Source organism: Alosa pseudoharengus, unplaced genomic scaffold (assembly GCF_046254945.1).
Source record: "Alosa pseudoharengus isolate Yale_2024_CS ecotype anadromous, Long Island Sound unplaced genomic scaffold, YU_APseudo_1.1 YU_APseudo_1.1_scf_2, whole genome shotgun sequence".
Taxonomy (NCBI): Eukaryota; Metazoa; Chordata; class Actinopteri; order Clupeiformes; family Clupeidae; genus Alosa; species Alosa pseudoharengus.
In genome coordinates, this window is record NW_027468663.1 from 5,953,860 (window position 1) to 6,098,038 (window position 144,179).

The window sequence follows — 144,179 nt, forward strand, 5'->3', positions numbered from 1 at the left end:
AGAAATAAGCTAATGATCATTTTTTCAACAAACACAATAATAGCCTACTGCATGGCTGAACGAGAGATAGCCAATGTCTTCTAAAGATCGAATCGTGCAAATTCAAAACTATGCAGTCTCGAAATCGCCAATATTATACCTAGGCTACTACATTGCCTATGTTTAATTAAATTAATTATAGCATAAGCGGGCACTGATGAAGTCTAGTGCAAGACAAATCACGTCTGCAAACTGCAGATATGTCATGCGTGATATGGGTTTGAACCCGGAGTGGTTTCTTTTCAATACACTTGTATCATGTTTATTTGAACTCTTCCTTCTAAAGCAGCCATTCAAAATAATAAGTAGGCTATCGGCCTACCGAAGAGAAGCTATCTCTCCACCCCAACATGAGCTGCTTAACAGGCTAGTCACTCTCCTAAGTTGCGTGGGAACTTGGATCTGCAGCACTTGGTCCCGTCTTCTATTAATCCTCGAAATATGGTTAGATTTTGTTATGGACACGTCGACACCATATTTTTGCACAGACCTATTTATTGAATCAGAGTCACATCTGCAGCAAATACGGTAAACTACCTGCTCGTGATAACGTGCTAGTTGTTTATCCCCAGTTAACATGCATCCCATTAAGATCCACGACACCGGATTGGTTTGTCCTCAATTTGTGGTGTTCCACCTCGTTGATAACAGCGGACATTGTGAATGTGTCCATCTGCATACTGAAGGCTTTTCTGACCTCTGTTTTTTGAATATATCAATATTACTTGACGCCCAGAAATCCAGCATACTGTTGCACTCGGCTAAATGGGGGTGCTGCGTCCCCATGTTGAACACGCGTTCTCGCACACTTTCCTGCAAACTTGTCCGACTTAGCAACAGTAACTATGGGACTGACAATGGGAGGAGGGGCTTGGGATCGGTCAATTGGGTCTCTCCCCGCAGTCCCTAGAGTTGGATGAGTGAGGCAAAGCGTTTTATAGCCGACCCAGCCATTGTCCTAATCTAGAAACGGCCCGTTTAGCTTTAGTTTAGCGTAGTCGCTGTAATCCGGCGCTGCCAGCTAGCATGGCGTTGCAAAAGTGAATCAAATAACTCAAGATTTTTTATAGTTATTTCTCGTAACCTGTACATTCACATCGAGTACAAATATCAATGCAAATTAACACGAAGGGATTTACTAGACCAATTTAGATTTGGAACTATTTTCGGGCATAGCACCGGCAAAGCACCGCTGCCAGGCGCAAAGACATCACGCAGCATCTGTAAACCCTCAACTTCCGGCAATACACCAGCGTGACTACCAAGTTCTCTGCTACTAGGCTGGCTGACACTGACAGGTGGGCTTTCTCTAAGAGTTCTAATGGCGATAAATATGGAAGATTACACGATAGACGTAGATGATGACTTAGACTACCAAGATCCAAGACCCTACCTTTTCGAACCTGAGTTCACTGAAGAGGAGTTGCGTGCTTTGGATCTGGGAAGAGAGGACGTTGCGACTGGTCAAGGCGAGTCGGATGAGCGAACGAGACCAAACACAAACTGGTGGTGTGAGTGTGGAGTGTGCCAACCCATGCCGACTGACAGGTAACGGTAAAAGGTAAAGTCGTCATATTGTCAATAGGGTGAAACGGCAGCCTAATGAAGTTATACAATAAAACTGGAAGCGACAATGTGAGTCGGACTAACGTTTCAGTTATAACGTTAGCAACGTATAACCTAAGGAAGGATAGAAATTATACTTACAGGCATGGATGATGAACACTGTTCTGCCTCTGTACTGAAAATGGATGGGACGGCCGTATCCTTCAGATGTAACAGCATTTTTCTCGTAGCATAGGCCTACTGCATTTTCTCTTCGTAGTCCTCCGGTTTGAAATGCTCCTCGCAAACACGATACTGATTGATTTTATCCACTGGAGTTGTTGCAGGAATGCCGAGGGCAGCAAGCCATAGATTTCTTCGTTCCACTGGGTTTGGAATTCTGTGAAACATTATGTTCGTGTATGTCCTCTGCTTGTTACCGCAGCCCTTCACACAGCAAGTAGCCATTTTTCCCCAGTTGATGTGAAACCAAAGTCCTTCGGTGAAACTAACTTCAAAATACTAACGCTGGTGTATTGCGTGAAGTTGAGGGTTTTCAGATGCTGCGTGATGTCTTTGCGCCTGGCAGCGGTGCTTTGCCGGTGCTATGCCCGAAAATAGTTCCAAATCTAAATTGGTCTAGTAAATCCCTTCATGTTAATTTGCATTGATATTTGTACTCGATGTGAATGTACAGGTTACGAGAAATAATTATAAAAAATCTTGAGTTATTTGATTCACTTTTGCAACGACATGCTAGCTGGCAGCGCCGGATTACAGCGACTACGCTAAGATAAAGCTAACCGGGCCGTTTCTAGATTAGGACAATGGCTGGGTCGGCTATAAAACGCTTTGGCTCACTCATCCAACTCTAGGGACTGCGGGAAAAGACCCAATTTCACCTAGGGGTGGCGTATTCCTTTAAGGATGGACCATTCTGATATTAAGTATCTTGATAACCAACTACACTATAGCTTACAGCTTGCTAGATCTGTCATCCACATTTTTTCTCCAGATTACGATGTAGGCCTACTGTAGGATGTAGCCTACTAAAACTGGGAAGCTTTAATTTATAGGCCAGAATAATGCAGAAATGAGTAGCCTAGGCCAAGTAAACATACTCTGTAGCTATGTTGACAGCACAAACATTATACCTCAACTTCTGTAGTGTGTTTTAACAATACTTTGGTCATATGGTCCGTTTCCAAACAGTAAGGTTTTCATCAGGTCCCTTTCCACAAGAGCCAGATAGTATCCGTACCATATGATAACAATGCTACTTAGCTAACTCAGCTAATGTTTGCTAGCAGTTATGCTAACAATGATAACTATGCTAACAATGTTAGCTATGCTAACCATATTACTTAACTAGGTTGCTAGGCTGTTGCTAGGGTACTTGAGATGGTTGCTAGGCAGTTTCTAGGGTATTTATGGTGATTGCTATGCTGTTGCTAGGGTACTTGAGGTGGTAGCTAGGCTGTTGCTAGGTTTGTTGTGGTGGTTGCTATGCTGGTTGCTAGGTTAAACTCATTGGTTGCTATATTGGTTGCTAGGTTGTTACTGTGGAAGAGGTTGCTAGGCTGTTGCTAGGGTATTTGCCATGGTTGTTAGGCTGTTTCTAGGGTACTTGAGGTGGTTGCTAGGCTGTTGCTAGGTTAGTTGTGGTGGTTGCTATGCTGGTTGCTAGGTTAAACTCATTGGTTGCTATGTTGGTTGCTAGGTTGTAACTGTGGAAGAGTTTGCTAGGCTGTTGCTAGGGTATTTGGCATGGTTACTAGGCTGTTTCTAGGGTACTTGAGGTGGTTGCTAGGCTGTTGCTAGGTTAGTTGTGATGGTTGCTATGCTGGTTGCTAGGTTAAACTCATTGGTTGCTATATTGGTTGCTAGGTTGTAACTGTGGAAGTGGTTGCTAGGCTGTTCCCAGGGTACTTGAGGTGGTTGCTAGGCTGTTGCTAGGGTAGTTATGGTGGTTGCTATGCTGTTTGCTAGGTTAATTTCATTGGTTGCTATATTGGTTGCTAGGTTGTGACATTGGAAGTGGTTACTAGGCTGTTGCTAGGGTAATTATGGTGGTTGCTATGCTGGTTGCTAGGTTAATCATGTCGGTTGCTATGTCGGTTGCTAGGTTTTAACTGTGAAAGTGGTTGCTAGGCTGTTCCTTGGTACTTGAGGTCGTTGCATGGTTGTTGCTAGGGTATCCATGGTGGCTACTATCAGAAATAAAGGAGCTACTATTGTTATTTGCTAGTATAATCATGTTGGTTGATATGGAAAGTGACATAGATGATTTATTTCAATGGTTGCTATGTTGGTTGCTAGGTAGGCCGTGGTTTAATATGTTTGACTGGAGGCAAAGTTGATGTCAAGTGACAGTTGGAATGGCTGAACAGTTAAAAAGTTGAGTAGTTTAAAGGGTTCAATCAAAGATTCTATAGTTAACTAAGATGAATCATAAGACCATTCACCAGTGGAACGAAATGGCACTAGTTCCGGACTCCTAAATAGGCGTGTCAAAACATAAACTTTTCTCTGAATAAGCAATAATAACATATAAATATAATTTTGTATACTATTTTACAGTCATTTCTTTGTGTGTGATGCCAATGAAACACTCTTTCGGACACGGAATGAATAATTTAATTTTGTCCCGTTAACCGAGCTAGCTAGTAAACGGAAAGTGAATGGGAATGTTCGCTAGCTAGCTAGCAGCTTAGGACTTTGGTTAAACTTGTATATTGTTGCAAACAAACCTGAAATAACATACATTCAGCAACGTTGTGGTAGTCTACTAGTTCTAGCAAAAAATATTTTTCCGTTGTAGTCTACTAGATCTAGCAAAAAATAGATTTCCTGCATTAAGTAACTATAAATGATATGCTGTATTCTTTCAGAGAAAAAGGAGAATTTATTCCTTCTTTGGTGCCCACTCTCTATTGTAATATCTTCCACCTTAAATGGTATGGAAAAGTCCCAGTACAATTCCACAACAACAAGCAAATAAGTGGTTTGCTGTCCAAACGATATCCAACCAGTACAGTCAATCTGATAAGCCCCTTTCAAAATCCTTCCTCTTGTTACTTTCCTCAAGAAGGTTATGTTTTCAGGTCTATTGTTTTATAAGCAGGATTGCACAAAACAACTTTTTTTTAAGACCATTTAATTTATCTCCTAAACAGGTTAATGTCTATGTTGCTTGAAATGTAATCTGGAAAGCTGTTAAACTAAAATAACATGGAGGAGATTGATGTACAAATATGTTTTAATGATAAGGTTGCTGTAAATTCCACAAACATTAGTTGTTGTGTTTAATCATTGACTGTGGCATCATTTATCACGTCACTGATCTGTGTCTGTAACATCACAACCTTTATCCTTGCGTGAGTGAGAAGGCCTAACTTACAATGATAAACAAACTCCTCTTAGGCAATCCTGTCCTTTGCCAAAAGGGGAGGAATAAAAGCTGTGATATTTGAGAGAACTTTCACTGATAATTCATTATAATTCAGAAGGAATTGGAGAAGGTGGACAAGAGAACAGCCATGGGCTTGATTCTGCCAGTTTTGCTTGCTCTGCTACTCTCTGTTCTAGGTGGATTATAACTCCTGGGAGCTTTCCGTCGACATCGTCCCGGTGAGCCTCCCCTCGATAAAGGCCCTCTGCCATGGCTGGGACATGTTCTTGAATTCAGAAGAGATACCGCAAAGTTTTTAGAGCGCATGAAAGGAAAACATGGAGATATCTTTACAGTGCTGCTCGGTGGCTTATATTTCACATTCATCATGGACCCTTTGTCATTTGGATCAGTGGTGAAGGAGGCCAGAGCCAAACTGGATTTCAATGAGTTTGCTAAAAAACTGGTTAAAAAAGTCTTTGGATATCACCCCATGGAGAATGACCACAAGTTCCTTCAAATGTACAGCAACAAGCATCTTATGGGGGACGGGCTAGTTGTGATGACCCAGGCCATGATGAGCAACCTTCAGAATCTCATGCTGCACAGTGTTGGTTCAGGAGATGATCAAAATGGCTGGCAGGAAGATGGGCTGTTCAAATACAGCTACAACATTGTTTTTCGAGCCGGATATCTGCCATTGTTTGGTAATAAGACACCCACACAGCCAGAGTGCCTAGAGAAAGCAAAGGAGGCAGATCGCCTAGAGTCAGATGAACTGTTTCATGAGTTGACCAGTATGACCAGCTGTTCCCTAATCTGGCATATGGCGTCCTTGGCCCCGGTGAGAAGATGGAGGCAGAGCGTTTGAAGAGACTATTCTGGAATATACTGTCAGTACAGAAAGTGAGTACCAGAGACAATATCAGTGGTTGGGTCCTGGACCAGCAGCAAGTAAGAGCTGAACGTGGAATGGAAGAAAGCATGCAAGACCGATTTATGTTCCTGCTCCTTTGGGCGTCACAGGGAAACACTGGCCCCTCTGCCTTCTGGCTGCTCCTCTTTCTCATGAAGCATCCTGAAGCCATGAAGGCGGTGCGAGCTGAGGTGGAGCAGGTACTGCGGGAGACAGGACAGGAAGTGAAGCGTGGAGGACCCCTCATTGACCTGACCAGGGACATGCTCCTGAAGACGCCGGTCCTAGACAGCACTGTGGAGGAGACCTTGCGTTTAACAGCTGCACCTGTCCTCACCCGCGCTATACTGCAAGACATGGCCTTGAAGATGGCTGATGGTCGTGAGTATAGCGTCCGGGAGGGAGACAGAGTGGCTCTTTTCCCCTATACTGCTGTGCATATGGATCCAGAGGTTCACCCTGATCCAGCTACTTTCAAATATGACCGTTTCCTGACTTCAGATGGTGTGAGAAAGACAGACTTCTACAAAAATGGCAGAAAGGTGAAATACTACACCATGCCCTGGGGAGCTGGTGTCACCATGTGTCCAGGGCGCTTTTTTGCCACCAATGAGCTGAAGCAGTTTATCTTCCTCATGCTCTCATATTTTGACTTTGAGCTGAAAGACCCTGATGAGAAGATGCCTGATATTGATGTAAGGCGCTGGGGCTTTGGATCAATGCAGCCCACCCGAGACATTCCCTTCAGATACAGGCTGAAATTCTGAGTTGTGCTTCTTATAATCATTTGTTGTCAGAAACCTTGTAACACAATAATATTAATTTTGTCTCTTAAGATCTGAATCCAACAAATTGTATATTATATATCTTTGTCTGAATGACATTCCCCAAACATTCCCTTATGATACAGATACAGGCTGAAATTCTGACATCATGAAACTTGAACATGAAAACAATCTATGCAATTTCCAAGAACTAATCTACAGAAAATGTATATACTTTATTCATTGGGTTGAAGGCTCATAAAACCACAAGTATCAATGATACTGGTGGTTGTCATGCATTTGCCAATATCGTTATGAATCATCACCATTGGTTTGATTCAAAAAACAAAGCTAAATAAGTAAATACAATCTGCAATTATTTTTTTCTTGGAAATAAAAATAAATAATAAATGAAATTATATTTTTAAACCTTTACTGTTTCATTTGTAAAACATTTTTCTGGTTAAAGATAAGGGTGGCAAAGTTGGTAAATAAATACCTGCTATGATATGAAGAAGAAAATTATATTTCTAGATAGATAGATAGATACTTTATTGATCCCCAAGGGGAAAATCAAGGTCTCAGTAGTATAGAGACATCACACACACATTCACCAACAGCAGAAAAAAGTAATTAAAAGTATACAATGTAAAAAACACAACTAAGCAATAAGGACAGTAGAAGACAAAGAATATACTAAAATACAAATTATACTAAATAACACTTAATCTAAATCAATTCTAAAACAGTATCCACATAGTGGGTGATTAATCAAGAGGCGCTTGCAACGACTGAGGCATGGACTGAGCCTGTGATTCACTGTGCATAGTAAGGTAAGGTGCTCTGTGTCAGCAATGCAAGGGCCAAACAGAGGAGCAGAGGATAGTTGCTATGACAATTATGCCATTAAAATGTCATCATTTCAAGGTCCTTGACCTTGTCCTTGAATTAGTGTGTGTGTTAGTGTGTCCTTGAGTTAGTGTGTTCTGCTCTATTAATATCTGACTGCAGGTACGCAGGTAACTTCTATATTGCATATTTGCTAAGCATTTGTAATTGCCCCCAATTTCCCCACCCACATTTATTTATTTATTTACCGGTATATATAACATAACACAGAGAGCTTTTAGGTAACACATATTATGGGCAATTTCTAACACCCAAAAGGCTTGTATTGCAAAAACAAAAACATGGTTGGCACTGATAAAAGCTAACTAGCACCATGCTTTGAGGTAATTCTTTAAATGCTGCTTTTTCATTTTTCAGAGGTTTCATCCCAGATAACAAACCTACAATCCCATTAGTCCTTGAGCAAGGTGTACTACCCTAGAATGGAACTAATAGATATCACAATTTTACCACAGCTGAATATTCACATTCAGTCAATAATATTTTCTGTTTTCTGACATTTATACATGTGTAAATGAGCCATCATTACAGAAATATGCAATAATTTGCATACTTTTTTCAGTACAGAAACCGTAACACTCCATTAATCAAGATTGAAAATTCTGTGGTTTTTTTTATTTTAGTGACATTTAAATACTCAGTTCTAGTTTGTAATGAATTTTAGCCAAATCAAAATATTAATCTTCTCAACATCTGCATTTCCCTATAGTCTGACATTTCTACAGCATATTCCAGACATCCCCAGCACATTTGAAGATAAGATCAGATAAACTTTATTGTCCCAGGAGGGAAGTTAGTCTTGTCTGTAAAGTACATCATAGCTGCTTACAATACGACACAAACCAGTGCAACACAACATATAAAACAGATAAAATAGGTAGACAAGCAAGACATAGCAAGAAAACAAATACAGAATATACACAATTCTTTTTACAAAATCTGAGTAAAGACACGCTTAAACAGTTATATTTCACAGTCCCTCATACACAGAATAAATATTAATATTGTACATTTCCCTAGCACATCTAAAATTAGTAAAGGAAACTAGTTGTACCGCAAATCGGTACACATATAACTGCTGCTCAGTCCTGCAGATTCTCACTGCAAAAATAAATCACACTTGTCAATTTGTCTCCATCTCCTACTCCATCCCCTACTCTTGCATTTTTTGTGTATGTAAATGAGTGTGTGCATGTATTATGCGTTTGCTTTTGTGTATGTGTGCTTCTCTGTGTGTGTGTTCGCTTGTGAGTGTGTGTGGGGGGTAATGGTGTGTGTGTGCGTGTCTGCTTGCATGCATGTGTGTGTGTGTGTTTTATGTGTCTCTTTCTGTGTGTGTGTTAATTCGCTTGTGAGTGGGTGTGTGGAAGTAATGGGGTGTGTGTGTGTTTATGTGTGTGTGTCTGCATGCCTGCATTTGTGTGTTTTTATGTGTTTGTGCGTATTTGTGTGTGTGTGTGCGCGTGCATGTGTGGCATGCGTGCATGTACGTGTTTGTGTGTACTTTGAAACCTTTACTGTTTCATTTGTAAAACATTGTTTATGCTAAGGATAAGGGTAGCAAAGTTGGTAAATGCCTGCTATGACATGAAGAAGAAAAGTATATCTCTAATCAGCAATGCAAGGGCCAAACAGAGGAGCAGAGGATAGTTGCTATGACAATTAAATATATTTTGACATGAAAATTATTTCCAAATAAGAAGGATGCTGGGCGACTAGGCTGGTAAGGAAAGCTGGCTCTGTCGTGGGAGCCGAACTGGAGTGCATCACTTCAATATCAGACAAAAGGACCCTGAACAAACTGATCAACATCTTGGACAATGAATGTCATCCACTCCACAGCACTACAAAGCAGAAGAGCTTGATCAGCTGGAGACTTCGCTCACTGTCATGCACAACTGACAGACTGAGGAAGTCATTTTTCCCCAGGGCCATCTAACTGTTCAATGCTTCACTTAAGGGTAGAGGAGAGATAGACTTCTCTGCATAGTCTGTCTGCCTCTCGTCCTTCTCCATGTTTGAGTACGTACTGTCCACTAGCCTACTGTTTTACTGCTACACTGTTTACATCCCAGACAGCAAACGTACTACGAAACGCATCCGCCGGCTCGCGGATCCGATCAGACACCGCAGCGGTCCCATTGCGTATCCGTACATAAATGGATACATCCGCCCCAGTTTCGCTTTGGATCCGCGAATGAGCCACAGATCCGCTCCGGGTCCGTTTTGGACCCGGTCATATGAGAGGCATCCGCCGCGGAATCATTTCGGACCCGCTAATCATCCGTCCCGGATACGTTTAGGATCCGTTCATGAAGCAGTTCATCTGGCCCATATCCCTGGCATATTTCATGGCCAAAAGCTAGCTACTACTACAGAAATATATAGCTTAACCTATCTGGCCAACACCTAGACTGCACTACAAAAAATAGGTTTTAATGTAAAGTATTGTACCAACCAATATGACAAATATAATACAAATGACTTAATACATTCAGTTCAAGACAAGACAAGTCAAAATCTATCATGTGAAGCACGTTGTGATTTTACAGCCAAATGCCTTCATTGTGAAACTAGTCAGGGGTCCTATGTGGTTTCTGTGGGATTGAAATGGTAATTTTTGGAGAGTGGTTGGACTGTCTTTAGAGGTCATTGAACATGGAGAAAAATGATGTCTCTTTTTTTAACCTGTTTTAACCCTATTTTTGTGAAATTGTATATTTCACTATAATTAACACCATAAATATTGCCTAAATCACTGGCTATGTTGAATAAAGTTCACAAAACAGTTATTTTATTATTTTCAACAGTATGATTGTATGTCAGTATTATGATTGTATGTCAAACAATTATAGATAAGATCAATAACCAATCAGTTTCACCAAATACACATACTCCATTGCTGAAAGATAGCAAACTCACTGAATCACAGATGAGACCTCAAACAACATTTAATTCATTTACATATACACAACATATTAGATCTCACCTCCACAATGTCCTCATCAAAATCTACAACTAGTCTACTAAACCCTATTTGTACTCACCTTCTTAAGACTGGTCTCCCCTTCCTGGATAATGTTTTGCTCTAGATTATAAATAATTCTGTCAGGGCATGTGTGGGATAATTTTTACTTTTCTCATTGAATGTTCCAACTAGGATGGGGGGTTGTAAACATTTCACTGTGGGTAACCCTCAGGATGGGGGTTTGTAAACATTTCTTATCTCTGTTAAAATACCAGATGGCTAAGTGATTAATGGAGGGTGACAACTTGTGAGTTTCCATGGGTGTGGGGTAAGGTATAAGAATTGGCTTCACCCACAGATGTGTGGGCTTGTTACTTTGACATTTCATGTGTGTAACATGCTCCCGGCGTCGTGAATAAAGCTGCAGTCTCACACCAGTTGTCTTGGATTAATTTTGACCACACATGTACCACAGTCGTTTAAGACATCTGTTATTAAGCTCTCCCTCAAAAAACCTAGCCTTGTATCTATACTGGTCCTCCTGGACCTCAGCGCTGCCTTTGACAGCATAGACCATGACATACTACTTAGGCTTGAAAATTTGATAGGCATCAAAGACTCAGCACTCGCTTGGTTTAGATCATACCTTCCTAACCGTCAACAATTTGTACAGGTCCATAATAAACCATCTACCCAGATTATGGTAAAATATGGAGTGCCTCAAGGCTCAGTACTGGGGCCCCTGTTGTTTAGCAGATGATACATAACTATAACTCTCCATAAAACCTGATGAATTAACCCCGTTAGCCAAACTTGACACATGTATAAGAGCTATAAATACATGGATGACGAATAATTTCCTGCTTGTGAACTCAGATAAAACAGAAGTCATGGTTTTAGGTTCAAAAAGATGAGGGATATCCTATCCACATCACAGGCTACATATAGTGATCTTACACTGACCTCATCCACAAGTGTTAAAAACCTGGGAGTTATAATTGACCAGGACCTAGCACTAAGTAATCACATAAAACAGATCACCAAAACTTAATTTTACCATTTAAGGAACATTTCAAAGATAAGGAAGTCCTTCTCCTTACCAGATGCCAAGAAATTAATGTTTTGTCATCTCAAGGATAGACTATTGCAATGCTATTGCAATGCTATTATGCTGGTTGTAATAATACCTGTCTAAAGAGCTAACCGTTTATTCAAAATGCAGCTGCTCACACACACAAAAAATATGAACATATTTTCCCCATCCTAGCATCTTTACACTGGCTACCTGTTAAAAGTCATTGATTTCAAAATATTACTTATAGTTCTTGGTTGTTTGCCTGCATTGAAAGAGGACACCTCATGAAGAAGCTCTTTTATCTGCTTCTGACAGAAGAAGCACTTATCTATGCTGGCAGCAGCTGCTGCTGAACAAGTGTACAAAGTCCCTCTAGATGGACTTGATGCAGTTGCAGGTGTTGCTGCAGGTTCAGAAGATGGTCTACCACGTCTTTTTCTGAAGACACTGAGTCTTGCCTGCTTCACATGATTTCTAGTAGCGAATCTTAGCATGCTGCAGATGCTCACTGTTACAGGTGGATTTGTAGCAGTTCCTGTGCCAAACTGCTTTGTTCTCTTGTAAGATAACTGCACTGTAACAATGTAATCGTTGGCTGATCTGTGATCCCCATCTCTATACTCTCTCATGGACAAAAACAAGAAATTTGGCGTATGTCTCTAGTGATGGTTCATTCACCAGTACACACATATCTGCCACTGGATACATAGCCCAAAATCTGTTTCTTTTAGAATATGTGTGCCATCACCTGACTAACAGAAAGACACACCTCAGAATATAACCTAACTAGACTGTGCCACCATGGACTATGAAAATGTGCTTGCTCAAATGTAGAAGGATAGAAGGTCACTAATATCACCAACAATGAAGAACAGAGCACTATGTGCTTCAGGTTATTCTATATTCTAAATTCTATCACTGCCAGCTATCATCAGCCAACTGTCAATGGTAGTCAGGGATGGATTACTGCATGGGCCTACCGGGCCCAAGCCCAGGGGAGACAAGGAGTCAGGGGGCCCAAGCCATTGCATGGAATCATTGCCTCAATATGAACACATCATATCAACATATAGGCTATGAATCTGATTGAATTAAAGTATTGGCCATCCCCAAAATGCACCAGAATATAGGAAATCACATCAAATACATTTTTTAAAATGTCCCCCGCAACAATTAGTGGGTGGCCCTTAATACATCTGGGCCCAGGGGCCTGAAAGTTCATAATACATCCATGCTGGTAGTGTCTCACTTTCTCTTTCTCTCTCTTACACACACACACACACACACACACCTGTCTGTTTGTCTATCTGATCCTTTACCCTTTCTTTTCATCACACTTACATAAGCTACGGAAGGCCTTACAGACTTCAGCTGGTACTATGTAAAAGTCTATTAAGTCTATTAAACTTGATTTAACAGATATCTCTGCACTTTGTGCTCTGAATGGGTGTAGACAAGAACTGACAGAGCAGGCTAGGCCTACACTCAAGAACACTAAGAGGCATGAATTGATTGTATTGATATTGAATTATTATTTTTTTAGCGGACAATTTCGAGAATTTTAGGCACAATTTCTTGTTAAATAGATCATCAGCCTAAAAATGTTTTATAGTGTTGTATTGTTTATGTGGCCCACTTTTGCACACCTTGTAGGCACCAAACCCTATGCTATAATACCAGCAATGTGAGGTTTATGGACAAAACACCATATTTGACCTTTTCTGAATTTGACCTTTGATTTGGGTCCTTCAAAACCTTCAAAAAAAATGGAGACATGTTTTTTTTTACTCTTAAGAACACCTAGAACAAAGATATAATAGTCTCCAAAAATTAACATGCGAATCCCACAGGCCCCCAAATTAGACACATAGGCCCCCCTACTAAACAGCAAGTATGAAAATAGGGGTTTTGCAGTAGGCTACATCAATTCAGCTCTGCTACACTACAATAGCCTAAAAGTTATCCATCAGTTACAAACTGTAAATCCTTTATGCAATTGCTAACTGTCCAATTGTGGAAACTTGTCTCAATGCTCCTCACCGCACCTCAGTGCTCAATGAAAGAGGTCATCGTAGACACTAAATACATTGAACAGGTATTAGAGGTAAAATGAAATGCAACCATAGTCAAGTGTCAAAATGCAACCATAGTAAGTGTCAAACTTTTTTTTATTATTTAATGAATATTAAGAACATGTTCCAAAACACAGATAACCTTCATACCAGACCACTGTTTTTCTTAGTGGGAAATAACAGTAGCCTGATTTTTTTGGGTAGAGTTGCTGACAGTTAAGACTCCGCCTTGAGCTTTTCCTGTTTGTTGGCTGGTTGAACCACTGACTCTCTCACAGCATCTGTAATCATAGAAGCATAACAAAATGAGTTGTTATACATAACTACCTACTTTAAACGGAATGTCTGCTACATGAATATAAAGCTACCGCCGCCAGCAGGCTGCTATCGGCTCTGTCTAACTGTGACAAAATCTACCACCTGTAAGGCCTGGGCTACACCGAGTCCGCAAGTGAAGCACTCGGTTCGCAGAGCGTAAAAATAATTTTAGAAGACTAATCCAATGTTTTTAAACATACTGTACGCCATCACGTCTGGTGTAACCAGTTCCATTGACTACAGTGGAAGCCAATTGTTGCAACAGATGCTCTGCAAACTGAATGCTTCAGTTACGTGCGCAGTGTAGCCTTTCTGTAAGTGTGATGAGGAGTTATGGAATTGACCACATTTTGGCAAAGACCTGTTCCCTTAAAATACAAAAAAGGCATCAGAAAAGCAGTTCCCAGACACAACTACTTGTTAGTTACACAGTCCAGCATTTGGGGGTATTAGAAATGAGGTATTGATAAAAGCATTTTATATGTTGAGATTTACCTGCAATTCATCCTGAACCGGTATCAGCAGTTGCAGAGGTCTGTAGTTATTTCTCTTCTAAAATAAAAATATGTGCATTTCATTAGAAAGCTTTTGAAGTAGGTGGATTTTATTACAGAAGACAAGCATATTTTTGTATGTTGAGATTTACATTCAATTCATTCTGAACCAAGGCCGTAGCCATGATGTCAACATTGGGGGGGACCAAATCTGTGGTGCGGTGTGAATTTCAATAACAGAATTTCAATTCACATTTCCTGCCATGCAAAAATATTATTACAATCACAACCAAGTCATTAGTTAAGTCAGTCAATTAGGATATACCAAACTTTTGACGGACATAGGGACGGATGGATTATGAACCTCTGGGCAGATGCAAAAAAAACCCTCCCCTGTTAAGATAGGGGCGCCCGGGGGCATACTTCCCCGGAAGACTTAAAAAAAATGACCCTTTATATTATGACGACTTGTGAGTTTTGTGGAAATAGAAGAGAAGGGCAGAGAAGCAACTTCACACAGTCTTAGGCTTCAGGGCCCCCTGAGCTCTTGGCCCCAGTAGGTCCATTCAATATCATCCCTGGATATAGACCTGTGGTATGACTCCATTTGTCTCCAAAATGTATATTTTAAAAGAAAATACAAACTAGAGTATCTTTGATAACCTCTATATTACACTGAATGCTTACTCATAGGTTTGGACCTATAGCCCAATCATATTTTGTATTTTGATTGTATTATTCTGGCAGCTAATCACACAATTTTAAGGTAGTTTGAAAGGGATGGGATTCAAGATAGGCTAGCCTAAGTCAGGTCCCTCTTCTGTCTGACTCACCTCAAGTTACCCTGCATTATAGGCTGGTTTCTGAATTACGTTTTGTGTTAACAAAATGTAGAATCACAGCCTTTATTTGGTGAATGGAGGTGGAAATTCCTTTCTTTGGTTATTGTCCGCGATTCACATTAACTGTAGGCTATCACCGCTATTGTAAAAGTTTTTTCAACTTTTGTGCCGTCGCCACATTTGAGTGCTACGTTTTGCCTGCATGGATGTGCGATTGAGCGTGCATCTAAATGTAACATGCAAGATGCAACAACCATTTCTAAGAGGCTTATAAACCGGTTCATTTCTGACATTACTACTAGCATATGAATGCATTATTTATGTTGTAAGACAAGTGAAAGAAATGAATGACACAGGCACGCACAAATTCAAATAAAAGGACACTTTCGCTTTTTCACTTTCGCTATCATTGCGAGAAAATAGGCTACAATATGGAATTGCTTCAAAGTTCCCTTTGAGTCTGATCAGCTTCAAAAATGAATGGGGTTTCCTTAGACAGTGCTACACCTTTCCAACAAGTTTTGTGAGAATTATACCGGTATCTTTTGCGATATTGTTGACAGCCTGCACCGCAGCAGGGTGCAGGAAGCTTTTGATAGCGCACGCCTCAAACGATAAACGCAAAACCTCCAGGACAAACCACTCACAATGTAGGCTACTCTCTCTGAAACCATCAACAGGTCACTAATTTCTGCGTTATTTACGTTTGATTGCATTTCAGATGGCGGGACTTGTTGGTTTCCTGTAGCCTATAGCGTTTTTTTCCTTATTTATTTTTCTATGTCCGAATATTGGGTGGGACATTTTGGTCACGTCTGAATATTGGGGGGGACACGTCCCCCCCAAAGTCTATGGTGACTACGGCCCTGTTCTGAACTGATAAAGGCAGTTACAAAAGCATGTGGTTATTTTATTATTATTATTATTATTTTTTTTTTTTTAAGTGTGGACCAAAAGTCAAATGAATCAAATGTAAAACTGTATAGCTTACTTTACTTGGCTGGCAAGCCAGGATGAGAAAGGGTAGACCCCCAAACCAGACTGGAGCCACTGGTGAATGACCTGTAACACAGATGTAGAACATAAATATACATTACTTTTATCAGAACGAAACTGCCAAATATTTAACATTACCAATCTTACACTCCATTTAAAAATGAGCTTTATATTTCGGGATCCAGAAAGTGTGATGCTGATCATTTTAGCTCATAGTTCCGTTGAAAATCGTCTGGTCTGTGAGTGACAAGGCAATGATACTTGACCGGTAGAAAGACCTCCGCTCCATAATGAAGCATGTAAAGATGTGAAAAAGTAGTTATAAGGTATAAGTTATGAGGCAAAAGTCAAATACTGCCCCTTCTCATTAAATCTTACTCGAAGAAACATTCATCATCATCATCATCATTATCATTATCATCATCATCATAATCAGTGGCGTAACAAGCCAATGATGGGCCCAGGTGCGAGAGCGCTACGCGGGCCCCATTCCAACAAGCTTTGACCCAGGATGAATTAACTCTGATACATGCAATACACATTAAGGGTGACTTCAATTGTTTATGCAAAGGGCCTGAGGCACCGAAGTAGTTTAGTAGTAGTAACACACGACTACATAGTAGTAACACACGACTACATAGGATCCATTACATGTGAAAACATTAAAAATAATTTGATTAACGGCCTGCAGGCCAGGGTAATCTAATATTACTGCATTAACATCAACTCGCATGGAATTGTGGGAACACTCAATGCGCTCAATGCGCCTATTCAATCCTCTGCTGAAACTGCAAGCTTAGGTTGCTTGCTTATAAACTCACACTGAGCAGAAACAAAACTTAATGTAGCCTAACTTATTTAACCGCGCAGAAACCAAATAAAATCATTCATATGCATACAATCAGCTCAGCTGTTGCCACAGTCACAGCCGATGTCAGAAACAACATGAGAGCAGTACACACTTCCCCGAATGTGGATGTTACACTGTCATAATCTACCACCAGCATTTTGGCAAGTGGAAAAATAGATGACTTCTGTGAAATCTCTGCTTTAAAGCAAGACCTGAATGAGCGGAGTTGTGTTGGGAATGTCGGTGCAATGTCCCTGCTATAATGGTCTGACAAACGTCTTGCCTTTTCAAGCAGTTCATCATCACCTGCGAGTTGAAGGGTCATAGGACGTAAAGACTCCAACACATGACAAGTTTCCCGCATACTTGCAAATCTTTGGGAGAGCTGACTGATTGTGATGTCCAGAGTTAAATATATACCTGCACTTTGAAGTATCTCACTGCATCGGTTAAGCGCTCATCTTCCGATAGTTCGTCAAAGTGACGCTTCACTCTCCGTGCTCTAACATTTTCAAATGTACTCTGAACCCCCCATTTATTTGCGAGCGTCTGCGCTGTAGCCTTGGCCTGGTCAAAGGCACGCCGGTAGTCAGAAAGGACCTGTATAATTTTCCAGCAATTGCATTGCGGGGGTAGCGACGGGCCTCGGGAGGTCACGGGCCCTGGTGCGACTGCACTTGCTGCACCTACTATAGTTACGCCACTGACTCCACGTGGGTCTCGAACCACCACTAAATTTAACTGCTTGCGTGATAGCCTGACACCAACTTGCTTGCGCCACTAACCAGTTGACACTTTCCAGTGAAATTGGTGATATGTACTAGGCCTACAAGTAAATGAGGTCAACTAGTATGTTATTGTGTTTAGCAGGTTAACACAGCGGATTATGGTGACTGGCTACTGTGTTATCTTGCAATGTTGCCCAAAGTAGTCTATCGGTTCAGTTTACAAACGTTTCACTGATTGCTGCCAGGCTGTGGCTGCCTATAGGCCTACGTGAAGTGTCTTATTATGAATGCCAGCAAATAAATAAAAAAGATTCTAACTCGAATGACAAAACTAGAACTATAATCTGCATATTAACCTGATGCATATCACAACGAACGTGAAACACGCATTGAAACCTATGATTGAAACGCACAATGTGCAGGAGAAGTCTAATGTGTCTTCATTTTACACAAAATCTTACATATCACAAAAGAGATGTAGCCTAATATCAAATATCACAAGATACACGTAGGCCTAGGGTATTTACGTTCGTGTTTTGACATGTTAACATAGGTTTGAGGTGTAGGCTATTGGATTTATATATATAGGCTATATTTTAATAGTTTATTTCTCACCAAGTGATAAGATGTATGTGGCGCAACAGGTTGATGCGTTGATTAGGCTCTTTTTAGTCTAGCCTACGGGTTCAATCCTCGCCATTCACAGTTTTTTAAATTTATACATTTTTAGACAAGCAATGCTTCCTCAATTTAGGCTGAAGATAGACTAGGTGGCCGCGGGCAGCCTGACCAGCAGTCAGTGAAACGTAAAAACCATTAAGCCTAGGCTATACTTTGAAGGTCTAAATGGCTTGGGCAATGCAGCAAGATAACACAGTAGCCAGTTACCATGATCCACTGTGTTAACCTGCTACAAACACAATAACATACTAGGTGACCTCTTTTACTTGTAGGCCTAGTAAATAAGTATGGCCAATTTCGCTGGGAAGTGTCATCCTGGTTAGTGGCGCAAGCAGGTTAATATCAGGTTATCATGCAAGTAGTTTAATTTAGTAGTGGTTCGAGACCCACGTGGAGTTTATTTAGTTTTATTTATTTGGTGGCATATTCATGGTCCAGCGCATGTAGCCTATAGCCTACTACAGACAACCTGACACTTCCAACGCCAACACATCGTGTTGTAAAGCTTTATTAAACAACAAAGTGCAGCATCACAAACATGTCTATTTGAACTTCAGTTAAACAGACGAATCTGCGGCCAGGTATCGGAGGCTAAATCATCAGCTGAACACACCTGGGGCCTGTACTACGAAGGGAGCTTAACCTACCCAGATGTAACCCAGGGTTACTTTGTTAAACCGGGGTTGACAAAACCTGGTTATCTCCATGTTATCTTTAGTGGTGTTAATCGGTACTACGACGCTGATTATGAAGTTGATTTGTTGAGCCGGGGTTAACCTCATTGGAGTTTGTGCGCGTTCACATAAAAGGGGCGGGTTGCAGCGCAAATCACCACTTTCAGTGATGACGCGTTCACCTTATTTTACAGATGAGGAATGCACAATTATTATGACAAGTTATGAGGAATTAAAACCCACTCTACGACAAAAATCAAATACAGTGAACAAAGCAAGGCAAGGCTGTTGGCAACGTATTGCAGATCGGGTAGCCTAAATGCCTAAAAGTAAAGTTTTATGTCCACATGTTCTTCAAATACGGAGGATTAATAGCTTTCGGAATGTATTTAATGAGTTTAAATAATTAAATTGCTTATTTATTTTGAGTTCATAGAAATGCCAACAGATGCAACACAATTTAGAAGTGGGCATATAGATTACAGTAATAAGGATAATTGAATGTTAAAGTAGCCCCATTGACTGATTTAGTGTATGCCTAATCCTGTGAACATTTCAGATGCAACACCATTGCCAAATGCACATGGCAGCAGGTGAAAATGAAACACAAACAAACACATTATTCAGAATAGTGGTTTATATAGTCATAGCTTGCATTAATATTTCTTAATTATGAAAACATGTAGGCCTATGCTTATAGCCTTCACTTGGCCTCTGTTTTACAATTAACAAGAAAAAGGTGTCTTTGAACACTACTGTAAGGCACCAGAGTGTTTTACAGTAGCAGAGGAGTTGGCCATCGCAAATAATAGTGGAAGGCCGATTATGGAGGGGGTTGAGGGAGGCATTCGGTCGGATTCTGGTGCTGTGGAAATGTGTAGCCTTTATGTGCAGGGTACAGTAATATGACATTCAATTCAATACGTTTGTAAAAATGGTGATTTTAATTTATTAGGCCTACTATATGTCCGATTTATTCTTGCTCAGGTGTTCAGCATACTGTAGGCCTATGTCCGATTTTTTTTTGGACATACAGTAGGCTATTCTTGCTTAGATGTTCAGCATCACCAATGGAATACATGAATGTCCACGTACGGGCATTGCTATGAGACGTCTTCCTATATCATCTGACAAAGATAACGAATTCCCTCGGATGACAATCTATATCTTCATAGAGAATATCGTCCGGGTAGGCTTATATATATTTTCTGGCGGTCTCTAAAACCCCTCGCCCTGCGAAGAGAGTCCCTCACGATTTGCGCTCCAATGTCGTATGGATCATCCAGGTATATGCCGACATGTCTCGGGAGAAATTGTTAGTGGAGGGGTGGTACTTATAAAGGGTGTGGTTAACAGAAACCTCGGGTTAACCAAGAACATAACCTGGTCGGAGCAGGTTTGAGATGCAGCGTAAATTGCCATGGCAGCATACCTCGGTTAAAACCTATCCACCTTTCGTAGTACGGGTTAATCGGGAAGTTACGCCACACGTGATCAAGTTACTCTCGAAGTTACCCAGATAAACCAGAAACCCCGCTTCGTAGTACAGGCAAAGATTGTTAAGGCGGAGCAAGATACTTCGTCGTAGTTCATGTCTATGGGCGCGAAATGGGGATCGAATCCTGTCAGTAGGAGTTAAAATGACTTAACTCCCTCTCAATCCTGTCTGCATAAAGAGGCGTGTTGATGACGTATTGATGAGCGTACGTTGCAACCCGCCAACAGCAGCGGCATAAATAACCGGCGCACACCTGATATAAAGTCGATTTTCTCCAGACTGGAATGCTCAAAAATGCTAAAAATGTACCTGAAATGTTCACAAGGGTTTGAGGATCATGAAAACGTGCCCGAAATTCACATTCCTAACTCTATAGAACTAAGACCTTAGCATATGTGGTAAAATTCTGAGCTATGCCCATAGACTTCAATGGAGCAGTCGCTGCCTCTGCTCTGCATAAAGGGGTATTTTTGACCCCCCCTCGTGCGATCCGGGTTCCCGGAAGTGGCTCCTGATGAAGTATCTTGCTCCGCCTTAACAATCTTTGGTACAGGCCCCTGCAAGAGAAGGGGGCGGTTACGTTAACTCCAGAGGCAAAGTAAACAGTCAGCCAGTTAACATGAAAGCCAGTTACCGTATAACACCGGTCAAAGTTTTTTTTTTTTTTTTTTTTTTTTTTTTTTTTTTTTTATTAAACTTTAGACAAACAAACAAGGCACTGTATAACTTGACAGGACACAACACAACAAAAACAAAATAAAATTAAGACAAGGGGCTTAATTAACAACTAAATTGAAGACAGACAAAAGAGACACTAGGTGCAGGGCTTTTACATCCTTCACAAACATTAAAGATCTATACAAGGAGTTAAACTCATTCTTCCAATGGACTAAGCATGGGATAGTTTTAAAGAAACGACATTTATGGATAAAAAACTTTGTAACTAAAATCAAAACATTCAAAACAAAAGATACATTCCGCTCATCACATATACCAAATCGGATTACTTTCCAAGTTAATGGAGGGGTCTCAAACTTCGATTGAAGCCAGCACCACATATCTTTCCACAAAGTCTGCACAGGATTACATAGGAAAAACAGATGTTCCAAATTTTCTGTTTCTTTTTCACAAAAAGCACAACCGTTCACATCAAAGTTAAATTTTGATCTTAAAAATTCATTTGTTGGGTAGTACTCGTTTATCATTTTAAAGTGCACTTCTTTCATTTTAGGAGGGAGAGGAAATGCAATGTAATGTTTTCTAAACACCTTAACCTCCTCAACCTTTAAGTCTTTCATAATATACTGTCTTTTAACAACATTAGGGTAAAATTCTTTCAATAATATATTTCTTATAATTCTGTTTGTGCATGTACAATCGAATATATCTCTTTCTGCTATATGGAGTTGTCTCATCTCAGGTGATGTCTTAGAATAAAAGCGATCTTCTTTAATCAAAGATTTCAAAGAAACTGGTATAGCTCTAAGGATGTTATTGTACTTCTTTGCTGTACAGTTAATGCTAAATCTCATACAGAAATCTTTATGCTTTAAGACATTTCCACAATCATCCATGAAATGGACAACAGCCCATACCCCTTTTGCTCGCCATTCATCCATATACACAGATTTTTTACAGAGCCTGATATATCTATTATTCCATACCGGTGTGTTGTGTGGTGTAAAGTTATGCTTGTACATTAACTTCCAATAGAGAAGGACCTGCTGGTGGAAAGCAGAAAGTTTGACTGGTAAAGAGCTACATTCAAAATCGCAACGTAACAAAAAATCTATCCCCCCCATTTTCTCAAAGATCCCATTGGGAAGAATAAACCAAAAGGAATCTCTATTATTAACAAAGGATTTTAACCATTTCAGTTTCAAAACACCATTCATCACATCAAAATCAATCACATTGGCTCCCCCCTCTTCATAGGATTTAACCATATCACATTTTCTTATATAATGACACTTATTTCTCCATATAAACTTATAATTAATATTGTTAATAGCTTTGATCATTTTCTGTGAGATGGGTAAGGAAAATGCTGAATATATTAGTCTGGATAGACTGTCCATCTTTGTTAACAAAATTCTTCCAAAGATAGAGATATCCCTTTGGAGCCATCTATTTAGAATTGATTTACATTTATCAATGTTATCTCCTACATTCTTATTGTCAGATATTGTTCTATCTTTACAGATAACAATGCCTAAGTATTTCACTTCACTTTTGATCGCTATATTACATACTGACTGCAGGGGGCACCCATGTAGTGGCATTATTTCACATTTATTTAAGTTTAGCTTTAGGCCAGATGCTTTGGAAAATTGACTGATCATTTGTAAGGCTAACGGAAACTGACTTTCATTTTTCAAAAATAAAGTTGTGTCGTCCGCTAACTGACTTATTACTAACTGTTTACCCATTACCATTAATCCCTCAATATAGCTGTTCTTTATGTAAATAGCTAACAACTCTGCAACCATAATAAACAGCAATGGTGAGCAACTGCAACCCTGACGTATACCTCTGTTAACTTCAAATCTAGAACAAGTGCCCTGTCCTAAAGACACAGAGCTATTGATCTTGTTGTACAACATCTCCACAGTATTTATAAACTTTTCTCCAAACCCAAAGCATTTTAAAGTCTTCAGTATGAAATTATGCTCAACTGAATCAAACGCTTTATAAAAATCTAAAAATAAAATATACCCACTCTCTTGAAGCATGTCATTGTAGTCTAGGAGATCCAAAACTAGCCTAACATTATTATGAATTGATCTTCCCTTCAAAAAACCTGATTGAGTCTCACTAATTATATTAGACACGCCTTTCTTTAACCTCGCAGCAATAACCCCTGATAGAATCTTGTAATCTGTATTCAATAAAGTTATTGGTCTTAAATTATCTAAAATTCTTTTATCTTTGCCTGACTTTGGAATAAGTGTAATCAACCCTTGTTTCATGCTTGCCATCAGTTCTTTACTCTCTATACATTCTTTTAAAGCGTTAAACAGTAAACATCTTAGATCTTTCCAAAAGAACTTATAAAAATTAGCAGTGAGCCCATCCGTTCCTGGAGATTTATTTGCAGCCATCTTCATAATAACTGTATCCAATTCCTCAATTCTAACCTCTGCTTCACACAAATCTTTGAAGGAATCCTCAATACATGGGATATGATTCCGGATTTTATCTAAGAAATCATCAGCACCTTCTATTGAATACTCTGATGAGTATAACTTCGAATAAAATGTGAAAACTTCATTTTCTATCCTCTTTACATCTTTGCATTCAATCCCATTTAACATAAGACTTGTTATTGTATTCCTCTGTTGTCTACTTTTCTCCAAGTTACTAAAATATGAGGAATTCTTCTCTCCTGCCTCAATCCATTTGGCTCGTGACCTTATAAAAGCACCTTGGGCTCTCTCAAGATATAAATCATCTAATTTGGTTTGTAACTCCATCAGTTTGTTTTTCTCCTGGCTATTTAGCTCACTCTTGCTACAACACTGAGTAATCTCTTGAAGCAGCTTACATTCATATTCCCTCTTTTTTTTGTTTAAGTCCTTGGAAAAGTTTACCGTAAATTCTCTGATTTTAAATTTAGTAAATTCCCATCTGCATATATTACCTACAATATAATCATTATTTTCAGTTTCTCTTATTATTCCTCTTATCTTATCACAGTAATCTTCATTTTTTAACAAATGGGCATTAAACTTCCAATATCCTTTGTTTCTAAATTCCTTCCTTGTGGGTTCTAATATCAGATCTATAAAGCAATGATCGGTCAGGGGCGCTATGGAGATTTTAGATTGAGAAGTGCACTTCAGGATATTATCGCTCACCATCCAGTAATCTATTCTCGATTTGCATCCGCCATTAGGCTTAAACCATGAATAACTCTCAGCTCTGGGATTAAATACCCGCCAAGCATCCATTAAATTGTTATCTGTCACAAAGCTATTAACCATGTCATTACACTGTAACCTTCCTAAGCGAGGAGGCCACCTATCAACCCATTCATCTGGTGTCATATTCCAGTCACCTCCTACTAAAATATGATCAGTGGGATACAACATTTTCAGTTCTGCTATCACGTTAGTGATGTTCTGCAATAATCTTTTGTTCTGACCATCATTATTGTACCCATACACATTCGTGACAATAAGCAGCAAGCTTTCACTTTTCAACACCACTGTTAACCAGTGCCCCTCTACATCAGCTCTATGTGTTAAAATTTCCCCTGGACATCTGTTAAAGCATATAGCCACACCTCCAGAACGATTAGATCCGTGACTAAAAAGAATCTTATCACCCCATTGATTAGACCAAAAGGGTGCATCAGCAACGGAAGAATGAGTCTCTTGTAGAAACAAACAGTGAGATTTCTGCCCCTTACAGAATAGAAAAAGTGCCTTTCTCTTAACAATGTCTTTCAAACCCCTAACATTTAAAGAACCAAATGAAATTTTAACATTCACCATGAATAGTAACACTAACAGACAAACCAACAATTAGACAAAACTTGTCAATCAACCCACTCACTAGCTAAGTAGCCTAAACGGTAACTTTTCATAAGAGCTCCATCCCTTTAAAATGTCCACTGTTCAACATATTGTTGTTAAGCACATTAGCATTCACCTTTTGAGTTCATCCGACTTCCTCCAACCGCTTTCCATCAATATATCCATGGGGCCCTCGGAAGAAGGCTCGTTTACCCTCACGCCGAGCTTGTTCAATTCGGGGCCAAAGCCTTTCTCTCTCTTCCCAATCCTCTCGTGGAAGCACTTCAGCAAAACGAATGCCATATTCCTTGCAGACCGCCGCATCTTTGCTCAGACGCCAAATCTCTTCTTTCACTCGCCTTTGGGTAAATAGAACTATGACGTGCCTGTTCTTCTTTTCTATCCTTTGCCCCAGCCTGTGCACAACATCCACAGCATCCTCCAACTTAGCCTCCATACATGGGGCGATAGCGCCAAGGATTTGGATAATTTGAGCTCTGATATCTTCACCTGGCTGCTCTTTCAATCCCTTGATCCTTAAACACCATCTCATTCTGTATCGCTCCTGTTCTCTCACCCGCTCCCTGAGATCGCTGTTGTCTTTGCAAAGTTGTTCATTGCGTCTTTCCAGCTTCCTAACTTTCTCTTTGCATTCTTCCATCTCTTCTGCATTAAACTGTACAGCCTTAGCTAGGTTAGCAAGCGTAATGCTATTTTGCTTTGACTGCATAGTCAAATCAGCCAGCTGTTCATCTACTCTTTTTTCAAGTTTCAGTATCGCCTCCAGTATTGTGGTGTTAGATACCTCAGTGGTCTCACAATCATCTAAGGATTTGGATTTTTTCTCTGCAGGTTTCAAATTCTTACTTGGCGTTGAAGGTGTGGAGTCCTCTCCGCGCTCCCTCTTACTTTGCACAGTTACCTCCATGGCATAGCCATGCTCAAACACATGGCTACTATCTTTTCTTTCCCCATTCGACATAGATCCTAGTTTTTTGGGGTCAGTTTTTGGCTTGACGCTTTTGTTTAATTTTTGTGCAATCATTTTGACAATATTTAGTGGATTTTCACAGATAATAAACTAAATGGGATGATAGAGAAGAGCTCTGTAAAAAAGCAACTGCTCAGTCCGCCATCTTGCGCCACCTCAACACCGGTCAAAGTGACTGGCAGAGGTTTCGTTTTCCGGACATTTTGATGATATGCCGGTCAAATATCATATTATCGCTTCTTAATTAGTCAAGTTGAGGAAAACTGGAGACAAACAAACCGGTTCGCAAGCAGGTAAAAGTGTGGCCTGAGGGAGCCTCTGATGCTCTTCAAGACTGCTTTGACACAACAGACTGGGAAATGTTTAACCCATTTAGGCCGGGAAAGCATTGCCGCATTTCTACCATTAAAGCCGGGAGCGCTGTTGCACAATTCATTGAGGCCGGGAAAGCGTATACGTCAATTTCCGCGTGTAAGGTTTTTTTTGCACCAATTATCGGCCTCTGGGCCAATGAAATGCATCAGAATAGACACGAGGGAGTGTCATCATGTTCCTCGTGACATTGTTTTGAAATTTCTTCGAGCAAGCGTGGAGGACTTTGATAGCGAGGAGATTTCGGAAGGTATGATTTTGAGGAGATTCTCGGCTTCGATGACATTATTGCTGATGACTTTGAACGCGCCCTCCCCTCCCTAATGTTGCCTGCTTTTGACATAGCCCTGGTAGGCTACAAAACTTGTACCCTACTGATTCTGTTTGTCTAATTGATGGATTTAACCCCGATTCGGATTAGGCTACATCAGGAACATCACTGCAAAACGTGCGCTGTATTATGTAGCACTCTGCGTCTTTTTATGTGCACATTCACATTAAATCCATTTCACTAACGTTATCAAGAGAATACCGTAAAGTTTTATTTTGAGCACTTTCTAGGTCTCACTCATTGGATCAAAATAACAGAAATAGCAAACTCCAAGTTATGGTAGGGTAAGTTAAGATATAAGCACATAGCCCGTTAAACATGACCAAGGAAAAAGTCAATGGGACAACACACAATGCCACGGTAACCTACCTATGCTATGGAATTTTGTTCGTTTAGGCCTACTTTTGGGTTTAATGCCAATTCCGAAATAAGCTACAAAACCTATTGGCAAACTTTTACATCTTGAAAGAGTTCCTTCTAGGTAACTATTCTGTTAGTTTGCGCGTCATGTCTTATCATTAGTGCTCACCAAAATCATAGAAATTAACATTACAAGACACTTATCTCTTCTATGATCTCAAAAATATTTTCTTTGGCTTGTTAGTTTTTCGAACATTTATGTTATCTAATGACAGAGAAAATAATAATGAAAACATATCCTGGGACTGAGCGATTAAAGTTTATTTATAAACCTTGAGAATGAAAGCTAATTACTTTCACGTTTTTTCTTAAAGTGACAGGCACTCAGTTAGACCTACATATCACCACTGTAATGTCATTAAAGACAAGTGCAATAGTTTAAAAATCAATATGTATTCAAATTACTGAATATTTTTAGCTTTAAGTAATTATGCAGATCATAAAATATATAAAGTTTATGAATTCAAAATATGAAATAGAAACATGACAAGCCATAATTTTGTGTGTGTATGGAGGGTTGAGCAGAGACTAGGATCACCACTACTGTGAATAATCACACAGTATTCATTATTACTGATAAGTGTCAAGGTGGTGGTGGCCCCAATTTGCCTATGTTTTTGTAATATAATAAACACAGTTACACTTTTTGAAACTATTTCAGCTTGTGTAGGCCTATCAGTAATTTCTGAACATACCAATAATACATATAACCAGGCAGTAGATGTCAACCAGAATGACAAGCTGTGGAAAGTGCACTGGTTTCTGATAAAATAGTGCTGTTCCTGCACTGACACATTACATGTTTTATTTTTGTGAAGGTGTAACTAAATAAACCCAATTTCGTAGCAAAGCCACAGGTATAAGCTCTCAAATACTTTTTCAATTTTGTTCCTATCTGCTACAGAGGCTGAGAAATCAATCATTCAGTAGGCATTGACACAATTGCTGAATTTCCAGAAAAACTTCAGGTTTTAGGGGGGTTTTCTGAAATCACCCTTAGGTTTTACAGGCATTTTTTCCAGGCGTTTTAGGCCTAAATGGGTTAAGCAGGCAGCCAATTACAACAACCAGACAGACATAGAGGAGTATACAGACACTGTAACCTCTTACATCACCAAGTGCATTGATGATGTGACCCACACAAAAGACATCATCACTCGGGCTAACTGGAAGCCATGGCTGACAGGGGATGTCCTCAGGCTGCTGAGGGCCAGAGACAAAGCCTACAGAGCTGGGGATGAAGCTGGCATGAGAACAGCGAGAGCCAACCTGTCCGGTGGCATCAAGGAAGCAAAAAAGGAATACACTCACAAGATAAACACGCACTTCAAAGACAGCAGGAACGCACAAAGCCTATGGCAGGGCATTCAGGCCATCACGGACTACAAGCCTGCGCCACAGAGCTGTGAGAGCAACATCCCTCTGCTCAACAATCTGAACCGCTTCTTTGCTCGCTTTGAAGCACAAAACAGCACTTGCCCACAGAAGACCCCTCCCCCTCCACACGAGCAGCCCCTGTGCCTCTCTGCCGACAGCGTGAAGTGGACACTTGCTGCTATCAACACCCGCCCAGACAACATCCCAGGTCGTGCGCTGAAGGACTGCGCTGAGGAGCTTAAGGATGTCTTCACAGACATCTTTAACACTTACCTGAAGCAAGCCATCGTCCCATCATGTTTCAAAGCTGCCACCATCATACCTGTGCCGAAGAAAACTGCTCCATCCTGCTTCAATGACTACCGCCCCGTGGCACTGACACCCATCATCATGAAGTGCTTGGAGCGGCTTGTCATGTCACACATCAAATCCATTCTCCCCCCTACCCTGGACCCCTTCCAGTTTGCATACCGAGCCAAACGGTCCACAGAGGATGCAATCTGCTCTGCCCTCCACCCAGCCCTCACCCACCTGGAAAAAAGAGACTCATATGTGAGATTGCTGTTTATAGACTTCAGTTCTGCATTCAACACCATAATACCACAACAACTCATCTGCAAACTTGACAAACTGGGACTCAGTACCTACCTCTGCAACTGGCTACTGGACTTCCTCTGTCAGAGGCCTCAAGTAGTACGTGTTGGCAATAATATCTCAAGCAGCATCACACTGAGCACGGCGGCCCCTCAAGGCTGCGTGCTCAGTCCGCTGCTTTTCACCCTGCTGAAGCATGACGGCACTGCAACCTACAGCAACAACCACATAGTGAAATTTGCTGATGACACAACTCTGGTGGGTCTCATCACCAAGGGCGACGAGACTCAATACAGGTTGGAGGTCGACCTTCTGACCACGTGGTGCAGGGACAACAACCTCCTGCTGAACGTCAGCAAGACCAAGGAGATTGTTGTTGACTTCCGAGAGGTCACACCCAACACCTGCCACTGACCATCGACGGTGCTGTGGTGGAGAGAGTGAGCAGCACCAAATTCCTGGGGGTGCACATCAGTGAAGACCTCTCCTGGACCACCAACACTGCATCACTGGCGAAGAAAGCTCAGCGCCGCCTGTACTTTCTGCGGAAACTCAGGCGAGCAAGTGCTCCACCAGCCATCATGACCACATTCTACGAGGCACCATTGACAGCATCCTCTCCAGCTGTATCGCTGTGTGGGGCGGAAGCTGCACTGAACAGGAAAGCCCTGCAGCGCATAATGAACACAGCTGGAAGGATTATTGGTGCTTCACTCCCCTCCCTGAAGGACATTTACACATCCCACCTCACCCGCAAGGCAACCACAATTGTGAGTGATGCAAGTCACCCCGCTCACAATTTGTTTGATCAACTGCCCTCTGGGAAGAGGTACAGAAGCCTGCGCTCCCGCACCACCAGACTCACCAACAGCTTCATACACCAGGCTGTTAGGATGCTGAACTCTCTTCCCTCTCCCCCCCCCCTTCCACCCTCAGCTACATAACATCCTGGACTTTGGACCCACAATGGCTGCCTTGCACTACTCCACTTGCACTACTCCACTTGTACACTTGCACACTTTGCAACTTGTTGTTGTTGTCCTGTTGTCCTGAAAACACTTCTGAACACACTTCTGCTGCTCTTAAATAACTTGCACCACTATGCCACTTGCATACTTAGGTCAAACAGAACTACCTCAGCCATTTATTGGCCTGCCTTTTGCACTATTATATTGACTGTCTACTGTATGCACAATTGCACATTTTCAACTCAAATTTTGCTGCTCTTATTTTCTTCATTGTATGTGCCTTCTTATTTTTACTTTTTATATTGTTTACTTGAATGTTATGTTTGTCTGTGGACCTAATTGGTAAAATATGTCTTGTCTCCACCGTGGGATAGTGGGAAACGTAATTTCGATCTCTTTGTATGTCTTGACATGTGAAGAAATTGACAATAAAGCAGACTTTGACTTTGACTTTGAGACAGGTTATGTAGCTTAAAGAATGACTGTATAGAATACAAGGCTGAATAGAATGCAACATGTTCATTAGCCTAACTTATGTAAACATGCCTAACAAGATCTAGCCAGTAAGCTATCTATGTTTTCATTAACAGCAAGAGTCCGCTTCGTTCATTGTTTTAAAAAGGCTACAGTACGTTGTTTGTTGCTGCTACCCACGTTATCTCCAGTGGTTCCACTGTTTGGACTAGCTGCAGCATGTGAAGCAAATGAGGATGCTCTCTGAGGTCGATGTGAGCAATGCCTTTAGGAGGGTTAATTGTAGAAAAGCTACTGGACCGGATGGAATTTCTAACAGGGTTTTGAAATCCTGCGCTGCTCAGTTAGCTCCTGTGTTCACTTATATCTTTAACACATCATTGGCTCAAGAGACAGTTCCTACTTGCCTCAAGCAGTCTGTTATTGTTCCAGTACCGAAAAACAAAAGTCCATCATGTCTGAATGACTACCGCCCAGTAGCCCTGACGTCTACAGTGATGAAGTGCTTTGAGATGCTTGTGAAAAACATTATCTGCTCATCCCTCCCTGCCTCCTTCGACCCCCTCCAATTTGCTTACAGAGCCAACAGGTCTACAGAGGATGCCATCTCAAACCTCATGCACACCACCTTAACTCACCTGGAGGAGGGGAATGGGAATTATGTGAGGATGCTGTTCATTGACTTTAGTTCAGCATTCAACACGATAGTATCTCTCACCTTGGTCACAAAGATGAAGGCCTTAGGACTGAACACCACCCTGTGTCACTGGATATTTGACTTCCTCACCAACTGTTCACAAGTGGTTAGAGTGGGGGGTCTGACATCTGACTCATTAACCATCAGCACTGGTGCTCCCCAAGGCTGTGTTTTGAGTCCACTGCTGTACAACATCTACACACATGACTGCAAAGCCAACAGTAGTCATACCTCCATCATCAAGTTTGCAGATGACACAGTGGTCTTGGGCCTGATTAGTAACAGCAATGAACAGCTCTACTTGGATCAGGTTGATGAGGTGGCACAGTGGTGTCAATCTAACAGCTTGACACTGAATATCAATAAAACCAAGGAAATGGTAGTGGATTACAGAAGGCAGCAGCAGAACTACAGTTACACCCCACTAATGATCAGCGGGCAACCTGTAGAGAGAGTCACAAATTTTAAATACCTTGGTGTCCACATTACTGAAGACTTAACTTGGACTGTTAACACTCAATATGTTCTGAAGAAGTCCAGACAACGACTCTACTTCCTTCGTCAGCTAAGGAAATTCAAAGTTTCTACATCCATCATGAAGGCCTTCTACACTTCAGCGGTTGAGAGTGTTCTAACTGGTAGCATCATCACCTGGTATGGGAACTCCACAGTTAGAGATTGTAGTACTCTGCAGAGAGTAGTGCGCTCAGCTGAACGTACTATAAGAACTCAACTCCCTGCTCTACAGGATATCTATTCCAGAAGAGTACTCCTAAGAGCCCAAATGATTCTGAAGGACTCTTCTCATCCTTTGTTCCTCGTTGGTGGAACACACTGCCAGTTCCTACAAGGGCAGGGACATCCCTCTCCACTTTCAAAAAACTCCTGAAGACCCAGCTCTTTAGAGAACATCTCCTCTCATAGCAACACTTACAACAAGTCTTGCTGATCCTAGCACTCACCAGCCTTCTTAAACGGACACGTAACTGTTAACAACAGCACTCACTGATGCACTTATTCTTACTGTACTTATTCTTATGTTTTTTAAATTGTCCTAAAATTGTTGTGAATTGCTCTAAAACTTAAACTGTTTACCATGTTGTTAGTCGCTTTGGTTAAAAATGCGTCAGCCAAATGTAATGTAATGTAATGAAATCCTAACAATGGATTATTCCTACCGCTGAAATCAAGAAGACGCCTATGTAGTCACAAAGCCAGAACTGAGAGACTTAGGAGAAGTTTTTATCCCCAGGCCATCCGAACTCTGAACTCACACTATACTGACTTTGCACACATTCACTCCTCAGCACTCTCAAACATTTCCCAACTCTGAACTCACACTATACTGACTTTGCACTCATTCACTCCTCAGCACTCATGACCCCCCCCCCCCCCACACACACACACACACCTACAAGACTTTTAGCACTTTTACATCCCTCTCCCTATGCTACAGACCTTTTATTTATTTTCTTATTTCATCACACGTCAAAACACACAAACACACACACACACACACACACACACACACACACACACACACACACACACACACACACACACACACATATCTGACTTTCTCCAACTTTTGCACATCTCCATAGAACTTTTTATTTATCATTTTTGATTTCTCCTCCATCTACCCATGTCCTTGATTGCCTAGCCTTTCTGCCCCCCCCCACCCCACCCCCATCCCCAACACACACACTTACATCATCACTGTCATCACTTCACATACATACAGCACACTGCTTGCTACAGTAAGCCTCCTCTACATACTTGCTGCACACTGCCCCCCCCCCTACATACACAGCACATTGTCTTCAGGATCTTCTCCAACACACATCCTCTACATACTTACAGCACACTGCCCCCACCTACCCACACACACACTACACACACACACACACAGTCACTGCTCCACTCCCCTCCCGCCCACACACACATCTTCACTGTCATCACTCACATACATCATACATACAGTACTCTGCTTGCAATAGTAAGTCCCTGCCCCCCCCCCCCCCAATACACAGCACATTGTCTCATGAGGAAGCTTCTCCAACACACATATTGCACACTGCCCTCTCCCCACATACACAGCACACTATCCCATCTCCCCTGTCATCCCCCAAACACACACACCAAGACCCCTGGCAGTTGGGTTAGCCCCTTGAGCCGTGGATCTGCCCAAGGTTTCTTCCTTGGTAAGGGAGTTTTTCCTTGCCCCTGTTGCTCTTGGGTGCTCCTTGTTGGTGCCCCCCACCCAATCCCAATCCTCCCCCACCTTTTTTATGCAGCCCTTGCCACTTAATCTACTAAACCCCTCTTCTACTGCACTTTTTACCCCCCCCATTAATGCACAAATAGGCTGACACCAGACATAATTTCACTGCATTTCTTACTTCCAGTAACTATATGCATGTGACAATAAACTTCCTTGTATCCTTGTATCCTTGTATCCTTGTTTAACTTGCACAGATGCGCAAACACAAGAATGAGCGCTCACACCACTAAGGCTATAATTTATTTGATAACAATAAATTAAGAAATGTTTCCTATTCTGGGAAATGTTTAGTTTCTTTTTCTTTCGGTCCGCGGTTCAATGATACCGTTTAATTGTGCGCGGACCAGCAATCTCCTCGTCGAGGAGGCCCTAACCCTGCAGATCATAGACATAGAAAGCATAGGCCTACTGTATGCTTTGGGTACAGAACACATGTTGCATGTCCAGCGTACACGGAGAATGACAGTGTCTTGGAGAGGCCGCAACCCCGCAACTCCACTTCCAACGTCATGATTCCGACAGATACGCCCGACACTTCTGCTTTTTATCTGGTGGTGGTGGAGTTGACCGGACATCTGAGGCTTCAGGCGTTACCATTTTATCATCATCAATCGCGTCTGGCCTCACTCATTTGTTCGTTGTTTAACATGGACGTTTTAAGCGTGCGCTTCCTATTTAAAATGTTTATTTGAAATGCAGCATAGGCTATGCGTGTTGTTTAAAGCAACACCAAAGAGTTTTTTGTACCTTAAAATAATGTTTCCAAAATCGTTTCAGTGGTTCATCAACTTGTAACAGGGTGAATGGCACTTCTACATTCGCTTTGCGGCCCTCTATCGGCTATAACTGCACTAAGTTTGCAGATCGGGTAGCGGGTCTGTAGTTCGATGGAATGAGACATAAGAAACTACAAATTTGACTTGCATCTGATGTCGCAATACATCGTACTTCCATAAATCGTGCAACATATTCTACCTTGTCTGTGGACATCGTTATTTGCAAAGCCGGTGCTGGACAAACAAATAGCGTGCGTGCGACAGGGAAAGTTCTTTAGTGTTGCTTTAATAGCTTTCAAACGGTAGAGCCTGTACATTTAAAAACATAGCCAGAGGACAGATTGCTTAGGCTTACATTTTAAGGCTTATTCTCAAATTCAGATTGCGTTAGGGGGACGGGATTATTAGCCAATTTCAATCGGACAATTTGATCGGAGAGATTTGATTTTGTCGGACATTTCATTTTTTTTCCGGCCAATGTCCGGTAATTACCGGACAACGGAAACCCTGCTATCCAAAGTAAGGAGCATGTTTTGAAGTTAACTGATGGTCAAATCAACCAAAACGTGGATTTGTCATAGGCCTACATTTTCAAAACTTGGAAACTTGCACTTACTCAGAAATTGGTTGGACATAGCAACAGTTACTAAGTGGGGTGCCGGCGGGCCTACCATGACTGATAGTTCGAGGAGGATCTTTGCATCTTTGCAATAACTTTAGATCAGAATTCATTCTGAAAATATATTATAATATTTATATTTCAGAGAAAAATTAAACAAAATCACCTGATAATGAATGATGATGAAAATACATAACTAACCCAGAGAAACTAGCCTACATAGTCCAACGCAGGTCTGAAACCTGCAGGTATAGTGTGAACATGAAGAACACCGAGGCCCCATCAGAGCTGAAGTTCACCAGAAAGAGTTCTGAGTCTCACAATGTGAATACAAAATGAACTGAGTCCCTTTTGTTTTGGTCTCTCTCCTGGTCCCCTCCTCTTTCTGGTCCCCTTTTAGTGGACTGAGTTCGGTTCTTTTAAAAGGAACTGTGAAAAGGCCCTTGGTAGTTAGCTTCAATTAACACCCGGATCTCCTTATATGGGCAAAAATGGTTAGAAGAAAGTTAAAATCGAAAAAATAAACTATCATGAAAGATGATTACCACATTCATTTTAACTGGCCAATTTGCTAATAGGCTATGATATGAATAGGTCTATGCAAATCGTTCATTCAGTGATCAAATGTTGTTACAGTGCTGATATAGGGCATGATCCTCCAAGGTCCGCCAGTCACATTCTGTTATAGAACACAGCTGATCCCCGTTACATCAGAGCAGTCTGCAGGAGCTCTCCGGTTACAACTTTTTTGGAGCTTGTGCTAACGTGGAATTTTGGGAAATTGAGTTAGCTCAAAATAGTGGCATATCTTATTCACAGGGAAAAAACAGTTTAATAATTAAATTTATCTGAATGAATATTCTACATAATAAGAAAACAGGTCTATTGGAGTGATGTTATCTTCGAACTTTGTCATGACAGGACACAAAAGACTCTTCGGAAATGTATTCCCTACGTCAGTGCAACGTCATCAGTCACGAAGGACTTCCCCTCTTCTTTCGTAACTGTCCTGCTGATTCAGATGACTGCTGTTCTCGCACGTGAATCGAGTCACCTTTAATAGCTGGTGAGTATGGACCAGTATGGCTCGTTCTGTTCAAGTTTTTACTAGATTAAGCTTAGGTAGGCTACGGTTGAATGTTGTAGCCTAATACGCGTTTGATTTGGGTGACCGAAGGAGGCTATGTAGGGGAGAGATACCGGTAGCCGATCACGCACCCTAAAAATGAATGGTGTCTCTGTCACACTGAAAGTAGTTTCTGGACGTAAATAATATTAATCGGTTAAGTGTCGGTTCTAGCGCACTAAGACTAGCTAAAGGTTTTATGTATTAAGATTCCTCAAAGTATGGCTGAAGTTAGACTTTTCAGAGCCTTTTCAGAGCCATTTTGTGATGTCACATTTGTTTGACCTTAGGATAAATTGATGTCAGTGCAAGTGTTTTCGAAACAGATTGAAACAGCCTAAACTAGTTATGATCTATTGTCTACAGTTTTAACAAACCAAATGCGAATCTAGACTAGCGCATGGATGCTTTATTCACTAGCCCAAACACGGTTAGTGTAGTCACTAGTCATGTGAGGCCGCTTCATCGTTATGCAATTGAGGGACATGGCGTTACATAGTCTATGGGCAAGCGCTTCCTAAACTTTTTTTTCCCCCGCGGACCATCTAGGCCTACATCCTGCTCGGCTCGCGTAGGCTACTCCCACCATCCGACACATAAGGTGCATCCGAATAGTCAGTACATACTAACGTCGGTTAGAACGTACTACTCAACCGTCAATTTAGTACGTTATTTATGTATGCGAGCGAGTAGTAGGCATACAATTCGGACGTACTGGGCAGCCATTTTGCCTGTCCTTTGACCCCGGATGTTTACATGTGACGCCGACACACATGACGCACGCCGCGAAAAACTACAGTAACCTCGAAGAACTACAGAGCCCGGTCCTCCTTTCTTTAGTGTTGTAGCGATACTACGATTGAATGTAATTGGAGATATCCTGCGCATCGAGAATGGCACTCGACATTGCCGTCGTAGATCATCGCGAAAGCAGCTTTTTATGCATTTCTGTAGGAGCTGGGGAAGACATTTGTATGCCCCCGTTAAATTCTCCCCCACTGTTGAACTTGCTTAACGCTAGCTGACCGAACTAAAGATACAACAAAAACCACACGTTACTTGACAGAACAAAATCATCTGATAATCAAACGAGTTTGAAGAATAACGTAGAGCTTATCGTTTGCACAACAACTACACTATACAACTAGTTGAACAGCTTAGCCAGGGTTGCCAACTTTGGGTGTTTGGCTGGAGTGAGATTTTGTGAAGTCATAGTGCGTGTGCGTTACATTTTTCCCTAAACCTAATTTTAAAAATGTCTGTCCCCAGACTTTTTTGCTATGTACAGTATAATCCATGATTTAAGTTTCTTCAAAATGTACAATTATTGATTGCACTTGAAAACAAGACCAGTGTTTTAACCCTGTGGCATGGAAGGATTATGAGCCACTGGGCCCCTGGGCACAGACATGAAAAGGGCCCCCCTGCCCACCTGAAAAAGGTAGTAGCTTAGTAGAAAAAAAATGAAAAATAACCCCTTAAATGATGACTTCTGGCGAGTTTTGTGGAAAGAAATTGACAGATTGAGACTTATGAATGTGTGTATGAGTGTACATATGTATCAGGGATGCAAATAGCCTAAAATATTTTTTTCCACCTACCATTGTGGCTGGTGGATTCCAAAGTCTACCAGCCACTAGAGATATGAACATTTGATGAAAAATCATGACCAAAATGATCACGGTTATTGGTATTGCAATATGATTAAAATGTGGTGACTTTTCTTCTAAACCTACCATCAATGTTGGACAGAACTCATAATTGGCCTGCCCTTCATGCCCAGTAGCAAAAAATCTAAAGGTCAACAGAACAGCTATAGTGTCATAAAAGTCGTGTGGCTCCTTTAAGACCCAATCCACTGGTGTGAGTTCTGGAGCCATCCAACTTTATCTAACTCTATACTATCCTACATCATCTGATTTTAATATTATGTTTAGGCTACAGTATATTTAACATTTAACATTTATTTTCTATTTGGCCTGTTATGAAATTATGCATTGACCAATATAAGCACACTTTTTAAGACACTTAAATACATGCATGCTTAGCATTTTGTGAAAACAAATCATTATGGCTACATCCACAAACTCTTAGCCATGAGCTATATATCCTCTGATTTTAATATTTACACATATGTAGGTATTTAAGCACAGCTCAGTTTTAAGACGCTTAAAGCCCAAAATTGGAGACCATATAGAAATTTGCTACCATTTCAAAACCGGATTACTCTGGAACGGCTTATTGTACAGGGGATTGCATTACACCTTTGTGTTCGGTAAGGTCTGCTGTTTATGTTTACGGTTTGTCATGTGTGGAACGAAAAGTTTGTGAGATATTCCTCCTATAGGAATTGAAATGAGCGCAGAGCTATAGTAGCCTAATATGATTATTTCTTGAAAGTTAATTTATTTTTCTCGCGAACCGTTTATCGCAGCAAATAGCGGCTATAGCACCTTATAAAAGATGAGAAAAAGTTATTTCATGTGATGTCTGTGAGGCTACTTCGCGAGTAGTTCCTATAAGAATGGGCGGCCACAATTTATGTCGGTCTGCCTCATGTCTAAAGCAGCATGTTCCGTGAAGGTGCCGCGGACCGGATTAAAATAGCCTGGTCAGCGAATCAACAATCAGAGAAAACTGCGCTGAGAACGTTGTAGGCGGATATTAGACCTACCTGCTGTTGGTCTAGACATATCTATGCCTTAAACTCGTATCCTGTCATTTAGAAACAATGCTGTGGTCTAGTCTAGTCATCAACAAAAAATGAACGGATTGCAAAAAAAAATTATGGATTTGGCGTGACATTTCTTGAGCGTGCGTGAGAGCGTGAGATTGGTGCTGAAAGCGTGAGTGTCACGCCAGATGCGTGAGAGTTGGCAACCCTGGCTTAGCCTAGGCTACATAGGCTATCGTGAATCTCTTTGGACAAAAGCATCTGCCAAACAAACATCTCACCCCTTCGACTGAAAACTTTAGTTAAGGTGATACAGGTAGCTGCTTGATGTAATAGTTGACAGCTACAGTTTAAGAACAAGTTAACCAAGAACAGGATCAGCCCTAATCGAAAATCACATGTTATAGGACAATTATTTGTCTTGGCTTTAATCATATGAAGGCAGTTGGCTACTTTTCCCACAGCTCTCTCTCCTCAAACTCCCTGGACATTACTTTCAAACTGAGCTAGTTCAGACAAAGACCACTGGACTGCCTATGCTCATTTAAACAATTGAGCAAAACCTTCTTGCAGTCGTTTTTAAATAAATTTGAAACAGATTCAAAAACATCTTATTTAAAAAAAAAAAAGCATCACAGTAGAAAAGGAATAGTCACATTTATATATCAATGTTTATTATATAAACATAAAATGGGCACGCACAGTAGGGGTGTAAAGGTAAACCTATTCATACCTTACCATTTAGGTACAGGATGTTCAATACAGATGCAAATGCAGCCTTTAACAGTAATCAACAGTAGAATGTTATGCCATGAACATATAAGTGGTGACCATTATGTCAGTTTACTCAACTAACATCAAAAAAACAATTGACGCTTTTTAAAAATACTACTTCCATTGAGAACATATATTGTTAATGAACTTTAGGTTAGCAGTGGCAAAAATTAACCTAATGACAAAACTTCAAAACTGAGGTACAAGCCAGTTTTGTGTATCATTACACCCCTAGTACTCAGGCATTGGTGTGTGTGTGTGTGTGTTTATGTGTTATTGAGTGTCTCTTCTGGTCGTTTGGTTTCCTCTACACATGTTGGGGTGATGCAATCTGTAAAACAGAAATAAGAGAAGAACACAGTCAGAAAAATACTACAGAAACAAACTATTCTAAATACTTTGAATTGTCTGTTTATTAAATTAAGATAAACAGATCTGGAACTGTGGAGTGAAATATTCCTCAAAGATCAATATTTATAATGTTTCCTTCATAGATAAATGCAGTTTCCTACGAAGTTAGAGCAGACTAGCCTATTAATAACACTATTTATGATATTAATGCCAGAGACTTTCTAATGTGGAGACACAGCACTCAAAAAATACTCCATAGAAATGCATGGGGCTAGTTTGTCACGCCAATATGGCCGTTGTCTACACATATCCCACCCCTTCCTCGGCAAAACGTTGACGTGAATACATTGAGCCAATCATGTGGTGTGATGTGAATACATTGAGCCAATCTTATGGTGTGTTGTGAAGTCATCGTGCCAATCATGTGTTGTGATCTCGCCGCTGGAGCAAGATTGGTGTCGTGAAGCCTTGCGCACGCGCATTTCTGCCGAAATGGATGCCCAAAAAGCGTTGTGAAGCGTTGTGAAATGGCCGCCGAGTGGAGGGACTTGCCTAAAAGGACTTTGTTAATGCCCAACCATTGCTTCACATTTATTTTTTAGGCACTCCTATCCTTCAGTACTAGTACTGACAGATGCTGTCCTAGCTTCTCCTCTGCACTGTAGTTTTGCTGTAGCTCTGTAGCTACAATGTTAAAATGGTTAAATGTTAATAGATCAAATGTTATTCTACTGCTGTAAATCACTTTGGATTAGAGCCCGACCGATCTATCGGCGGGCCGATATTATCGGCCGATATTAGGCATTTTCCAAACTATCGGTATCGGCATTTATAATGGCCGATAAATGAATATTTTAAAAATAAAATAAAAACGGACGAAACACCCTTCAACCATGTCATGAGTGTTGGCGTTGTATAGTTTGTCCTCCAGAGGGCACGCTACACCGTCCCTGCTGGCCATAGACATATACACTAGATGTCGCCTTGACTACTGCTGTTCATTAGAACGAATGCGTCAATCGAGACGCCATCTTGCTTCAGTGATCCACTCCTCTATAATGCATTAGCGTCAATCTGGGCAAAGATCTAGCGAAAATAAAATCACCATAAATCGTCAAAATCTCAAGCAATTATCTAGTTTTTTGGGTTGTTCCAACTGACAGGCATGTATTTATGGTTGAGTCTAGAGAAAACTAAGCTTAAGACGATAATAAAGATACATTTTACCCGTGTGTGTTCATGGTGATTTGGTCACGAGACATACATTGCTTGAAATAACAATTAAAAGAACATCCCCATCAGTTCTCTTAACTCAAATAAGCATGACAAAGTTCGTGAAAACAATGTCCAGTTTTGCTGCTGTTAAATAAGCCGAGAGTGAAGCGGAATTAGCTAGTAATTACGTTACGTTGTTAAAGTGTAGTTGACTGTCTGTCTTTTTAACTTTTGACAATGTGACTGCGTGACAGTTATAGCAGTGAGACGTATCATCTCTCCCCGGCCTGTTTTTTTGAAAGCGTATGTTTTACAATTTGCAGTAAGACGTTATCCATTGCTAAATTAGGGCTCATCATAGACTAGCTAACCACAAAGCTAGCTAATGCTATGAATATCAGTGGAAGACCGCTAACGTTAACATTAATGAGCTTGGAAACCACAACGAACTTATTCTGCCTAAATAAAGTAATGATTTATTACTAGTATATCTGTAGTTGCTAGTTCAAACGTTTGCCAACATAATAAAAGCTTAACTCGTGTCACACTGTTCGCCAGCAGCAACATCCATCTTATTTGTTTTCAAGTAGCAGGGAATTCAAGCCAAACCGTTGCAACTCTGCCATCAATCATTATGTTAAGCCCACCTAACGACTCTATACACGATTTCAATGGCCTGATTAAGTTTCGATTTCTGGAGCTCACAAGCCAACGGAGAGTTGCTAGACTAGCCCTGGCAGCAAATTAATTTCTAGATTTCTAGGCTACCTTCCATCGCTTTAATTAGGCCTTTTGGACAGTGTCCCTGTTTTTAGCCAGTCTTCCATGTTTGCGTAGCCTTCTACATAACCTACACTTCCAAGAAACTAACGCGCCAGATATTCTGTGGCAGGAAATCATGTAGCCTACCTTATTTTCACGTTACCATATCATAACCCGATTCGAAATTATTTATAAATTAGCCTAATTAGATTATTAATGAATCCATCATTTTTAACACCTTTCCGACATTCCCTTTTTCATCTCGCATACCCCCTAGTGGCAGCTCATGTACTACTGGTGGTACACGTACCAGTTTGGGAATCCCTGGTCTAGGCTGTTATAGGCTGCAGTGTACTTGCATGGTAAAGCATTACAATGGGCTTAGGCTGACAATTGTCTCACCTTTTTATTTTATTGATTTCTGTGGTTATTTCTCTTTCAAGATCTAAATAGGCCCACTGAACTCACCCTTCAGTCAAGATGTCTGCAGTGGAGTATGATGAGTATGAGTCCAAGTTTATGCGTAAAGCAAAAGAAAATCCATTTGTTCCTGCAGGTAATTAATAAATATATAATTTTCTTATTTAATCTGTAGGCCTACTACTGTTATTAAACCAACACAGTTACTGCAGACTATGCCATAGATAGAGTCTAGTTCTCATAATTATAAAACTGTTCAAATAAATAAGCAACAATACTTATTTTTGACTTTCACAATAGGAATGGCTGGATTTGTCGCTATTGTGGGTTATGGACTCTTCCGACTGAAAAGCCGTGGCAACACCAAGATGTCAGTGCACCTTATTCATATGCGTGTAGCAGCCCAGGGCTTTGTTGTTGGAGCAATGACGATAGGTATGGCACAAACGTGCATATTTGTGAGTCTGTTTGCCTCTTCCCATTCAACTTATGCTGTAAAGTTTCTTTTTTTTTATATCTCTTTAGGTGTCATCTATTCAATGTACAGAGACTACGTGTTGAAGCCCATGGCAGAACAGAAAGCCCTGAACAGCAAATGAACTGTTATTTATTTTTATTAATTTCACCTCATAGGTGTGTTACTACTATAGGTGTGAAGTACTATAATTAAAGGACTCAAGTGATGGGAATCCTATCCCATTTTAAAAATCGCTGTGCCTCAGATTTCTGAGGTCACCTCTTTACCATCTGCACCTCTTTTATTTATATATATATATATATATATATATATATATATATATATATATATATATGCGCTCTGATGAGATAAAGGAAAAAGTGAAAAGTTTTGAACATACAGCACCTGGTATCGACATGGTATTTCTCTTCATTGGTTATGTATAGGAAAGGGAAGGGACACAAGCCAGGGATTTTACTCACCCCGAGAATTTACTACTTTACGCAAGACCAAATATTTTATTTCTAAGAGCCTTGTGGTATTTTCGTCCACAGTCTTATTTATTCTGTCAAGGTAATTACCGTATTGACTGCTAATATTTTAAACAGTTAGGAATAATGTGTCATAATTAAGTGATGTTTTATTTATCAAATTCTTTGCTGTGTTTTCTGATGGCCATCACTGAAATTGTTGCTCTGGGCAAACAATGTAGTCTGTTCCACTTCCTGCCTCTGAATTCATTAAAGCCCCCAAATGCAGTTTTGGCAATTTCTTCACTGTTTTCTCTCTTTTTGCTTGCAGATTTTCTCTCTTTTCTGCAGAGCTCCCCCTACAGCTTCAGAGTATATATTTTACGACTCCTCAATCAGTCAGTCTGCAGTTTCCTCTTTCCCTGTTCCTCCGACAATGGTTTACTCGCTTTCTGCTTCTTTTCCCCAGCTCTGTCATGACGAATGCCTGAGAAACTCCATCACTACCTTGTTTTAGCTGGTGCCTGGCATGTACTGAATGTGTGTAGTGCAGTAAAACAATTTGTTACACAATTTGTTATCGCAAGACTTTCTGTGTCTGAGGCCGGCAACTCCCCGGCCCAGTTGCAAGGCTGTTTTTTCAGCTTGCTTCCCCCTAGCGCCTGTGAGACGGCCACCATTTACCCTAGAAAAAGTCATATAACCATTCCAATGACTTTGAAACTGTTAAGTTAAGGTCAATTAAGCTAAAAAACCTGCATAGTCCCTTTAAGGCCCAGCAACTTCTAAAACAGAACTCATAAAAAAGCGTAGCTTTTCAGCTTTTGAAAATAAAAATACTCACAACCGAAGTAGCGCCTAAATTATGCATTCTACAGATAGAAAAGGTGTTGGGTTAAAGAAATCACCTTGCTGATTAAGCCCTGTTTTTGTATTGTTGTGGTCTAGCCTACCTCTGTTTTAACACTTTTTCTGAATCATGGACTTTTTAATGAAGCTTAGTCAAGGCTATGAACTTAATTCGGAGGATTGGTTAATGATTAGAGAATGAAATGGTAGGATTAGAGGCTTGGGTTAGAAGAACAAATATTAAAGAAAAACGCATGCAATTACATTAACACCGACATTGAAAGGTAAAGACAGTCTGTTTATTATTAAATAAGAGTATGAGGCTGCATTAATTACTCTGGTCTATTTGGTGGATTGGGAACATGATTGAAAATTGCAGGATGAGCGGAACATAAACCAAATAAAGTGTAGGACCTAATCACACCGCAAGTGAGGCGTGAACATCGCATGGCAGCTTTGTGGCGTTTATTATGTCTGCTTACCAGAAGCGTGTCTGATGCTATGCTGCAGTGGCCAATTAAAATGTCTCTGTCTCACATTTTTTTTCTTAAATTAAATTTCTTAAAAGTTTTGAATGGAAACACTTCCAATACGCTTGCCTGTGGCGTGAAAAATAGGCATGAGGCCTGTTTCACACCAGAGTGTGTCCCATGTTAACAGGTGAGTGGCTCCCATGTTAACAGGTTAGACCTTGCAGCTCGAGCCGTGCCGAAAACACGTGCATGCTAGGAATAGGACTCACGCCTATTTTTCACGCCACATAGCATTTCGATTCAAAACAGTGAGAAAAAGTGACATTTTAATTGCCAGAAAGGGCGCCGCAGCACCGCATCAGACACGCTTCTGGTAAGCAAAGACATAAAATAAAATAAAGACATAAACTCCACGCACCCGCCACGCAGACACACGGCGTTCCCGCCACGTTCCCGGTGTGAAACGGGCCTTAGGTAAGGAAAAGGATGTTTATTTTGGTTGATGCAGCAAGTGAAACATACTCTGGATTCAGTGGGGATGGTCTCAAATCTTAACCATACTGTTTCAAAGTACCTCCTACACTCTAATTTAATGAAATTAGATCACTAATGCAAACAGGCTGCAACGTTTGGTTCTAGGCCTACTGTATAATAATTATAAATATCCTTGCCTGGGATGATAGTGTATAAGTATACTCTTTTGATCCATTGAGGGAACTTTGGTCTCTGTATTTATCCATTTATCTGCATTAGTTCATGAAACACACACAGCACACAGTGAGGTGAAACACACTAACCTGGAGCAGCGAGCTGCCTGCTACAGTGGCGTTCAGGGAGCAGTGAGGTTAGGTGCCTTGCTCAAGTGCCATGGATGTGGGCATAGGAGAGCATTGCTCATCCACTTCCCCCGCTCACATTTTTCCTACTGGGTCGGGGATCGAACCGGCAACTCTTTCGTTACAAGCCCGAAGCCCTACACAGTAGGCCACGGCTGCCCCCATGGCCTACCCTATTTTATATTTGGTTAGTATTATAAGTATATACTCTTTTGATCCCGTGAGGGAAATTTGGTCTCTGCATTTATCCCAATTTGTGAATTAGTGAAACACACTCAGCACACAGTGAACACACAGTGAGGGGAAGCACACACTAATCCCGGAGCAGTGAGCTGCCTGCAACAACAGCAGCGCTCGGGGAACAGTGAGGGGTTAGGTGCCTTGCTCAAGGGCACTTCAGCCGTGCCTACTGGTCGGGGTTCGAACCGGGGCAACCCTCCGGTTAGCAAAGCGCTAACCAGTAGGCCACGGCTGCCCCCATGGCATCATTCACACCTCAGGGAGTGCTTGTCTATCAGGTAGGGTACTGATGTCATGTCATAAGTACATTTAAAAAAGTGATAGTTCTTGCAGGTGATTTCATTTCTGCATATAGGGAGAAGAGGAGAGCCAGGTGACAAGCAGCCCTGTGGGATCTCATCTCAGTTACTATAATGTTGGATTTAAAACATTACATTTTACTATGACATGCTGTGGTCTATCCTTTAAAAAATCCTTGTTAGATCCATACCATGTGTTCTGTTGACTGGAGCAGGTCCAATCTCTTGCTCACTTGCAAAATCATGGAGAAGTTATAGTTGCCTAGGAGTAACTCCTAGGCAACTATAACTTCTCCATGGTTTTGCAGAGGGTTGGGGTGAGTGCCACAGGCCTAGAGTTCACTTACAGTTTTATTTATCTATTAATTTATTCTAGTCGCCTTAAATGTCATTAAAACTCTCATAAAACATATAGCCTGATTAACGGACAAATGTGTTGGGCAGACTTTCAGATCAGTCCAACAGAGGTCTCCAGCCTGCCTGGCTTGCAAAGCTCCAGCAGGGGGACACTGTCAGTGAGAGTTTGCTGTCATGGATACGACGTCTCTTGGGGTGATAAGTCAAAAACAAAGCCAGCTGAAAGTGGTGTGTTGGTAATATCCTAATATAACTTTGCGAGCTGTTTGTTTTGGGATATTCTGTGGAAAGGTCAAAGCATTTTTGTATAGCGTGTACATGTCATGCTCGGTCTAGAACTAGCTATAAGCAATAACGTTAAAGTTAACGTTTATTGTTTTTGTATCTTCACTGTAGCTTGCCAGTTGCTAACCTAAGTTGTAACGTTATGCTAACGTTACACGTTGAAGGATATTTAACAACAGCAACTTTTATCGTCTGTCACTGGGATGTGTCACTTACCTGCTCAAAAATTCAATTCATTTTTTTAATCACATCATTGAGCTGGATCAGTAACGTTAACGGCCGATGGAGGGTGACCACGATGAAATTAAGGAGCACCTGAGGCTGCAGTTCCAAGCACTGCAGGACCAGCAAGAGAGACGACTCCAGCGAAGACTTGAGAGGAAGAGGAAGGATACGGACAGTATAACAGCAGAGACTTTGCAAATCCAGGAGGAACTAAGTCTGACAGGACTGGGCACGGATCAAAATAACGACGTTGACATAAGGTTGTTGAAATAGTACATTTAGAATTTTCGAACCTCTCCCGAAAGGCTTGGTTTTCTTGGTTAACTTGTTAGGCTTTCTTTAGCCCCGCATCTCAAAATTAAGAAGCTGACTTAGAATGTCCATGTCTGACTTGCTGTCCATGTCTAAATTTTAATTTAATATTTGTATAAATATAATCAGTTTAAACATATAGCCTAGGCCTACTAGAAGTTAAGGGTTAATACCTTAATGTAAATACTAGCCTAATTTCATTTTGGGAAACTCTCACAGACTACTGCAGAATGAAAATGAACTAATGCAGAACCAGCTGAGAGAGTTCAAAGACGAAAATGGAAGACTACACAAATTATTAAATGAAAAAGACTTTGAAATACAGCACCTAAGAAAAAAGAGGGAAGAAGAGAGGCTTGCACTGGCAGGTAGGATTGGCATGTTGCACTTTAGGTTACAATGTTTTCACAAACAGTGCCCTATTATAATTGATCACAGGTTTAGATTAGTGTTGCCAAATACCTCATGAAGTTGTGTGGTTTGTCTGTAATGTCCATCACCTGCAGGTACGTCTGGTTTGGCTGGTGATGCTGCGGCTACCAAGATTGTGGAGCTGTCAAAAAAAAACAGAGCACTTACAGTTGAAATTGAGCGAGAAAAAGCAAAGGCAAAGCAAATCAATAACCGAGTCAAGGAGCTGGAGAAGGAGGTGACTGTAGTTATCTTATCTTAAAGGAGAGTTCTGGCTTTTTTTTACATAGCCTACATCTCTGTTTCTCTAGGTCATCGAGTACTGTCGATACGAAATAAATGACATAAATAAATAAATTGGTGCTACCTAGTTCGAGTTGCTGCAGCCAACTGCCAGGGTGGCATGATTTTTGGCTGGCTGCAGCAACTCGAGCTAGCAGGTAGCACCGATTTTATTTCCTAATCCTCAGTACTCGTGACCTCGAGAAATGGAGATCTATGAGAAAAATCGAGAATATACTGCCATTTTATATATTCCATAATTTGTTATAAGGAATACCTAGTAAGAACTCAAGTCATTTACAGTACCATGATAACCCCCACCCCCATACAGTTGCAGGCTACAACTGTAAATGTACCTCAGATCAAGACAAATAAAAGTAATATGTCAAGAACTACAGAGGACGCCCAAGAGGTAATGCATTTGACACTAAATGATGCTGAATAAATGTGTAGCCTGAAAAACAAAAGTCTGAATAAATGTGTAGCCAGAATTTTATTCATATACTGTATACTTTTTATGTAAATTTCTGTCCAAATAGGCCAACCCAATAGTGAGGTCTTTACAAGACAAGCTGTCAGCTGCCCAGTTGAAAATGACTGAATATCGAAATCAGATCCAAGCTGCCAAACAAGATCTGAAAGTAGCCCAAAAGGTTTGTGTTTTTAATCTTTTGAAGTCACAACTTAAATTATATGTTAATTTGGAACACAATTGAGTTGTGCTATTGTACCAGACCACTCCATCCATTCACATTTTAGCCAAGTGGGTATTGGAGCCACTACTGTATACAGATGTGAATACTGTATTAATTTCAGTCTGTGTGGCAAGTTGCAGTCATCACATGTACTGTACAAGGTTGTATCAATACATAGACTTTCATTCATGAACATAATTCCTGGCCAGTAATGTGAAGTATGCTTTTCTACATTTTAATTATACTCACTACTAGTGGTAGTGACCACTAGTAGTGGTACCTGCATTAAAAAGGTATAAGTGTGTGCGATGCACTGTGCATCAAACTGTGAAGGTCGGCGTTTTCTGTCATTCTCTCCTGGAAGTACAGGTTTTAAGCAGTGAGGTGGGTGAAGATGTGAACATCCAGCAGTTGCTTAGCAGCCAAAGTAGCTGGAGAGGACGTGCTCAACAGATACTGGCCTTGCAAAACAAAGTAAGTCTGTGCTAGTCTGTACTTAACGGATTCAGTGTCAAATGTATATGTTTTTTCCAGTATTTTGTATCACTGACGCACAAGAAAGATCCATGGACTAGCAGGTTTCTTCTATTGCCACACTTTTATACACTTTTATACCCACCCCCCCCCCCCCCACACACACACACACACACTCACACACACTTACAATAAATGTGCATCACCACACTGGCGTACAAACCGCAGATGTGTGATTGGAGTAAATGAGATGTGTAACTCCTCTAATTGACCTGGTAGGTACGGGATCTGGAGCAGCAACTGGGCCTGAGGAAGCAGTTGGGCACCCTGACCCTGGAGGAGGAGATGTTGGGCCTCAGGGGCCACCAGGGGGTGCTAGAGAAAAACTTCAGCCACATCCGCTCCATGGAGAAAGAGAGAAAGGAAACGTTGGAGGTACAGCTGTGATTTGTGATTTGCTCTCTTGCAATATGTAAGAGAGCGGTAATTATAATGGAAGAGTGTAGGTTTGGACAGTGTTTAATGGTGAAGCATGAAGCCATACAAATTATTATCTCATGCTTGAAACAAAAAGAAAATATGTAAAAGAGTCAAGTTGAGGAGCAGCAATCCAGTGGTTGATCTATTTGTTGGCTTGGCTCAAAATAAATGTTTAAATAAGTACAAAAAATAGTTGTACCATCAAATGGGTCAATGTGTTTCAGCTGTTTGTTACATGTGGTCTTGGCAGCGAATCACTGAGGACTACGCAGTGCTTCTCCGAGACCAAGATGACGTGAAGAAGAAGCTGGAGGCCTCGAGAGCCAGAAACCGTGTACTCAGCGTGGAGGTGAAGACACTCAAAAACCAGATCTCCACCCTGGTGGAAAAAGGAAAACACGACGATGAACTAGTGGATGCATTATTGGTAAGAAACTATGGTGAGAATTGGTACGCCGTAGTGATTTTGTGGAATGTGTGCTGCCAGACGTCTGTGCTGTGTAGGTTTAGACAAGCAATGCTTTTGAAAGCCTATGGCTCTCAAAGTGTATATTTTCTCATTTTACCCATCAAAGACATTCATAGCACATTTTGCACGGTATGATCATGGACCATTTAAATGATTGCACTGTCCTGCAATCAAGGCAGATTTTTTGAGAGAGGAAGAAATCCACACTTTAAACACTTTAAATTAGACTCCGTGATTGAAGATATGTCTTGATTAAGATCCCCCTCCCTCTGTCTCTCTCTCTCTCTCTCTCTCTCTCTCTCCCTCTTTCCCTCTCTTTCTCTCTATCTCCCTATCTCCCCCCTGACAGAAGCAGCAGGCACATCTGCAAGCGGTGCTGGGCCGCCTGAGCCAGCAGGACGAGCAGCACGCGGAGGCCCAGCAGAGCCTGGGGAAGCAGCTGCACACTGAGGCCCAGAGACACGGCTCCCTGGTGCAGCAGCTGCAGCATATGGTCGCTGAGAGGGAGACCAAAGTCAAGGAGCTGGAGCAGGAGATCCGGAAACTGGCCCTAAAGGTGAGAGCATGTCATGTTCAGATCTTCCATACTCCCGGACCCCCCCACTCCAATACTAGCCATAAATAACCATCGCAATGTTTTTTCCTCCATACTGACCATACAATTGAGACAATATCATGTTCATGTCATCACAGATTTGTGATATTATTATTATTATCATTATTTATTTGTTTGGTGGGCATGAAACAGCAGATACTAGGGGTAGGAATCACAGTGTAATTTTGTCAATCTATACTGAAACACAAACAATAATGATATTATCAGCAATTTTACAAGGCATTCCAAAAGATTTATGATATATCACAATATCTGTGTAAATGAGGAAGAAGAGGGCAAAAGATGGAATGATGTATTCAAAAATTGACAGGGTAACTGTATAGAGGAGTATCCTCATTAATAACAAAGTGGCAGAATGAATGGTAAGTCAAAATGGTAGTAAAAAATATCTATATTTAGCGCCAATGTATCGCAGAAAGAAGTTATTCAATATATTGCAAAATCAATATTTTGTCCTACACCTAGCAGAGACAGTGACAACAGCTAAAAGCCTTTTTTCCTCATTGTGTAGCAGAAAGGAGACGTGAATTCAGAGCTAAAGGCTGCTGTTTCATCAAGAGGAGAGGGTGTTCACAGATCAACGTCAGCACGGTATGTGAGTGGATTCACTTGAGAAGTACAAGTTGTTGTTACACAGACCTTGACAGCAGGTTTGAAAGTGCTTCAAACTATCTTACCTCCTCAGTTGTCAAGAGTGTAAAAAGTGTGAGTTTATAGGTGTGATTGAGATAAGGTTGTTCAGTCTCTACGGCACTAACATCAGTAGTACAGATCAGCTGAAATTGTGTTTAAAAGCCTGGAAAATAGAGTTGCATCAATGACATGGTGTTTCAGATTCCGTGTTTAAAGTAGCCTTTTCCCCTAATGTTTGTACTTCTGCAGCTCTTTCTCCACACTTGGGCATAAACTGGTTGAATCTGCTGCTAGTCTACCAATAGGTGGCAGTGCTGACATGAGGTTAGTGACAATGTGCAGTTATTCCCTTCCACACTTTGTATGCCATGCAAGTGAAGTGTCACTCATCAAGCAAATGGTACAATGTTAATGGTAATAGTAAAAGCGTATGACAGGCTCTGTATTTTGTTCATTCACATTCATAGACACAGACAGTTTTCATATTAATCGACATTTCATTTCAATAATATCCATTGGCTCCACTATTACTCTAATCGTCCAGCAAGCACCATGTTTCAAATAAATGCTGTTCAGGGGCCTCAGGTCATACAAAAATGATGAAAAACCTTTTCTGACAGACTTTGATAACTCTTTATTTTTAATTTGCACTATTTTGCTCATTTTTAATTTCCCTGCAACAACAAAGAAGTTGATATGCCATGCTATTTTGAGAACTCTGAGAGCAGAACAAAGTTTCAGAACTGAAAGCAACTACTGCATCATCGACAATCTTCGAGAATGAATAGCCACATCATACAGTCCCTAAGGTTTCAAACGCAGAATCGTGTTTTGCAGTAGTGCTCTACAATACAAGTCTTGCTGTCAAATAAATCGCCAATGTCCAGTAAAGGACAGACTAAGATCAAGTCGAGACGACCATGACACTGAGCAGAGCTGACAGGAAGGAGACTTCAGTGTCCTGCAGGGCTTCTCTTTGGAGGAGTCAGTCACAGCAGTCACATAAGGCCAAGGAACAAAACTCAAGCAATTAAGCAGAAGCTCAGTCAGGATCAGTAGGTGACATTGGCATTGACATTGACTTGTGTTGGCTTTAAATGACTTTAGTTCCACACTCTAATGTCATTCTGCGTTCATTTGATTTTCTTTTTCCTAAGAGAATCACAAGCTCCCAACCACTGTCCTGACTGCTCTTCCAGGATCAGATCCTTACAGGCCCAGTGTACAGAATACAAGGCACTCAGCCAAGCGGCTGGTGTGGAAAGAGACAGGCTTTTGGAGCTCGCCAAGGTGCAGCAGAACAGGTAGGAACGCCGTGGGTGGCACATGAGGAGATAGTGAAACTGCATGGCAGCGATGTGTGGGCAGGGGCTCAGCTCTCTCTCTCTCTCTCTCTCTCTCTACGGTGCCAGAGAGGAGGAGGTGACGCAGAGGTGTGCGGAGGTGGAGCAGAAGCTCCGTGAGGAGCGCCGGCGGGCCGTGCTCCTGGAGCAGCAGCTGGAGAAGAGCCGGCTCCTTGATCTGGGGAGAAGCGCCGCCAGCCAGCACAAGACCCCCAGCAAGGGCCGCAACAGTGAGTGATGGCACTGGGACTGGAGGAGTTCTGTCAAGGCTGTGCTGCAGAATGTGTGTTTGTGTGTGTGTGTTTGTATGTAGATGTGTGTCTGTGTGTCTGGGTGGGTGGGTTCATTCGGCCTTGTTAGAGCTATACCATGGAATCCACCGTGATGTAATTTGCCTTTTATGTTCTTATGTCATAAATTGAGTTTCTGCTCTTTTGTAATGCCACTGATATCCTGTACACTCATCTCAAATAATAATTTGTATATCCTCCCTTTTATGTTGTCTCCCACATAGATGTGTATACCAGTTAATAAAGCTTGTATTACTATTCAATTACTTTATTTCAACTCATACAAGAGTTTTATAATGAAAATGTGTCTGATGTCCTTGTCTTGACCCAGGTCTTTCCTCAAGCAGTATAGGCCTACCAGACAGACAAGACAACCACTCCCCCAGAAGTGCTGCAAACTTCAGCCAGGAGGTCCAAGTCAATGAGCTAACCATACAGTACGTCACCCTAGCTGTCTTTAATTACACATGTCTGTTGGAACCGCAGGCTGAAAAAAACAATGACTGGATGTCAGCCTGGCTGAATGTTGGAAAGAAAGAAATACATTGAGTGCGTTTATGATTCACATGGAAGAATGAGCTTTTAATCCTGGTCAATTTAGTATCTCTGCTATGTTTTACATTTATTTGCAGATTTACAGACTTTAAGTGAACTGGAAGTGGAACTTTAAGTGAAGTGGGCTTTTTATCCATGCTTTTTAAAATTACTGTGAGAAGAGCTTGAGAAAGCTACTGTAACATTAGAAATTCTTCAGTAAGGGGTTCTTTAGTTTAGGGCAGTGGTTTTCAAAGTGGGGGCCGGGGCCCCCTGGGGGGCCGCGAGCGGGTGCCAGGGGGGCCTCAGCAAGTTGGAAGGAAAAATAAAAGAAACAAATAAATACATTTGAAAAATTTAAAATATACCTTTTACTATGAGGGTTGTTATACAATGCCATTAGAATAATTTGTCGCATATCTGAACATTATATTTTTCATGATAATGACTGGGAATAATAGTAAAGTGATAGCTCTCATATAGCAGAAAGCCCCAAATGCAATGTTTACACACTGTGTGCTCCATCGCGAAGTGCTTGTGGCTAAAATAATTATTAGGATTAGCTTAATGTATTTTTACATTTGCCGTAGTATTGTTGATGGGTTTAATAACACATCAAGGGGGTCCTTGGCCAGAACCTAGTGGTATTTGGGGGGCCTTGTCGTGGAAAAGTTTGGGAACCCCTAGTTTAGGGAAATGGAGTATGGAGATTGGAATATTTATGATTTTGTTTTGCCAGTAAATATGCATCTAAAATATGTATTTTCTGCACTGAGCATTTTGGAGCAGGATTAGTTGGTATCATGGGTAACTCCAATTGAATCTAGATTTCATTATAACCAGTGCTACTCACTCCTGGAAATGACCATGTTGTTTTGTAGCTGTTGCTGTCTGCAGGCTGTCACTTACTAGTTGGGATGGGATGTGGTTGATGTGGTTGCACCTTTGCCATGTAATTAACTGTTCTTTCAATTCTGGAATGGCATTCTGCTACTATTTGATTTACAGCTGGATAAATATATTACAAAAACTCTGGCTTAGGATGAAATAGCTCCTCTAAGTCTTTTAATTTGATTAGCACACATGAGTCTACAGATGTTCTTGTTAGATGTGGCTGTGGCGGGGAACGATTCTCCATTCCAGCATTAGACTTTGTGGACTTTCAAAATTTACATTTACATGTATTCATTTAGCAGACGCTTTTATCTAAAGCAGCTTACAACAGTGAGGAATAACTTTCAAGCTACATTGCAGAGGAGACCATAGTTATTAGGTAATAGTTAATACCACAACAACAATGTGTGAATGGTTTGACAGAGGGAGGTTACCCTCTAGATTACCCAGCACTAGTGTCCAAAGAGGGGAATGCTCCTGTTCTAAGCCCTAACCACCATGTCATAAACTAGATGTACCGCAGAGCGGTACAAAATATGACCGCCGCCCAGTCCAGCACATTTTTTCCACAAAAATAAATCATGCTGAAAGGCCTATATGATTCTAACTGTCTCACTAAATTGCATTATCCACACTCAATTCTCACTGGTATCTGCTAGACAACAAGTACCAAAACATGATTAGTGCATAGATTTCACATGTAAAATTCATTTTATACAACCCCACCTCCATCTTGCCTGTTCATAATTCTGAGAAATTCTTGAATTGTGTGCATGTGTGCATGTACATGTTTATGTTATGTGTGTGTGTATGTGTGTGTGTGTGTGTGTGTGTGTGCGTGCTTGTGTGTGTGCCTGCGTATGTGCCTGTGCATGCAAGCGTACATATGTCTACTGTGTGAGTATGTGTCATACGTATGATTACTGTGAATGTATGTGTGTGTGTGTGTATCTGCTTGTGCACATGTGTGCACATGAAATGGGTTAACATGACCCCTGGAGGCAAACATACGGAAAAAAATGGTCATCCTAGGCCCTACAGTTCTCAAGATATTCACAGAGAACTGTGTCTGCCCTACCCTCCTTTCGGGGGGTCCAGTCCAGCGGGGGGGCTACAGATCAAAACAAAAAACGACGGTTCCATGCTATCCATGTGGGGTTACATGCCCACCAAGTTTTGTGTACCCCGGTCTTTCAGTGTCCCGGGAATCCCTGTTGCTGTACGTCACTAAATGTACACATAAATTATTTTATTGTAAGGCCCCCCATGAACGAAAGTACACAAAACTTGGCATGCATTCGGAGGGTGTCATAATGATCCTACACTTTTATTTTCGTGCAGTTTTGACCTTGTCAGCCAGAGATATTGTGATGAAAACTCCTGATTTATTGCTTTTTCATTTTTAACTAGGTGGCGCTATACATGAAATAAGTGGTAATGGGATGGGTTGACATACTCCCTTAAGACCAACATACATAAAAAAGGTGGACCTCCTAGGCCCTACGGTTCTCGAGATATTCACGGATAACTGTCTCCGGCCACCTACAGGCCAGTTGGTGTATAGTAACATAAATGAATTTATTGTGTGGCCCCCCATGAACGGAATTCCACAAAACTTGGCGTGCATACAGAGGGTGTCATAATGATCCTACACTTCCAATTTCGTGCAGTTTTGACTATGTTAGCTCACAGATACCTGCGATTACAACACCTCATTTTTACTTTTTTGTGTTTAACTAGGTGGCGCTATACATGAAATGAGTGGTTATGTAATGGGTTGACATGGCCCCTTGAGATCAACATACAAAAAAAAAATGGTCCTCCTAAACCCTACGGTTCTCGAGATATTCACAGAAAACTGTGTCTGCCCTACCCTCCTTTCGGGGGGTCCAGTCCAGCGGGGGGGCTACAGATCAAAACGAAAAACGATCGTTCCATGCTATCCATGTGGGGTTACATGCCCACCAAGTTTCGTGTACCCCGGTCTTTCAGTGTCCCGGGAATCATTGACGGAAATTTGGGCATGAGAAAAAGAAAAAAAAAAATCTGACTAAACCTATATGACCGCCGCTTCGCTGCGCGGCGGTCATAATAAGTTGTAAACCCTGTGGATAACACCTAATTAAAGTGATTGCAGTGTAAGTACGCGGAAGATTACCAGAGCAACCAAATGATCGAAAGTGCCTTCTGAAGTCTGTGAAGCCTATACATCTGTTAGAACATACAGGTAGAACTGATATTCCAAAATACCCACGACAGAAAATATATATTTGAGATGCGCATTAACTGCCAAGAAAATCATAGACTCCAATAAGGCATTGCTGCAACCAAAATATAGTTAAGATGTAGATCTGGAGATCTTTCACTGGAGATCAATCAAGGAAGGGTTGGGGAAATCCAAAACCATTTTTCATTACACACACTCTTAAAACGAATGTGTTGGAAACAACACAAACTGTGTTGTCCTTTTCTGGGCATAGAGATGTGTTAAAAACAACGCAACATAAACAGCGAACACACATTTATTTAAAGATTGTAACTAATATTGGGTGTATTTATACGAGGCTTAACGTATTTGCACTCTGAGACCCTATATTCAATGCAAAATTGTTGGACAATGAATGCAAAATGAATACAATCTCATGTTGTGTCAATCACGTTTGCACACAGACTTTTATCAGTCGTAAAATTTTTCAGAAATGCTTGTGAAATTCCCTTTTTTTTATCATTATTACCAGTATTATTATTTTTATTATTTTTAGGGCAAAGTCCTTTGCAATAGGTACTTGAGAATCAGACCAGGTAAAACCATAGGTTAAAATGAAATGGTCAGATGAATCTGGTATATTCCAACATTTGAGTCCAGTTAGTTGTCCTCACCCAGACGGACATGTTTGAGCTGCGGCCATGCTGTGAGTGAGTTAGTAAGTGACATGCTTTTGTGTGGGCCTGCAGGCTGGCCACTCAGCTGGAGGAGATGGAGTCCCTGAGAGCCACGCTCAAGAGCACTCTGCAGGCCAAACAGGACGACCTGCAGCTCTACAACAACATGATGAGCCAAGTCAAGCAGGTGTTTCTGCAGGCCCTGCGACAGCACAAGCAAGACACAAGCCACGAAGGCTAGCGAAATGCTGCAGCAGTCCCTCCCAGTGGTAGGCAGTCTCTGAAGAGGCAGAGCAGAGCCTCACCACAGGACAGTGTCAGTAATGATGTATGGTATCTCTCTTCATGCCTGATTACATGAACTTAATTAACACAATGAGCATCCTCTCTGTACCTGTGCAGAGATTGTGATTAAAAAACAATGGGTCTGCTACACAGGCAAGATTAGACTGGAAATGTCAGAGAGGGAAATGTCATTGAGATAGTTTGCAGGGGCCAGGCTGTCATGTCAGGGACTTCCATGGCTGTCAGGCCAGGAGAGAATGTCATGGGCTTTTTTGAAAATCAAAAACCTGGAAGTCTGGTGCATAAGATTGTCAATGAACTGCAAGTTGAAAGCATGCGTTGTACACATTCACAACCACACACACAAACACACACACACACGTATACAGAGAGAGAATGAGAGAACTTGTCACATATATATATATGAAGTAAATATGAAAAGAAAATGCAATATTATACTGCTTTAATCGCTCGTATCTTCAGTTGAGATGTTCTGAACTGCACCAAATGTCATGTGATTAACCTGACATTTGGGGGTATGCCAAGTTTCATGGAATTTCAAATGTACACATACATTTAAATAAATGAATTTATGTGTACATTTAGAGGCTGTACACCCATCCGCCTGTAGATGATGGTGTTGAGCGCAGGGTTGCTGGTAGAGACTGATGAGGAGAGGAGCTACAAGGCAGGACTGTCTCGCACACACACTCTCTCACACACACACCAGGGATGCAAACAGCGTGTTTTTCTGCGCCTCCCGCTTTATTCACGTCAGTTTGGGTACAAAGAGTTTTGTTTTGTTTTTTTAAAGGAAGGGGGGGGGGTGGTCTGATAATCAGGGATGCTTTCCGGCGACTCTTTTTTCACGTCAGCTACCGCAGGCTACCCGAGGAACCAGAGCAACGTTTCTCATGGGCCTGCTGGTTAATGTCCGGTGTTTCTGTCACTAAATCTGATCATATCTGATAATATTTGATCATGTAGCAAAGGAGTGGTAGCTTTTCTAAGCAGCTAAGAAAATATAGGCTTCACTCACTCCGTTAGGAGGCAACTTTCTCAGTTCGCGCTATCTTACCTCCGCTACTTCAGCTGGAAGTTTTAACACGCAACTGTGGACTTGATTAGTGTGGAAGCTTTCGTTCAGCTGACGCTGGTGCTGCCATCTGACTGTGATCATCCAGAACCGTACCATAATAAAATTATTCCGCCTATCAGTAACGAAGTATGAACTAGTCATAGACAGTAACCGACAAAAAATGTTTTTAATGTAACCTAGGCCTAGTATCTAATGTTATGTGGGAATTGCAAGAAAATGAGTGAAAACAATTCCTTACTTTAACCACACAATTGTGTGTGTCGTTTATTAAACGGTAGGAAAACTGAATCAAAGACTGCGCTGTCCATCAACAAAAACAGCATGAAGTTAAAACGTAATTTAAAGTCCCAGACATTTAAAGGGACTGCGATCACTCAAGACATGGGCCTAAACCACAACTGAGTGATGAATGTGAAATGCTTTGAATAGCCTACAAAACACTGCATTTAGATCACAACTGCGTATAGAACCACGCTAATCTAGCTAATGGTGAATTACAGTTTTTCTCGATCGTTTTGATACCTGTGTCAACTCTGAAATCAGGCTCTCAAAACGGGTAACACCTGTGTCTGAACAAAAGCACAAAAGAACAAAATGACACATTTTGCTTGCAAAAGGCTGTTACTCTCTCAAAATAAAACATGCAGCAAAAGCAAATCTTGCCATCAAACACTTAGTGGGGTACGAATTGTCATGAAATAATGGTCCCGTAGGATTTTTTTGCTAAAATTGATTTTTTTGTTTTATCTGCTTTATTTGGGGTTCTACTGTTGAAAAATGATGGGGTGCAAATTTTCTGACCCCGTTTTGCCCCTCCTCTGGGGGGCGCTTTCTCACCTTGGCCAGGATAATGACTGCACACATATATCTACTAATAATGATCACATTTTCACAATCTTGGTGTCAATTTAGGGGTTATTGAGGGTGCTGAGTCCATTTATGACAGTTTCATTGTGATCAGAAATTGTTATGTCTCATTTGTTGGTAGTGGTCTAGGCTTTTCTAGGGTATTTTATCATATTTTTTGGTCAAATTGATTATATACACTCTAAGTTATGTGCATTCAAGAAGTTAATACACAGTATAAACTTGAAGAGTAATTTAGATAATAATAATAATAGTAATTATAATAATAATAACTTTGTTAGATATAGCGCCTTTAGAAAGAGTTAGAGACTAAAGGTCTCAGTGAGCAGATACAGTATGTGTTTAGATACTTTTTTTGTTGTTGTTGTTGTTGTTTTGTGTGTTTTTTAACAATCTGGTGAACAATCTGATATTTTCCTTTACAATAGCTAATAAAGCAATCAATCATTTAACATCTTTGAAATAAAACTAATACAAAATGTACTGTAGCTCTACTGCAATGGCAGCAGTGTACATTAACTAAGTACTGAACTAATTGATGAACTAATTGATAAATTAACTAATTATTAATGTAAAGTTGCATAAACATGAACAGGAAATAAAACACTTTAGAAATAACATTTCTACATAAATCGATCATTCATCAGCATCATCCTCATTTGTAGTATGCTTGGTCGCATTTTCATAGTCACCAGCAAAGCATTTGCAAAGAGGAGTACAGGGAATTCCATGTCTGTGACAAGTGCACCTGAGTGTTTTGCACTGGGTTTTACACACACATTTTGTCAACTCTATCACAGTTCTAGGGGCAGGGAGTGTAAGACATGTCACAGGAACATAAACTCCTTCTTGGAGAGTCCAACCATTTTCTTCAATCTGAGGAAGAACTGGTCAGTTTGAAATGTAGGATTTATCACGCATGGCAATGTAATTGGCACAAAGGATATGAGGCAACAAGGCAGCTCGTGTCGGAGGTAACATTTCTCCCTCCAAGTTCCTGGTCCGAAATAGCTCCCACCTCAGTTCTGGTAGGGTTGTGTGACCAGTTGACCTATAGACACTGCAGACAAACTGCTCTAGACCTCTGACTTGTTGGGGAAGTTGACCATTGATGAGATTAGATGGCAATGGACCTTCACCAAGCTTCTTAAAGCAACTGATGACAGGATCATCATCATCAAGTTTCATGTAGGCATCAACCCAGGTCTTTTTGCTGACGCCCACAAAACATTTCTGGGGTATTTATGTGTCATACTGCTTGTCACACTGAAGTTGTTTACAAAAAAAGATCATATTTTCTTCATCCGATATTGATTTTCATCGATTTTTATATACCGATTTTTAGCTGGCATCCATTACAAATGGCATCATATGATAAATTTGTCTTCTTGTATCTTCTGTCTGTATCTTAGCAATGTGATTCTCAGCTTTGTGTAATTAGACAGAATTAAAACACATATATCTTGTGTTGAAATAGTTATCTTTGACAAAAATTGGCAAGCAGCAATGAGGGGGCCAAATAAAGTTGTGACTGTTGATGATTTAGTTTCTCTTTAAGGAAAATCCAAAATGGCCAATTGTTTATAATGAGTGGGGAAAATTTGCAATGATCCTTAATATGAGTATGAAGACTATGACTAGCCATTGGATTTTTTTTGCTAACCCTACGTCATCATGATATACTGTAACCCCTAAACGCAGGTTCGCTAATTATAGTGCCCCCAGTGGCCGAATTACACCAAATTTGTTGTGTACCCTTGGGAGGGGGTCAGTTGTCATGTGACCAAGTTTCGTTAACATACATCAAAGTGTTCCCAAGATATGAGCTCACTTACTGTTTGGCGACTTTGCCCCATTGGATTTGCCTTTATTACTGCAAAAAAAGAGTCATAACAACTTCTGATCACAATGAAACTGTCATAAATGGACTCAGCATCCTCAATAACCCCTAAATTGACACCAAGATTGTGAAAATGTGATCATTATTAGTAGATGTCGTGTGTGGTCAGTATCCTGGCCAAGGTGAGAAAGCGCCCCCCAGAGGGGGGGCAAAACGGGGTCAGAAAATTTGCACCCCGTCATTTTTCAACAGTAGGACCCCAAATAAAGCAAATAAAACAAAAAAATCAATTTTAGCAAAAAAATCCTACGGAAATACAATTCGTACCCCACTAACTACAAGTTGTTGGCAATTAAAAAACACTTTAATCAATCATTACACACTGGACAACAAAATGCAAAATCTAGTTCTCAAAATGAGCATTTTTGCTATGTCTGTTCCATTACTTTCTCATTTTTCTGGTATCAGAAAAAAACTGTGAAAAGACTAAATGTACTGAATAAAAAAATAATTTATTCATTCCTCCCAAGATGTACAGTAACTGCCATCGACATGTAAGACATACAGTAAATACCTAGCAAGATACAGTAAATTGTATTGAACTACAACTTTTTCATCGAAATAGACCTACAGTAAACACCTTTTGTACTGTTTTCTCCACCAAATAGGCAATACAGTACTTTGTCTAAATGCGCATTAGATCCATACATGCAAATAGCAACACAGAACAGACATCTCTTATGTATAATGAATGATTGCTGATTGAAGAATTGTGCAAAGGAGTTTTACACAGGTGTATCAGAGATTCAGACTTATGCAAGGAATCTATACCACCTGTGAAAAGATGTTTTCCTTTTGTTTAGCACGGGAAAACCAATAGAGTTTGGGGCTTTTGAATGACACCTGTGTTAACTGTTTTGCAAAAGGGTGTGAAAATGAAAATGTGTGAACACATTCGCAAGAGATGACTTCTGCTGTGCAAAGAAAGTAGTCATGAAGACCAAGTGGGTTCTAGTTTACTTAAGCAGGTAAAAGCAATCGAGTGTATAGCATTCACATGTAAAGCAAACTTCTACTGCAAGAGTTTCAACCATGTTAAATTCGAAAGCATCTAGCTATTGACAGGAGATTTTTTTCACACACAGGCACACACATTCACACACACAGACACACAAGCATGCACACACACACACAAACACACATACATACAGGCACGCACGCACACACACACACACATATAAACACACATACATACAGGCACGCACACACACGCACGCACACATACACACAGGCACACACGCAAGTATACACACACACAGTCACGCACAGACAAGCATACACAAAAATTGCAATAGTAGGGGATGGAGTTAGCCTGGGTTTCCCCATGCTGCCTTGTGTGCGATTTTATTCACGCTGCTAGGCAGCCTGGAATCCATGAACCCGATTTCCACCTTAACGAAGGAACCAATCACAGAACGAAGTGGGGACAGCAAGACGATTATGACATCTATGTGACACACCGAAGCGGCTATGAGCTATCTACAGTCCAGATGCATTTGATAGACATTCGTAGCGCCCAATAAACGGCTCTGGGCATTCGTAAACCACGTCTCAAAAACGAGAAAATGAATGTGTAGTTCCCAGACCCCATCTCAATGAGAAGAGGTCTGGCGTTAGCCAGGCTAGGATGGAGTAGACAATGGAGACAAATTGACACGCATGATTTATTTTTGCAGAGAGAATGTACAGGACTGGGCAGCGGCCATATTTTGTATATATTTGTGTATTTTGCTCTGCGGTACATCTAGTTGTATGTTAGTGTTAATGTCTAAATTTACCAGCACACAATTGGGATAAAAGTGTGAAAATACAGTTTGTTGATAACATTTGTTGTCAGTCATTTTCATCCTCAAATGTATGTTTTATTTGAAAACACCACTTGAAAAGATCATATGACAACACATATAAATAAATAAAAAGTACAGAATATGATGATGCAACCAACATGATGTTAAGTCATCCTTCTACTTATTATGACCACAGCGAAGCGAAGAGTTTTTTTTCTTCCGTATTTTTTTTTTCTTCAGTCATTTTGTTTCAACGATTCCCGGGACACTGAAAGACCGGGATGCACGAAACTTGTTGGGCATGTAGCCCATTGTTCCATATGCAGAGAAACACACATATACACAAAAGCAAACACACACATGCACACACTCATTTACATACACAAAAGTTGGGGATGGAGTATGAGATGGAGACAAATTGACAAGCGTGATTTATTTTTGCAGAGGGAATGTGCAGGACTGAGCGGCGGTCATATTTTGTACTGCTTTGCGGTACATCTAGTTTGTATTAACCTTAACCGAAAAACTACATCTGTTTTAGATGTATACTCCAACATATATAGCCAACCATTGGAAGTAAACATATCTAAAAATTGTCAATGACCAGTTGCCATGAATTTATTTACTCCTGCAACTGATGTTGATTAAACAAAAACAAAAAAAGGGATATTTCAAGAACATTTTATTTTAGAAACAAAGCGCTGACCCTGATTGTGAAACTACCCGAGTGGTAAATAAATGAATGTTTTTATTGTAAACACCAGCTCTAAAATGGACATAATCGACCAGTGAGACCTATTTCATTCAGTCCAAAGGTAAATATTGGCACAGTCTGCCATGTAATAACATGAGAGCAAGTCCCACACCACCACCTTTCAAAAACTGTCACATGCAGGTATATACACATTGAATCTCTAGTGATGAGATGAAATCATCACTGACTTGTGAACCAGCTGTAGAGCAGGTTATCTGTGGACCTAAAATGCAGCAAAACTAAAGAATTCTGTACTCGGCGCCCGCATACCTCCCCCCCTGAGCCTCTGGCAAATGTACCCAGTACATGAGCAGAGCCACCCCAGCTGCCTGGAGCCGGGTTCCCCTGCGCGCGCTGCCTAGCTGGATCGGTCGCTTCTTTCATACTCGCGTACACAAGAAATGTTCTTCCGACTTGGCAGCGGGGGCTTTCAGCAGTCGCCACTCCGCCCTTCCCGCGCTGCTCCACTGCGCTTAATTTGAGCCTGTGGCTGAGGCACTGTGTAGAGCCTGAAATACGGCAGTATTTCTCCTTCCCAGAACCCCTGGGGGGACACTGGCAAGCCCCTAGGCTCCGGTGAGCGAAAAGTACCACAAGACAAAAATGTCACAAAGATGTCTTGGATATGATGGAAAATAGGCCTTTATGCGCCAGGAACTCAAAAAGCATCTTGTGTTTAACATGTCAAGGGCTGGTGACCATGTGGAATGGCTCGGTGTAGAGCGCAAAGTGACGAGACGGAGAGGGTATAGGGAGGGGGCAGTGGCATGGCACTTCTACCAGCAGCCATTTGGCGCACACACGGTAAATCCATTCAAGAGGAGTCCAGTTTCCTCTTGCGGTTGATTGAGCAAACAGTTGTCACGCTGAATAAATGTTTTTGAATCCATCTTTGCTTCCCAGTGTCATTTGGATGTCTAAATTAGACCAACACCGTGTTTGAACACAAGTCCACTATGATGTCCAGCATTGTTTGTCTTTATGTGTCAATGTCTTGTGTGTGGAGCGCTTTGGATTGTACATTTTATGTATTTTTCCCCTTCCTTCTCTATAATGTAATGTATGTTATCTTAATATGACCGCCGCTAGCGAAGCGGTCATATAGGGATTGTCAAAGTTTTTTTTTTTTCTTTTTTTTTTTTTTTTCCCGTCATCTACTTCCTGAAATTTTGGTCAATGATACCCGGGGCACCGAAACACCGGGGCACATGAAATTTGGTGGGTATGTAGCCCCACTAGAGTTTTACGGAAAAAATTTGTTTTGTCCCCATGGGCCACTCCAGTGATTTGTGATTTGCACCCCCCCGGTAAAAAATGAAAATGCAATATTATTCTGCTTTAATCGCCCCTATCTTCAGTTAAGATGTTCAGATCTGCACCAAATTTTATGTGTATGATTGACCTGGCATTCTTTGGGGGTATGCCACGTTTCGTAGAATTTCATCCATGGGGGGGGTCTAAAAAAAATTAGGTTATGTGTACATTTAGTGACTGTACACTCATTGGCCTGTAGATGGCGGTGCACACATATACACATGCACACACACACAGGCACCCACATACTATCGGTATTAGAACGGCCGATACATAATTACAAATTCAGTAGGATTAAAAAAAAGCCAAAATAAATATTCATCATCATCATCATGGCTGCATTTCCAGTATTGGCGATAAGTAGTTGTTTGTCCACTAGATGGCGCATCGTTGCAGTGAGACGTAATTTTGTTGGAAGTTAAAAGTGGGTTGGAAAAACAATGGACGCTTCCTAAAAGGACTGTAGTATACCGCAGAGAACGTCTAATAAGGATAGGATGATGTTCACATGAAATGTAATTCCCATTTCTTCTTGAAACCGAAATAAATCTGAGGATGTTTATCGGACATGCTTGGTTTTTACTGCAGGTACGTTAATCTTATAATATCAATAAGGACCTAGGTAATGTTACCGTTAGCGTTGGTTGAGTGATGGAGGCCAATTTGATTGATTGCATTTGTAGAAAACAATAAATGCGGTTATACCAAGCAAATTGATAGCAGCACTGTAATTGTATCTTTCGACTGTCATTTGTTGCACGTGCTACAAAAATCATTCTGTGCAATGGAAGATTTACCAACGTTACACCGGTCTGATACAGTTTTGCCTATACAGTACATGCGTGAGACTGAGACGCCTGTTTATTTTGTTTTAAGTGCGTGCAGGGTATGAGAGGGGAATCGATGTGCTTTGATTCCAGCTTGGTAGTTGTAGTCTGTGAAATTAAAAAGCACGTGTGTGTGAAGTATCCAAACAATGACACCTTCATTTCATTATGGCTGCTTTAGCAACACACCTTAAGCTACTGTGTAGTGGGTCCCATTTAGAAGTGGCTACTTCATTCGCGCTTTCCTTAACTCATGGAGCTGCGTGAATTTTATTCCAACTTTTCGCCACGATATGGCAGTTTAAGTCCGCTTGATACTGTAAGGCGTAAGCCATTGGTTTCCAAAGGAGATTTTATTTGTGTCGCCAGCATAGCCTATTGACAATTTGTGTTGCCAGCATAGCCTATTGACAATTTATGTTGTAAATAGGCCTACCTTATAAGCCTACCTGTAGCTTAGGGAAGCTAACAGCTTTCTATTAGGATCTAGTTTGTTAGTTACAGTTTTGTCATAACTCCCTGATGCATTTTTGCATTTAGAATAGCCAGAGCGTGGATATCTCAATCGGAAAATTAAACAATATCGGGTGCCTATGGACTAGGCTGGGTGAACCCAGCCTGATCTGCCCGCTATTTATTTTTTGATTTCTTAAAAGATTGAGCTTGGTCTGGTGAAAGCCAGACTAGCCATGGACCTCAGTTACACAATGCAAGGGAACATGAATCAGCCTATATTTGCACGAACAATAACGGACAACAGCTCTTCAACTTTGGCCCGTTAAAATGTGTATGAACAGTCTAGCGACGCATTTCATCAAGGCCCATTTGGACATGTCAGTTATTTGCACCACTGGTTAGATGTAAAACAGCATTTCGTTTCAGACTACTGTTACTTAATTTGTGCATTAACAATAACGTTTCAGACTACTGTTACTTAATTTGTGCATTGACAATAAAGTATTACATGAACTAAAGATGACTAAAATCTTATGTAGAAGAACAAACATTCACAAAAAATCCATCCATCCAAAAATGACCTTTGTTTTTGATAGCTGTTGAAAACGGCATGGAACTGACAGAGATGTTTTTGTTCATAAATAAATAAATAAATAAATAAATAAATAAATAACATTATGCTGATACTTTTTGCTTTTCCCAAATACAATGTAGCCTACAGGTGTAAGTGACCTTTCATCAATCCAGTTGCAATGGATGAACTGTGATGAACTGCCCTACTTGTGATTGTTTAGAGATTTTAAAGATTTTATAACAATGCTACATCTTCTTTGGCTGTTCTACAATCTATTCACCAAACAAGCATACACAAAAGTTTCAAGAGTGGGGGATGGAGTAAAATATGGAGACAAATTGAAGTGTGATTTATTTTCGCGGAACGGATGTACAGGACTGAGCGGCGGTTATATGTTGTACCGCTATGCGGTACATCTAGTTATTTATTTATTTTACTTTGTTTTATTTTATTTATAGACCTAGACCTATACTTTTTTTCTCTCTCTTTTTACATCTTGTTACTTCATTGTTTCTGTAATCTCGGCTTCATTGAAAATGAGGGCTTCCGTCAATGACCCTCCGAGAATAAATAAAGGTTGAATGAATGAATGAATGAATGTGTAAACAAATAATGTATTTTTGCTAAATTCTAGATTCATGTGTATTAACAACCATACATTTATAGTGTATTACTATTATATAGCAATTAGTTGTTATCTCAACTTAACTTCAGGAGCCAAGATTTCTAAAATATAAAATTTTATTCTGTTCAAGAATCAGTGTATAAATGGATAGTTTTATTGTGTTTTTTAATATGTCCATTTTATCCAGACAGTTTTCGGTATCTGGTTCTGTATTCACTTGCTACTGGTTGTGTTGGTTGCTGTAAGTCCTTTCTGTTATTGCTTAAGTGAAATATCACGAAAGTAAATGTTGATCATGTTATAACTTTGGCATAAGAGCAACTGCACTAAGATCCACCAGGCTACATTTTATAATTACACTGCTGAGCCATGCAATCTCCCAGTGAGCCTTCCGGGGCACAAAATACACTTGTTTACAAAAGCATGCCTGATATTTCAATAATGTTGTTGCCTAAAGAAGTATGTGTATTTAAGTGAATTAATATATATTTTAATCCTGCCCTTTCACTGTCCACTGGGCTTAAGCAGTCTTCATTCCTTATGCATGAGTGTGCATGTATTCCCGGAGTAAGGGATATCATGAACTGTTTTACACGTGTTGCTTGTAAATTGGCTCGCATGGAGGATTCGAGAACACAAATATTGATGTCTCTCACTGACCTTCTGATTGACAGAGTAATTAGGGACTTTGTCAGATCCATATAAATTAAGTTTAACCATACAGATTAGTATTGTCTTCTGCTGCCTTGCTGCTCAGAAAGGTGAGGATTTATTCCAAAAATGCCTTGCAATAACCAAGCAGGCCAAACAGAAACTTGTGTAAACATAGGGTACGTAAACAGCCTCACCTATTTGTCATTCCAGGTTTGAATGAGTCCTTTCTCCATCCTTCTCCTCAGAGGTATTCCCTCGTTCTGGACCAATGCTTCCTCCAGACCATTGACTGTATCCAGGGACTTAAGTAAACAGGTCCTGCTGTGAAGGCAGAGGTTAAAGTTTGCCATGTGAGTTTGACGGAGTTGTGAAAATGTGTCGACCTGAAGTGCCGAGGGGTCTCAATGAGCTCATTCATCCCTCGGCTGAAAACCCTCTCATTTGCATGCAATGGAAAAAGCACAAACACGGCCGGTTATCTGCAAACGTGAGGCTCAGCTTGTTTATGATGGGCAGTAAAATATTTTATTTCAAACATGTGTGTCATAAAGCTGTGTCCTGTGCTCACTAACCAAACTTGAACTCTGGAAATTTTGTGCAATCCCTCTTGAATTCACTGATACCCGCTCTGATCTAAGGCCAATGAATCCCAGTTAAAGGAGCCCATATGGCTTAACGGTCAGTGCCTTGTTAATCTCTTATCAATTTATTCCCACTTTTGTATAATGGTTTTAGTATGAAAATGAGAGTAGCATTCATTGTGTAAAATGTAGATAGAAAAATGTGGATAGAACTGAACGCAAACCAGCCTTGAACTCACATACTGAATGTATGACTTTTGGTGTTATGCAATCAGTGGGCTGAGATACCAGCCAAATCTGACCATTGTACAGCAGTCTGGACACTTAAGGTTTTAATGGAACAACATGTGCATATCACTAGATGGCAGTATGTAGTAAATTCTATTTTCTCACAACAGCAAGGTATAAAGTAACAATTAAATTAGTTTCACAGATTAAAACTAATGAGAAGAGATTTGTATTGTTGTAGTTGTACAAGCAACACTGCAACATTTTGCCATTATGGGGTATTTTTCCTTCAAATGCATTTTGATGGAATTCGGTGAAGGAAAGATGAATATACCTGTGGATCCCATAATCTCTCCAAGATGCGCACAGTGTCTGTTGTCTGCGAAACACTTGAGAGAAAAGCCTTCACAGCGGCATGACATGTCAACAAAAGAAGCCATTTAGCAAGCCACTTTGCAAGCTTTTATCAGTGTCAGCAGGGCAAAGCTTTTGCAGGCTTTAAGGTTTCTAGCTTCAGACCAAATATCCATAATGCTTTTTTAAGGAATGCAGAAGAATACACATGACAACATACATATGTATTCTGTGACCATCTCTGACAGGAAATCATTCTGTTTGTTCTTTTAGTGCTTCGATGCAGGTGTCATGTGCTGCAGGGTATCATTTTAATTTAGCAAGTACATCTTGTCACTTGCAGTCTAGGTCTGTTGTTTTGTCAATATTGTTTCAGGACACACTTGTTGATCTCATTGGATTTCTTTAGTGTTATTAATCCAAAATCAGCAACATGTCAGACCAAAGTGTCAGCTATTTACTGTGTCAGGCAAGATTCTGTTGTTATGACAGTGTGTCGTAGACTACTGGCCCTGCCAGTAGCAGTTTTCAGACCATGTTTGTGTGTTGGTGTGTGTGTGTGTGTGTGTGTGTGTGAAACCTGACTCATCATACAATACAAGTGTGTGTATGCAGGTCTCAGAGAGAGCACTCAGTGGGTAAGAGATAGAATCGAAGCCTGGAAGTTTGAATCATTGACTATTTGACACAGCCACTGATGCAAACATCCCCTGTGTCCTCACCATCGCATGAGTTACAGCTCAACATATCTGCTTACAAGCATCTATATTATTATTTTCAGGGAAACAATAAGGACTGTTTATGTTTTCTCATATATCTGAATCTTTTTGACTGCTAACATATCAGTGTAGCATGTCTGTGGCATGGTCAGAAAAAGATGTAGCGATTCATTGCTCAGATTTGAAGACCCTTAGTAGACAGAGGACCACTGAAACATCACCAAATGATGCATGGAGATTATAGTGCCCCAGACTGTTCAGTGTAGTTAATAGTTTGAGCAAGATTCTTGGAAATGTTGGAAATATATTTAGGCTTTTCCTCTGATAATCCAGAGGTTAGCACTCATGGTACTCAATATACTCAAGTGAAATGACAGAGCATTCCAATGACATCACATAATGTAAGATCCCTTGAAAATATATAGATTACAATGCACTAATGGAGTAATTTACCTGATTGTTTTCTACTTGGCTCAGCTAGCTGGAAAAATTCTAAGTATTCATTCACTAAATAACCTATTAACTTTATATTAAATATCTTATATACACCTTCACTTATGATGCATAGCTGCACTCAAAGGTCGGCCTGTAAAATGTGAAGAGTCCATTTACATGCACAAGCCAGGTTGATTGTCTGATCCAGTTGAATGGCTGTATGAACAAGGCAGTGGTGCCAGTGGATAATGCGCCGAAAGTAGCACATTGCTGTGTGAGTTGACCACTCTTGAGATTAGGCCCATTATGAGCAGTCCATCTGCATGCAGACCATGACAAAGTAGTGCACTCACAGATCTGACATATTGGCTTGACCCTTGGGGTCCCTTGCTTTGGGCAGCCCTTTGGGTAAAACTGCTCCAGTTGTTCGTCCGCTTTTGGATGTACTCACTGAATGTTAATAGCATGGCAGCAGTCAACTGCAGATTTCTAAAGGTCGTTTAATCACCAAGTTAATTGCAATCAGCCTTACTTCAAACAGCCACTAAGAAATAGGCAGAGGATGGGATTCCGTAGATAGAAAATCCTCGCTCCAAGCACCTAATATTTAGAGAGAAGCCTTGCATTCCAACAACAGCACTCCACCCAAATGGGGAGACAAGGTCACGATGATACGATATGTCTGTCGCCACTGTGCCATTCAACTGCTCATCCTGACCAGTGGCCAACAAGCATGTCCAGCAACCGTGAACGAGCCATCAGGGAATAGGAACCGAGGTTGTGTTCCACGAATATAGATGCCACAGATGCTTGAGATAATGAAATAACATGGGAAATGTTTCTTCCCTTTGTCAAGGATTGATAGATATGCAGTATAAAATATAGCAACATAAGGGCCTGAGAAACAGGAGCACAGCCTGGGTGGCTCGCACCACCTTTCACTAATAAGACCAAATCTAAATGTGTAAAAAACACAATTAAATGTGTAATGATGAAATCTAATGTGCATAAGATGTGTGTGTGTGGGTGTGTATGTGTTTGTGTGTGCACGAGTGTGAGTGTGTGTGTCTCTTTAGCTTGAGGCTTCAGCTTTTAGCTTTTTTCTTTAGCTTTCGCTTGGAGCACAACCACATTTTTGATGTTGATGAGGCCTGTTGATCAATCCAGCAATGGAAAGTAAATGCTCTACTGGAACAGAGAATGGGGTGATTGTGTTAAATCTCACAATAGGGTGCTTGATTAGGATATACTGTTCCAAAGACAGCAAGTTCCACTTAAGCCAGGCAGAAACGGTGCACTTTTTTCTGTAGCGCACACAACATGGTAATTTATTTCACTGGGATCACGATTGATGTGGTCACAGTGTAGGCCGTTTGACTGCTCACACTGTAAAACAGTTCTGACAGCTACACTGTAAAACCCAACTTGCTGTTTGAACTTAAATATTTATGTAACATGCTGCGAAAGAATTTTATGTTACGACAACAAAGACAATGGAGTTAACTCAAATAAAACTTGCTATTTGACTCAACTCAACTCTAGTTTGTATGACTAGATAGCTTTAGTTGATATAACTTGATATCTTTAGTTAATTTAACTTCAGCACTTGATATCTTTAGTTAATATAACTTGATTACTTTAGTTGACATAACTTCACCACTTAATATCCTTAGTTGATATAACTTGAAACCTTGAGTTGATTTAACTTCACCACTTCATATCTTTAGTTGATATAACTTCATACCTTTAGTTGATAACTTCATCACTTGGTAGTTTTAGTTGATATAACTTATTCTTAAGCTACTTAAGCCCTGTAATGTAGTTCTCACCCCACACATCTAATACAATTTAACAATTAATACTGCCCAATATGTTTCTTGTTTTATTGAAGATATAGCTTCATTAACCAAAAACACTGAGATCCAACTCAAGCCTCTTTAATAAAAGCAGATGAGTAAATACAATTACTTTTTGGAACAAATACTTATTTTCTATCAGTTACACACCCCATGAAGGCTTGAATTCATGAAGATTGTTTAATTTTGCATTATTGAGCCAATAATTTGATTCAAGAGTGAAGACTCACATTTTTGTCTCAATTAGGAATGCAACAAAAATAAAAAAATAAATGATTTGAAGGCTTCATGAGGTGTGTAAGTGATAGAAAAGAAGTCATTTTTTTAGTGAGCTACTCCTTTAAAACAGTACCAACATGATGTCATAAAAATGGAACATTTGTACCATCTCACTAGGTGTTATCCATTATTTAATGCATCCTATTTAGGCAATCACCAATACTAAAATGTATCTTGCATTGTAAGTTATAGAAATTTAAGGCAACATTTTCAATTTTGATGACATCTTAAACAAATGTTTTGGCATTAAACAATATGCAGCCAGTTACAAATAATAGAGCAATTAACCAAAGAATAAAAAAGTGCATCACAAATAACAAGATTGATCACATACACACTGTGGATAAAACCCCAGTTTGTGTTACCTTCCCCCAAATAAATCCATACTATGTGTTTTACTGTCCTTCAAAATGAATACACACGAGTGTGTTACCGTGTCCCCAAAATAAACACACCGTGTGTGTTACTGTGTCCCCCAAATAAATCCATACCGTGTGTGTTACTGTGTCCCCCAAACAGTACACAATCTATAAGACGTCTAACAAAAATAACAAGAGTCCATTTCTCAATCAAGTTCACATCTTGTTCACATTTGGGCAAAGCTTAAACTCTGCTTTAAGCTTACATGGTTTTCCTCAAGAGTCTGTTTCTCAAGCGATGAACCAACGCAGTGCAATGGCCTCCACCAATGTCCATGAGCACCTTCTGAATGACTTCAAATGTGTACCTTGTGTCTTTGGGGTAGTCAATGTTCAGTGCGTAGAGCAGACCCATCAGAAGTGCCACAGCCGTTGGAAAATCACTGAGCGACGGAAGGATGATTTCTTCCTCAATGACCACAGCGAAACCAACAGTATCATTCCCGTCTGCCACCACGAGGATGCCCACAGTCATTCCTCTCGTCATGTCCTCCTCAGCAACTGTGGCCTAAAAAAAATGGACAAACATGTGATAAAATAAACCTTCATTGATTCTGTTGTTGTGGCCAAAACGGCATTAAGCATGAGACACCAGTGGTTCCTAAACATTCTCCCCGGAACCCAAACTAGTAAAAATAGCTGACCTGCAAGATCACAACACTTCACAATATTGATAAAAAAAAAATATATATATATATTTTTTAAAAAGCACAATGTGAGCTATTGAGTACTTAAAAACCTATTTTTAAAGGCAATTATTAAAAAAACAAAAAACAAATAACACCCAGTGTGAAATGAGCAGTGCTTTCATTAGCCCCCTTCAGATCGTAGGGCCAAAGCCAAGCTAGCCAGGCCGTGCCAAGGCTAATTCCTTTCGCACCTTTAGGTGCGGGTGCTAACTGGTGCCACTTGGGGCTATAGACCCCTGAATTCTGGCCCACCCAAAATGTTAGGCCACTTGGCTCGACGACCTGAAGCCAGTTACTGAGTTAATTTATGTGCCACAGAAGTTATGTGAAGCCTGGACAATGACATTGAGGCCATGCTGGTATGGACATACACACATGTTGGAGCGGTTAGCGCTATAGGGCTATTTACTCCTGATTGGTCCCAACCCGCTGTTTAGGTCCTAAAATACAGGATATGTACATGTAAGGGTAAATCCATAAGAATGGGGGGGGGGGGGATGATCTGCATTGACAAAATATAAAATATACCTTAACTTTCTTGTAAAAGTTGGACGCAACATCTTTGAGGTAGTGGGGGAGCCCCATCAGCACGATGGTCCTTTTCCATTGGTTGGAACACTAAAAACAATTGACAATACACAATCAATGGAACAGCTTCAATCAGATAGCATCAGAAGAGAGTATTTAACAGTAAATAAAGTGTGTGTGTGTGTGTGAAAGTGTTAAATACTGTAGCTCTATGTTCCTAATATACCAATTTCATCCAACCAGAGAGAGACACAGATACAGGATAAACAAGTGCAATTGTAAGTCATGAAACAAAGAAAGGTGCAGACAAAATTGGAAAACTATAAATGTGAAACTGATAAAGCGTTTTTTTTTTCTGGTTGGATGACACCATTGACCTGTGTGAAAATACTGTAGCGACCGGCTGTCAATCAGGGAGTGCCCGTGCTATGCATAACCCCGGGCACGCTCATGGTTGGCAGCCTGGCGAGAGGGGGGCGGGACCCCCGGGGAATATAGGCTACGGTTCGAGGAAGTTCGGCCTCTTTTCGGTTCTGGGCCTGACATGGGCCGCTGTGTGTTATATGCTGCATTGTGTGCTTTGGTGACAATAAACCAGTTCATGAAAATCTGGCTCTTGGTGAAACGCTACAATACGTTTGCTGTTTATTAAAGAGAGGACAGGAAAAAAGACAGGAACTGGGAGAACCCTGTTACTGAACCAACACCATGTAGTAATATTTACTATAATAACTTTTGTTTAAACAGAAAAACATATTGTTTAAAATATCACACAAGCCTACTTACATCACTATCCAGTGTTGTCAACAGCTTCTTCAGCTCCACCACACTTGGCTCTGTAGAGATCAATAAACCTCTGCAGATACTTGTCAAGGCCAGCAAAGAGACAGCCTTTCAGGTCAACAGTGGTGAGGCGAGCAAACTCGGCTTCAATCTAGTAGGCATAAAAGAAGCAAATAACAAGCCGAGGGATTCAATAACACTGATATTTATCATTTTAAAGTCTTCATGACAGCAGATATTAGCAATTGTTGCTTAACACAGCTGTTTTCCTCAAGCAAACAACAAAATAGCACTGTATTACCCCCATGCTTTCTACTAGGAGGCGATATGTTGAGCATGAACTAATTTATTTTTCTATTAACTTTGAACTGAACTTAACATATTTTTAACTAAAGAACTTGAACTGAGTCGCAGAGTTCCTCGGCTTCTAAACAAAACTGTTAATTAACTGAACATGAATTTTGATAGTTCAAAACTGAATTGGTGAAATATGAACGTGAATTCGTTAATTTTCTTTTGAACGAACTGAACTGAAGTGTGAACTTTGCCAACACTGCAGGCGACCCTATCGGTTGAGGGTTGAGCGTGTGAAGTGGCTGAAACGCATGTCACATGGCGAATAGGAGCCCCACTATCCCACTCTGAAGTACACCGAGCGTCATGTTTCAGGGCTAGCTAGTCGTGTTCTAAAGAAATTTAACCGCAAGCAAGCTAAATAAACAGTCTCCTGCCCTGGGCTTAATGATTTCTCCTTTCGAAATCGTTCAACGAATAATGTCTAGGGCAGCTAACTCGGTCTGCTACGCTGTTAGCTAGCAGCTATACTGTGAATTTCAGCCAGCAAGTTTTGCTGTTACGTTTTCAATAAACGGGGCAACACGGACGACAATTTCATCAAGTAAAAAACGTAAAACATATAAAATATTACTTGCAAGTTAACATTTACACTCACCTTGTAAAAATACGATGATGGGTATCAGTCTTTGGTGGTGTTGTTCCCATAGACTGTAAAAAATAGGTTGTTCCACGAATTTCCATCCATTTCACTCTGCACCAACCGAAAGAAAGCGCGCCAGTAAGCCACTACTTCATGACGCAAGACGCAAAACGTGCTACACGTGATGCTGCACAAATTGGCAGTAGTCAACTCAACTTGACATTTATTATTAAAGGGGTGGTTCAGGATTTTGGACATAAGACCTCATTTCCAAGTAAGCAAGTGTGATATTTATCAGTGGAGACCGTTTTCAACACGTTTCATCCAGTCCTTCTAATTGCAGAGTTCGCAGGTGCTAGGCTAGCGCAAGTCAACGGTATGTGCTAGCCTGCCACTAAAAACAGTCTTACCCACTCCACAGTACACCCGAGGCAAATAAATTATAACGCCAGACTATCGATGTAAATGTCTGTATTGATACTGTTATTTCTAACGTTATTCTATCCTTGCATTTCAACGATCGCATTACATTTTGAGGGACTAGTTTCTTACCACGACGGAATTATACTTGCTCCGGTTAGTAGTACTGCGCCGAAAAGTAAACAGTAAAGCGCACTCCAATGGGGATACTTAGTAGTAGCCTTGGTAATATCAGTCCGCTGCTGAGATGCAAAATGACTACTACCAACTTCAGGGACCAAAGTATAACTATTGCAACGCGATGCGAGGGTAGTTGTATTTCTTACACTATTCTATCAACACAGAGATTTACATCGATTGTCTGGAATTTGCCTCGGGTGTACTTTGGAGTGGGTAAGACTGTCTTTAGTGGCAGGCTAGCACATACCGTTGACTTGCGCTAGCCTAGCACCTACGAACTCTGCAATTACAAGGACTGGATGAAACGTGTTGAAAACGGTCTCCACTGATAAATATCACACTTGCTTACTTGGAAATGAGGTCTTATGTCCAAAATCCTGAACCACCCCTTTAACATAACATGGCTTTTCATTGAGTGAACTTCCATGTAGTTGAGACGTTTTCAATTGATTACCGTAAAACTCCAAATAATAGCCCGGGCTTTTATTTTCCCAAATCGCCAAACTGCACCGGCTAGTATTAGAGACAGGCGTCTATATGAGACAGGCCTTTAATTCCCTTTACACAAAACTGTTCCTCTGCAAAGATGGAAAATATTATCGAATTAATTATTTCAAACACACTGAATGTCTACCTATATGACTAGGCTATCTGATGACAATTACGGATCATCATTCATTTAGTGTTGAGATGTTGTTCATTGAGTTAGATACAGTAAGATCCAAGTAGCTGGGATAGCCAGAACAGATGAAACACGTTTTAATTAAACGTAATCTACAAAGAGATCGTATCACACTGAAAGCTCATATTTTGTCACAAGCAAATAGCCTATATCGGTCCTTTGTCAAATACAGTTACATTATCAGCCCTGACCAAAACCGTTCAGGAATTATTTATGCAAAAGTGGAACGTGCTTAATGTTTCATTCTCCCTCCTTTTCGGCAGGAATGAAACAGCATGACAGAGCATGAACCATACTGTTTCTCCCGTTTTGTATTTGCCAAATTTGACAACAGTCTACATTCAAATCATAGCCTACTTCCAGGCGCACGGGAACATATTTTTGATCAGGGGTGCTGAATAACAAAATAATCCTGGATGTCCGACGATTTCTCCACCAGCATATGATTCGAATTTAGACAGCTAAATACGCCATTTCACCGCCGTGTATGAGTAGGTCTAAGAGTGAAGTTGTATAATGCCCTGGGCAGCCACATTCCATTGCAACAATAAAAACTGCGCGCGCACACACCAGTCCCATAGAAGCGCACTTGACTTTACATCATTAATCTATTTCAGTAGGTTATATAGCCAGAGAATGTCCGTAGACGGGCTCTGATATAGCCTAGTCTAAGGTAAATTCCTTTTCTGACTTCTTTCTCTTTATCGCCATGGCATTTAGAATAAAGAATAACGTTCGCGAACCGTTCTGGTTTTGTTGCCAGCATAAAAACAAGCTTACCATCGGCCTATCCGCAAATGAACACAAGGGATGAATTGAACGATGACGAAGTCGGACATATAGGCATATTGGAAAAAAAGTTATACAATTTGGAACTCTAGCTTTTCCCCACCTCAGTCTTTTAATGCCATCTAATCATAACGTGCGCAGTCTGCGCCATACTTAAGCCCAAATCACACGCAAGATTCGCAATGAGATGAGCAGCAACTTGATGCAACATTCTAAAACCTTGCAACTGTGACCAGACATGTGAATGCTTTGCGACGGCTTGTAACGACGTGCAACATCTAATTCACACTGCTGTAACCTCCTTTCTGTAACGGTTTCGTGTCATTGCGAATCTTTAAACAGACGATCTGACGGGTTTTAGAACATTAAATACAACCCGAAACTAAAAAACAGATCAGGCTTCTACTGGAGACCGGCCTTTAACCCAAACCTGTAGCCACGCCAAGCGTTTAAAAGAGACAGGCGTCTCTTGGACTCGGCGATTATTTGAAGTTTTACGGTATTTTAAGTTAAAATTACTTTTTGCACAAATCTGTGTTGTATTGAAAAGGAAAAAAATAGTTATGAAAACAAACAAGCAACATTGGGTTTTACAGTGTATCCAATCGGATTGGACCGGATATGAAACATTGATTATCGTGTGCGTCGTTGTTGGATCCGTCTGATTCTGGGCTAAAGTCGGATCAAAATTGTACAGTGGCATAAGTCACCACCAATCAGAGGCTGCATGCATCATTTTAGCTTTTATGCAATGGAAAGTATTTTGCAGTATTTTTAGAATACAAAAATACACGTCAATAAAGTATTTTGGTACAAAGTCAAATTTTCTTCAATCCAATAAAATACAAATGACAAAATTCTGTATTTTTGTATTTGAAATATGTGTTTTAAATACGTATCAGAAATAGGCCTACTGCCTATTCCTGATAATAATGCCCACCCACATAGCACATACACACTATATCTGTTAGGTAACCCAAGCCTTTCATAATCTTAGTGTAGGTTGTTTAAACTGAACTGTGCCACTGTCTGGAAAAGGCAGTGCAGTGTCTGTGTTCCAGTAGAGGAAAATATGTGATAGAAAACACTGTAGACTGAAGCAAATTCTAGACAAACCAGTGACCCAGAAATTTACCAATGTGACTCAAAGAAACTGTTACTCTTGAGATATTGATTTGTCTGGGAACAGTGATAGAATGCCCCACCAAAATAGAAAATGTCATTTGTTCTTGGAGTACTCCTGGAGGACTAAAGCAAAAAAGAGAAAGAGACAGAAAAGAAACATGTTCAATAGATTGCCAATGCTGTCAAGTAGCATTACTTCAGAAACTGTTTCCAGCGCAACTGCATAACTGCAATTCACCTCTTCAGATGTATGTTTTCACTCGTGACAAGACAGATTACGTGCTACCGTGTCACCATGGCACTGGCCGCACCTCCTTCTGGGTAAAAAGGCAGTTGCCCTACATGATTGAAAAGGCCAGTGATGAAAACTGAGTTTTATAGAATTTTGGGAAGAGCCATTTCCCATTGCTACTGATGCCTCTCCTTTGCACAAAGTTCCACAGTATTGGGATGGATCTTGCTGTTTCTTGTTGAAAGGGTGAACAATACCTATACCCTTGCAGTGCTGACATCATCTACTGAAAAGAGTAGTCAAACATTTTACATTAAAAAGAACAAATTTAAAGTATATACCATAAAACTGTTCTGGAGTATTCTTTCAACATTCTTGTTCTGTCCATGGCCTGTCCCCTTTGATTTCAAAGTAATTATTTCTGGGACACCCAAATTAGATAATTCCTCTCACCATCACAAAGCACTGAAGCAGACAGCATTTCAGTGTCTGTCCGGCAGTGGGGAGAGACCTAACTGTTGTATAGACAGCTACTGAGACCTTGACACTATAAGAGCAAGTTGAGAAGGTTTTAGGCAGACCACTGTGGGTGGTGTGGACTTTGTTATGGAAGGTTTTGGGGGATTTTTACATCATTTCACATGTTTTCTTTTTAATATTTGGAAAGTGCAACATCTGTCGTCAAAACTGCACACCAAATCAAAGCTGAAGACCACATTAGAATTGTTTGTGTTATTGCAAAGAATAGAGAGTCGACAGAGTTGTTCATAGTGAATTCATCTTACTTATACCAAGTATGTAGTATCAAGTTTATTATATAAAAACACACAAGAAAACAGCCTGGAGTATGTCAATGTAACTCTCCGGCTATATGTGGGATCATCGTACTCTTTTTCTACACCTCTTCTATCAGGATTCACAAGCCCAGTCAGCAATATTCCCATTCAGTGTGTAATCCCCAAAGGGAACCAATCGTTTTTGCTCTCTGTACCAGAGGAGCATTTGTAGTGAGGTGTTCCCTCCCCCTCCATGTTGTTGCTGGTAGTATTCCTGGCAGGCTGGGCTGTAAGCGACACCGGCCCCTTAATTAATTAATGGCCCCTAACCGATGGGCTGGCTTCTGCCTGTGCACTGCAGAGAGGGATCGCTGTGTGGTGGGGAGAGGAGATGAGGCAGGGGCTGAGGCAGACAGAGAGTATGAGGCCAGTAAAGCGTGTGTGAGAGAGCTGTTCCGGGCCATCAATCACCTGGACCAATTGTTAGCCCTGCTGGTCGTAGTGCGCAAGAGTGGGGGGCAGGGTGGGGACAGGAGATTCTGAAGGAAGGACCGAGAAAGAGAGAGAGAGGGAGAGAGAGAGGAAGGGAGGGAACGTGAGGAAGGGGAAGAATGGCGGCAGATCGGCCTACGTGCCCTCCCCCGGTGCTGTTGCTGTCAGCCGCCGTGGCTGTGTTGCTCTCCCATTACATACTCGATGTGGCTTCCCAAGTGCCCGACCCAGAGGTAGGAGAACGCCTGGTTTTACTCGCAACTCTACACACAGGCACAGCAATAGCGCGTGGATGTGCTGGTGACAGTGGTTAGGATGACATCGGCAGGCGAGTTTGTAAGGGGTGGGAGGGTATATTGAGGCGCTGTGCCATGCTAATTGCTCATAAAGGGCAGGTGGCTGAGCAGAATTGGTGCATGTGCTATGAACACAGAGTAGCATGGTTAGACCCAGACATTCACCAAACCAGCATTTGGGATGGTTTGCTTCAATGCCTCATGTGTGTATCTGTATATTTGTGTGTGTATGTGTGTGTGTGTACCATAGCATTCTGTATGTAGTACATGCACAGGCTGAGAGCTGATATGAGTATAGGAGAGTAATTATGGACACTTAAAGGTAATCCTGTTGTTACTAAACAATATGATCATTAATGCGGTCTTGATAATGTTGAGCCATGTTTTAAAAATGTGCATGACATTATTAAACCACACTTATGAAAAAGCAGAACCAGAAAGAACAAATGAGCCAGTTCTTTATGCTTACATAATCACATAAATCATAAAATTGTAAAACTCCATAACCAACATTGCTGCCTGAGGCTACCCACTGATTCCAATAACTTCCAGTGTATACTGGAGAAATGCTCACTCCAAAAAGCTGTAGATAGGACTCTGATCAAGTAGGTTTCACAACAGGTGTCTTTGAAGTGTCTTAGCAGGGACCTTGAGATGTAAATGGGCTAATTTCATGCACACACCTGTGCTGACAGGATTATAGGGCTCCGACCACAGGTGTGGCTCATCAGCTCAGTGGGAACCTTGGCTTCTTAACAACAGACATAAAAAGATTCTAAATCACCAACAGATGGGTGGCTCAGTTAGCATTTATCTTACACCTTCCACAAAACAGTGAATGGAGGGAAAAGTTACGCAATATTGGAATAAAATAATGCAAGAAATGAGTTCAATTATTTATCAGGTAGTTTTAGTTTCTAATAAAGTTTTAAGCATTTGGGACCATATATCGTATTTTGGAGCTTGTAGATTACAAAAGATTTATTCCACTCATTAGTTTTACCTCCTGGCTGATGGTTCATATTAGCAATATAGCACACCCAGAAAACAGGATATAGGAAGTCAGGAACCTGTATTGGAGTGCAATGTTCAGTTTCAAAACATGTTTAAACACAACCCAAAGTTGCTATGTCAATGTTTGTTTTACAAACCTTTTTTGTTAGGAATGTGCTTTTGAGAAGTGTTAACATATTAGAGTCATCTAGTTGCAAATGTTATGCTAACACATAGCTTCATGTAGCTATCCATGTGTTTCACACATATACCAGCTAATCTGATCTAAGGTGTGACATTGCAAAAGAGATTATGACTTTTTTTCTCTCCTTCAGCAAAACAGTGAACATCTACACTATGATTAACTTTTGTTCAACAGACAGGTTGCTTATGTTGTGTCCAAGGCCCAAGGGTGTAAGCGAACGTTCGGAAAGCATATGGGAGGCTCTGAGGCTAATAAGGTTTCACCTGGTGTTGACATTCCATTGACCCCCAATCATTTTGGCGTCACTATGACAGTGAATAGCCTAACTTTGAGGTGTTTTAAGCGTTTATATGAACCATTTATAGGCTATTTCCAGAGAAATACAACATTGTGCAACTTGCGTCATAACCTTGTATATCACTTTTACGTCTCTAATAAACCTTGCTAAAACTAATGCTAAAATGATGTCATAACAGGGCTCCAGACTAACTTTTTGCACTGGTTGCACTGGCGCGCCTTACTTTTTTTCTTCGGTGCTCCAGCACAAAAGTTAGGTGCACCCACATTTTCAACCACATCACATTTAACACCGCAGCAGGTTCACTTTTCTTCCTTAGTTACTGTCCTATATAGGTTGTCCTATGACTTATGATTTACAATTCTACAAGAAAAGTAACTTAATGAAGTGTTGGTGCTTTAAGTGCTTTACTGAGCTGAAATTTAAACTTAAAACATCTCAAGATTAATTAAATAAAAATAACAGTGAGTAAATTAACAGTGCACGTCTTTTAAGGGCTTCAAACTGCTCATCTCATGGCTCAATGTTTTACATACTATCCTTCATGAGCTTTAGGCCTTGGCTAAACCATCTCGCCATGCTAGCATCTTCCATAGAAATGTATTTGAGCACAATTTAAAGAGATGTTCCAAGTAGCCTGGGGGATTTTTATGTGATTTTGCAATGATGATTGCAATAATCATTTGACAGCCCCACAATGCAATTTACTTTTTAATTTTAGTATTTTTAAATTTTCAATAAGAACATCACTATGGTTAATGCAGTAACGAAATGGTAGGCCTATTATTATAGGCTATTGCAATGACTTACCATGCTCGATCTAAATGTGTCCATTCAATTCACCGTACACAATGACCACAGTTATACATGCATGGAATATTCGGGCTTTAAATGTAGCAGCAATATTCGGTTTGCGCCAAATACCGGATTAAATTGATTGATGCCATCAAAATGAGTTTACACAACTCGCGCGCAAAACGAATATTGCTGTTGAAAACCGGGTTACTCCCTGCATGTAACTGCGGTCAATGACGCACTCCTTTTCGGCGATATCTGTATCTCTGTCATTCGGGAAGGCCTTGTATGCATTGTTCGCAATTTTAAGACGTCTTTTCATCTGCAATGACTCCTATAAATTTGGCGCAAATGGCATTCCTGTACATCGGGTTACGTTCAAACTATTATTTTTCTGGTAAATAATTATTTCGGACTTGGTGAAGGGAAGTTTCACTAGGCCTATCGTAGGCAACGATAAACTTGATCATCATCTCGGGCTCGTCTGATCGGTTTGCTGCTGCCAGCCGCCGAAAGGCAGTGGGGAGAGGGGACATTTATCTCGGCCTATGAAATTCAAATTCAAATTGGCTTCACTTGTCTTTATTGAAGTCCTATGGGGTGGCTGTGTCCATTTCTTGTAGGCCTACTGTCTATGGTTGTGGCCTATGGAGGCTGTCAGACATCTTGTTAGGAAAGCTCCATATCTTTTTACCAAGGTAGAGAGGAAAGGATTGGGAAAATATACAACATAAGAAGTAATATCAAAATAACACTGTAACAGGAAAACCAGCAGATGGCTTTTTTTTCTGTATAGTTTACACAAGTTGATACCATCGAGGTAAGGCAGCTCAAACTCTTGAAGGCTTTTCTCAACCAAAGTGCCAAAGTTACCAAAGAGCTGGAAAGTCCACTTACTGTCTTTAACCCCCCAGCATTAGAAACTGAAAATGCAGCTCTGAACAGCTGCCCTATTTTGGAAAGAGACAGTTAGCTGCCCTGAGTGGGTGGCAGAGATGCTTATGAGTCTTATTAGTCTTATTAGTCTGGCATCCTTTTCCTGCAGTTTCCCCAGGTTGGTTCACCTGACCATAGTCCATACAAGTGGCATACAAATAGCATGTCAAGACATAACACCATCATTAACTTGTCTTATGTAAATGAAATGTAAAAACTCAAGGAGTGTAGTTAGTTTAGGTGTAGTTGAGTGCAGAAGGGAAAAAAAATGAAAGGATCATAGATCATAGATCAAGGTCGTACTTTGAAAATGCTATCAATTCTCAAAAAACTATCCTTTTAGAAAAAGAACAAGAGTGAACTCTCATAGCAGAGTAAATAAAAGAAGCCCTCCTTAAATGTTGCACTGTTATTTCTAGACTTGATAGCAATTAGTACAAAGGAGAAAAAGACTGTTCTTTTTTCAAGACAGGTGGTCTATTCCCTCTGGAAGAAATGTTGTGTGTCGTGACAGTCAAATTAATAATATAAAAGAACTGACTTAAAGGCATAAAAAACATTAGTGTAAACATGAAATGCCATTTTCCATGTGTTCTTGCTCTTAGCCTGGAGACTAACTGACATTCTAATATGCTATAACTCATGATGTCAATTCTCTGTCATGTCAACATACAGTATGAATTTAACTTCCTAGAGGCTAGCTTAATGCTTTCTTTTAATCAGGCATACTGGTTTCGTGTCTGCTGGCATGTTGACAACTGTCAGACATGTCCAATTAAATTGTTTAGCTTTTAGCTAGGGGTTGTCCCTTGTATGCAGATGTATTCTGTATAACACAATTAAGACTGAAATTTCCCCGGGTATTTGAGGAGCTCACTTTTTTAGATCCCTCATTGTTTCAAACTGCTGGCAGCAGTCACAAATGTGCTGCATGTTGTACCCATGTTGTTAATAAACCCTGTTCTAGTTATTGTTGCTTCACACACATCACACAATTGTCTTTCTCAGCTTTTACCTACAGATCCTCCTCCAAAACCAGATCCCCTCACATCAGAGACCGTTGTGTTCTGGGGTCTACGGCTATGGCAGGTTGTGGGAATCTTTTCCATGTTCATCCTTGCCATCGGTAATATAATTGCATGTTTCCTTAACAATCCCTAATTTAAGTGCTAATGTCTGCAAAAATCTGACATCTTACAGTATCACAAGATTCTGTCAGCATCTTACATTTTTGACCGTATTCTTAGATGAGTTGTTCCTAAAAGAAAATATTAAGCATGTGCAATTTCTTCCTTTTTTAAAAAACAGTGATTACACTCTGCTGCATCTTCAAATGTCGAATTCCCCGCACGAAAAAAGAGATTGAAGCGCGACATGCTCAAAGAGTAGCAGCGAAGTCCTATTGCAACACACTGGAGACAGTTCCTCCACTCAACGAGCTCACAGAGATACCAGCCAGTAAGTGCTATTCCGCTGTCTCACTTTGTTAAAGAGTCAGCATATAATACTTGTCAAGAGTCTTTTTAATAGTACAAATTGGTAAAAAAAATGGGTTTTACTTTCCACTACAAATTTGATCAGTGTGACTGATCCTCCCAGAAATTCTTCTATTTATGTTAGTCTGACAAGACTGAGTGGAAAGTTTGACATTTCAAAACAATATCCAAAAGTGTTTTGAGAATTTTGTTTCAGCAAGTGGTAATTGTACAGATGACGAGACCCTAATGCATATGCTAGTCAGACATGCTTTAATGAAAGCATCCAACATCATTTGGAGGAGATTTAACCCTAAGTATGTATCCTTAGATTACTGATGAAACATCAATAAGTTTGCCCTCTGTTTTTTTCTTGTCTCATTTGGTGCAGATATGTTATCTTTGCTTTATTTGACGATCACATGGGATTGTAATGAGCTCATTTAGATGATTAGTTGATTTAGATGATTATATGATTTAGATTAGTGATATTATATCATGCTATTCAGTTAAATTTCATGATGAACACCAGCCTTTTAATATCACTAGTGCAGTGCCCGTTCAAACTTGCTATTCCTGTAGCCCAATTACATGCCTGCAGGTAGGCCTGCTTTAAAAATAGGATGATAAGGAAAAACATAATTCCAGGTAAGCATTCAATAATGAATAGGCCTACAGATAATATAATATAATAAATGTGAAATGAGCAGAATTTAAGCATGGCTGCATGTGACATTATTTACAAATCAAAATGACAACAGCTGTTTTGAGTCAAGGCTATATGCTTAGCCTATTGAATAACTTGATGATAGAGAAAACAAACCATTTTGTGGAATGATGCATCATATGGAATTTGCAACGGTGTGACTCAAAAACAGTCTCCGGTGGCCTATAAGTGACATCACACTCTGTCTGCCACTCGTTGCTTGTCGCTGGTTATGCATGTGTGGCATTCTGAGACGTTCTTTAATTCGGGACCATTATCGCTCGTTTCAATTTAGGACCTTGCAGTTGGAATTGTCGTTTGTTTATTCAAAGTCTAAAGACAGTCCAAAGTAGCCTGGGCTATTCATATAAGTGACATCACACTGTCTGCCACTCGTTTTCTTGTCGCTGGTTATGCTTTATGTGTGGCATTCTGGGACGTTCTTTTATTCGGGACCATTATCGTTCGTTTCAATTTAGGACCTTGCAGTTGGAATTGTCGTGTGCTTATTCAAAGTCTAAAGACAGTCCAACGTAGCCTGGGCTATTCGAATTGTCCGCTTATATCACATCTTTTTTTACGTCATTTTGAAGAGCCACTGCATAGCCTACCTGCGTGTGTTGGCATGTTGGCGTGTTGTTGCAAAATCCGTGGAGTTATCTTGCACTCGCTTAAGTTTTTACCCGTGTAACCTACACTGATCAGTTCTGCCAAAACCCTGCTTCTATCTTCACTGGTAGCTTAGGCTACAGTCCTACAGTGCTGTGTGGAAGGGGGAGTGGCTAGCGGCGAAAGCCAATGTGTGCTTCTTTTACCGATATAGGCTATTTAACGATATCTTTTGCATTTCTTATTCAAACAACGTCAAATTCGGCAGTGCACTTACTCATGCCCGTAGCAAGACAGTCTGAAATCAGTCTGACAAACGGTCAGCGAGATATGCGTGCCACAGACACACACACACACACACAGACGCTTCTTGCTTTATAGATATATATATAGATGGCCTGATTCTAACATGCTTTGGTGCCAATTTATCTAGAACAGTTTTACACATCTGAAATTTCAGGGGTACCATGTGTACCAGTTAGATTATAATGCAGACACCTACAAAGGGGATGGGAACTATTGACTAGACCAGGGGTCCACAAATAATGTGTCACTTAGCTGTCAACTAACTAATATGGTGCATTTATTTTGTAGTGATGAAAGGCCGGTGGTGGTTCATTTAAAACTGAGCAGATGGAGAAAGATATAGATGGTTTACTCTTACACTGTTGAAACTTTAAGGCTTGGACGTTTTTTCTCCACACAGGAAATATTATTTATGTGTGCAAATATTTTCCACAAATTTTAAAACTTAAAGAAAATACTATCATCTTAATGTAACACTTCTAGATGTCTGTAGTGACACTTTTAGGGGTGCAATTTTTATTGAGTGTACACTCTCTGAAATTTCTGTGCATGTTGTTTGGCACTCATATTAATGTAAATCTTTTCCAGTTATGTGAAATATCAGTGCCCTTACAATCCATGTTCAAAATAGATTTGATTCTTGGGGATATCAAAATACAGTGAGATGATTATATGGTATAATACATAAATTACAGTTAGTCCTCTGCAAAATATGAAATGTCGGCACCAGTAGGGGCAAAAGTGATACTTATATTGTTAGAACTACTGATGTCTATTGACAGGTAGCTAAATGAGAATGCCGAGATGGGTAATAATGTTAATTATAGTGTACATCAGGTTGTAGGATCTTCTTTTAGTCACAGCACAAAAATACTCTTACTATCTTTCATGGAGGAGTTGTAGTCGGGTCTTTCCCACTTCTGTAATCTGTCCTCTCCGTGTTCTGCAACCTTTTTTCTGGCACCTGCCCTTGCTTTGCCCTTTCCTCATACTCCACCTCTTCCTCCTCCTCCTCCTCCACTTCCTCTTCCTCTCTTTCTAGCTGCCTTCTCCGATGCCACGGCTCTCGCCACCGTCTCTGAGCAGGTACAGGCTCGAAGTGCCAGTCAGCTACCTGTGGTCAGGGAGGAGGAAGAAATGACTAATCCCATCGCCCAAGCGGAGATGGGATAGCACTTTCCCTGCTGTGACTGTCTCTCCCCTGCTCCTCCTCTGTCACAACACTGTCTGTGTAGTCTCTCCGGAAGGCGTGGGAGGCATCTTCCTCCGCAAATGACATCTGCTCGTGAATGCACCTCTGCTTGGAAGTAGCCTGTCCAGAATATAGTGGAATCGTTCCACCGTCTCATTTCACATCTGTGTGCCACAAATCCCCACATGTAAGGTCTCAGCCATAGCTGAGTGCACCTTTAGGAGGCCTTTTAGTCAGTAACGTAGCATTGCATTGCCATTAGGTGGCATTGTGCTGTGCGTCTTGTAAGAGATGAAAGGTTTGTCGTCTTTTGTAGTTTTAGTTTTAGATCAAGCCACACATGGAATGATTGGCTATTAGGAGGTCTAAAATGCTTTTGAACATACCTCAGAATACTATGACATATAACATGCCTTTTTAATGCTTTTATCTATGAGCTATGTTTGTATCTGGGCTCTATTTAAGAGTTATATTTGTAGATGTATACAGTACATTCTACATTCTATACACTAACAGTGCCTATAAAAAGTATTCACCCCCCCCCCCCCTTGGATATTTCCACTTTTACTGCTTAAAAATAAATCCCCTCTTTGATGTCAAGGTGAAAGCAGAATTCTACAAAGTAATGTTAATTAATTTAAAATATATAATGCAAAATGAGAGATGCTTTGAGATGCATAAATATTCACCCCCTTCAAGTCAGCATTTACTAGATGCACATCCATTCCATATATTTTGCTGAATTACTTTTACCTTTACAAGCCTTCCAGGGCCTGCTGTCGAGAAGTATCCCACAGCATGATGCTACCACCACCATGCTTCAAATTAGGGATGGTGCGTTTTTGGTGTTGTGCAGTGTTTGTTGTACGCCAAAAAATAGCATCTAATCTTATGGCAAAAAAGCTCCATTTTGGTTTCATCAGACCAACAAACCTTCTTACATTTCACATTGGAGTCTTCGACAAGTCTTTGGGTGAACTTTGCTCAAGATTTAATAAGAGCTTTGCCACTCACCCAGAGCTTTGACTGGTGAAGAACTCGGGCAAACGTTGTTGTATGCATAGTTTCTATCTTCAGAGTTGTCATAGATACCTTGGTGACCTCCTCCACCCATTATTATTCTTGAATGGTAACTCAGTTTGTGGTGATGGCCTGCTCTAGACAGATTTGCATATTTGCCATATTCCTTACATTATTGATTGGTGGACTTGAATTTGTTTTGTATCCATCCCCTCACTTATGCTGTTCAATAACCTTTCTTTGAGTTGTTTGGACTGTTCTTTTGTCTTCATAATTGAATTATAGCCAGGAATACTGATTGACCAGTGACTGGACCTTCCAGACGCAGGTGTCTTTATATTACTATACTATACACATTTCACTGCACTTAGGCGATCTCCATTTCACTAATTGTGAGACTATTAGCACCAATCGGCTGGACTGCTGTTGATTTAGGTCAGTCACTTTAAGGGGGTGAATATTTACACACTCGCTTATTTTGCATCATATATTTGTAATTAATTAACATTACTTTGTAGAAATGTGCTTTCATTTTATTCATTGTGCTTTCATTATTAAATGTGCTTTCATTTTATTAATAAGTGTGTGTGTGTGTGTGTGTGTGGGGGGGGGGGGGTTAATACTTTTTATAGGCACTGTATACATTCATAGGTAGACCTATGTAGCCTATTAGAACACTTGATGCATGCAGTCTTCTGTTCTGCACTCTTCTCTGCTGCTGTTTGCTTGAATTATCACTTGTGTTTTGGTATGTATGTGTATATATATACAGTATATATATATATATATATATATATATATATATATATATATATATATATATACGGTATTCACATGGACATTTCTGTAACATAAAGACCTTGTGGTTGAGAATTACCATTAAAGTCTTAAGGGCGAAGTACATTTTTAGATCTCTATCTGGGTTTGTGTTCCTGTACTCCTATGCTAAAACAGCACAGTGTACACACACACACACACACAAACACACACACACACACACACACACACACACACACACAGCACACCACTGCTATTATGTGACAAGTGAACAGTGCACTCTCAGTGCATATAGGACAGAGGGAATAGATAAGAATACGTGGGGGTTGACATGACCCTACTGAGTCTTCAATAATAGTATTTTGGTCAGTCAGTGGTGAGATCAGGTCAGCTTGTCTCCCCGTCTCCCCCACATTTAAAAGAGTTGAGCCATACTGTATATATAGTCTCATTATTTTGTAGGCCATATGCTTGAGGAAGCAGGCATGGAGAGCAGCATTATAAGCATAAAGAGTGAGTGGGCAGGATGTGATCAGTCCAGTGGAAGAGCAACGCATACAAGTAGAAAACAGTCCTGCTGTGCTGACATCACAGACTGCGTAAAAGGGAGCACTGATCACGACATGGCAGTCCAAGGAGAGATAAAATAACAAATGGATTATTTGACCTCATCTTGTCTCAGTCATGGATGTTCTCAGAAATGGTGCTGTGAGGAATGTTGTGTGTAGATCACATATTACAGTAGCAGTAGCAAATAAATGATTAGTTGTCCGAAAGAGGACAGGGAAAAAAGAGAAATAGCTTTTTGTTTGCTGTGCATTGCAAGTAATGGCCGGAGGTGATTATTTCCACACAACAATGTTGTGTCATTTTCTCAAAAGAATGTGGTAATATGCCAGTGATCTGAAGTGGCAGTTGAGGTGTGCTTGTGTGACCTGTTTCCATTCTCTTTTTTTCACACCTGTTTCACATCCACACAAGATAATGTGTGTGAAATTACAGCTTTAGGGCAATGTCCACAGCTTTCAAAGCTTTAGGGCAATTTTGTCCAGAGAAGTGGAGAAAAAAATGCTCATTTCACCTTAAAGGGTGGGGGCAGTGTCAATTAGCTACTACTTCAAGAGATGGGAAACACTACCTCACTTCTAATCAGGGAATGAGTGGCCCAGATATGACCTGGACACTTTTGTCAGGTTCTAATTCCAATCAGAGCACTGCAGCAGTTCTCCTGTTATAATGTATGACACAATCTTGATGTAGGTAAAACAAAATAATAACTAGATGTACCACAGAGCGGTACAAAATATGACCGCCGCCCAGTCCAGCACATTTTTTCCACAAAAAGAAATCACGCTGAAAGGCCTATATGATTCTAACTGTCTCACTAAATTGCATTATCCACACTCAATTCTCACTGGTATCTGCTAGACAACAAGTACCAAAACATGATTAGTTCATAGATTTCACATGTGAAATTCATTTTATACAACCCCACCTCCATCTTGCCTGTTCATAATTCTGAGAAATTCTTGATTGTTTGTGTTATGTTTATGTTGTGTGTGTGTGTGTGTGTGTGTGTGCGTGCTTGTGTGTGTGTGCCTGTGCATGCAAGCGCACATATGTCTACTGTGTGAGTATGTGTCATACGTATGATTACTGTGAATGTATGTGTGTGTGTATATCTGTTTGTGCACATGTGTGCACATGAAATGGGTTAACATGACCCCTGGAGGCAAACATACGGAAAAAAATGGTCATCCTAGGCCCTACAGTTCTCAAGATATTCACAGAGAACTGTGTCTGCCCTACCCTCCTTTCGGGGGGTCCAGTCCAGCGGGGGGGCTACAGATCAAAACGAAAAATGACGGTTCCATGCTATCCATGTGGGGGTACATGCCCACCAAGTTTTGTGTACCCCGGTCTTTCAGTGTCCCGGGAATCCTTGTTGGTGTACGTCACTAAATGTACACATAAATTATTTTATTGTAAGGCCCCCCATGAACGAAAGTACACAAAACTTGGCATGCATTTGGAGGGTGTCATAATGATCCAACACTTTTAATTTCGTGCAGTTTTGACCTTGTCAGCCAGAGATATTGTGATGAAAACACCTAATTTTTTGCTTTTTAATTTTTAACTAGGTGGCGCTATACATGAAATAAGTGGTAATGGAATGGGTTGACATGCCCCCTTAAGACCAACATACATAAAAAAGGTGGACCTCCTAGGCCCTACGGTTCTCGAGATATTCACAGAAAACTGTCTCCGGCCACCTACAGGCCAGTTGCTGTATAGTAACATAAATTAATTTATTGTGTGGCCCCCCATGAATGGAATTCCACAAAACTTGGCGTGCATACAGATGGTGTCATAATGATCCTACACTTCCAATTTCGTGCAGTTTTGACTATGTTAGGTCACAGATACCTTGAATTACAACACCTCATTTGTACTTTTTTGTGTTTAACTAGGTGGCGCTATACATGAAATGAGTGGTTATGGAATGGGTTGACATGGCCCCTTGAGATCAACATACAAAAAAAAATGGTCCTCCTAAACCCTACGGTTTTCGAGATATTCACAGAAAACTGTGTCTGCCCTACCCTCCTTTCGGGGGGGTCCAGTCCAGCGGGGGGGCCACAGATCAAAACGAAAAACGATGTTTTTGTGGGGTTACATGCCCACCAAGTTTCGTGTACCCCGGTCTTTCAGTGTCCCGGGAATCATTGACAGAAATTTGGACATGCGAAAAAGAAAAAAAAAAAAAAAATCTGACTAAACCTATATGACCGCCGCTTCGCTGCGCGGCGGTCATAATAATAAAAAACATCAGTTCTAGTGTCACTGGACCTCAGCAGACAGACCAACAGACCTCTGACACTATTGGTTATAGAGTGTTACACTGACTGTAACATTAGTTTGAATTTTTAGGTGTGGATATCAAGATAATGTAAAAGGCAAGGAATTATTTGTTGCCATTTGAAAAACAAAATGTCTTAATACCAGCGCTAACCAGTAGGCCACGGCTGCCCCCATATCTGTGTGTTCAGCTGTTCAGGGAATTGTTTTTCTTTAGGTCTTGTACAATCAATAATTGATTCTTGCAGACTCAATCTAATGATCACTTTTGTTTTGTGCAAATAATGAGTAGTATAATATTTTTGTTTGTTTTTTCTTTGCTTCACACATGCATGAGTATTTTCTGTGATGGCATGCCTCTAAACCTGAAATGCCATGTATGTTTCATATGCCTGCTTTGAAAAGATTATAAGTATAAGGTGAATGCATGCCAATACAAATAATCTATAGTAAACAGTATAAATATAATATAATAAATATGGAGCTGTTAACAAGTGTAGACTTGAGTTTAAAACAACACATTAGACTAGAGCGTATTCATTATATGACTGTCTCTTCATATTGAAAGTATGGTAATCTTTGTACATGGTTATATGATGTCATTTTAAGTGTATCATAATGTGAACAGCTACTTCTAGCCCACTCACTGTCCCCTATAGAAATAAAACTATGGTGTTGAGATATGATTCTAGGCTTCAGGAAAGACACTTTTGCAGAGAATGCCTGTCTCTCAAGATGTCAAATCATTAGTACAAATAATAATGTCAGACTAAATTCAATCAGTGACCTCTGGTCTGCCAGCATAATTAAAAGTCACAATTTATAACTGGCAAAAGAGAAGTAGTTTCACCTGAGATGCGGCCTGCACTATTTGCTTTGTCACACATTCAACCCAAGTCTTCTTGAGTATCTGAAAATAGTTCCACACAGCAGAAAACAGAAACACTCGTTTTCACCTGTTGATGAGTCATTTGTATGTTTAAAGTAATGTGATGCTTGATGTAATGCTTGATTGTCCTTTTCCCAAACTAGTTTTCAAACAAGTCTTTCTTCCCTTTCTGCACTGGGCTTTCCTTGTCTGCTCTCAAATGAGGATTTCAAATGCTGTGCCAATTTGCAATGAGCCAAAGTGAATGTCAGCTTCTCTCTATCCAAACAGCTGGAAATTCAGAGAAGAAAACCCTCCAGGGCTTTGATCAGTCAACACAACACATGTGGCAACAGGCCTCAAATTAATAAATTAACTCATTAAGGCTATCTAAATGTGTATAAACCTGGCATTACAGGATGACATAACTTAATTCAGTCAAAGTGACATGTTGACTTGACTGGATAATGTTAGTTTGTTCATCTTTTTTTACATTGTCACCTTTGATTAACTGCTAGAACTAGCCTACCAAGGCGGTCATTTTGACAGTTGGAATTTAAACCCTGTCAAGGCCTTTCTAGTTTTGAAAAGTAAATAAAATGTACACTCAGTGGAGGCTGTCACACAACCGACAATAGCTAGTTCACTTTTGAAACATTGTCACTAGTTTTGGAGGAATTATTGACAGTGTGACAACTTACCTCATTCTTTCTTCCCTGTGCTATGAGAGTTACACTGCTTATTACTATAGTAATGTGTGGCTGCTGAACAGACAGCTGAACTTGACTACTTCATCCTGGGTCCTCATGATTGATTCATGCAAAGCTAGTCTGTCACCTGCCAGGGTGATTTGTATTCCATCAGCATGTGTCAAATATATGGACATAAATGTACAATGAATAAACATGAAATGTGTGGTAAAATGAGTAAATCTTAAATTAGATTCTTCTCTTATTTTTCTAGCGGCAAAAGTTGAAGAAAAAAAAGAAGTGCCCACAGTGGCTGGGAAAGTGGACAAGAAAAAGGGAAAAGGGAAAGAGGAGAAAGAGGGGAAGGGTGAAGAGAAAGAAGAACCTGGCAAGAAAAAAGGTGAAAAATCTGCAAAGAAAGAAGGCGAAGATGAAGGAAAAGGAAAGAAATCTGGTGAGAAGGGAGAGAAAGGGGGCGAGGGGAAAGGTGGGGCTAAGGGCGGAGCCAAAAAAACAGCTGCAAAAAAGTGAACTGTCACTCCCCCTTCCAAAATGTGCTAAACTTTTAGTAAACATTTTTTATGATTATATTTTCATTTTTTATAAAGAGATTTGTATTTTATTGTATGACAATAATAAACGTCTTCCAATTCAAATAAAATTGTTGTTATATAACTAAGCATATACACCTTGATGACCTTATTTATTGTATCAGGGGCACATTGGCACAAATCCAGGCATTTAAAAGTTTTCTTATAATATTGTAATACTCTATTTATATGCATAGAATAACAGAGAGGCAGATGTGATGTGCATTTCATGCTGGTTGACTTTATACATACTGCATTCAGATTTAGCACCATGAATTCTAGACACTTGAGATGACAATATATTTAAGGTATTCAAGGTAATTTTCATTTATTTCATTATTCACAATACGATGATGTACACTTTATATGTCAATATATTCTTATAAAACCAGACAGTGGACTTCAAATAAACCACATGGCAGCTAAGCTCTATAGTTATTTTTTAACTATAGAGCTATTAACATTATTGGCATATAAACAGGCTATATGGACAGTTGTAGGAACAGCTCACACTGTATCTTTTCATACAAATAATACAAATAAAAAAATCCAAAAAGCTGAAAAATATTGTACATGTTTGAATTATGACAACATAATTGGTCAAGATCCATGATTCAAACAAGTACAACTGGCAGGCGAGGGATCTTGGCAAAAGGAAATCCAGGCAACACCTTTGAGATAGGCTACCTGGAAAATATCAGCATGATAAGAAATGTGTCCATAATCGCTGATGAAAAATAATCGCTGATGAAAAGAACAAGTATGCATTTTAAAGTGCTTATATGGCTATCGGTAAAATGTCCTGAACAATTCCACTCTTTTATTTGCAAGTTTTAGAGTTAAAGTAAAGTGTAAACCATGAGACATTAACAGAACACAGTACATAGCTAAAAGTTTGATAATGACTTTTGTATTTGGATATTGTTGTCCATGGCCTATAGCAGTTCTATCGCCGAAACCTTTTGACCTTTTGACACTACAGAACCCACGCTATCTTAGTACTGGTGGTAATTATGAACACTTCCAATGTTCCCTCTGTGATCTTGTATAATGCTGCAGTGGAATATATACTACCTCTGAGAATACCAACATTTTTCAATAAGCCACAGAGAGAGAAAAAAAGGACATTCGTATAAATATCTTAAATATCAATAAGTTTAAAGACCATGGGAAATATCGTAAATATTATAAAGCAATGATAAAATAGGATTGAAAAAAAAACAAGATGCAGTAAAATGTCATTGATACTGAAATCAGGTTTCCAAAGAAGTATAGTGCCACACCCATCTGATGCTGTCTCTTGCTTGACGATGTTTGTAGCGATATAACAATTTCAAGAAACTGAATCAATAAATTTACCATAAGCATGTTGGAGCGCATCCCTGATTAAAAATAATGAAATACTGTCCCTTCATAGTTACATCACATTACATTTTTTGCAGAACACTGATGCTCATTTAGCTCAAATCTAGCCTTTGTAAACATTGTGACTTCTGTGTACACATATACTGAATATCTATACATACATACATAAGATAAGCAGCATAATACTGAACCATATTTAACAGTATGTGAGCTATAATACATAATTTTAAAATGTATGAATCATTTTCAATTATGTTACATTAAATTATGACAAATTTTTCACACCAAACATCACAAGGGACTGCAATTTACACAATTCTGAACATGGAGAGATTTTTGCACACTGAATTTCAAAAGTAAAGCCTTGAGCTGCTTCATTAAGACTCCCATGATCCTAAGCTTACAGTTATGTTCCATTAGGAAAAAATCTATCACTTGTAAAAAGTCTGTATTGAACTAACTAACTTTTGTACTATTTTCTGCCAAAACTAATGGTGGCATTAAGGAATACCAAGAACCTTCACTTTCCATGATGGGTATTTGGAACAATTAAGAATGTTTTCAATCAAAATTAATTTCCCCTACCCTATCGGTGTCAAACACACACTGCAATTCAATATGTCAGTGTAGGTGCTGACATCTCTACACTGTAGACACTAAATCAGTTGGTTGTTTTAATTGGGGACTTAAATAAGTACATTCATTTCAGCAACAGCTTAACCACCTGTGACAAATGTAAAAAAACACACACTGGGCCTCATGCAAGAGCCATTTATACAATCATACTTGATTTTAGGTGACAGGTGCTACTGTTCAACACACTCTGTCACCTTCAACACATGCTGCACTGTGGTTTTCATATTCCCAACTGTTTCCTACAAAATTAACCATTATTTAAAACTTTTCACACTAGTTACACACAGTGCATGCCATTTTATTACTTGGAGGGGAGGACATTTTTGTTTTACTGTATACTGTTTATATTTTCCTGTCAGACTTTTGGTGATTTCAGTGATACTACCATCAAGCGACAGTGTAAATGACCCTGGAAATGTTTACCTATTGTTTGAATTTTGCACCTTTTTCAATGCCCATTTTAAACATTGTGATAGTAAATATGATCTTTTTCCAAATGCTGACAGGAGTACAGAATATTAGTCTGCAACTTGTGAGATTCTTTGGGTGGAGCTTCTTCACAAGTTGGATAAGATGGTATTTTCAGGCTTCAATTATTCTAATTTACAATTTCAATGGACATGTATGGATATTCCAATAACATTTTTTGGCAGCTTTCTTAAGTCTCAAATGGTTTGCTGAATTTGACATGCTACTGTACATCAGTATGAGTAGAGCGTACAAAATGAAAAGAATAGGCAAGAGTGCATGAGGCCCTTGGAATATGACTAACACACATACAAAGATGCATTCACTTGAACAACATAGTTGCCTTGGTGGAATGTGCAATCCCTGACAATACTGAATAACAAGTTATTGTGTCAGCTTCCTTTTACACTGCTGGAATTATAAATAAGAAAATGGAGACCAAATAAGGCAATGTAGAAATTAACTCCAAGAATATGTATCCTTGTTCAATATATCTACATGAGAAAAATTTATCATACTGATTGTACTATAACAAGTGTCCATAATTAATAATACACAAATATGTTCTTATTTATAATGGAATCTCTTCCCAAAGATATTGATACCAATACAATTCACGCCTTATGATCAGTATGGACGTAGTTAATCTCTTTTCATGACAGGCAGCCAAAACAGATATATACCGCATTTGGCTAAAATGCATCTCTCTTATAGGGACTAAGACTGGTTCTCATCATGACATTTATATTCCAAATACCTGATACCTGATACAAAATTACAGTAGATTCCCATTATGCGTATTTGAGTTCCTCTTTAGAGCAAGCGAGGCCATCACCTCACCTGCCTGAGTGAGAGAGGATGGTCATCCTCTGTGATCGAGCAAGACAGGGCTCGCAGTTCCTCTGAGGTCTTTCTAGTGCGTCTCCTTTCGTCTTATATTCCCATATGTCAGGCTTTCAGAGTCTGACCCCGACATCCAGGCTGTCACTACGCATTGTTTGTGACCTTTGAGGAGCGCGCCCTCCATCCAAAACAGTCACAGAAGTCTGGGATCTCCAGGGGTGATACTAAGCACGTTCCACGTATAGCAAATTTGAGCTCTTGGCTTTGGTTTTATACAAAGTATTTTGTGACTCACAGGATTCGAAGCATGCCAGAAATACCGCAGGCATCCTCCTGACAAAACAACCTTTGTGAATAAAACAAGTATCCTTCATTTATTTATTATTATTATTATTATTATTATTTTTTTTTTTTTTTTTAAAGCAACTTCCTTGCGCACATGCTCAGTGCTGTGGGTCACATGACTGTCTCCCGCTCCTCCTCCACCACCGGCGGGGGTTTGTCCTCCATCGGGGGGCGAGTGCCGTTGGACGGCTCCTCCTCGGGGATGTGCAGCTCCTGCCCCGAGGAAGGTATGGAGTTCTCTGAGACGGAACCGTTCTTCACATAGCCCGGGAGGTTCCGGTGTCCGTTGACGGTGACCGGCCCGAGGCGCGTGGTGAGGTGCAGGGCCAAAGGGCCCCTGGCCGTCACGTTTGTGACGCTGGTGTGTGACACCATGGGTCCATAACTGTAGGTATTGCTTCCACTCCTTGCTTTCCTTTTGAAGTCCAGGGCAAGTGTCCGCCTACTCCATGACTTCTTGATTTCAGCCTGGACCTGAGAGGGTAGGAGAGAGTTTTAAAGCTCTATTTTCACACACCAACAACAAGTAATGATTATGCATTAAACTTCTTCGTAGAATTCACAGAATTTCAAATGATCATTTTTCTAGCAGTGTTAAAGCGGTACACTTAGGGCTATTCCGCAAGGGTTAGCTACTAAAAGTATTCTTTTAAAGAATAAGGTAGTACTCCAACTGTGTATTAGGAAAAGGTGCTCATCAGCAAAATAGGTACAAAATGAGGACACATTTTGTGATTTGAATATAAGCACAATATGTGGGAGTAACTGTTCTTAATTATATTTTAATTGCCCTTTTTGCTGTTATTTATAGCCTATATAGCTATATTAGTTTGGGTTGGTTCATTTGTCATTTCCTTCCTTTTTTGTAGTGCCTGGTCTTAATCATTAAGTTTAAATGGTATACTAATGCACAAGTAAACAGGTATATTGCTTTTGGCTTTACATATCAATACATCAATAAGGCAATAAGGCAATCACCACCAAAATGAGTGAAGGCAAACAGGCCAACCATAAGTGAACCTACAGCATCTTACATTCACTAATAATGTGAATGATTCTATTTAGAATGCAGTGACGGAGGGTACATAATAAATAGCTCATATTACTTTTTTGTGCATTAGAAAATACATGGGTCATTTGGTCTTTGTTCTCATTTCATCCCTCCAGCTTTCAAAGGTTGCTTGCCATTATTTTTCCACTCTCCTATCTAGTATTCCACTCTCCTATATCTAGCTTTAAACTGCCCATATTGTCTGTTGCCCTTCTGTTCAATTCAGTTGATACAGCAACTGAATGGAGGCGTTGATCAGCCACTTTATGTATGTTGAAAATAGCACACTTTTTAATTATGAACAATGCAGCATCTTGTTTAAAGGTCTAACGTGTTCCGTCTCCGTTCCGTCACTGCTGCGTGTGTGTGTATGTGTGTGTGTGTGTGTGTGTGTGTGTGTGTGTGTGTGTGTGTGTGTGTGTGTCTGTGTGTGTGTGTGTGTGTGTGTGTGTGTGTATTGTTCACACCAGGACTGTCTCTGATGCGGGGATGATGCGTCTCCTTTCACACTTCCAACACACTTGCCTCTTGCTTGAAAAATCTACGCCACTCCTATTATCTAGCTGGCTCATGGTTGCAGCACGGCTCGAAGCGTCCCTAAGACGCACGTATCATATCATAGAGGCATTGCGGAAGCTCTAACCTGTTAATCCCTTAACTGCTGCTTGTGGACATGACTCACCGATTATAGCATAAGATTTAGCCTACCACAGATGTTTTGACTGACTGAAATCATGGCCACAGTCGTGACCGATAGAGTACTGAAGAGACACACTAGTGTTGAGGGCATGGCCTTCTCAAAAGACATCAGCCTTAAAAGTACTGTTAACCTTCAGTTTAGAGTAAGTTGGGCACGTCCACAGAGCCCCTCTGTCAGAGAGAGAGAGAGAGAGAGCGAGAGTGGAACAGAAATGGACCCTAATGATTCAGCACACAGCACATTGTACATTTTAAATTCTATTACAACTAAATGGTACTTTTCTGTTAAATGGGTTGATTGCTTGACTGAATTTTCCTATTAAGTTTTCCATTCAAACTATGGCAAATACAACATACTTAAAATCACTGTCATGGTTTTTCCCAATGTTAAAATTCCAGTGATTCACATTATACTTGCATTTTCTCTAATGACAGGGGAAATATGTTGGTGAATTGTTAGTGGTTCCACATTTTCCTAGTGTGTTCTGTAAATAATGTGATATTCTTGAATAACAGAGTTAAGGATAAGCTGGATAGTTTTTATCTTTTTCCCCAAGTGAATGGTGCCTTGGATTAATCTCTCACATATTTGTTATCCTTGCAAATCTGCAGATGACTTTTGTTTTATGCCCTGTTGCTTCCACTGACCTGGGATCTGCAGAGGCAATTCTCTCAGCACACAGAGACAAATGTGCAGACCCCAATGACCCTAAATATGGTTTCACTAGATCTCATAGCCTGAGCCATTGCTATTCACATATATTTGAGCTTTCTGATAAAAAACACCTCACAAATACAGATCCATAACATCCTGTTGTTGCCACTGTGATGCTATTAAAATGCCATTGAAGGTATGCTCACCTCTCCATTGCAGAAGCAATATATTATTGCAACAAAGAATCCCTGTAAGAGAAACACACAAACACACACACATACACACACACACACACACACACACACACACACACACACACACACACACACACACACACACACACGTAAGTCCTTTGTAAGTACTGTATCTCTTAAACTCAAACACCTTTGCCAACAATTGAAGTAATTATCATAGGTATCATACATTTGAATTCCACTCTGTCAATAATACAGTATACTTTACACACAGACACACACCGACACACACACACATGCATGCACGCACACACACACACACACACACACACACACACACACACACACACACACACACACAAAGGTGGACGCAATGCGGATATGAAACAACAACATGACAAGGGCACAAACATTACCTGGAATGAATTGACGAGCATCTCATAGTGCATCTGTATCTGCCAGGGCACTCCTGATACCTCCGTGTAGGGCATCGCCATGAAGATGATGTAGTGAACTCCAAACAGGGGCATGAGAACTAGTGTGGATTTCAAAAGTTTTCTGTGGGCAAAGCAACAGTTTCAAGACAAAAAACTCCTACAGCTGAGGTTTATAGATTATGTTACTATAAAGAAAGATACAGTAGGCATACACTTTTACCTGTACTGCTGTCTGGTGTCACATCTTCCTGCATTGGTTTCTCTTAATTTTGTTGCTAGGACTCTGATTATGTTTAAAAACAACACAAAATTGATCTAGAAAAAAAGAAAGGTAATGACTACAAGTGCAAGTTAAGTGCAACCTAGACCTAAAATTTAATTAAGAAAACTTTACTTAAATCATGTTTACAACTGCAAGTAATTAAAGGCACGTTTGTAGTTCTTACTTACCACAACAGCTGTTAATATAGGGATTTGTATAATCCATTTCACATTGCCTGCACTTAAATCCCAACACCTGTTGGATACAGATGGAAAAAAACATTTGTATCAAAAGGAAACTCTCTTTATATCAATTAAGAAACTCTCTTTTCTCTAGGCTTCACCTAGAGTTAAAGCGATGGTTCGGAGTAATTTCACCCTAGGGTCCTTTGCACCATGACCCCGAGCCAAACACCCTCCCAGAACCTGTTTTCCCTTGGTCGAACCCTGGTCGAGTAGCGCTGTCAGAAACTAATGACTTTCTGCAGGCGCTTATGGAACCAACAGAGTATCTCCTAAATTACCCCACTAATAATTCTCTGGTACGAAACTTCTACAGTAGTATAACTATGTTCTTTGGTGTTCATTTATTTTACTTCAGCTCGACCACTAAGTCAGATCTCACTGACTCATTAGTTTGATCAATGCGATCATATGTACAGTACAACTGCAATCTTAACGGATAACTCTGTAAACCCTCTAATGAATGTCCACAGACCTATTAATGTTTTAGATGAACCTAAATATTTTTATATGACAGATTTTCAGTATTTGCTTTGCATGGCCGAGTGACTTACTCTGTATCTGCCAAAGTGGCTCTGACGCTTGCCCAAACGGTCACAAACATGGCAGGGACACCTGAAACACAGAGCACAACAGCACCCGTGACCCACTTCTGCCAGCTTGGCACTCCCCCACAAAGCATGGGACAGATCGCTCAAAGCAACACTCATCCTCATCTTGTTTGTTATCTATACCGTATACAACACTGTGAAGACGGATGCATAAAATTCACAGATATATATATATATAAAAAAGAATAAATATACAGTTTTCCAGATACAATATATATTTTGATGTATGTGGTGATTTGGCAATACAGCATCCACATTGTATGCGCTGTGCATACAGAACTACTACACACAGTGTGTACAATGCAGGAACTGTAGGACCCAGGGTCGGTGCAAGTTTTGAGTCTGGAGCCATCATTTCTTAAAATAAATGGTTTGAGAAAGTCAGGGAAAACACAGAAATTCTCGCCACACAGAGACATAAACACAGCCCAATAACTCGATAAACATGTCAACGGATAAACCACAGTAACCATTGTTCGATATATGGACTATAGCCAATGCAACAGTCTCCAAGAAACATACCCCAGCCAATCAGAGTGAATCCCCAGAGGTACTTCCTGTCGGAGAAAAAGGTCATGAAGATGAGGCTGTGTAAGTAAAGGCCCTCCACCAGGATCCAGTAGTAATTTGTGGCCAGGAAGTACAAGAAGAGCGTCACAGCAACTTTACAGCCAATCTGTGTGAGCAAAATAAAGACAGAGTTATCAAGAAGAAATCATCTAAGAGGTACCCAGGGAGACACAGGAACTCAACTCACAAACTGGGTTTTGTTGCCTGGCGGTGCTTCCGTAATAGACTTCAGGTCCTCCACACTGACCCGCTCTATCTCCCCCAGAACATCTCCGGAATACAGCGCCATGTCTTTCACGAAGATACTGATGGCTCTCAGCATGAAGGACACAAACAGATGCATATGGATGTAGTTCCTGGTGCAATGCAATCGACTGCAGATGAGGAAAGATCACAAAGAAGATAGGCGACGTAGTCAACAACAGTGTGATTTTTTTGTTGTGATTTTTTTAAATCTTCCTACATTTAACCTAGAACTAAAGTGCCAGGGAATAGCATTTCCTCCCCTTAGAATTTTTGTCTAAATTGAATTATTGACATATTCTTATTCTATGACAAATTCATAGGGTGACATGAGGAGTTTCTTGAAGTTGCATGCATTTTTGGACATCATATCATAGCTTGTTCCACTATGGATTTTTTAAATTTTGAAGCTCAATATCTCAGAACTACTCAGAATGCAGATAGAACCTTATAATTCCAAAGGGACAATTTTAACTGCAAACCAAATAAGTCTCATCACAACATGATCGGCAGCTGAAGATTAATCGAGAGTTCCATGGACATTTGAGGGGGGGGGGGGTGGCGGCTTTGTGTGAACTGAGGCCATTCCTCTGGAGGAGCACGACGTAGCTCCATTCTCACACAAGTCCGCATGCCCTCTGCTCTGCTTTAAGAACAATACTGCTCCTAATTAAACCCACATGAGCAGCACTCGGACTGTAACACATTCTTCAGATTTAGGAGCTTGAAAAGCACAAATATTGAAATGCAGGGCTCAGAGAGAGAGTTGTAAAAACCAAATTGCAAGCATGTGTTGCTAAGAGCCAAAGGCATGTCAATCTCCTCCTCCCAGTCTTATTCAGCGCAGTGAGAGCTTGTTTAGTAAATAGCCTTTCTTATCGCCACTGAAGTTCTTACAAATGGACACACAACAGTTTAAATTCCTGGGCACTCCAGGCAAAATATGTTGACAGTCATTATCACAGCTGCAGATATTTGGAGTAATTGCACATCCATCTTTGCATTAAGAAACAGAAAAACCCTGTTGCTTTATGAAATACAGATCACAATGTGAAAAGTGACCACTTAGTCTAACACACTGGAATTTAGCAAATGGATGCAAAAATCCACTCGCCCATTTGTCAACAGCCTGTATGTGTTGTTTGTTTTGGCCTACAAGTTGTTCCTTCTGGATTGTCTTGGCAACAGGTGCTTATTCAAACATACAAATGCATGGGCCGGGGATAAAAGGTGATGAAAAGCTGTTTTTTTTTCTGTGATGCCCCCGTAAAGAAGGAAATAGATGCTCATATGAATTTGTCAAGAGACATCTGGTGTTTATTCAAACTGACCATAATTCAAAGCATAGACAGTAGGCCTACATATCCTTTCAATAAGACATAGGGAAGACTATGACAAAAGTGGTCATAGTGCTGCCTTAAAAAGAAAAGGTACTTTCAGGACATCATCCAGAGCTTTCCAACCACATGAACATCGATGTCTTCCATCACATCATTGAGAAAATAGCAATGAGAAAGAATTTGAAAGCCTTTAGTCCATCCCCACCATAATTATTTAAACAAACACTGGGTGATACAGTGAAGGGATTATTTATGTTGCATGCCAGGTTTAGACTTAACTACCTGAAATTGGCCATTCACATGTGCAATCTCCTGCAATCAGCAGATCTGTGTAGGCGTTCTGGCAGTTGATGGCTTTGATGCCTATGCGCACAGGCTCATAAGTTTACCCAGCTATTCGACCGACATTGATTCGGATTCGACGTGTCAGAGGGCCAATACATGCATGCATGTGCGTCGCGCTCCCTCTGCTCCCGGGGTCGCCGCACTCGCGCACGTCACACGTGTATAGCCAAACACTGCCGCTAATGTGTAAAACTCCCTCGACATCCTTGGCCAACATCTCTGTGCCCTGTTGCACCTGAGACTGCGAGCGCTTACATGTCGAACATGAGGCATGGCTAAAGTGGCCTGGAAAGGCCGTCGGAACATGGGGGGAAAGCCACGAGAGGCCTTATTAAACTCATTTCCCTCCGATGGGTTTCCTGGTGCCAACTGAAGTGCCGCCTTAAAACGTCAGGCCGCGGCAGCGCCTGGACCCGAGTCAAGGCGAGTAAAGCGTTTGTCAACAAGTCTTTTTTAGCACGTCCTGACCCTCTATTTAAATAAGCCAGTTGAACAAATATCAGAGGACGTTCTCTGCATTAATTACCAAGGAAAATGAAACCATTCAGCTTGGTGCCAAACTCACCCAATCATACACATACTGCCAGAATCTTGAATTTCAGAGTGTCAATCCATAATGAAGAATATGGATTTTGGAGAATGGGGTAGCTTGTGTTTTTACTGAACAACAATTCAAATGTCATAAAACTAGAGACACAAGTTTTATACTAGTCAGAGGCTTGTGGGAATTATATCTGAAACGTACTGTATGATCGATTGATTGATTTTACCCACTAATTAAGTGTTATTTTGAGACAGGATCTGAATAAATTAAAAATAAATAAACAATATATTCTGCAAATGCCTTAGCTTTTTTATATTAGACACATTGGTGGCTCTTTTAATACTATTGCCATTTATTTCATACATTCATTCATTTCATGCCAATATCAAGCAAATAAAGTTTGCAATATTATTTCTTAGGAAAAATAATTCATGGCTAATTTTCATTTTAATTTAATTTGTCTCCCAAACTGGCTGGCTGACACTTTACTGCTAATGCATGAACAACTTGGGTAGGTAGGCACCATAGCTCTTCAAAGCCCACACATCTCCTCATGTCAAACCCTGTCAAGTCAGCTTATTTGTTTCACTTTCAAAGCAGCAACATGAAACAGTGCGGAGAACAGGCACCTACAGATAAAATCAATATATTACATCAGTGGTTTTCTCAACCTGTGAACAACTGTATATAAAATAGATTGAAGTTGACTGAAAAGAAAGCATTTATGCCGCATGTATCCCCATAATATACCAGTATGAAAGGAAGCGAAACATAAATGTCAACAGGAAGGAGCATGAATTACAATCTATCCTGAGGGTAGAACTTTCTAAAAGTCAAAGTGTAAAAGGCAACAGGCCTGCATTGGACAGAAATATCCTTTGGACTTTGCCTCTTCCCATGTTATGTGTTGGTTGTGTGCTTGTTAGCATGCCAAATAGGCTAGCAGCCTTAAATGTAAGTATTAATTATACTTATTTGGAGGAAAGGCCAAAGGTTTGTTATAGAATATTTTTTCTGCTAAAATGTTTCATTTCAATCTTCATAATGAACAAAAACACGATTCCCACATCCTCACATTACATTGGATGCAAGTAATGATTTGGCTAATTTTAACCTATCATTAATCACCACCAGTGCAGACACCTTCCTATCATGTTCTTTTTCGTAATTGGAACAAGGACCACAACTGCTCTTATCTCTGACATAAATTACTTCTGACATTAAAGAAAACATCATGAGATAATATTTCCAGTGTTCTACATGCAATGCCTCAACACAATCTGTTAGTGTTTAAATTCTTTAGTTTCACACTGTCCTAAGAAGGACATGTACAAATCTGATTTTCTGTTTGTCAATTATGATTCTTAATTTTCTAACACAACAGTTCATCAGCAACATTGGACTTGTGTTTATTTATCTAAAAAAAAGTTTGATTAATAATCCAGTGGAAAATCTTAGTGAAAATATCCAGTCAGATTTAGATTAATTAAGTCCAACAGGACTGGAGAACATACCGGAAATATCCCAGGATCACCACGGCCACCATTAGGGATCCCAGTGAGATTGAGTAGCCCACGGTGTAAATTAGGTAGAGTCGGTCAAACACCTCCTGTAGGTCAAGACAACAGACAGATAAGCATCACCAGTGAAATGCTCTGAAACCATCATTTAACAAATTCATCTCGACAAAATGCTGTCTCAGATGCTAGACGCGTGCGATGTGGAGGTTGACATGTAAAAGTAAATCTGTGGCGCTCAGGCACGGGAAACAGACGGCTTACGGCCATAAAAACTCTGTACACATCCACACAGTTTTAATTACAGTAAGAATCCTAAACTTGCGCCCTGCTCCACAGAGAAACCTGAACGTTGCTTTGACAGCAAGCTGACACCCAGTGACTGAGGTGGTTTGAATAGCATTAGTTTCTTACGAAAACATTTTGCTTCAAGTGCCGAGGCCGAAGAAAAGAAGCGGAAAAAAAAAAGTGGGGGAAAAATCAGGGTGGGGAATGCACCATTTCCAAAAGAGATTACTTCAAGTAACAGGCAGCCAGAGGACATTCTGTGCGGAGACCACACTAACCACGCTAGCTGGAGCAAGGCTGTGTGCTGCAAGAGGCCCATCTCAGGCTGATGTAACTAGAACTCGGAGGGCTGTTATCATTTAGCCTGTGGTGCAGAGGCCCGGCCAGCCCGAAGCTGTGGTGCGCACAGATTGCACTATAAAGATTTTCATTTGTGCGTATGAATTTTTCATCCATAGCTGCCATGGCTCCTGATGTGACAGGATCAATGTAAATAGCCAGTGTCAGATTAAAGAGGCACAATATGTGAGATTTCTGCCCACTGGCTCTTAGTTTGGTCTGACATTTCAAAAAAGGGATAGAAATGATGAGAGAAGAGAAGGACAAGAACTTAAAGGAGAGGTCCTGCAATTTTACAAAATGTATCAACTTGTTACATGTTCTGCAAGTAAACTCATTCACTGTTTCTGAACACATTTAATTATCTTAACCATTTTCAGGCTATGTGGTGGAATCATCCCATTTGAAGTTTGAAATACTTCAAATGGGATGATTCAACCACATAGCAAAACTGGTTCATTTCACTAGTTCACCCATCAGAGTACTTGATATTGAGAGCTGAGAATAAACATGTTTGGCTTGGTAGCTGGCCGTGGTCCTGGGATGCCAATAGCGGATATGACGTGCAAGCGATGTCCACTGACACTCCTATGGATAAGGGCCTATGTGAGCTAGGAACTACTAGTGAAATGGAGAACAACGGGGAGGTGATGGGAGGCTTTGCCATGCGGGAGCATGTGATAAGGCTGGATAAGGAGGGCTTAGATCTCTTAGAAACAGAAGTGGGATGAGTGATGTGGGTCAATCATCCCTATGGGTTCTACCCAGTGATGTCCAACTTTTGTTATCTGCTCTCTCAGGAAGGCGCAGGTGCGAAGTAACATTAGGTCTGTGTGTATGGCACAAACCGACGGACGGGAGTACGCTCTCAGCTCTGTGTGCCGGTGTGAGATAGCATGGTGGACTGATCCAGAGAGAGAGAGAAAGAGAGAGAGAGAGATAAAGAAAGAAAGAGACATTATCAGAATCTTAACATCGTAAAATATGTCATTAATATGCGTTTGACACCTGACAGTGATACCCTCAAAATAGTCCGCATTCCTCCTCACCTGTCTATTTCCATTTGTCTCTGCAGTGTGATAATCAGTAAGGACAAGCAATGTTGTTCCAGACTTTCCATTTAAAGGAAATCTTGTCAGTTCTACAATCAAATTGATTCCCCTCCCTGTTGTCACACAGGGAAAAGGATTTCCATCCACTCATGTCAGGAGAACAGTTGCTCTGCCTCCCCTACTTAACCTCTCACAGAGAGAGGCTTTGATGAGGGCAGACTGGGAACTCTTTGCCAGGCAGACGTCAGATGATGGAGCCAAACGTGCTGCATGCACTTGCAGGTTGCCCAGGCACCAGCAACTCCAAAGATCACTGCCTGGCCGACTCTCTTCTCTTTCTCCTCCCTAACAAAATGCACTCTCCATAATTGTCAGCTCTACACTAGAGTTAGCATAAGTTGTTTGAAGAGCAAGAACGTGAAACTGTGGCTTAGCATGATATTGTGCTGATGCCTTTTAAAAAAAACAAAATCAACTGTACAATCAAATGTGTGAGTAGTTCTAAAACATACTTAAGTCTAGGTCATGTCTAGGTCAGAGCAAGTCTCTGGAGAAACTTGTTCCCAAATCTTATAATGTTCCACATGAACATGATTATCGTATGAATAAATCCATTCCAAAGAATTATGATGATTGGCGATGAACTTTAATCCAGCCCAAATTCAGAATGAAAACAGCCACAATTCATCACTAACTCATACAGTCATTATGTCTCAGACCCTTGGTAAAATACTGATTTACTACAACTAAACAATCAGATGTCACTGGTCGGTTGAGGAGAGCTGGCTCCCTTTATACTGAACAGAAGTACCCACCAAACATTCCCAGTATCCATCTGTTCAAAGAAATAAGTATTCCCAGACAAAATAAACATTTCAATGTTAAGACAAGCTATTTGCAAAAACATAACATCTGAGGAGAGGCTTTGAACCAGATTTTTTCCCCAATTGGTTCGTTCCAAACAGAACAGTATTTTAACGTTTCCAGTTTTCTGTTCAACCCTAAAATTGACGTTCCTGAACCAGTTAGAACAAAAAAATAAAGTTCCCGAATCGGTCAATAACGTTCCATGTCAGCTGCGGGACATACAAATAAGTAGGCTGATCATTAGGACTTTAAATTATATTGTTAGTCTACATAACTTTCTTTAAGTCTCTATCCCGTCATCAAACATTAAAAAAGCATATAGGCTACATTATGTAAGCGGCATAACTGTAATTCTAACATGCCTACATTTTTTTAGGCTACATTATGTAAGCGGCATAACTATAATTCTGACATGTCTACATTTTTTTTTCAATATTATACATGAATTAAGACAAGGAAAATTTTTGCCATGTTGTTTATTGGCAAACAACTGAAAACATCCATTATACTTCTTGCATACTGTAGCTCAATTGGTGCAAATGACAAATAGGGCAGGCTACATAGCTGTCATTGAGAACTTCAATTGACCAAACCTGGTCAGGGCCCAATCAGTGCTAGCCTAGAAATCTAGATTACATTTGCTGCCAGGGCTAGTCTAGCAACTCTCCGTTGGCTTGTGAGCTCTAGAAATCGAAACTCAATCAGGCCAATGAAATCATGTATAGAGTCGTTAGGTGGGCTTAACATAATGATTGATGGCAGAGTTGCAACGATTTGGCTTGAATTCCCTGCTACTTGAAAACAAATAAGATGGATGTTGCTGTTGGCGAACAGTGTGACACGAGTTAAGCTTTTATTAAGTTGGCAAACGTTTATAGCCAACTAGCTCCGCTGGTGGGAAACGCATGGGACTCATAGCGCTGCCGCTGTCCTATTGCGTGCAGAGGGAATTTGAAAGACAACTGATTATCCCGCCCCTCGGACTGAGCACTGCGAACGGTGAGTGCCCAGACCCTACATTTTAATGTGGGTCTGGCTCATCAGGCTAAATCAGTGCATTTGTTTCTCTTATGTCATCCAACAGTACAAAACCACAAAGCATTACAGAAGCATCACTGTAGTTCCTACATCCATCAAAAAGGCTGTGCAACTCACATAGCAAAATTTGTGCAAATAACTGAAATATGGTAGTCTACATAGCTGCCATTGTGAACATAAATTGGCTAAACTTGGTCAGAGCCCAATCAGTGCATTTTTGTCTGACTTGTCATCAGACAATTGAAAACCACAATGGTGTGTGCATAGCCGCCATTGTTAATATTAAACTTATAAACAAGTGCCCAAAACCTTGTCAGGCCCCAGAGGGAAATGAAAAAATATTATGCCTGTACAGCTGGCGGCAAACTTCTCTATTAAATTTCTCCCGATTGGAAGTGAACCTCACCAAGTCATATTGCACAGAAATATTGTCAAAGAACGAAAAAAATAACGGTATTAACCGGTTACCATTATTTTAGATAAACGGTTTTGTTCCGGAACATACAATTTTTTAAAGTTTCTGGTTTTGTTTCTGTTCCTAGCAAAACATGAAAAGTTTCTGGTTTTGGTTTTGGTTCCGTGAACTGGTTCAACGCCTTGGTTTCAACATTTGAAAAAAAATCACTTGAGTCACACAGCATAGATTTCTATGTATCAGTGTCAGTATCAGTAGCTCAAATTGTTGCTGTTTTTTGTCATTTTTGTATAGTGCTTGATACACAGCCTTTCTTTTCTTATAAGCTATGTAATCGTGTGTTTCAAATTAATTCTCTTCAACTCAATCAATAATCTTCAACTCAGTTAGAGCTGTTTTATCTACTTTGTAAAATCTGTGGGTCTATTATAAGAAAAGTATGTTTGCAAATGACACTAATAAAAATAACAGCAGAGAACAACTGTGAATGCTAATGCCCAGGGGCCCAAGGGGTCAGGGGGCCCTGAAGCCCAAGCCTTTGCATGCAATCATTGCCTTAATATCAACAAATCAGGATGTAGGCTATGAATCTGATTGAATTTAGTATTGGCCATCTCCAAAATGTACCAGAATACAGGAAATCACATCAAACAATTAAAAAAAATTCTGGGGGAGGACCCCCAACCCCCCCCCCTCCTCCCACATTAATTAATGGGGGGCCCTTAATACATCTGGGCCCAGGGGCCCGAAAGTTCATAATCCGTCCATGCTAATACCACAACCCACAGCCTGGATGCTCTAACAGGGGAAAAACGGACCGCTAACTTTAAATTTCAGTTTTAACAATCCAAAAATGCTGCCAGTCTGCTCCTCTGAATAGAACAGTCTCACTCAGGCCTATTTTGAAGAGAGGCCAACATTTGCATTATGAAAATGACTGCCTTCGCAAAAAAAAGAACACTTATGAAGTGGTCAGCTAAAGCAGAGGCTTGTTAGCATGTCAAATGAACGCCCTCAGATGACTTGTTCTTCACACTGAGGAAAATTAATATATGAAAAACACAATATTGAAGTTGGATTTATTTTTTGCCTACTGCACTACACACATGTTTTCAAAGACCACTTGAAGGAAACATAGGAATTCTATGAGAAGAGCAAAATCTGTTTGATTTAATCTTTGCCTGTATGAATGAAGAGGCTATGTGATTGTCCTGCAGTCAGTAAAATGAATGAGTTTCAGATTATCATCCCCTGCTTCTGGATTATAATTAAAAATGTGTTTCATGTACAACATGGCCAATTTTGTGCAGTGATGTGATACACAATCCAGCAGTTTTAACCCTGTTAAAATGCTTAAGTGTTCATAATATAACATTCTACTACCACTAAAACAATATAAATTTATATCATATTTAACCTTCTAGATAGATAGATAGATAGATAGATACTTTATTGATCCCCAAGGGGAAATTCAGGAACTTCTAACACTGTTCCGGTCAAAAATGACCGATTTACACATTCCCTGTACCATAAATATGGCATTTTTCATCAGATTGCTTCAAGATCTTTTGAACACATAGAATTTATTGTGACTACTTTCTTTCAATTTTGAGTGATTTATTCAACTTAGAAACACTTTTTTTTGTTTACGATCAAATATGACCGCCATAGGAAATGATTGGGAAAGAGTATCATTTTCATCCAGGAGATAAAAGACATCTTCTTACACACACTCCTACAACTTACCACCAATGTTCCCACACACACATGCATGCACACACAGAAGCACACACACACACACACACACACACACACACACACACACAAACACACACACACACACACACACACACACACACACACACACACACACACACACACACACACACACACACACACACACACACACACTCAGTACATGTTGTCAGTTCATGTTGTCATGTTGCCACTTGTGTGTGTGAACCACCAATGTTCGCACACATATGCCTTCACGCACATACAGAAACACACCCACCCACCCACACACAAACAGACACACACACATGTACACCCACTCACACACACACACACACACACACACACACAAAGAGTTCATGTTGTCAGTTCATGTTGTCATGTTGCCACATGCGCATGTGAACCACCAATGTTTGCACACACATGCATGTACAGTACGCACACACAGAAACACACACACACCACACACACATACACACTTTTACACCCATTATCTCTCTCTCTCTCACACACACACACACACACACACACAGTTCATGTTGTCAGTTCATGTTGCCACTTGTGCATGTGAACCACCAGTGAGTGTTCGCACACATTCACGCACATACAGAAACAAACACACCCCCACACACAAACACACATGTTGTAGATGTTAATGTTCTAATAAGGTTCTGTTTACAATAATGTTCTATTAAATAATACTTTTTGTCATGGTATTGGTATTTAAGAGCAGTTAAAACTGTCCGGTCAAATTTGACCGCAAACAGTAAATTAAAGGGGGTAGCAACGAACAGTGTTTAAAGGTTAATTGCACCTCTGCGTCACATTATACCTTTGTAAGTCTATTACACATGATTGGATGACCAAAGTAATTTCTGGGGAGCTTATCACATAATTCTAGGAATTAATTATTTGTGCTTGATCAAACATTCCAATGTGTCAATCATGATGATAAGCCTAATTAACCCAACAGAAATTAATATGGGACATGCAGATATAAATGACATATTGCAGACTTCAAGGCAGTAGGACTTCACAAAGGGCTACCTAGAAATCTGTGGCAGTCCTATTAGACAGTCAAAAGTACTACTAATCATTCTTCATAACATTTAAATCTGTCAACAGTTAATTTTTTCATTTTTATTTTAACATTAAGAATTTATATGACTGAAAACCAATGGCATCTTGTCAGAGAAACTAGACTTTGTATTCTCCCATACTGTAATTTTCAGCAAATGTATCTGTATGCCTCATGCCTGAGGATTGCTGGTAGAGCTGTGGTAACCCCACTGCCATTTCGGTTTCCATTTGAAGTGGGATCTTTGAGGGGACATTATGGTGACATTCCACATACAGAGCAGCTTTTTTCCACTGCGCTGCGCTCCAAAATCAATACAAGAGCTAAGGAGGGAAGCGGAACCAGTGTCGGGGCTGACAAAAGAGTAAACACTCAATTCAAACTCTCTATGGGCTATATAGGGGGATAGGGCTCCGCTTTGCACAGTCAGAGTCTTCCTACAGATTTGCAATTCTCTATAGGCGGGGATAGGGCTCCGCTTTGCACAGTCAGAGTCTTCCTACAGATTTGCAATTCTGGCAGAAACCAAATCCCTAGAGATATACATCGTTGTAATGACACACAAGTCACTGGTTCCTATCATCTCACAGACAGTCTATTGCATACATCCATTGTGCACAGTTCACTAAATTAGTCCACCGCACACAACGTGCAATGGTAATAGGAAAGCCTTTTGACTCTCACAGTCACAATTCATTAAAACAGTAAAGAGTGCTGCTATTGGAACATGAGCGCAAAAAGGCATGACTGATAAAAGAAATATGATCAAATTTCCAGAGCAAACTGATTGCATATAAAAGTGAAAGAGTAAGACATCTTACCCTCTCTTGGTTTTGGTTGTAATGAGAGAGGAATTTGGCACATTCGCTGTAATTAGCCCAGGTCTTATTGTTGGTGGTGGCCAGTTCCCACGTACCGTTTAGGTCACAGCGGCGATATGCATAACCTGTAGAAAGAGAGAGAGAGAGAGAGAGAGAGAGAGAGAGAGAGAGAGAGAAAGAGAGAGAGAGTGACCTCTGATGCACATGCAGCTAACTAGGGAATGTTATCTTGTGCATAGTCACACCGATACAATGTGCATCAAAGACTGTAGGTTGGCCATCTCAAACACACAAATGAATTCGAACCATCTGGAGGTCAAAGCCATGCTGCTTCTGAGTTATGCCCATGTGAGATGACCATAAAAAATGTACCTCACTGTTCTTGGAATGATCATTTCCCAGCTTTGGCTGCAGAATGCCTGAGTGGAATTCAGTTGCCATGTTCATTAATTAATGGAGGTTCATACAGATAGCCTTTGCCAGTGCATATACACTCTCTCTCACACACACACACACACACACACACACACACACACACACATCCAGAGGATTCAGCAGTATACATACTGTAGTATCCACTTTAGGTAAAAACCTGCTGTTAATAATATTCCACATGAACGTAGTTATTGTTATATGACTAAGGAATGCCATTTTTCCCCCTTGTGGCAAATGGAAAGGTACTCAGACAGAAAAAACAACATGGCCTCAATGAGAGACAATGAGAGATATACATAGTATTGTCCTGATCTCTATTGATTACATACATTGATGGCCACCAAACACCAACATGATACCATCTGTTTTGAGAGTTGAAAAGGTGTTGGATATGTCATTAATCAACCCAACCTAAAGTGCTGGTAAAAAACCCAAACATGACCTGTCCTACTTTACTGTGATCTTTAAATAGGCCTCTCTTGGGCCATTATGTCTGCAGCTGCAGGTTAGACTATGAAGAATGGTATTACAAGGACATTCAAGGACATGCAAGTTAGTAGTGAGTTACCTTTATGGTTAAAGTCGTAGACATACTCTGGGCAGGAAGTAGACACCAATCTCCCTGGAGGTCCCTCTGGCCAACATACAATTCCATCCCACTCTGGTAGACAGAAGCCCTCTAGGAGGGGACAAGATTTACATTTAAAACAGCTGTGTCTTGTGCGGCTCCTTAGGTGAATGCACCACATTACATTTACATTACAACACATGCAACACAAAGGAACGGTGCTCAGGATAGTTTCATTTCAAGCTTACCGATACATACACATATATTTTGAATGCAGGTAAACAGGCAAAAGATCAATGAATCTCTAAGGGTTCTGTCCATGAACTCATTTTTTAACCAGCCTTTGGCTTTCCAAAAACAACAGAACATCACAAATAGAGGAGACACAGTGCAGATCTGCAGAGGTCTTGAAAGATAATTCTTGGTGAGATCGAGCTTAACTTTTGCTATTGTTTACAATTATTTGAGTTGTCTAAAACAAAACAACTAACATGATCTTACATCTGTCAAATCATTAGATTTGAAATGTCTAGAGAATAGCTTGAGCCAGCTAGGTCTCTCTCAGCGGTTGCATAAGTAATACATTTGTCTCATAATGACATAAAGGACATAAAGGCCAAACAAAGGCTTAAACTGAAGAGAACAGTGCTGTGTTGATTTGTATGTCATGCCAAGGCAAAATAAATCAATTCCAGGGTACCAAAATACTTTGACAGTTTTTGAATGTCTTCATAGTGAAAACAAAATAACAGATAAATGAAAAGCGCAACACTGCTTACTTCATGTAGAGCCGTTTTGGACATGTCATAGTAAAAACAAACAAAAAAAACAGGATGTGCAAAGTTAAGCAGTAAAAATCTTGAATAGCTTTAATATTACCTGACAGCAAGTGTAATATAGTAGACCTATAAGACCTAAAACTATGTGACAGGCTGAGTTAAACAATTTGCTACTGCTTGTGGTCCTACTAATGACCCAGCCACCCCCCAACGCAAACACACACATTTCTATAAGACTGGTTCTCTCAATACCTGTATAATTAGCAGCCAATTCATACCTACATGTACTGAGCTGTGGACTATCAGATAAGAGGCCTCTCTGCACCTCAGAGAAGCCTAGTGTAGGATGTAATTTCATATCACAGCACTGAAAAAAGGAAAACAATATCCTTCTACAGAAACCATGAAACCATCAATACTTACTGCAATTTAAAGCTGCAAAGCTGCAATTTACAGACAATTGTCACTCAAGTGCTTCACAAAAACCTCTTCAATGTATTTTGGTCTCTAAAAAGGGCAGAGGGCGAGGAATGCGGTTTGGCTAACAGCCCTGCCACACAGGCATCTCCAAGCCTGGCTCGAAACAGAGGTAGAGAGACCTGTAACCCTGTTAGGGGACCACAACGTCCATTTAACAATCTGAGTCGCTTTCTTTTCCGGACATAATTTCTCCAGCAATCAAAATGGTAACATTCCATACAAACAACGGAGGCAACAAGACAACACTATTTAAGTGTTTCTTCTTTCCAGATGGAAAGGCAAGTCTCACAAAACCACAGTTGCAGAAATAAGCAAGCCAATGTGTACAAACAGCTCCAAATGTCCTCACACTTCAGCAAATATTGTGGAAATACATATAATGCATTGTTTGGGGTGTTAAACTGAACGTGTAACAAACCATGATAGACACAATTATCATTCCAAAAGGTTTCATAGTTATAAATACAATGAGGTTTAACACATCTATTATATGTTCACATTTAGCAGTTCCCATTGTATATTTACAGATAGCCTTGATGATGGGAATGGGAGTCTTTTATCTCCTGAGATGCTGGCCAAGCCTGATTTCTGGCTTTGCCATGGATGTTATTGAAACCAGCTGCCCCAGACTCGCCACAAATAACCAGTTAAGGATAAAACTTAACCATGCCGCCTCTGCTGTAGATCCATTATTTTCTCATGCCTATAATCACAGATTTCAAAGGGGAAATCAAAGGAGATGACGCTATTCTGTCTGTATGCAATCCAAACGTCCTGTCACTTCTGTCCTAATTAAAGAGTGTATAGCCGACAGGAGTAAAACGTTTTTAAAGATGGCTCTCCATGCAAATTTAACATAGCACTTATTATTACAACAATAACCAGATTTTTTCAGAAATCTCAACTCGCCGTATACAGTGCTTAGACCACCTACTGTACTATGGCTCTCAAATGTAGCTCTAAACATATACTGTATGTCATTTCCTGTTAAGTCCATGGCTCTCATTTAAATATAACCATATATTGCAGCTTGGGTGGGGGTTGGGGGGGGGGGCATGGCTATTGATGATGTCATTTGGGTTTTTAATAATGTTTTTCCTTGCCGTACTCACATTTGATTCAGAACTGCAGATGTCATAACACATATTGTGGGGCGTTTTGATATATGCAAGCTTTTATGGTGATTGCTGGTGTTATTTTACGGCCAGACCACAGAGCTTGAGCGCCGAGCTATTTTCACACACGGCAGAGTCTTGGGCCTGAAACCCACATCCCTCCACTGTCCGACCCATGCAAACCTCAGTGTCTCTCTCAATGGAAACCTTGTTTCAGGAAAGTAAGGGAGACTTGGTGCGCCCGACCAAGGCACAAACTCGAAATAATAATAAATAAGTGGACTTCACTGGCGCACACGGCAGCAGGAGCAAGGCTCCCTGGCCTTGGCTGAGGCTTGGGCCACCACCCCCTCCAAATGACTAGAATAGCTAAAATCAACTCACAGCTATTTGCTAATTTCATACCGCACAGAGCAAACGATTTGAAATATCCATCATAGCTCGACAGTTCTAATAATAGTGGGGCTGACCGCAGCTTGAGAGACACAAAACGCCAGGGGTGGCCTGACGCTGTAAAGGCCCGGACAACAAAGGGATGAAGCCAAAGATATCAAAAATTTGCATCAAGCAGCACATTGTCCACAGAGACAAAGAGAGAGAGAGTGTATGTGTGTGTGTGTGTGAAAGAGAGAGAGAGATAGAGAAAGTTTTAATCCTCTCCACCACAGGCTATTTCCCTGTACGCCGGTTGCATCAGAGGACAAATAGCCTGTCCCACAGAAGCAAACACTATGAGCATAAAGTCTTACATTTCATGATATTCACTTTCTCATGGGTGAGGGTCTTTGGCCCCAACATATCAATGTGAGACAACCCTTGATCTAATGAACAGTTATTAGCCTATCTATACAAATCTGTGCTGTTTTTCTTTTACAAACAATATAAACAATGAGCTGTAATAATTAGCAGTAAAGAGAAGGAGTTTCTTCTTTTGGACCATGCAATGACCTTACCAGTCTAATTATTAGCATGTGTGGTACATTTACAAGATGGTGCAGAATATTACTAAACCACGGCAAATACATTTCCTTGGGCTATCATTACATCACAGTAAACACCTGTGGAGAAAGAACAGGGCATCCAAGTAGAAGTGTGAAACTCCTATAATTGGCTGTGAAAAGAATGAAGCACAATAAAACACTGACACTAATGACTGGGCTCGAATAACACAAAAGCAATGATAGAAGTATACCAAAGAAACAAATAACCAGTAGGATATGAATATGTACAACACACATAAGTAGCCTAACACAGAGTCATTTCCCTCAAGCTACAAACTCAAGAAAGTCAAGAAAATAGAATATTAAAATTATAACTTTTAAGGCTATTCTAGGGTTATCTGAAAAATAATGTTCACTGTGTTCCTAAATGTTAAACATCAGAAAATCTCTCACAATTCATTTCAGAGAGTATTTAAGTGGACAAAATGGCTGGTGGTCGGCTCTCCACTAAAAGCTCAGCGCCCATCTGTGAGAGCTCAGTTTGTGGTTCCTCTGATCCCCCACTTTTATAGTGGAGGAAAAGCCTCCCTTATGTTCCTCAACATATGCCGTGATCGGGCAGACGTGTGCACCCTTCCAAAAGGGGGTCAGAAAACAGCCACTAGATAAAAGCCCGGTGCCATCGGGTCTCATGGGGCTTGGATGTGATGCCCCCCCCCCCACACACACACACACAGACCAGCTTGGAGGCACTGACTCAGGTAAAGACTGTGTGTTTTCCCCTCCAAATAGCCTCCATCAACCTGAGAGCATGCTTCAGAGAAGCAGTGCTCTAACTGCCTAATCTGCTGCCTGTCCTTCCCTGCCCACCCAGGATATAAGTGCTTCCCTTTGCTCTACTCCAGCAGCCAACTGACCATCGGCACGTCCCCACCTGACCATCGGCACGTCCCCACCTGACCATCGGCACGTCCCCACCTGACCGCGCCGCACCTCTCCTGCACTGCCTCCGCTCTGGAGCGACCTCTCCACCCCGTCATCCCAACTCATAATTCTTTCATGGCCTAATTAACAGTCTCCACTAGGAGCAGCTGAGGCAATGCACCCTATGGTATCAGAGCAGTTGATGTCGGTCACTACACTGTGCTTTATCTTCTGCTGCCAAAAATGCATTTTCCAAAAAGAACAACAGTATTTAATTGGTGGAAAGATGTGTGGTCCTCTACTTAAAGTAGTTTTTGTATAGGAACCCTGCAAAGGCAGTTACCGTATGCATGACAATACCCTAGTAAAGAGTGATATGAAATGATGTTCATGAGGAATAGTACCTTAGATGATGTTATTTGTGAAACATACTGCAACAGTCCAGGCCTTTATAGCATACACAGCTAATCAACACAGTAAGAGTTGCATGTCCATCATTATACTGTATGTTGGAGCTTACCGAAGTCAAATCCAACAATTCAATCCATATATTAAACAATATTGGTTACACACACTATGAACACATGGTTATCCACTGTTAAATCACAAGTTTCATGTTTTAAGGAATGGAAAAATCCTGTCTATGCATTATCAACATGTGCAAGAAAAGTAATCTGCCTGAACACAAAATCAAATCCACAGAGTGATATACAAGAGGAAATGAAGTGAACAGCAAGACAAAGATTAATGGTGTTGATGTGGACACAACTGTTTAATTTTTTCCTAAAATGATCCGTAGTCATCTCTGCTATAAAGATGAAGAAATTGTGTTATTTTCAAAAAAAGCTTCCCTTTTGGTAAAAAGTGAACATTCATCTCAGGTTGGTATTACTGAACCAACAGGTTGGTTTCAATCACTTGGTGTTCCTTCATCCAGTTGATGAGCAAATTAATTTGATGCCAATTTAAGACTATGGACTCATTTTTTTAAGATACGCAATGCACAATGCAATGCATTAATATCGACTTGTGCAAGTTAATGCTAACTCATCAAACTGGGCAAAACATTTTGCTACTTTTATACCATGTAACACCCTGCTAAATGCAAGCACCAGATGGTCAGCGCACAGACAAGGACAGTCTCAGTACATGAATTCATTTACAGTGGCGCCGTTTCCATGAAACTTCTAAAACTCGTACACAACTGTCGACCTCTGTCATGTTTATCTAGATGTTAAATGAAACGCTACTAATGACTCAACTGATTTCGGCCACATTGTGCAGTGTGACGTGTACACATTGCTCAATAAATGAGCAAATGCTGGTATCATTGCATGGTTTCCACAGCACAGTGGCTGTACATAGTGTGCGTTGTGGATTCAAAGTGGTCCCCATGAGATGGTCAGAGGGACAGAACAGGGCTATTCTGATATTCAGATTTCAACATCTGCACAGCATCCTATTCAGTACCACTTCAATACCACCAATGCTATGTTTTAGTAATGAATCTGGCTATGCACAAAACAAAGCATTTCTTCAATTCCAAATGGATGCATTTTAACCAGCACCAATAAGGTCACAGAGGAATGACTGACATTGGGTTTAGCGAGCTTAAATACGATACTGCATGGCCATGGGAAATATTTATTTTACTGTTTGCTAATAACACATGTGCTGGCGTGCTCTCTCTTCTTGGAGGCTGTTCCTGACTTTAACAGCTTGATTACTTTTGTCAGTGAAGTGTGGCATAGGAAAAAAGTAAGGTGGTGAAGTGATTAAAACGTCTTGAAAATCAGAAGCTCCCCTTCAAACAAACTGCTGATGAATAAATGCTGTGTGGCGACGCAGAGGTGTACACATGTTCTGACTTCCCTTCGCATGAGGCTCCATACGGGTTAGCAGCTTTTATTTAGAGATTTTTCCACCCTTGACTTGAAATAACCCAGCTTTGACCAGAGAGGGCAAAAAAAAAAAACGATGGCCACTCTCTGGAAAAGCAAGCTCAGATACCTGGAAAAGCAGAGTGCCTGTCTCTGACACGACACGTAAGTCATGTCAGGAGGCATTAGTGGTGACTGTGCTCAGACAAGGCCTCTGGACTGCCATCTTAAAAGAACCTAATGTGTGAGGGGCAGCTCTGCCCAGCATTAGTGTCCACCACCATTCAAATCAATATGGCTTGATGTAGCGCATGGCGTTGCTTGATGTGCACCGCACCAAGGAGCAGATGTGCTAATACGTTAGCGCCCGTTTTAGACTCAATGTCGTTGTGAGCCTAAAGACAGAACAAGGTATGCACAAACCGACCACACACGAATAAAAGCACACTCTGCCTGCTGCAGAAGCATAACACGGCAGGTTGCGCTTTTCTGACTTTTGCATGCACATTTGTGTGAAGGTATTGAGGTAGGAGTCTGGAGTAAAATGATGATGATGGGAGGAGGAGAGCAACAAGCACTGGTGTGCAGTCAAAGATCTCTGCCTTTTAAGGGAACACAATGTGGAATTTCCCTTTGCGTCAATATTTTATATACTGGGGACCCAATTCATCTAAAAAAGACAAAATGGGTCATGTTCCCACCCACATCAACAAATTAACATATTGTAATAGGGCAATTCCACGCAAAACCGTCACGTCCATAACAGCAACTAAATACCATGGCATTGTGTTGGTGTTATGGATGTAACAGTTTTGCGCGGAACTGCCCGATACCAGGTGGTTGGGTGTGCAATGGCAGTACCAGAGACTCCAATCTCTTTATAGTAAGTTAGTGTAGCATCAAAATGAGTCTTAGATGTGTAAAATAACATCACAAACAGTGGACAAACAGTGTATTCTAAGCACCAGTTTGGCTTATCTGGGCCATGTTAAATGCAAGTCTATTTATGTCTTGCCATCACTTTTTCACTTTATCCACTTCCATACTGTACATGTGAATGCCGACTAAAATTGTGAGAGATCAGAATGTAGAATTAATTGGTCTCTATTGTCTCTCTGTTTGATGATACTTTATTTAAAAGGTTTGGCTCCTTTTCATACCAGACTTAGTGTCACGTTTCAAGACAGATTACATTCATATGCTGTCACGACTGAATGATACAGCATTGATTGAGCATGTAAAGCACAATCAGTGTAAAATGAAAAGGCACAGCGAGTTTTTTTTTGTGCACTATTTGCGCTGAGCTCTCCAACATACAGACTTTGCGTCAGAGAAGAGGAGTTTGGGAAGTGGAAGATGTGGGAAAGGAAGGGTATTGAGGACAACTTGTGTGTGAGAGGCAGTAATCAAGTTTGTATTTCCTTGCATTTCCTTGGTACCCTCTGGTTTCTGAAACAAACAGCACTAATGGTTTGTTTTAGAGCTGTCAACGTTTTCCGTCAGATGAGCGAGGAATCGGTTCAATTTAATTGGAATGGAATAAACCAAAGTTAAAGAGAAAATAATAACAGAGTCAAGACTGTACAATAACCCACAAAACATGGGGTTTCAAAACAATTTGAAACAACTGTGGGTGAAAAAATGTCTGCAGTGGAGGGAAACAGAATAACCTTAAAAAGGCCCCCAATTCTTACACGGCCAGATGGACCTTAACTATGTGTTTAAATATAATTGTTTGAGAACAAAATTTAGAATCAAACATTAAATATAACAGCTTAATCTCAATGTGCAACTGCACATTATTTATCCAAAATATGAAATACAATACAAAAACAACATGGTACATAGTAAGTTACATTTTTTTTTTTGCTCTCGGGACAGCTGGACCTAGGCTAGTCTGCGAAAGATCTGCCGTGGCCGCCGAGCTGTTGCTGACCTGCGAGCTGCCTTGCCAACTGCAGACTAACTGGGCCTCTGACATCCTTCTATCCATCCGTGAACACTGCACTTCACTGTCTGGTTGAGGGGATCCCTCCGGGTACAGTCGGACCTAGGCTCTACTCTGCGAAAGATCTACCGTGGCCGCCGAGCTGTTGCTGACCTGCGAGCTGCCTTGCCAACTGCAGACTAACGTTAACGGTTAAGAGCTGCATTCTCACAGAGCAACAAACGGTCGCTGTTAAGTCCACCGAATTGCGGATCTACACGATCGCTCAGTACTTTGGACTGTGCTTCCATCATCTCCAGACTGCAGTCTAACAGGCCTAGCTTCTAACGTTAACGTTATCTCCAGACTGCCAGTGAATTCACCGGGTTGGTCAGTTGCTAAAGAACTTTGTTGGCATTGCTTCGGTCGTGAAGACACAGCTCTGTGCACGGTTTTCACGGATCATCATTGCCCTTGGACATTTTCAGCTGGTTTGGAAATTGGACTAATTTTAACATCACTTTTTCCCCTTTTAAAATATATTTTCTTTTTTTAATTTGTTTATTTGTTTTGTTGTCTGTCTTGTATGTCTTGGTGTCACGGGTACGCTGGCGACTACGCCGCTCCGTCCGGCATTTTTTGTATTTGTTATTTTTTTAAATGTATTTGTCTTGTCTTGATGTCATGGGTACGCTGGCGACTACGCCGCTCCATCCGGCATCTTTTGTCTTGTTGTTATGTGTCTTGTTTGTGGAGCGCTTTGGATTGCACTATGTGCATGTTAAATGCGCTTTAAAAATAAATCTGACTTGACTTCTCTCTCTCTCTCGCTCTTCTCTGTGCAGATGTCTGTAAGAATAGTTGAGTGGGTTCATCTGTGATACAGCCATTCGATTTAAGGGAACATTGTGAGTGTGCATGAGTGTGTGCCTGTGTGTGTGTACTGTATGTGTATATATGTTTACACTGGCAAAGAGCCAACACATCATTCCTGATTCTGACCCTGATCTGATAATAAAATAACGAAGCAAACATGACATCCTTTAGTGTCTCCAACCTCTTGTCTTCCCCGGAGAGACATGAGCACCAGACCAAAGCAACAAATCAATCTTCCATGGCCGAGATTCCTCCACCTCAATCAATGTCAGTTTATCCCCGGCTGAAGTCTATGAGACGTGTCAGAGTGTGTCACCTCTGCTCCCAGCCTACATATTGCTTTGGGACCACCTGTGTTATTATGACCGCCGCGCAGCGAAGTGGCGGTCATATAGGTTTAGTCAGATTTTTTTTTTTTTTTCTTTTTTAGCATGGCCAATTTTCCGTCAAGGATTCCCGGGACACTGAAAGACCGGGGTACACGAATCTTGGTGGGCATGTAGCCCCACATGGATAGCATGGAACCATTGTTTTTCATTTTGATCTGTAGCCCCCCCGCTGGACTGGACCCGCCGAAAGGAGGGTAGAGCAGACACAGTTTTCTGTGAATATCTCAAGAACCGTAGGGCCTAGGAGGACCACCTTTTTTTGTATGTTGGTCTTAAATAGGGTTGGGCACCGAAATACGGTTCTAATATGATGCAAATGGTAGTAACTGCATCAGATAACAACGTGGATTTCGGTGCTTAAATTTTTTTTTTTTTTACACGAGGCATCACTGCATGTCATGCGCCATCTCTAACATCTTGCTCTGATAGCAACACATCCAGATACAGTTAGCTAACATAAACACTGGATGTATAAATTGATACTTTAAAAGTATCAATTTAGCACCGGTATCGGATAAAACCCAAACGATATCCAACCCTAGTCTTAAGGGGCCATGTCAACCCATCCCATTACCACTTATTTCATGTATAGCGCTACCTAGTTAAAAATTAAAAAGCAAAAAATTAGGTGTTGTAATCACAATATCTCTGGCTGACATGGTCAAAACTGCACAAAATTGAATGTGTAGGATCATTATGACACCCTCCGAATGCATGCAAGTTTCGTGGACTTACATTCATGGGGGGCCATAAAATAAATTAATTTATGTGTACATTTAGTAACCGTACACCAACAGAGTTTTCTGTGAATATCTTAAGAACCGTAGGGCCTAGGATGATCAATTTTTTGCGTATGTTTGCCTCCAGGGGTCATGTTAACCCATTCGAAATGCACACATGTGCATAAACAGATATTCACACAGACACACATACATTCACAGTAGACATATGTACGCATGCATGCACATGCACATACACAGGCACACCCACAAGCACATGCACGCACACACACACACACACACACACACACACACACACACACACACACACACAAACATAAACACGTACACGCACACATGCACACAATTCAAGAATTTCTCAGAATTCTGAACAGGCAAGATGGGGGTGGGGTTGTATAAAATGTATTTTACTTGTGAAATCTATGAACTAGTCATGTTTTGGTACTTGTCTAGCAGATACCAGTGAGAATTGCGTGTGCATAATGCAATTCAGTGAGACAGTAATCCTATATGCCTTTCACCTTTTGTTTTTAGCCAGCAGCCAGACCAGCAGATACCCTAACTTTGCTGAATTACTGAAGCTAAGCAGGCTTAGTTAGTACTTGGATAAGAAACCTCCTTGGAAGAGTAGGTTTCTGCTGGAAGCGGTGTTGGTGGCTGGCCAGATGGTGGCACTCTTCCCTGTGGCCAAAAGCCACCAAACAAATATCAATCCCAATGTCCTATTAGAGTGACAGGGACACTGTACTGCAGGAGATGTTTCATGAATGTTAAATTGAGGTCCTGACTCACCATGGTTGTTAAAGATCCCATGGCACTTATCGCAAAGAGTAGGTGGTTCCCTGATTTGCTTTATTTATGTACACATACATAAAGACACACACACATGCACGCACACACACACACACACATACACACACACACACACAAACACACTACACATGCACACACAAATACATGCACACACACGACACGCACAAACACGCACACAAACACATAAACACACATACACACAGACACACATGCACCCACAAATACAAACACACCTACAACACATGCACACACACACACACACTCACATACAAAAAAACACACACAAAACACATATACACAAAAACTACCACACACTCTGCACACACTCAATGCACACACCACAAAAAAGGAACAAAGTAGGAAATGAACACAAGATGACAAGTGTGACTTATTTTTCTGGAAAAAATGTGCTGGACTGGGCGGCGGTCATATTTTGTACCGCTCTGCGGTACATCTAGGTACAATGAGAAGTGATAAGACTTCAGGAGCTGAATCCTACGTGTAGCTTGAATGGCCTGTCGTCTTGCGTAATGATATTTGCATGTTTGTATTCTTAAGTGTGTCACGTAGACATGTGTCTGCCTTGTATCATGAGGACACAGTCAGACAATAGGTTTAGCTGTGAGTCGTGAAGGATAATGACTTATTGCCAACGTAAATTCATGAAAAAAAGATGAATGCATTAGTGTAAAGCAGTGTCTAAAACAGGAGAGGATAAGCAAACATCTTTTTCTACCCACACATTGGTAGAAAGGCACCACATGCAAGTGCTTTAATATTGACTTCAGGACTGACCAGCAATCTTGTGTTTTGACTTGATGGCTCGTTCACATTTTCTCTTAGCGTTGAACAATAGATAGATCTGCTCCTCCTTGGTAAGGACATCATCAGCATCCACCTGCATAGGGACAGAAAAAAATGTCAGACTAATTTGAGGCAGCTATTCTCTATTGCAGTTCAGTCATTGCATCAGTCATCGAAAACATGGTGGTGTCAATCAATGATGGCTTCAACACTGATGCAATGGCACCAAATTGCTATTGACAAACATGCCTGTTGTCGAAGGATGCACTTGTTTAATCAAATGAAAAACACCTTGCTTCAAACCAATTGCCTATCTTTTGAGAGTAATTTAAAAACACTTGATAAATTGGGAGAAATGCATTTCCCAGAATCACATTGCTTCAAACCCATTGCCTTTGCAAGACAGTCAAGACAGTCATTTGAAATCCTTTATTCATTCCCACAGCTCTCGAAGAAAATAACCTGTGAAATGACTTGAGCTGCCTAACGGAAACCATGCTCTTTCCAGTCGGAATGATTTATGTAAACTGTTAAGTTGGTAACAAATTTATATTCCTGTCAGAAGGAATATAAATTCGGACTTTAAGGACTGTGTGGACTCTTGGGCAAACAGTATCACTTGCAGTCTTTGTTGATAGTCACAGTTGGGGTTTCTGTGATCTGAGAAACTCAGCAGGCAAGATTCATTCAACACTGATTCATCTGACCTGAGTCCAAAAAACAAGAGGGGAAATAAGCCATTTCACAAGACTAATAAGCATTCGCTTTGACAGCAGTGGCGAAGTTTCGCCATATCCTAACTCCATTGTGGACGTGTATGTCATGCTTGCCTGAAGGTAAATAGCAGTTTTTTTGTCCTGAGTGATAGGAGGAAACAAAGCTATCTCCCTGTGATGTTAACTCATCTTATTGTGGACAGCCTCAGGGGAACAGACCACCTGCATCCAACTTGTCAAGTGTGTAGCAATTTCAAATGTCAACTGGACATGGCATCAAATGAGATGCCACAGCCTTCACCTTGCCTCTACTCTGGCACTGTCTTTATCCCTCAGACAGCCTGTTAAAAATCAATATTTTGCAACTGAACACTAGCAGCCATTCCATGGATCTATCAGCAACAAGTATCAAGTTCTACTCATACAGGTCACATGTCTGTTTGATGAAATGTAAATAGGATATTTTGCTCCACCACACCAAAATGAACGCAATGAATAGCCTCCCTTTTATTTTACTGCTTGAACGGCCGAGTGACTCTCCACTGGACTGTGCAGGGCTGTGTTTGTATATGATAATGAGAACAGAGTTTCATAGCGGAATTTATAATTCATAATTTCCACCGTTTTTAAAAGGGGAGCGCTGTGCTGATAAACATTAAATGGTCAGTTTTTGCATCAGCCCCAGGAATATCAACCTGTATCAGTCACGGAAAAAGGAAAAATAGTTCACAACGACAGTCACAAGTTATTTGCTGTCGGACAGCGTCCAAGATACAGAGGAAAGATAGGAACAAGATAAGCCTTTCATTAGTCGCATAACCATGCATTGGCTCCGTCCTTACAGAGTACACAAAACTGCTCTGATATCTTTCTACATGACAGATAACGTTCTATTGTCTGCAAATACGCATCATAAATACACATAAACACAGTTCCTATGACGACTAGATGTGGAGGCCCCAGCTGTTTCAACATGAAGACATACCAGTGACACCGGTGATGTCATGAGTGTTTCATGTCACCTTGGATGATAAGATGGAAGACAAATACTATCTACAACTCTGAGAGCATTACATCATGAGGGTAAGAAAACTCAAATTGGTGTGCTTATGTTCAACAGCTGAAGCACTAAGTAAAAGAAAAAATGCCACTCTTGCCTGACTGTGTTTAACCCTCCCACCATACTGTTGTGATACCAAGCTAATCCCGGGATTATAAAAAAAGTCTCAAAGCCATTTTGGCCCTGCATGCTTCAAAGGCTGACCACAGTGGTGTCCACAACAAGTCGACCTGACTTCATTCCAGATAGTGGCATCACAGTTCAGCAGAGGTGTGATGTCAAGCGAATGTCAACGAGTTGTCAAACACACTTACGCCTCCGAGCTAAGTGCTACCCGGGAGGACTCTGTGGTGTCGCGCAGCAGAGTGGGAAACCATGTCTGGCCTTAGGTCAGTCATTCTATGGCAACACTGTGCGCTGTGGGACCATTATGCAGGCAGGACACCCAGGCAGGGGCAGCCATGGCCTACTGGTTAGCGCTTCGGACTTGTAACCGGAGGGTTGCCAGTTCGAACCCCGACCAGTAGGCACGACTGAAGTGCCCTTGAGCAAGGCACCTAACCCCTCACTGCTCCCCGAGCGATGCTGTTGTTGCAGGCATCTTACTGCGCCGGGATTAGTGTGTGCTTCACCTCACTGTGTGCTGAGTATGTTTCACTAATTCACGGATTGGGATAAATGCAGAGACCAAATTTCCCTCACGGGATCAAAAGAGTATATTTACTTGTACTTAACAAAGCGGTTTTCTCTTCCAGGAAGGAAGATTCTGGTAAAACTGGTATAATGAAAACCTTTTCTTCTTTCACTATTGGATATTGCGCTCATCTCCCTCACCAAACAGTGTGTGCTCTCGAATGATTTCTAACGACAGATGAGTAATTAGATGACTCATTGCTTGTCCTTCAGAGTCTGGACTTCTTCCTCACCCTGCTGGGCTTCTGAAGGAAACGCATGTGCCTTCATCACTTTCACTATTCATGAGTTGATTTAGCCACACCATGTCCACCGACAATCACCAAAAAAGCCCTAAGTGAATTGGCGCCCAATTAGTGCTGGAGAGCATGGCCTGACGTCAGAGGACTTGGACACTTTGTCTCCTTCCTGGCAGTATATTTCTGAAGCATAATATTGAACTTACAAATATATAACTGCCAAAGGACCACAGCACCTGAAACCATAATACTTCATCCTTCAATATTTTCTCTGCTTTCAGGTTTGAAATAAGGAAGCACATTCTGTGCCGTGAAAGGAGGCACAGAGGGAAGACATTTATGGCTACGCAGAGTAAGGAACCACAGGTGGAACAACATTTCACCACAAGCAAACAGGGACAGATACAACTGGTTTGCTGTGTTGGCTACACCAAGATAGAATATTCCAAAAGCTAGTCCAAAGAGAGTATAAATCTTGTCACGTTACTGACAAGTGTAACAGTCTGCATATCAATTTACAAGAGGAGCGCACAACCTGTACAACATCTCACCACTTACTCCCACTCTGTCTTTCATTCTCTCTCTCACACTACACACACATACACACACACACACACACACACACACACACACACACACAAACACACACACACACACACACACACACACACACACACACACACACACACACACACACACACACACACACGCAAAACAGTTATGTATTGAACATTTCGAAGCAATGGCACTGTATAATTTGCAGAATTTATTCACATTTCTACATTTAATAAAATTGAATTTATAACACTATGTCAGAGCATTCACTGGAGAAAGTGAAAGCCTGGCGGTTCTGCGGTCAACCCTCGGAGTACGCCAGGGCACTCTGGGTGTGAGAAATGTCTTCACTTCACTTTGAGTCGCCCACTGTGAGGGAACAGGCAGGGGGAAATATCTCCACTTCCAAAACAACAAGTCGTCTGAGAGAATTAATGCCCTAATCTCTCAGCTGAGCTTTGTCACCTGCAGTTACCATCCAATGACTTCAAAGAGCCGCCCACGCTTCTCCTCAGAAGGCCGAGGCAGGAAATGACCCCTAAGGTCAGTTCCCTTTGTCTCAAGCGGCACAAAATATATGTCACTAACTTTGGAGCTGCATGGCGATCAGAAGAAGATGTGTCTGCGAGGGGTACTGCTGAACAGGCAGAGCATGTGGAGCCTGGCCTGCTCACTGCGCTACCATGGAGCACAAGCAGGACTTGTGTCTGCATCTGCTCCGTGAAATACCTGGACTTAATCTCATCAGATTCTTATCATCTTGGAGAGGTGCCAGGGATGCCTAGAGCATTTAATGAATATTAAATTAAGACAGAGCACAATGCTCCACTGCCCTGGGTTGAGAAACAAGCCACAGCCTGTGAGGACGCACGCTTGTCCACAACAGGGGCATCTGTCCAGAATCATCTCCGCCATGGCAGAGGACTTCCATGGCTGGCAGCTAGTGAGGTAAAACGATAGTCTCCCCTTCCATCTAGATATGAAGTGTAATTTGGGATTGAGCTGTCCCAAGATGAGGATCATGGGTAATTAGCCTGCACCTCACAATTATTTTAGAAATGTATTCCTTCTCCACTGGCTGAAGTCCCAGCCACCACAGAGTAAACACAGCTTCCAGTGGGTTCGGTGTGCATATTCTTCTTTACGGCATTTCGTTAAAAATACAGTGTCTTTTTTGTTGAAACTGTCTGGCAGGAGACCAGGAGCAAAATGAGAAAAATACACAGAATATAAATATATGTACAAGTTTTTGGCCATCGCTGATTTAGGCAAACTTGAATGAATATTATGTCTCTGCTTGTCCTAAAGAGGAGTGTCTTGAGGATTGACATGAAATCCCTCTTTTCGAGGAAATACCTCAACCAATATTGAACTAGCTGTTTTTGACCAACAGTGAGAGGGTGGTGTACAGATTTCATTTCCACTGATACAGGTCTTACAGAACTATTCTGCTTTTCTGTCTGTAAATAGGTAGGCCTCAATTAAAAATGTATCAAACTCATTTTACTCTCGACAGCCAAGCTTGAGGCCATGACTATTTATTACTGTGCAACACCGGAACCACCCTTCGAACATCTTTTGTCATGAAGCACTCTGATTTTCATTGTCATATTCATAGATGATCTCCATTTTTTACCGGCAGGGGAAGAATACATCCTTAACCCAAACATTCAGTACACAGCCTCTTCAGATTAAATATGAATCTGGTACTTTCCCAGTTTAAACTCAAGCACTGTTTCACACATACCTTTTGAAACTTTTTTTGAAAGAGCACTTGAGTCAGATAAATAAACCATGATTTGTAAAAGTACACACATGCCTCAACAGACAATCAAAACTAATTCCACCATCAGCATAGTCAGACAAATTCTTCCGTTATCATTACGAGAAATTGTCTTGACTCACAAAAGACCTTAGAATCTGACCTCCTTGACCAAACCAAATCACAGTGCGCATTTTTTGTACACTAATATCCGGGACCTGCTTTGTTTCAGAGGCAGTTTCTTCTCTGCTTTGCCCACTGTGAGAGAGAAACAGCAGATATGTGGTTCACAGTGGATTACCACCTTACTGTGGTCACCATCAGCAGTTCTCGTCTTGCAGTGCTCTGCACAATACGACCACTCTGGAACAGTTGTGGTGGACCACACCATTTCCTGAGATATTATTTACAGGCTCTGTGTCTGTTGTTTAAAGTATTAAGTTCCTCTCTGCAGATAAACAACAAAAAACCCTCTACTCCAAGCGGATTATACTTGAATTCAGAAAGCTGAAGATTAGTGAGTCATTTACAACATGACACAAGTCCTCAATGACTGTGTCAAAAATGCAAAGAATAGTAGTTGGTCAAGTCCTCTGCAGTTAGCCCTGTCTGTTTCCAACGGTATAATTACATTTCAGAGGTGCCGCAGGTATAGTCTCCGGCTGTTTCTTTTGTCTGCCAGTGTTCTTACAAGCCTTGTTTTGTGCTGTCAGCTTTACATTTCAGATGCGGGAGCTTTGAACACACTGAGAGAAGTTTATACTCCTTTTCAGCAAATTCTGCATGCCTCTTGTGGCCGTTGGGTCATTCAGGGATACAGCCACCACGCATTAAATCACTTTTATTACAGGGAAAAAATATTCAGACATTGAAGTGTCACATCCTTTCGTGAACTGGATTTCCTCTGAATGTCCCTCTGTATTGGAAGCTTAGAGTGTTGAGAAAAGTGCCCTTGACTTGCACGTATATATTATGGTAAATGAAGATTTTCATTAGGTTAACCGCACAGAGTAAGACTTTCCGTTGCATATCACACTTAATCACGAGGACGATAAATAATACACAATTTGCATTTCTTACTGTAAGGCCACTGTATTTTCAGAAGGACGATTAATGTATAATGTATTTATTATACTGCTATTTATTCTTTTATTTACTGGTCATTTGCCCTTTTTGCACCATGGTCTAACATTTCCTTCCTTGATGTTGGCCTGTTTTCAACATGCTATCCCTGGGGTTTGCTCCCTCTGTTTTTTTCTCCTTTTCAAAAAATGAAGGGATCTTGTAAATTATAGTTCCACTGAATCTTGTTTTTAATGGCATGCCCACAATCTGGGAAAAAAACATGAATATGTTACTTCTGACATATTACACCGCATGAATGTTTTAGCGGACTGGGTTTCTGGATATTATAAACTCTATGAGTCAGTGCCACTCCTCTTCAACTGTGCAATTTGCATTTGATGATAAAAACCACAAACCACAAGACTGGTTGTCCCTTGGAAATGCTTGCAAAACCACATTCTGACTTAGAGCTGCATTCAGCTCCTAATTATACCCTGTCCAGGCCAGATAGGGCTAAAGAACAGCAGTTTGTTTCGTATGGAAACATTGTGTGTTGCCTTAGTAAGCACACATGCCATGGGACCAAAAGTGGCCTCTCCCAGTGTTGTTCCCTCTAATTGAGGAGAGAGCATTTATTTCTCATGTTATATAAAGATTTGACTATAGAAGGTACGCTCTTTTTCTTGCTCGCCACAGCTGAGCCAAAGAAGCATTTTCATTTTCAGAGAGAGATTAAAAACTGCTAATGATTATATAATCATAAGGCCACACCCATCCTTTCATAATACCTTAATGGACCTGGGGGGGGGGGGGCAGTTTTAAATACCCGCATGATATGTTAACATGCATTTGGAAAATATGAAGCAGGTCAGCCTCTAAGGCCCGGGTGATAATCTAGAGCCCCACTGGGGATTACATATACATTTTGAAAGTGTTGCTTAAGAGCTTTCTATTTTGAGATGTTGCAGATGTTCAGCTCTCAGCTTGCGTTATTGTAATGGAGCTCGAAGCTAGAAAAGTTGGCTTAAAAGCATCAGCCCTGTATCATCATCATCTAACTCAGTGGCACATGGGAAATGTTTATTGTTGTTCATGTGAGACTGAGAAAACTAGCAATAATCCACTGCTATAAAAATATCCTCAAATATAAGCACGTGTTATCCCAAGCAGACACTGTACATCAGAGATAAGATATGATGATGCAAAGGGCCTACACTTGAACTCAACTCACTGCAATAGTATCATTACGGGATGAATCCGTTCCTGTGATCCCTCATAAAAAACAAGAACCTAACTCTGTCTATTGATTTCACAAGCAGCCATTTGGAGCTCTATTCTCAGCGCACTATGTGTGCAACATTGCCTGGTGCAAGTTCCAAGGCAATTACCAGGGACCCTTCAGACAGCACTATTGACCTCTGTCATCACTGACAAAAGCAGATAGGTGTGCAGGGTTAGACTAGCCTTTTTCCCTTCACCATCTACTTCTTCAGGTAAGTCTCTAATGGACTCATGACATATTTAAGATGCTCCATCAGAGTTTGTGAGGATTTCTGCAAACACAATGCCAGTAAGAGGCTGAAAATGCCTGAAAGCTCTCTCCTCTAAGATGTCACATGACAAGTACCATAAATGAATGATGACTGGACACACTACTCTCAGTACTCAAGGAACAGCCTGCAGACACACAAAGCCAAAGACATCCAGGCAGGTAAAGGTAAAGTCAGTGAATATCAGGTCTGTGCCAACTGTCAACACACAATTTATAAAACAGCATCTAAAGGAGTACCGTCACACCGGGAAACGAACGTTCTAAAGAATATCTGGGTTCATTGAATTCAACATAGAATTTTAGAACCTTCAATTTTTGTGGAACTTAGAATGTTCAAAAACCTACACCTTTAAGGGTTAATTCTCATCCTTTTGAGCAGATTATGACATCATTTATAGGCCAACATAATTATTCCTGGTAAAAACATACTATTAATGTCTTGACATTACAGCTGGGAACAGAACTCCTGATTGTTTTCAATTGTACTCGCTGAGAACGAGATTTAGTAGACCAAACCTACAGACAGAGTCTGGTACGATTGGGAGTTAGTTACGAGCACCAACATAACAATTGAGCTGTTGGCTGTTTAATGTCATAATTACAACCATGGTGACCATAGAACAGACCAGGCTTCAAACATGTTTGATTGAATCTGATTTGCATCAACAATGGAAAGAATTACAAAGAATTCAAGTCTGTCACCCAAACACACATAACAAGTCCTGCCACAACTTAACACTGCAACTACCATTGACTCCGTCGGATTTCCCATGATGTCCACAGACACTCCATCCTTTAAAAATCTGGCTTTAAAATCAGGATGTCTGTTCCCGGCATTAGTCCACCTCAATCATAACTAATTATTCTTAAATGTGATAGGCTACTTATGTCTGTTGTGTCTATTAGCCATATTACTGTATCACCCATAATCCTTCAATTAATCGTCTTTTTAAGAGAGCTCAATTACTTGTCATATTCATTTACATAAGAGAGGCACAGAGAGAGAGAAAGAGAGAGAGAAAGAGAGAGAGAGAGAGAGAGAGAGAAAATAAAGATAGTCCTCTTACACTGTTTGCACATTTGTATTTGCCAGTCCTAGCCTCTGATATAATGATGGGACACAGCTTCTTACAACAGGATAAATCTCTTATATCTGTGCTATGAAACCTTAATTTGGTCAACCAGGTACTGCTCAAGGACATTAGGACAAGACTAATGTGTAGTAGCTAAGGAGTTAAAAAAAAAACATTTTACATGCCAGTCTTCTTTTTCCTTCTCATTAAATTGTAATTTGACCAGTGTGTTTTCCCCCTACATTTCTTCTGAATAAGACAATGAACTGTGGATTCCTTAAAATAGCCAGTTCAGAGACAGCATTCTGCATTGTGTCCCCCGAACACAGCTATGAGACTGACTTCATCTCCACCCACTATCAATGTCAAAACTCTCAGGCACACAATAAAGCTTACAGCAAGTTACTCAACCTTGTCCAATGTAACAGTGGTATATTTCTGGCACGTTTGGCATATTCAGCTAAGTAGTCCATTTACGGCTTTCTTTTATAGGAGGGGGTTAGGTATTTAGTAAAAGAAACCAGAGACCTTTTAAAATGCTATCTTACTTTCCCATGGGAATATCAAATCATGGACTCAAAATAATAACAAATACATCTGGTGGCACTGCTGCTTCAACAGTCATCCACTTCATTAGGTTTTAGGATGTGTACCCAAGTATAGACACAGCAATGTTGTGCCATAACAATCAGACTCACCCCTACCCTGTTGCACTTGTTTGGAAATCTCCATTGGTAATTAAAACTTAAGATTAGATAAATGTAAGGTCCTCTGCCCTTCAAATATTGTATGCTATCTACTATCATAAACTGAAGGTACACCCATTCTCAAGAGAGAGCTCTCCTCTACAAATCAAAACAACCATTTTGATTCGATTTTCAAGTCGATTATTCTGTTACTCTGACTTGCAATTGAGAATGCAGACAATAATGACCAGCTTTAGACTGCCTATGCTATACCCACAAAGGCAGTGATGGGGCACCTTTTGAATTCCTATAACACACATCTGAATGATAACATGTCCCTGTAGGGTAAAGCAGCCATGAAAGACTGGGTCAGCTGTACTGCTGTACTTATCTTGTGTTATTTTTTGTTGTTAACCTGAAAGAAATATTTGAGTTTTTACTCACTTATACAAGAGGTCTCCTACTGTAATAACTTTAATGCTGTTCATCACTTGTAAGTCACTTTAGATCCAACTGCTTAATGAATGTCATGTAATTGTTAATGTAAGCGGTGGGGAGGTTTGTACCAGAGCATGTAGGGACTGTGTAATCTAGTGTGCAAAGCCGACTTATGACTTCTCTCACTCCTAAACTACTCCCAGTTCACAATGTCAACATACAAAAAAGCAATGTCACAATGTCAACAATCAGCTGAGGCTCCCCACACTCCAGGACGCTCAGCATTAGTTTTTCACCACAGCACCGTCATCACCATGTGAGGTATCTGTGTGTACATGCTGCTGATTACGGCTGCTTAAACGACGAGGCCAGCCGGCCCACAAGGAGATAATCAGGAGTTGCTTAATTACTAGAAGTGTCTTGTCCTCTAAAGCCCTAGCCTCTCTGATTAGCTCATTAAAAGGTCCATTGTGAGTGGACCTTGATGAAACGGTCAAACAGGGTTGTGGCTGTTAACTAGGTCAGTTTTTTACCCTTCCAAGAGCCTAAAAGTGTCCCCAAATGAGGTGTCTTCAGAATCAGCATCAGCAAGTTGGCACACCAAGTTGCCAATATCAGTTGGCAGTTTGTCTTGACCTCTGCAGGCTCTCTAGTCGCACTTCGCAGCCTCAAAATGAGGTTTTACGGGAGAGGCGAAAATCATTATGCGCGGAATATTATAGAGGGTGTGATAGATCAAGACAAAAAAAATCAAACACACAAATAGATATAGAAGGGCTTAAAATAAGCCCGAGATCCATCTTTCCTTTCTTACACACTATTACAGAGGTTGGCCTCGTTGATTTATGTCATCATATTCCACTTGCACATGCAGGCCATGGTTCACTGCTGATCTAAAGAAACATGACGATTTCTCCACTCCATCAGTTACATGGTTGATTTGCATATGAAGCAATTCCCCAATGGCATTTGTATGGGGCAAAAATAGAGTCTGACTTATCCGGCCCAAGGAAAAGGTACACTGTCTTCTGACACATTGGAAATTATGCTCAGATGGAGTCAGAGATTTAATGAGATTTTATTAGCTACATTTTGAAACAAACAATATTATGCATAGGATTCTAACCAAGTCTAGCCCAAAAGATTCAAAAGGTCAACTTTGGCAACAATAGATGTTTACCTATTATTCATCATGTATTATAAGAGTTGACACCTGCATGTTTAAATTATGAAAAAAACATGACCTTTACATGATGAACAACATCCATTTCACTTTCATGGTCAAAACACAATGTGCTTTCACAAACAACCCTATTTCCATTCAGTTTCACTGTTTGCATGATTACCTCCAACATTTACAAAATGTATGCACCACTGCAAATTTCGCAAATTTTGTGATGCTAAACTTCAGTGAAGGCAGTGATGGTAGCCAACACAAAGTGGAACCATTTCAGATTGATTCCTCCTGTAACCATATTGAAATTCCACAGATATAGCTTCCATCATAGCAAAACTGACAGAGTTTTTTTTTTTTCCAGGCCTGTACTGTGGGGTGCATTAACAATGAGGCAGGGGTGCTGGGGGCTGAAGTCCTCACATCCACAGGCTGGAAGTGCCCTGGCTGACAGAGGAAGTAAGCATAGTTTAATTTGCAACCCATTCAATGTTCACATGCAGGGGTGCGACAAGTACCGTAGCTCAAGGCTACAAGAAGCCTACTGGTATCTGGCCAATACTACATATTGTGCAGGCTACTTGGTGTCAGGAAAAAGTGATGGATAACGGTTCATACAAATACATCAGCGAATTCTCTCAGAATTATTTTTCAATTATACCATAATTCTCTTTTTAAATCAACTGACGGCATTCTACCAACTCTCAAATGAGGCATTCTACCAACTCTCTGACTATCCAATCGTTCTATCAGACAAATGGAAATACAGGGCTGTCAAAACATTGTCAGCAAAGCTTTCCATAATCTAAAAGGAAAGTAGTGCCTGACAGATGTCAGCAGTCTGGGACTATTTCATTATTAATAAAAAATTAAATCAGGTTAGCAGACTGTGAAATGTGCTGCATAAGTTAACTTACTAGAGTCACTAAATCAGTCGGTTCCAATATAATCATCTATAGCGCCATAAGGACGAGTATGGAGACTTTACAAACGCTACTGAAACAACCTTCAACCAACCAACCCTGAACACTCTTGGAGGTCCAGGGGAGGATGCCCAATGGCTGCACTGAAGCTCACTGAGGCTTGAGAGGAACAGTGCACTGCTTTCGACGGCCAGGCCCTGTTTAATTCAAAGTAAACTAAGATTGGCTAAGATTATCTGACAATAAGTGAGACAGTGGACAGTGTACACTGTTGCTACCATGTAGTTAATGATAATAGCTGAGTTGACATGGAAAAGCTTAGGCTGCTGTACCAGGTGTGTATGTGTATGTGTGTGCATGTGTGTGTGTGACAGGGTTCTGAACTTCCGAATAATATCAGGTAATAATACATGTGATTTTAAATGTTGTTGTACCTTTCTCTTAAATGCTACTGCCAGCAGTGACATCCTCTACGTGTTACTGATGGTAAACTCATCTGCTTGTCAAACCACTGGCTGTGAGTGTACATTAAACAGCAATGACCTGCATGGATTTTTTTATCCAGACAGATGGTTATGTATAAAAACACTGACCATTACTGATGCCAAATAATTAGTGGTGTTACATTCGTATTTTTTCACATTTATCATTCACCATTGCATCAACTGAAAACATAATGGCAATTTAAAAGCATGCTTGCCTGAAAGTCCACTCATAAGAAACAGAGAAAAGCTAGTGATGCACTAAACTGATGTATCTGATGCTGACAGACTGTTTAGTAAAAAGCTGATGCGAACTGTTTCCCTGTTGATCACTACTACTAGTAAACACTAAGAAAATGGATACCACAAACTTGCAAATATTTTAGTAGGCTGTAACAATACTGAGACCAGTGGTAATACAAGCTCCATGACTAAACAAAAACTATGTATTTTGCCCATACTGGAATCTGCCCAAAAAGTGAGCTATCAGCGGTCATATCATGACAGCATAAATAATACATGCCGCCATCTTCTGCCCTCATACAAAACAGTGGCTTCTAACACCCTGCCTGAGAGCACTTACATTTAAATAGCGTGTTCTGCCCTCATACAAAACAGTGGCTTCTAACACCCTGCCTGAGAGCACCTACATTTAAATAGCGGGTTCTGCCTATGGCCTTTCAACATAGGGCTTTCTACAGATAGACCATAAATGCCACCGAAGTCCTTTAAGCCTGGTGTTTATCTTTTCTTGAGATGTCTGAGGGCTCTGGTGTAGTGAGAGCAGAGCCCATGTCAATAGGCGACCATGAGCAGGAATGTGAACGCTAAGCAGTTGATAGCATGCGTCTACAGTGCATGGACCCTGCATACATTAATGTTCAGGCATGAAGGCTCAGGCAGCTCTGGATAAATGAGGCCCAGTGTTTTCCTACAACGTCACTGAGGTGGTGTTCACAGTCAATGACTCACTCACTGAACTCTCCCGCTTCCACTGAGGAGCGTGTGAAGAGAGAGCACACAGCCCGGGGACCGTTATCACAGGACTATGGAAAGGAAACCAGATCAGTGAAGAAAGAAAAAAAAGATTCTCTCAGATTCTCACCTTGTTTAGCGTAAAATTGTCCTTTGTATTTGGCAAATCCATCTCAATGTTTCAGGAAAATCTGCCACTTAGTAAACCAACACCAGTTTTGTGTGTTTATAATGACTGTCCATGTTGTTAATTCAGTGTTGCAAAGTCATTTTAGCTTGGCGGCAAAGTTGTTGTTGCTGTTATTTGGATTTGAATTGGCTAGTAGTTTGCCTCTACAGAGGATTTCTTACTCTCGCTGGAAAATCTTGAGCTGTGAACTGCATACTTACAAACCCATAAGCCCTAGAGGTTTGCAATGAAACTAATAAAGGTCCTTTTAAGAAATCCTCCCTGCTCACTGCAATAAGACCTCTGCCAAAAGTTCAGTCCAGCCCAAACGCAAAGCTATATCACCAGTCGCCAAACATATAACAGTGATAGGAGGACCCTATGGCAGGAATTATCATATTTTTTTGTTTTTAATTACAAAGCTTGATTAAAGAAAAACAGAACACATCTTTTAGTGATGTGAGTCTGCTTCCCTGATACACTATGATCCTAAAATGTACACATTGGGGGAAGGAATTACGCAGCCCAAGGTCCATGCACAGGGAGGCTATATAGCCAAGAACTTTCACATGTCAACGCAATTTAGTCAGGCTGGGAGTTAAAGGAATGCAGGGCTTCTTGGAATTTGTGGCCCACAAGATTGATCGGCAACACTTAGGAGAGCAGACAAGGCAACTAGCTTCTAGGACTTATCTGCAGACACAGATTACAAAAAAAAAGAGTTGTCTACTGGTACTCCTTCGTACAGAGCCACTACAAAGACACGGGGGTGTTTTTTTTCTGAAGTAATAGCAGCAGTTCTGTGTTCTGTTGCAACGGGCCAATTACTAGTGTTCAAATAGCGTTTGGTATATAAAAAAAACATACATTCTCTGACAGAATCTTAGCTTTAACATAAACCACATAAACCACACTGAATCAGTCTAACCATTTAAATTGAATCAGAAATTCTCTACAAGGGAATAACAAGCAAGGAATAATTCACCATTCACCAATAAAAACCTTGTGATATGAATTCTATCACATGTAAACAATTACACCAATAAAGAATCTACAGTCATCAGATTATAGTCACATGCATACCAGAGGTGTCATAATGTACCAGTACTGATGATAACCGTGATGTTAAAAAGTGAAAGTTATATAAGGTCCATGATACATATGAATCAATTGCATTTCACTATCTATGAAGTAGTATAATTTGTTCATTTTGTAGACTTTATATGCATCTCACTACACTTGTATTTTGAGTATTACTCATTTGCCAAAAAAGACACATAATACAGAAAATAAATACATTTAAGGATTAATTTGACTGACCATGGCAATCATGTAATGAATTAGAGATGTGACCTACTATATGGCATCGGTCCTACATCCATACATACAGTCCATACATACATACATATATACTAGTACTTTACATACATACATACATTTTAGTAGCACATATGGCACAAAGATAACTCCCAAATCCCTATAACTAAACTGAGGCTCAATTGAAGCAGGTGGAGGTCCCTTAAAGCCTTCTGACAACTCCCTGATCTTCTTTAAGAAATGACCGTTATGAGAGATAACCTTGCTCCCAACAGGCTGTGTAGACATCCCATTGAACCTTCAACTTGTGAAAAGCACAAATGTGACGTTTCAACAAATCCAAAGGAAATCAAATAGAGTCCATAAGCCGATGCTTTTTATAGTGGATATGCAGTGGACTTCTGTCAACTTTATCTCATTCACCCTACCGCCCCAGGCTGCACAGGTGGTCTCTCTGGCTTTGTCTTTCATGTCCGTGTGTACTTGTCTATATTGTTATCTTGCTTTATCGCCTCCTGAGCTCTTTCTCTTTCCTTTTCTCTCTATAGCCATTCACCATAATCACACGCCATACAGAGATCATACAGAGAGAATGAGATGAAAAGATAGATAGGAGGTAGTGGGAATGTAATGACTTGTGTGATGTTCAACCCTTCAATATCTTCATATTAACATGTTGGCTAAATGGCATGCAGAATGACTTACAAGTCCTATTTCACTTTGAGACACCAACATTCTTTTTTCTCCGCACCTGCAGTTAATTACAGACTTCATAGTTTCAGAATAAAATAATACCAATTTGTCAGCAAGAACATTTTGCATTAAAAACAATTCTCTTGCTTTTTGTGTCACATATTTAGCCTGCTGTAAAACTGGCATTGAATTACTCACAGAGTCTTTGGATGGAAAAAAAAGGAAAAAAAAAAAAAAACCAAAGGTCACAGGGAGTCAAGTAAACAACATTTTCCTGAGTCAAACACAGCCATGGTATAGCCTTACCACGCCAGTGAAACTGAAGCCTCTATTATTAACAGTGCAACCAGGACTCTGAGTCATGAACT

At 40.6% G+C, this 144,179-nt stretch overlaps 4 protein-coding genes and 1 pseudogene across 4 annotated transcripts in view; 4 read left to right on the forward strand and 1 right to left on the reverse strand.

Annotated features, from left to right (window-relative positions):
* Positions 1-5,123: 5,123 nt before the first annotated feature.
* LOC143134992 (5-beta-cholestane-3-alpha,7-alpha-diol 12-alpha-hydroxylase-like) lies at positions 5,124-6,658 on the forward strand (annotated as a pseudogene).
* Positions 6,659-36,103: 29,445 nt separating this feature from the next.
* higd1a (HIG1 hypoxia inducible domain family, member 1A) lies at positions 36,104-43,717 on the forward strand. Its single transcript, XM_076293488.1, has 4 exons — positions 36,104-36,246; positions 42,526-42,638; positions 42,803-42,937; positions 43,028-43,717. Exons 2-4 carry the CDS (start codon positions 42,563-42,565, stop codon positions 43,099-43,101), a joined length of 285 nt encoding a protein of 94 aa, XP_076149603.1. The 5' UTR covers positions 36,104-36,246; positions 42,526-42,562; the 3' UTR covers positions 43,102-43,717.
* Positions 43,718-46,907: 3,190 nt separating this feature from the next.
* Positions 46,908-57,550, forward strand: ccdc13 (coiled-coil domain containing 13). The gene is made up of 14 exons (XM_076296103.1): positions 46,908-47,253; positions 47,525-47,673; positions 47,812-47,954; positions 48,538-48,651; positions 49,063-49,167; positions 49,447-49,602; positions 49,898-50,074; positions 50,466-50,672; positions 51,244-51,323; positions 51,615-51,689; positions 52,523-52,669; positions 52,778-52,938; positions 53,330-53,435; positions 57,382-57,550. Exons 1-14 carry the CDS (start codon positions 47,051-47,053, stop codon positions 57,548-57,550), a joined length of 1,992 nt encoding a protein of 663 aa, XP_076152218.1. The 5' UTR covers positions 46,908-47,050.
* A 23,524-nt stretch (positions 57,551-81,074) lies between these two features.
* tmie (transmembrane inner ear) lies at positions 81,075-95,510 on the forward strand. The gene is made up of 4 exons (XM_076296109.1): positions 81,075-81,188; positions 85,487-85,604; positions 85,787-85,936; positions 95,254-95,510. Exons 1-4 carry the CDS (start codon positions 81,075-81,077, stop codon positions 95,508-95,510), a joined length of 639 nt encoding a protein of 212 aa, XP_076152224.1.
* A 3,827-nt stretch (positions 95,511-99,337) lies between these two features.
* Positions 99,338-144,179, reverse strand: part of pth1r (parathyroid hormone 1 receptor) — a 53,206-nt gene continuing 8,364 nt past the window's right edge. The window contains exons 3-14 of the mRNA XM_076295721.1: positions 128,231-128,333; positions 116,572-116,682; positions 115,569-115,693; positions 107,934-108,028; positions 104,135-104,321; positions 103,900-104,053; positions 103,321-103,381; positions 102,713-102,779; positions 102,483-102,577; positions 102,242-102,383; positions 101,838-101,879; positions 99,338-99,700 (exon numbers count right to left, since the gene is read on the reverse strand). Of these exons, the coding sequence (XP_076151836.1) occupies positions 99,338-99,700; positions 101,838-101,879; positions 102,242-102,383; positions 102,483-102,577; positions 102,713-102,779; positions 103,321-103,381; positions 103,900-104,053; positions 104,135-104,321; positions 107,934-108,028; positions 115,569-115,693; positions 116,572-116,682; positions 128,231-128,333 (1,545 nt within the window). The remainder of the gene's footprint in view (positions 99,701-101,837; positions 101,880-102,241; positions 102,384-102,482; positions 102,578-102,712; positions 102,780-103,320; positions 103,382-103,899; positions 104,054-104,134; positions 104,322-107,933; positions 108,029-115,568; positions 115,694-116,571; positions 116,683-128,230; positions 128,334-144,179) is intronic.

Excerpts from the sequence above, each read along its gene's own strand:
- higd1a (XM_076293488.1), top strand. The coding sequence starts at position 42,563 with ATGTCTGCAGTGGAGTATGATGAGTATGAGTCCAAGTTTATGCGTAAA. Across the intron at positions 42,639-42,802 it reads AAATCCATTTGTTCCTGCAG|GAATGGCTGGATTTGTCGCT; the intron begins GTAATTAATAAA and ends CTTTCACAATAG. Across the intron at positions 42,938-43,027 it reads TGTTGGAGCAATGACGATAG|GTGTCATCTATTCAATGTAC; the intron begins GTATGGCACAAA and ends ATATCTCTTTAG.
- ccdc13 (XM_076296103.1), top strand. The coding sequence starts at position 47,051 with ATGGAGGGTGACCACGATGAAATTAAGGAGCACCTGAGGCTGCAGTTC. Across the intron at positions 47,674-47,811 it reads AGAGAGGCTTGCACTGGCAG|GTACGTCTGGTTTGGCTGGT; the intron begins GTAGGATTGGCA and ends CATCACCTGCAG. Across the intron at positions 50,075-50,465 it reads AACTAGTGGATGCATTATTG|AAGCAGCAGGCACATCTGCA; the intron begins GTAAGAAACTAT and ends CCCCCCTGACAG.
- tmie (XM_076296109.1), top strand. The coding sequence starts at position 81,075 with ATGGCGGCAGATCGGCCTACGTGCCCTCCCCCGGTGCTGTTGCTGTCA. Across the intron at positions 81,189-85,486 it reads CCCAAGTGCCCGACCCAGAG|CTTTTACCTACAGATCCTCC; the intron begins GTAGGAGAACGC and ends TGTCTTTCTCAG. Across the intron at positions 85,605-85,786 it reads CATGTTCATCCTTGCCATCG|TGATTACACTCTGCTGCATC; the intron begins GTAATATAATTG and ends TTTAAAAAACAG.